This window comes from Bos mutus, chromosome 9 (genome assembly GCF_027580195.1).
Source record: "Bos mutus isolate GX-2022 chromosome 9, NWIPB_WYAK_1.1, whole genome shotgun sequence".
NCBI lineage: Eukaryota > Metazoa > Chordata > Mammalia > Artiodactyla > Bovidae > Bos > Bos mutus.
The window spans coordinates 59,472,378-59,616,556 of NC_091625.1; the positions used below are offsets into that span (position 1 = coordinate 59,472,378).

At 40.3% G+C, this 144,179-nt stretch overlaps 1 pseudogene; it reads right to left on the reverse strand.

Moving 5' to 3' along the window:
* Positions 1 to 72,736: 72,736 nt before the first annotated feature.
* Positions 72,737 to 75,179, reverse strand: LOC102264534 (U3 small nucleolar RNA-associated protein 14 homolog A pseudogene; annotated as a pseudogene).
* Between the last annotated feature and the right edge of the window lie 69,000 nt (positions 75,180 to 144,179).

Below are 144,179 nucleotides of genomic sequence, written 5' to 3' on the forward strand. Positions count from 1 at the left end.
TCACTTGTTTCTCTATCCCTAGTGTCTGTTAGAGTGGCTAGCACAAATTAGGTGTTCAATAAATATTTGCCAAATGAGTAAGTAAGAAACTCTGAGAGGATAAAATTATCTATTTCATGCTCTTATCTATCTCTGGCACAAAACTTGTACAACAGCTTGGGAAGCAGGGCTCTGGTCATTCTGAACTGTTAGTCATCTTGTAACTCAATCCAACACATTCTTCAAGGTACAATTAACTGTCATCTACTTGAAGGCTTTCTTCCACTGCTCAAAGGAAGAGTACATCTCCTGTACTCTGTAAGCATCTCTATTATGAAATTTAGCATATTGTATTATAATTATCTGTCTCCTTCTGTGTCCTCCCTGCAACACTGGAAACTCCTGGAGGTAGGGCTTCCCAGGTGGCTCGGTGGGTAAAGAATCTGCCTGCAATGCAGGAGATCCAGGAGACATGGGTTCAATACCTGGGTTGGGAAGATCCCTGGAGCAGGGCATGGCAACCCACTAAAGTATTCTTGCCTGGAGAATTCCATGGACAGAGGAGCCTGGCAGGTTACAGTCCATAGCGTCAAAAAGAGTCGGACACGACTGAAGTGACTAAGCACACACACGTGCACCCTTCAAGAGCACCAGCACCCGGGCCATGGTAGGCTTGAATGAACATCAGGTTGAAAGAATAAATGAGTTAATAACTCAGATGACCTGGAATAGACACATGGTTGCCATTGTTAGGGGCCTTTGCAGGTCATGCTAAATACAGAAAACAACATAGTGAGGAACTGTAAAGCCTGAGAGACATCTCTGACCAAAAACATCATCTGCAACCTTTCCTTTATAAAAACTGAGTGGATGATGAAGTTAAGATCAGAAATACTTTAAAGGCAGAGACACCAATTTTTTAAATTGCGTTTGCACCTAGAGCTTGGAGAAGGAAATGGCAACCCACTCCAGTATTTTTGCCTAGGATATCCCATGAACAGAGGAGCCTGGTGGGCTACCATACCTTCACAAAGAGTAGGACATGACTGAGCATGCACACACCTAGAGCTACTATACACTTCTAAGTCCCTGACTTCAGTGAGGCTTACGACTAAGTAGTCATGAACCACAAAACAAAGCACATTCCTCTCCCTGGTCCTTTCCTTCAGCTGCAGGACCTGATACTCAAAGACGCCTGGTTACCACTGCCAGAACCTACACCCAGTGGTGAAGGGATTCCAAACTTTATTCTTAGCACATCCAAGCAGTTAAATATGCTACAAAATTAAACACTAATGAATTTGTCTGACAGCCCAAATATTTATCTTTTGCTTTAGAAACACCAAACAGAGAAAATAGAAGTTTATGCAGTGTGGGTCACGGGTACGTAGAATAAACAGCTAGCGCAGTCTGTACCCTACTCAATGTTAGGAAACCCTTCCAACATTACTGTGTCCTTTATAATCTATAACACTTTAGGGAATCTGGAAATTGTTCTGCTGCCAAAGCATAGTCAGGGAAGGAAGGAAAACATGCCAGCTCCTCTTAAAGCAAGCACAAAAGTGCCATTCTCTCATCCAGCGAAACAATAAGATTAGCTCTTTTATCACTAATTTTTCACTCTCCTCGCCTACTTTGTAAACACGGCATGGATGACTTTGCTCCTTATCAGCTGCAAACTGAATCTGCCTTTGTTGAAGCACCGTCAATCAGCAGCCTTTCCGTGCATACACTCAGTGATAGACCCAGCTAAAAAAAAAGACAGACTTTCATTTTCCCCAGCAATATCAGAAAAAAAAATAAAAAACAGAATGAAAAACAAAAAGGACTCTTCTGTACTATGTAACCTAGAGTTCATTTACTCTGCCAGACAGAATGAGATTAAAAACCAATGAAGGTCAAAGCTATTAACATTTGGATCAGAGGGCGTCTTGCCTGTTAGGATCTAGTTAGACTGGGCCTTTGTAATTGCCCAGTTTGTTTCCAACATGTCATGTAAACACTAACATTAGCTAAAGCCTGGGTGGTCTCAGGCTCCACATAGGCCGCTCAAAGGCCAGCTTTATCTTTGATTAGCAACAAAAACACACAATTCTTATATACCAATTTGAATAGTCAATGAACCTCTTCATTTTGCTGGTGCCACTTGATTGTGGCATTTCCAAATGGGCCGTAATTTGATTTCCCCTTAGAACTCTTCTGCTGTACACTTTTTAAAGTCTATGATTGACAGCTTCCTTGCACACTAGGCAATTTTGAAGGCCAACACATTAAACTTAACAAAGAATGCCCTTGATCATCAGGAGAGACTAAGGAAATTTGAGTGCTAGTCCAGAAGATAACCTTTTTGATTAAATTACTGTCAATACACCATGAAACAGCTTCTTCCTCAGGCTCTTGCAGTAACATATTTTCTTTGCTCTTATGCTTCCTAAAAAAGTTGTAGTTTTGAGAGCTACAACTCTGAGAACATTTTCTAGACTAAATTGACTTCTCTCTACTCATATTGCCCTCACCCATTCCAAGCGAAAAAGGCATGGGTAAGCTGTAAGCAACTTTGAAAGAGGGCTCAAACCCTGCAAAACTAAACAATATTTACATTTCTGTCATCATTGATACATGTAAGGGAAGCTCTTCTATTTTTCATATCTCCATTTTCTTCTCTACCCATACATACCTTCAACTTCAAATCCCAAATCCTTTTGAAGTTTTCTGTGACTACACCAAAACTCAGGAGTCTTCCAATGCTATGAGTACTCGTAACTCTTGCGGGCTTTTTGTGTGGACCAGTATGTGCTGTGTTTAGTTGCTGTCGTGTCTGACTATGTGAGACCTCATGGACTATATAGCCCACCAGGTTCCCGTGTCCATGAGATTTCCCAAGCAAGAATAATGGAGTGGGTTGCCATTTCCTTCTCCGGTTGACTAGTATAGTTTGCTATATTTATTTCTTAATTCCCACCTCTCCTGCTAGTCTCTAAGCTTATGAAGGACAGACTGGTCATCTGTTTTTATCACCGGCGTCCAGTACTTAGGACTGACTCTGAATGAATGACTCTTCAGAAAAGCAGAGACTATTTCAAAAAGAGGACCACTCCTTTACTCCCAGCGGGGCTGAAGTTATTTAAATTAAGCATACATGGCTGCTTGTATCAATATTAGCTATATGAATGTTATAACCACCCTTAATAAAACCTTATATATACTAAGTCTTTATATATAATTTGAGAATTCCAAGAATTTATAGAGTCTTCTCACCCTCTAGGTTATTTTTTTAAATTTTACATTCTTTATTGCATTGTTCCTACTACTTTGCTTTGGTTAGACAGTTTAATTAATTGCAAGGAGACAAACCCTCAACGAAGTTAGCTTAAAACATGGGGATTCTCAAAAATCTCAGCCCAGCCTGGGGAGAAGTGCAAAGTCAGACATCTACTCCTCTGTTCTAGTTTTCACTTTTGCTTTTCAAATACCTGTTCGTTTTCTTCTTCACCTCTACATAGTAAAGCAGTGCTGCCTCAACACTGCGGCTCCAGTCCTTGAGTTTACATAGAACTGCAGACCCAGAATGGAAAGCAATCTGAATTGTTCAACCCATATCCCTGTCTGAATTTGGGGGATTGAAAAACTGGTTGGCCCAGGTTAGGTTTCTGCCTCTGGTCCAATCATTTATGGCCAAAGTCACAGGACGTTGCCCCCTTATCAGGGCTATGAGTGGGCTATGCTATCTAAGAAGGGGTTGGAAGAAAGTAAACAAACAAAAAGACATCTCCATTACATATATTGCTAAAAGCTTTTACCATGCACAAACAAATCTGAATTCATTGTTTTATTATTTATAAGTCAAACTAATATTTATTGAACATTACTTGCAAGGTTTTAAGCTTACTAGATACAAAAATGGCATGCAGACTCAGTGAAGAAGAAATACACAGTTCAATGAGAAGACAGACATGGGAAGAGTTAATTAAACTATTAATATATTGTGATGTAATACAGGGTAGTGCTATCTTTTCAACAAATTGTGTCAGAATATTTCTGTATTCACATGCAGAAGAATAAGTTTTGACCTAAAGCTCACATTTCAAATAAAAATTAACTCCAAATGGATCAGAGGCCTAAGCGGATAATGTAGGACTATAAAAAGCTTAGATAAAAACATGAAGCAAATATGACCTGGAGTTAGGCAAAGTGGTCTTATATATGAAACCAAAAGCATGATCCATAAAAGAAAAAAAATTAATAAGAAGATATTCCTAAAAGTGTGAATATATAAGACTGTGTGGGAAATATTTGCAAAGCACTGATGAAAACAAGAAATTAAATATATAAGAATTAAAAAGGAGGAAACAAACTATCACAAATAATAAAACTGTTTTATGACCTACCTTTTTAAACATTTTTAAAATTCTGTTTTGATAACCCTGACATCTGTTTCATGTCTCAATATGTTTGTTCTTGTTGTCTGTGTTTTGTCTTGGTATTCATTAATTTGATTCTATATCCTGACAAGCCTGATCAGTTTTTCTTAAATGTTGGACATAGTGAATGAAAAATTGGAGAAAATCTGAGGATGTTTCATTCCCTAGGGAAGATGCAAATTTCTTTTGTCTGACAGACTTGGGGCAGATGTCCTTGATCCAATTAGGAAGTGAGATATTTCAAGATAAGGTTTTGTGAGTTTGTTCTTGATACTCCATTGTAGCTTCCAGAAATCTTAACTGAAAGGATAAAGCATTTACTGGAACCCCTGGTAGAATTCACCTATAAAACCATCTGGATCTAATGTTTTCTTTGTGGAAAATGGTTAAAATAGTAATGTAAAAATCTCAATGACAATAAGGACTGTTTAAAGCTTACTTTTTCATCTGATGTCAGTTTATAATGTATGTTTATATTTTCCTGGGAAATTTTCCATAAACTTTGTTTTCAGATTTATTGAAAATAATAAAATCGTGTTTAGTATTCTAATATTGTCTCCTTGGGTTTCCCTGGTAGCTCAGCTGGTAAAGAATCCACCTGCAATGTGGGAGACCTGGGTTCAATCCTTGGGTTGGGAATATCCCCTGGAGGAGGGCATGGCAACCCACTCCAGTATTCTTGCCTGGAGAATCCCCATGGATAGAGGAGCCTGGCATGCTGCAGTCTATGGGGTCGCAAAGAGTCGGACATGACTGAGTGACTAAGCACAGCATTATCTCCTTATCTCTGTTGTAGCTGCTTTTCTCTTTTATTCCATATATATGTGTCTTCTTTCTCACTCTCTCATTTATTTTATCTAGGTTAATCTTGCAAAAGATTTTTGTACCTTACTCATTAGTCTTTTCAAATGACCAATTTGACTCTCTTGTTTTGCTCAATAGTACCTTTGTTTTCCAATTCATTTTTTTAAACCTATTTCTATTATTTTTCCCATTCTACTTTGTCTAAGCTTATTCTGGAATTTATTTTTACCTTCTAACATTGGCAACTTAGCTCATTAGCTTTTAGCTGGTTTTTTTTTTTTTTTGGTGGGGAGTTTACTAATACAGGCATTTTAAGTTATAAATATTCCTTGAAACACATTTTCAGATTATTGAACATTATAAAATAAAATGTTTAAATTAACATTCAGTTAAAAATATTGTGGATTTTTGTATTTTATTTCTTATTTGGATAACTTTTATTAAAGAACAGTTTATTCGTTTTTGCAAGTGTAGAGTTGTTTATGAGTATCCCTTTTTTACTGATTTTTAATTGCATTCTGATCAAATAATGTCATCTATGTGATACCTTTTTGAGATGTGCTAAGATTTGCTTTATTGCCTAATTATGTTTTTTAAACAAAGGTTTCATGCATACTGGAAAAAATACATACAATATAATTGCAATTTCATTAGATCCATCTTACTAATTCAGTTGTTCAAATACCTTATATTTTTATTATTTTTTACCTATTGATTCCAAAGAGATGTTTTTGAAATCCCCTTCTATAACAGTGAATTTGTCAACTTTTGCTTTTTGTGTTCAGAGACTCTTTCATCAGGTGAAATATCACTAGGTAAAATTTTAGCATCTCCTTGGTAAATCAAACCTTTTATCACTGTGTGATGATCCTGTGTATTCCCATATATTACTTTGATCTTTATAGATACTTTTATCTGCTTTTTCCAGTGGTAGTTTAGATAAATCAGCTTTCTCTTGGTTAGCATTTGCTTGGTTTACATTGTTTCCTTCTTTTACCTTCACCTTCTCTGTAATCTTTTTATTTTATGAAATCTCTCATAAACAGTATATAGTTTGATTTTTTTATATGTATTTGACAATCTTATCTGGTTGGTCAGTTTAATCCTATACATTTATATATTTGGCTTTTTTTCTACTATCATATAATTTTTCATTTGTCATGCTTTTTTTGTGGGTTCTTTCTTCTCTTGGATTGTCTGCTTTTTAGATTTTTCTCATTTCATTTTCCCCCTTTGTTAATTTGGAATTTGTATGTATCATTTATATTTTTATTAGTTGTTTGTGATATTTTATGATAATATTTAGAATAACAAAGTCTATAATTAATATATATCTCTATCCATCTTCTAAAAATCACTAGGTTAAAGTACTGAAACTTGATTCAAACCCCACACCTGGATTATAAGCTATTATTGTTCACTACTTCATATATCCTTTGTTAGTGCTATTATTTTTTTTTAATTCCTCACATTATTTCTGATTTTATTACTACTATTATTTATTGTTGTTTTGTTTTGCTAATCTAAAAACGTCTTTACCTTTAGTCTTGAAAGGTATTTTCCTTTATACAAAATTCCAGGCTCACAATTGTTTTCTCTCAGCATTTTTATAAATTATCTCATTTTCTTTTACCTCCACTTTTGCTATTAAGAAATTTGCATTAATTCTGTCATTGCTTTGTAGGAGAGTTCTTTTTTCTCCACTTGTTTTTAATATCTTCTGTTTGTCTTCATTTTTCTACAGTTACACTGTAGTGATCTAGATGAAATTTCTTTTTATTTATTCTGCTTGGTATACAATGTGCCTCTTATATAAACAGACTTACATCTCTTACTAGACATTACCTCTTCATTTGTACCCATTCTCTCTATTTTCTTATTCAGGAAGTCCAACTAGATATAAGTTAAACCATAAATCCTCCCTTTTGAAAACTTTTCTTTCACATTTTCCACCTTCTTATTTCTCTATATTAGATTCTGTTTACTTCTTCCCCCATCTATCTGATTTCTAATTCTTTCCTCAGCTTCCTCTAATCTATTGATAAACATCCATTTTATTTCAATTTTGATGATTATAAATTTACCTGATCATGTTAGATAATAATTTACCTCTGGCTTTGTATTTCAAAATCACCCTTTATCTCTTTAAAATATTTTATATATAACTATTTTATTATCTGTTTCTAAATATTCAAATATTCATAGTCTTTGTAAAGCCACATCTGTTTTTTCTTTTTCTATTGAATCTGTTAGTAAATTGTTTTCCTATGCAGTTGATAATTTTTTATTGCAAATTTATATTTGGCTAAATTTAATCTACATGTTACCTGAGAGGTGTGAAGGATATATTTCTCCCAGGAATTTCACGTTTGCTTCTTTTTGGTGTCTGGGATGCTATCACACTTAGCCTATCTTTTTTAATTGCTCTAAGTATGGTCTCTTCTGTCTATGAGGTAGGATAAATTCAAATCCCTAACTTGCACAAACAGGAATATAGACAAACAGGTTTCTTAACCGGTTATCTTCATAGGCTGGCACACATTTTGCTGCCCATACTTTCATAGAATTATACATACTTTATGTGTCCAAACTCTATAAATGTTCCTCACGTGAACTCATCTCCCCGACCCTACCACCTTGACTGACCACCCTAGCTTTAGTCCTCTTTCACTCTAAGCAGCTACTAATCTCCTCAATTCTGGTTTTCACCCAGGGGATTTTAAAATTTAATCCAGGAGTGAACACCTGTACCAGCTTCTGCATCAGTATTTGTCTAAATGTACAGTTTCAGATTTTCTTCAATATTTCCGGTTTTCAAAGATTTTTCACAATTTCCATGTGGGTTTAGCAATACGTCTTAAATTACATTTGTTATAATTTATTCACTATCTGAGTGTTTTGTATTAGTGCAAGACTTATGGAATGTCTTGTCATTGATAACGCCAGAATTAGTTAGGTAAATGATTACTACTTTTCAAAATTTATTGAATCTGCCAACATTTCAATTTTTTATTGACATTCTCTGGACACTTTAAAAATGTATGTTCTTTTCCTAAGATTTAGTGTTTACTATCTGTTCATTGGACCAATCTTATTCACTTTACTATTGTCTCCCATATCCACAAATAATGTTTTAAACTTGTATTTTACTAATGTTGATACTAGGTTATTGGTACATAGATCTTCATTGTGGATTCACTCCTGTAAAATACCCTTCATGTTATTTAAAGCTTTTTCCCCTAAATTCAATGTAATCTAATATTAAGATTTTAATCATTCTTTTTTTTTCAGTACTTCCTTATGAAGCTTTGTTATTCTTCAATATGCAGTCTTTCTTTCCTACTTGGTATTCCTTGTATGCAGACAGAGTTGGATTTTAGCCAACTACTCTTAAATCTTTTTTCCTCTGCTGAAAGAAAGAAATCTCTAAGATGATTATTTTTCCTTTCAGGATTAAATATGGGAGAAAGAACATACCCTGAATCTGGAAATAAATGAGTTTTAGTATTGATCTTCCTCAAATTAACTTTCTGATTTTTGAAACTTCCATGAAACATCTGGTTACCTCTTCCCAACTGTTAAATTAGAAAAATAATACTTTCCCCATTTACCATCCAGGTTTTTTGAAAGATAAATACAGAGAGATTACCAAGTTTCAAAATTGTACAGAAAAGATATCGTAACTTTTAAAATGCACTTTATCTTTTCTTGTTAACTTAATTGAGAAGAGCTCAATTTAATCTTTGGTAAATTCACAGCCATCAATGAAACAGTCCAGTAACTTGCCAAGTCCAGTATGATTTACTACATCATAAATCATGGTGGAAAGCTGAGACCACTGCTCTGAACTGCTAGAAAGTAAGATTCCTTTGAGGACAAGAGATACAATCATGCAATGTACTTATTAAAAAATAATTTGTGAGTTAATTCTATGTTACTGATTAAACTGGGGCAAAAATAGCTTGATGCTAATTCTGATTTCTGCTTTTGGAAGACTGTATTTGTATTATCTGAGGATCTTTCATTTAAAAGTGTTGCCTTGCCTTCTGATTCCTATAATTTCTCTTTTGTGCCTCTGATTTCTTTTACAATGTTCTCAAGATTTGTGGTCTCTATCTTAAGTCTCTATTATTCTTTGCCTCACAAATACACTGAGCTTATTTTATGCTTCTGCCTAGAGAATAGTATATGACTGAGTGTGGCTTCTGGTATAATTCCCAGGTCATTTACCCCAAATTTATTTTAGCCTTTATTTCAATTCTATAGCCCACTGCCATTGTTTTACTCAGTAAAGAAGATGGAACTCATGTAATTTATTGACCAAGAAGTAAATTTGAAAATACTGACCCATGGGAAGACTATATTATTTTCTCATTATCCCTTACCTAAGAATGTCTGTGGCCAAGAATTTCAGGATAAAAATTAAGGATGTAAATTACAATCTGGCCAACCAGAGTCTTCAGATCTAACATAGAAACATTGGAAAGATAATGACATCTTTGAAAACCTCTAAGGCTGTCAGGAATTATGGTTTCATAGAAGGGCACTGTCTAATTTTAATCTACCTTTCGTATGCTGGGCAAAAGAAGACAAGGTAAGAACTCAGAAATAAGTCTGGGATGTTTCTAGTCAATGCTTTTTCCCCATGAAATATAGAAAATTTTTCCTTTCAAACTGGAAACATTTCCAAACAGATTTTCGGTCAAAGTTTAAACAAAGTTGCAGGTTAACAATTGAGGAAATTTTGTGTGATCATAGAGTACTCAAGTCAGAAATACTAGACCTGAAAGGATCCTGGGAGTCATTTAGCCCAACCTTCTACACAGTAAGGGCTTCCCTGGTGGCTCAGATGGTAAAGAATCTGCCTACAATCCAGGAGACCTGGGTTTGAGCCCTAAGTTGTACAGATCCCCTAGGGAAGGGAATGGCTACCCACTCCAGTATTCTTGCCTGGAGAATTCTGTGGACAGAGGATCCTGGTGGGCTAACGCCCATGGGGTTGCAAAGAGTCAGACGAAACAGAGCAACTAACACTTTCACTTTTACTTTTTCTACACAGTAAATGAGGAATATTATTAATAATAAAGTCATACATTTGAGGTTACATTTCTAAAAATAGTTATACAGAATACACATTATAAGTATGTGAGTCACGGTTTAGACATCTAGGTCTTTGTCATCTGTACCATACCTAGTTTAACTTTCCTATTACACAAAAAAGCCAAAGTCAACAGAAATTGTGAGAGTAAAGAAAGTAACCATCATCCAAAGAATCTGATCACAATTTTAATCCCCTAAACTACTATAGACTTGGATCACAGATGTTTTCAGAACCTCCAGGGAGGCTGTGCCTAACACATTTCTCTAAAGCTGATAATGGGCACGAGCCCATAGTTTAAAGGAAAAAATTCTCAAATAAATCATGTTATGGGCATTAAGGGCAAACAACATTCTTTTAAAATGAGGCAAATTTTAATTGGATTTCTGAATCTCTTTTCAAGAGGGACCCTCAGCACCATTAGTAAGGCATCATTCTTTCAGATGACAGAAAAATGTTCATGTGGGTCGACTCTTGGCACCTCAGTTCCCATGTTTCTGTTAGAGGGTGAAGTTGCTTGATGAATTCCAGAAGCTATATATGGCAGTCTATATCTATAATACGATAGAAGAAACATACAATGCTGGCTATTCATGGTAATGCTGCCAGAGACTGTTTCTGCCTTTTCTGCTATTAACTTACAAAGTGGTTCTCTGCACTTTGTAGATTCCCATGAGTCAACCACTTCTGCCTTAAACCTTTTCCTTAGAATCATTTTGAAACAAGTTTTTAAAAGAAGACAGGAGCAAGGAATTTTTCTATTAATTTTGGAGGCTTAAGCAACATTGTGAAAGAGGTGACTAATACCTTAAGCATCTGTGACCTGGTTTCTTTTGTTTTTATTCTTTGTCTTATTTTCCCCTATTCTTCCCTTGTTACTTTCATTATTTAGTACAGTCTTATCTAGTATTCTCCCAAGAAATACGCCCCTCTCCCCCATCCATTAAACATGCTCTTTGAAAAGGATTTGGTATAGCAAATATTTCGAAGTATAAAAGACTAAGGTTTTGTTTGTCAACTTCCCTAAGGTCATCGGTTATTTTTAAAAAGGAAAAGCAATCCTGTTAAGTGTAATATAAATGACTTAAGTTCTCATTATGGAATGCCAGGTATAAGACAATAGCTGTATATTTCTTGGAAAAGGTAAAGCGATATTTCGGTATCCAAGAATAAAACTGCTTATTACAAAATCAACAATACTACTAAGAGATGAGAGTTGTGTATTAGTATGTAAAAGGGATCCAATAAGCAAAAAATATTCTCTTCAGTTCTGAATCTGAAAAAGCAGTAACAACAACAAAAGCAACTTAGGGAATATTATCATTCTATGGAATCAAAGTTCAGTCTCACCCTTTGTATTTCTAGAAGGAACAGTCTCAAGAAATGTCTCTAATGGGCTTTGAGATGAGGTCAAGAATGAGGCCACATGCACTGTTCCCCATTTCTGGCTGTGAATTGTACTATATATTCACATGCACCTCTCCCCACAGAGGTCTGAGGTGAAGCAGGCTATATTTTGAAATGGTACTTTGGGACATAAAACAAGTATGGAAAATACAACCAAAGATATTTAGCTCAGTAAATTAGTTATTCTCTGAATATTCCCTTAAGAAGTAAATAATATATTAAATATGCTTTATGTTCTCAAAAACCTTTAGTTTGCTGACTCTAAATAATAACTATATGCACTGTTCTTCATGGTACTTTTATGCAAGGATGTATAAATAAGTTCCCAACAGTAATTCATTAATCCTTGAACACCCCACGGCAGTGCTGTGGGGAGAAGAGTGAGGGTTGTGAGAAACACATGATGAATGTGCTCTCCTGGGGTGGTTAAATTTCCCAGCACTGATTTCGCTTCTTTCCTAGACTCTTAAAATAGTGTGTGAGTCCTACTTGAACTGAGAGTAGGAACAAGAACAGCTAGCTTGTTCCCTTATTGCCAGCTTTGAATAAGTCACTTTGATTCCTATGTCTGAGCTACATACATCTCTGAAATAGAAGGGTTTTGTAAAATATGACCAAACTTCATTAGCCTTTGATGTGCTCAGATGAACTAAATTACTGCAAAGGCACTTGGCCCCTGGAGGTGTTCTCAAATGACTACCAAAACTTCATCTGAAAATGTGTGTGGAAATTACACATACCCATTATAACATAAACTTATGAGTGGGAAGAGATAGTTAAGTACCATGAAAGAATCAATATACACAAAATTCTAGCATTCCCAAACCCCAGGCCAGTGCAGCTACATAATATGCCAGGCAGGTACTAAATGAACATGTAGGTTCCCTTCCTCAAGTTGCAGGAAAAAAATTTCCTTTTTTTTTTTTCTCTTGACCTATCATCAGGCTTCCCTTGTGGCTCAGACAGTAAAGAATTGCCTGCAATGAGGGAGACCCAGGTTCCATCCCTGGGTCAGAAAGATCCCCTGGAGACTGGCTCTAAAGTTGTATTACCTTGGCTTGGAGATACTGTTGTGGAGAGTGCAGTCCCTCAGAAATGTTCCAGGTTCACATCCAGCAACTTGGTGCTCATGGCACAAGTACAGACCCTCCCAGGTCCAAGCACCACCTGGAGAGGAGGGCGGCAGCAGGAGCTGGCAGGATGAGGACGCAATAGGGCCGTAACTCGTTCTGGGGAGGCAGAAATTCAAGGCAGGCACACAGACTGTGAGCCACTGACGCTCCAGGCGCATGCTGCATTTTCTTATCAGGTTTCGCTTATTAAAACACAGCGTCAGAGATAAATGATTAGGAAGTTCAAGATGGCCACCATTGAGCATTAAACCCTATGCCCACTGAGCAACTGCAAGAGTTGTTGCCCATGAAGCCAGCACTGTACTAGAAGTAATCAAGCCGGAAAACAAAAGGAAAAGGATAATATTCACAACAAAAATACAACTATGAGTTACCTGCAAGTAACTCTCTAACCAAAGATGTACAGAGAACATTGTGAAATGCTATGTTGTTGTTGCTGTTGTCATCTGTTGCTAAGTTGTGTCTTAACTCTTGTGACCCCATGGACTATACCCCACCAGGCTCCTTTGTCCTTGGAATTTCCCAGGCATGAATGCTTCTCTAGGGAAACATCCTGACCTAGAGATCAAACCTGGGTCTCCTGCACTGGCAAGCAGATTCTTTACCACTGAGCCACTAGATCATGCTATAGAGAGACATAAGAATACACAGAGAGATGTATTATATTAATGAGTGAAGATGAAGATGATCATTAAGACATGCAGTCTTCTCCCAAACCAGTCTACAAATTCAAGGCACTGCCAATAGGATTTTTAGGTATAATTAGGCAAATCAATGTTTAAAATTTATATAGAAGAGAAAAGCCTGATAATATCAAAGTTAATTCAGGTAAAGAACAAAAGGAGAGATTTCCAGATCGGATTTTAAGACAAGGTTTTATTCACTCAGAGAAATAGTGATAGATCAATGAAACCAAAGATATACAGAAAATTGTCATATAACAAAATGGCATTACAATTCAGTGGGAATTAGGCAACAAATAGTAATGAGATGATTGAAGTTTTGTCTAGCTAAGTGTCAATTTAGATCCTTACCTCATACCATTCACTAGAGTAAATTGCAGCTATTCAACAGCCTATGTCTCTTAAAACTGAGTTCAGGTGACGTTGGCTGTACCACTGTCTCAATACTCAGTTTTGATGAACATATGGGATAAGGGAATAGAAGTAGCAAGGGAGTACTGAACCAAGAGCCAGTCATCAAAACAAGAAAAATAAAATTTCCCAATGGCCATAAAAAAATTACAGGAGAGTAAAGTTATAAATCAGTGTATTAAATGATTTTTAAATAAACACACAAAATACTAATTCATCAGGGAAAAATTTACATTGGAAAGTTCAATATTTGAGATCAGAGAATTAAGACTCAGACTGGGGTAGATATTTGCAATGTTCCTAATTAATAAAGGATCAGAATTCAGAATACATAAAGAACTCCTATGCATAGATTCAAATATGAAAAACAACCAACATAAAAATGGGTCAAATGATAGAAAAAGGCAATACACAGAAGAGGAAGCCCATATTGACAATAATTATTGAATATATATATATATACATATATATGTATATATACATGAACTCACTTCTAGTCAGGGGGTACAAATTAAAACAGTAATGAGACATCATTTCACACCAAAAAGAAACAAAAAAAAAGTTGGTAAGAACATGGGTAGACAGGAATTCTATATCTATGGGGTGAGATTGTAAATTGGCATAAGTACTTTGGGCAACAATGGAAATAGTGACAGACTTTATTTTCTTGGGCTCCAAAATCACTGCAGACGGTGACTGCAGCCATGAAATCAAAAGACACTTGCTCCTTGGAGGAAAAGTTATGACCAACCTAGACAGCATATTAAAAAGCAGAGACATTACTTTGCCAACAAAGGTCTGTCTAGTCAAAGCTATGGTTTTTCCAGTAGTCATGTATGGATATGAGAGTTGGACTCTAAAAAAAAGCTGAGCACTAAAGAATTGATGCTTTTGAACTGTGGTGTTGGAGAAGACTCTTGAGAGTCCCTTGGACTGCAAGGAGATCCAACCAGTCCATCCTAAAGGAAATCAGTCCTGACTATTCACTGGAAGGACTGATATTGAAGCTGAAACTCCAATACTTTGGCCACCTGATGTGAAGAACTGACTTACTGGGAAAGACCCTGATGATGAGAAAGATTGAAGGTGGGAGGAGAAGGGGACGACAGAGGATGAGATGGTTGGATGGCATCACCAATGTGATGGACATGAGTTTGAGTAGGATCCGGGAGTTGGTGATGGACAGGGAGGCCTGCCGTGCTGCAGTCCATGGGGTCGTGAAGAGCTGGACACGACTGAGCGACTGAATTGACTGAATAAAGACAAAAATTCTTATGTCCTATAACTTATCAATTCTAAATATATTTTGATTACAATCATTGCATATGTGATCTAGGACTCATGTGCAGGATATGTATTGCAGCTCTAATTCTAATGGCAGAATGTGGAACCTACTCATATAGCTCCTTCTACCCACTGGATGAAGTTTTCTTTATTTCATTTTGTCTCAACCTCAAAAGTTACACTTTCTGCTTCTACTGCTTTAGTAGCTGGTCTCAAATTTTTTTGCAAATATATTCTATTTTTATTTTTTTATTGAAGTATAGTTGATTTACAATGCTGTGCCAATCTCTGCTGTTAGAGCAAAGTGGCTCAGTTATACACACACATACATTATTTTTTATATTATTTTCCATTATGGTTTATCCCAGGATATTAAATATAGTTCCCTGTGCTATACATTAAGACTTTGCTGTTTATCCATTCCAAACGTAATAGACATAGAGAACAGACTTGTGCTTGCCAAGGGGGATGGTGGGGAACGAGAGGGACAGACTAGGTTTAGGGTTGGTAGATGCAAATTATTACATATGGAATGGATTCAAATTTCTAATGTGCTTTTTAATGTGCTTACTCAAATTAAAAGAATCCTTTTCTTTTTCCATATTGCTTTTATTATGTTTTCCAACTTCTTTGTTCATCTTTGCTTACTGAAATATCACTTGTCCCTTCCTTGTCTCTAACTTTCTGACACTTATGATTGCTTATCAGAATTCCACTACCAGTCTAACAGTCATCCTCCTATTAAAAGAAAAAAAGTCTTTGGTCTCATTTTCTTTTCATTCTGTTTTTTTGCTTTAACGGTCTACTGCTTATCTGTGACATGGCTAAAAGAATATTTGTTTTTTATGTATCTTCCTCAGGACTTGATATGCTCCATTAGCTTTAGTGAGAACTCATGTCTTCATTCAAGCTGAGAAAATCCTCAGCTATTATGTCATCAACCCCTTCTTGTCCCTCGTTTTCTCTAGTTCTTCTTTTTGGAAGCAGTACAGAGTCTCCAACCCATGAGAAAGGATGCCACAACCAGGTGGAATCGTTGCCATCCATAAACAACCAGCACATCCAAACTGATGTGAGGAATAGAATGTCACTGCTGTGTGGAAGCGGGGCTCAGAGTCCCAGCTGCCAGAGCCCTAGCTCCGGTCTTTGCAGATCCCATATGGTGTAAACTGTTTGAGCTTCAGCTGCTGCCCACTGTTCTCACTTTATGTTTCTCTCTCTGTGTCTATCATCTGTGAATATTCCACTGTATGTTCCAAAATTAATTATGAAATAAAAATTATTTTAGTATACTTTAAAAGCACATGTATATGTTGGATGAGCAGAAGAATTTGTCCTTCTACTCACTCACTCTATCAGAAAGACTTATACCCAAGGTTCTGAAATGCACAGATATTAAAAACCAGATGCAAAAGCTAATTAGAATTGTGTGCTCTAAGGTACGAATGAATATATTTTGTAGCTGAGAGGTCTTAACCATCTGAATGATCCCTGAGGAATTTTTTCTGCTGTGTTCAATGCCATGTTAATAGGAGAATGAGCCAAGAATCCTCATATCACCCTTGGGATGGTGACTTACAGGTGAAGCATGGAAAGTATTTTCTCCAACTCTGCGTAAACAACTTATGGCCCTTGGTAATTTCCAAGATCTGGCCTCCCACTCCTGCAGCTCATCAGCCTGTCAGGCATGCCCCGGATCTGGCCTGAAGGAGGTGGAGTTATTAGATTTGCACTCCTTTGAAAGGCCAGGTGGTCCTCGGCCAGGAGCAGGCTTCACAGTGGACACTATGCAGGAGTACAAGCAGGGGGCCACAGGGGGCATCGAGGTGTCCGTGTGGGTAGGGGTTACAGGGGATAGAGGAGTATCAAGCCGGTTACTATTAAATTTGATAAATTAACCTGAATATTCATATCTATTTTATTAAGGTAGCTCTTCCCATTTGAACTAGACACTTACTATCTCAACTCAAAAACTGGAAAGATTCAGATAGGGAGGAAGAAGTACAGATCCATAGAAATCAAGTGCCTTGCTCATGTCACAAGACAAGGAAATGTCAAAGCTATCCCAGAAAACCTGGAGTTTATCATTTTTAGCCTCTTTATACACATAGTAGATAAAACTCCCTGACTTATCTCTGAGTAAACACTATACCCCGGGAGCTCAATACTGCTGCAGTAACCTCCATTGCTGAATTGCTGTATCTTCTTTTACAAATGAGGGATAAGCCTCACCCATCCATTTATTCATTCATTTTTCATACCTCTCTGCTTTCTTCCTGGATGTATGCAATATTATTATAATAAAGTTGAAATATAATTATTAATAATTGTATTTTTAAGCTTATCTCTTGCATAAACAAAATAGATATAAAAATATACAGTTCATTATCATAAAGTTTATTTTCCAATAACAATCCTAGCTATCTAGTGTTTTGCTTTTTTTTTAACCTCAAAGTGCAGAAATCACATGTTAAAAGAGCCACATTTGAGTGCAGAATAGCTGGCTCTTTGTACAGTGTGAGCTAAGAAACAAAATACCCCACTTCTAGCTAAGCAAGGAGGTGTTGTTTCCTATGTGGGACCACACACCAAAAAAAAAACAGGTAAGCAAGATACACCAGGTCTCTATTAAGAAAGGCAGAGGAAAGTGGAGAGAAGCAGCGTATTAGCATTCTCCACTGAAACAGAACAAATAGGATATAGATATAGCGTGCTTGTGCTTAGTTCCTCAGTCATGTCTGACTCTTGGCAACTCCATGAACTGTAGCCCGCCAGGTCCCTCTGTTGCCTGGAAAAATGGAATTTTCCAGGCAAGAATACTGGAGTGGGTTGCTATTTCCTTCCCAGGGGATCTTCCTGACTCAGGGATCAAACCTATGTCTCCTGCATCTCCTGCATCGGCAGGAGGGTTCTTTACCACTGAGCCATCTGGAAAGCCCGTAGATACAGACATAAGAGGAAATTTAATACAGGAATGAGTCCTTGTGATAATAGAGGCCAAAAGCTCCACCATCTGCTGTGAGTGAGCTGGAGAACCAGGAGAGCCAATAGTGTAATTCAGTCCCAGTGCAAAGGTCCATGAATTAGGTGGCTGATGATGTAAGCCCCTGTCTGAAGGTTCCAGAACCAAGAGTCCTGACTCCAAGGGCAGAAGATGAGTGTCCCAGCTCAAGCAAAAAGAGTGAATTTATCCTTCCTCTGTCTTTTTGTTCTTTCAAGCCCTCAGTGGAATGAAAGATACCCACTGGCATTGGGGAGGATAAATCTTCTCTACTCAGTCTGCTGATTCAAATGCTAATCTCCTCCAGAGATGCCCTCATAGACTCATCAGGAAATAATGCTTTACCAGCTATCTGGGCATCCCTTAGCCCAGGTCAAGTTGACACATAGAATTAACCATCAAAAGTAGTGTTCCACGGGCTCTACTTTTTAGGGCCGATACGTACTCATCTGTACTCAGCCCTTTCCTACCAGCTCATTTAATCCATTTCTCAGTCTTCCAGATAGGGCAAGGGGCAACAGGTGTTCTGAGAAGAGAATGAATATGCCCAGCACTGTACCTAAGCCACATAGCAGAATATGAGCATAAACTAACGGATGAATAAGTCCAAAGCCTCTGGTCTTTCCATCCAATCTTGTTACTGCCTTAACAGCGTTGTTACACACACACACACACACACACACACACACACACACACACACACACAGAGACATACACACACTTTCTGATTTGCCCAGAAAGCAAAGAAGAGTACTTGGGTTTCAACTTTTTCACAATATCCAATTATCCTAGTTTGGTTTATCAGGTAAGAAATAGTCCTGTCCTGGAGGACAAAAAGAATCTGACTCCTGGGGGGCTAGATGGAGAATAAGTCAGTTTAAACAGAGGGGATGGTGCCAAGGGAGCTTACAGGGTAGAGGTGCCGAGCACTTGGAGGCAGTTCGGTTCAGTTCAGTCGCTCAGTTGTGTCCGACTCTTTGCAACCCCATGAATTGCAGCACGCCAGGCCTCCCTGTCCATCACCAACTCCCAGAGTTCACTCAGACTCACGTCCATCGAGTCGGTGATGCCATCCAGCCATCTCATCCTCTGTCGTCCCCTTCTCCTCTTGCCCCCAATCCCTCCAAGCATCAGTCTTTTCCAATGAGGCAAGAGGATCCTAAATGCAGACTTTGCCTTTTTTCAGGCTTCACCTCCAGTCTTCTGTACTTGTTACTTCCACCCACTGTTCTCTCCAGCTCCTCCAACACCTCCAAAGCCATCCTTGAATATCCAGACATAGAAATCTTCGAGGCTCGTACCTACCACTCTTTGAAAAAGTTCAACAACAAACTCTCAAAATGAATCTGAGCTTTTGGTTTCTTCTTACATGCACTCTTTCTGTTTGGATCATCCAAAGAAATGAAAGAAAACAAAATCAATCCTATTTCATGTTTGGATTTCAGCAAAGTGTGAGAATTATTTGAGCCATTTCCTTGTCCTATATAGGGAAATATGTTTTTCATGATATGGTTGGCTAGAAACACATAGGTAAAATAAAATCTTCAAACTACTTCCCCTCAGATCCAGAAATGATGAGCAATTTGACATCCCGTATCCCCCTGACTGCAAACCAGAAACCTCTCTGTCAGAAAAATATTCTTGCAATGTTATACCTCTAATGTTATGGGAAGTTGTTTGAGGCAAAAGGCAGCCATAATAATGGGATTGTGTTTCAAAAAAGAGCCAGCTATAAGGCCATGCTATAAATGAAAAGCATCATAAAAGGAACATTACCACTCTTAAAAAACAGTGAGACTGCTCAAATAACTCAATGCAGGCTATTTTTATAGTCCCCTAATTCTGTTTTTAAAATCAAATACAACTCTAAAAAATAGCTCACTCCAAGTTGGGGAAAAAGCCAAACCACTTCAGTTTATGAAGAATCTCAAATCTTACCAGCTAAAATTCATTCATTCATTCATCACTCATTCCAAGAATCATGAATTAAGCACCAATTATATGTAAAGTATTGAATTAGATGTCTTAATATTGAGTGTATTAGTATTGAATCATACTTCCCATCCAGTATTTTATAATCAAACAGAGGCAATAAGATACATATTTTTTTTCTTTTAGTACATTTAGCTTATTATACTCTCTACTAGCTATATATATAGAGAGAGAAAGTATAATAAGAAGGTGTAGAAAGTATAATAAGCTAAATGTACTAAGCTGCTTATATAGAAAGTATAGCAAGCTAAATGTACTAGGGGAAAAATAAGCAAGAATGAGAAGTTGGGAAAAGTCAGTTCTGGTTGTGGGCATTCTGGAAGACTTCATGGAGGAAGTGGCATTTGGGCTCAGCCTTGGAGGATGGAAATAGAGAGCAGGCTTGGTAGGAGAGACAGTGTATCAAAAGGAAGAGTCAGAGAATGTACTCAAGGAGAAGTGAACTATCCCACTCAACTGGAATCTGAAAGAAATGTGGGAGCAAAGCCCAAAAGACAGACTAGGGAGTAATCACAGAAAGCCCAACATGCTAGGGCTTGTCATTTGTCCTGTTGTCCAATGGATCTGCTGAGAAGAAAGTAGACCAGGAAGTTCAAGTTGGCTACTTTGAGTCACCTGCTTCTTAGAGGAAGACTAGAAAAGGGCTCCCAAATCTTATATAGTCAAAGAATAGCTAGGAAGACATTCTCTCTTTTTCTTAGTTATTATGATGTTCAAAGTCAAGATTCTAGCAAACAGCAAAGTCCCCTGGCATTTATTTTGTATACCTCCCTCATTTCTGGCTTCATCTTAGTTTTCTTAGTCTCCTTTTCTTTTTGTTCCTAGTGCCTCACATAAAAAACACATTCCATGTTAACACGTTTTTGTTAGAAAGCAGTGATCAAATAAACAGATGCAACATAAAGATTCAAATGAAGGACAAAGTGGAGAAGGGAAGGGTATACCTCCAAATGAACCCATTTTCCAGAAGTCAAATGACTAATGATCTCCCAAAACACCATTCTATAAATTATTCTCTGACAATCATTGACTAAGAGCTATGATTTCTACAGCTAGAAATGTTTATATAGGTAATTTTGTATGACCCTGTCCTATAAGGGCCAAATGGCACTACTTTGTATAGTAACATGTCTTTTAAATAATAAGAAGAAATGAGATCTCTTAACATGGAATTGGTAAACAGGTAGGGAAAGACATTTTTACCCAATGTCATAGCAACAGCCAGATCTGCTTCTGCCATGCACCCAGATTAATGGTTATAACGGCGCGATGATGCACTGTCTCAGAGCAAAACCTGCCAAGCCAGAGTAACCTGGGATGTACAAATATGGCATGACCATGACAGTAGCAGTGATGATGGGTAAAGAAGCAGGCGTCCTGCTGCATCGACAGCTTATGCATCTCCAGATGCCGAGCCATTCATGCCCCAAGAGGGTGAGTATTTCATTTTCATTAAGGTATAAATAAATCTGAAGACTAAACTTGCAGTCCATTAATGTATGACCCCCCAACACTTTCTACTTATCTCAGCATTGTTCTAGTTTTAAACCAACAAACATCAAGGACCATATCTGTATGCTTGCATGCATGCTGAAGCACGTTAAAAGTAAATAGCAAGCCAGTGATCAGGTAGGTCAAGTTGAAATATTTGTAACCATCTGAAGCAGTAACTATGAACTATGAAAATCAGGAGGAATCAGAGCTGAAATTCCTCTGGTCCTGTAAAAATATGTGCTATGTGCTTTGAGAAGAGATAGTGGATTACACACGTGGTGGGTTAGTTGTTTTACCAATTGTACAGTATCTCAGCAGCTGTTGAAATTGACACTTAATTGTAAAATACATGCCTGCACACCATGTGGGGGAGAGCATGGGAGGAGAGGGGTGTGACTTCTACACCAGCATGGCCAGGGAGCCAAAGGAAATCCTTACTTTAAATATGAATACATTCCATTGAGGGATCTTCTAGCAGTTACCTTGACCCACACATATTCTCTAGCCACTATCTCCCTCCCAAAAAAAAAGTTAGAGAAAAAAATAATAAAGGCAGGAAGCTTTCAAATTTCCACCTGCATTAACATACCAGAGCATAATAGCTTTGAAACCATTTCTGCTTAATGAACACCCACATTTGCATTTCAAGAGCACCCCAGGGTGCAATAAAGTCAATACAGCATAGATAATTTTGAAGTCAACCCCTTTCCCTCTCTAAAAGGTCCTTTAACTATAAAAACCAATTTTAATAAAAAAGCATCTGTACTCAAGATTCTCCATTATACAACACACTTCATCATAACATAAAAGTTTTGGCCCAAAGATCAACTTTAAGGAATTTACAGTAGATTAATGTCATTATTAGTCATGATTCTGTACAGAAAATTGTGTTCTCACAGGTCTTCTAACACAAGGTCAAAACAGGAAACTAAATTAAATTCTGAGGGTTAATTCCTTAGCTGTCCACCTATCCTGGTGACTGCATGAAGGATGGACTCGAAAATAAAGGCTTTCTCACTAATGAGACTGCCAAATGTATTGAAGAGAAAGCCACATAAGGAACACTTTGGATCAGAAGCAACAAGTTTAGGTTACAATACTCTAAATCAAACTCTGGAAATGTCTCTGGTTGTAGCAGGAGATATAAAAAACTAGAGTCACCCATATCCACATGCCCAAGACCTAGACTGTCATCTCATCTAAAGAGATGACACTCACAAGGATTAGAAACTCATAAAACACATATTTATATGTGTTATATATATATTATATTAGAAACTCACAAAACAGATATTCAACTTATAATTTATATTAAATATCATTTGTAACATACATGGCAAAGTTAACTTATGCTCAGAACTAGCAATTTGCATTTTTAAAATATAACTTTTTTTGGAGAGGTCTTCCTTGACTGCCCAAGCTCAGAGGGTAAAGAATCTGCCTGCAATACAGGAGACATGGGTTCAATCCCTGGGTCAGGAAGATCCCCTGGCAAAAGGAATGGCAACCCACTCTAGTATTCTTGCCTGAAGAATTCCAAGGTCAGAGGAGCCTGGTGTGGGCTACAGTCCATGGGGTCACAAAGAGTTGGACACAACTGAGCTACTAACACACGTTTCCTTGACCACCCTATTGACAGCCTTAGTTTCCCCTTCCTAATGTATATTCAGAGGTTCTGGGAATTAGACGTAGAATCTTTAGAGGCTGTTTTTCTGGTGGATGGATGGGTAAGGAGTACACTCATGAGCTGGTGAGAGGACTACTCTGAGCAGTACAGTGGTTGGGCAGGTTCTATAAAGATAACAAGGTTTTCTAAAATAGCCAAAGATGTTTTTACTGGAAGAGAAGGAGCATGGGCAATCCCTGGATCCACTTTTGATTAAAAGAATGAAATAATGAGAGTTGAGTTTATGGTAAAGTAATTAGGAAACACAGTATCAGATGCTTTAGAAAAAGGAGAGTCTGGAGGCAGCGAAACCACCGAGGATGTAAATGGGAAGAGATTAGAGTGTTAGGGATAAGCGTCTGAATTAGAGAGAGGAAGAGGCGAATGAAAGAGACCCTTCAGAAAATGGTGGAAGGATAATGAGGAAGAAAAAAGAAATGAGCCCAAAATGTCTACCAGATTCTGCCCCCAAGAGATCAATCAAGAAACCGAGAACTAGGAAGTGCAGCCAGCATTCACATAGGAAAAGCACAAGTTCAAGGTGACAAGATCTCTAGGTGGAAACATTTAGTTTCAATCCAACCAGAGTTCAGGTCAGAAGACAGAACAGGAAATAATCACTTTAGAGTAGGAATTAACAACTCCTAGAGATTACGTGGCAACAAAGGAGATTCCTAGACTAATTGCAGCCACGATTCCCAAATTTGTTTTTTTTTTTTTTTTTTTTTTCAACCCAGAATGAATCTAACCTGCATTCAAAATTCCATGGTCCATTATTTTGTTCCCTTCCGCAACTCAGACTGGCACTCACAGACACCTAAGGCCAGTCCTTAATGAACACTCCCCTATGTTCTAATTTCTCATGGTATTTCCCTGGACTCCAGCCAAACTCAGCTGAGAGTTTGGGTTACTAATTTCTGTTCCTGATATCTGACAGCTGTCACAGATGTTCCTGGGCCCACAATAAAACTCCTGGTGTCCGATCTTGCTGTTTCTCCCATCTGTAGAGTGCCCTCTCTTTGACTTCTCCTTAAACTTTCTGGACATTTTGCCCATTCCTATTTCTGGTACTTCATCACTGGGAATCCAGGCTTTCCCACTATTTACCTGTACCTTAACTCTATTAACCTCTATCTACTATCCGGTGGAGGTGAATAACACGACTTTCTGAATGTATGTAACAAAACTCCCAATTGATACGCAGAATCACACTGATGTGCCCAACTGGGTTACAAGTAAGCCAAGAGATTTATGTCCTCAGCCCACTCTCTAGTCACCTTCAAACTTCAGCAGTCTCGTATGATAACCCCATGGGCCGCACAGTTGTTATCATCTTCTGCAAGGATCGACAATATGAAACAAAAAAACTGGAAAGCACTGATCTAGCATAAAGATTGTGGAGGGGATGAAAAGCAGAAAGAGCAGTCAGAGAGGAAAGAAAGAACCAAGGAAACTGAGGGTCAGGGAAGCCAAAGGGGAAGGGACGTTTCAAGAAAGAGGGGGAGGCAACAGAGTCAATTGCAGAAGAGTGGCCAAGAAGAATGAGGATAAGAAAAGGCCACTAGGTCTATAATTGTATAAGTTCATTTTTCATGTCAACCAAACAGTAGATTCAAAAAGGAAGTACAGGGCTAAAGGGAGCTAGAAAAAAGGTCAACTTGATGCCTGAAGAAGCAAAAGAATGTTAAAAGGTATCAGGAAAGCTTTACTTGTAAGGCCTAAAAATGTGCCTGAAAATGTAAGGCTATCTTCAACTAGCAATAATGTAAGTGACAGAAATCATTTACATAACTGAGGCAGCTTATTAAGCCAACCATAACTGTCAACATTTGCTTAAGTATCTCAAAACAAAAAGGAATGAGAGGCAAGAGCTTAAGATAAATGAAAATTAATCCAATTCACAATCAAATGGAAATGCCATGAGCCCAAAGAACATTTGTGTGGGGGATTTGTTTCAAGACTCTAAATTTAACACACTGCAATTAAGTACCGTAGCATTCAACAGTTTGAAATGAAAATTTTCCTTCTAATGGAATATTTTAATTTCATTCAAAAAAAAAAAAAAAAAGTAACAAAGCTTCTTTAACTTGCTTAGTCTCCAGAGAAGCAAGTATTTCTTGCGCTATTAAGATAAGCTTTGTAATGGGGTGGGAGGGAAATGGAGGCGTCCTGCCCACCTACTTCACCTTCCCATCCAGCCTTTCAACACAGACTGGGTTTCTTGCTTGTAAATGGATGCTTGCAACTGCAACTTGTGCAGGACGCCAGGAAACCACCAGTGAGACCTAGTGTCTTCGAACTAGTGTACAGCTTATATATACAACCTCCACCTCAGTACACAGGAGTGTTTTGCCACTCCTTAACACCCAGCTGTCTGTCTCTTTAATGGGAAGCGGAAGGATAGAGTTGTGTTGAATAAGGGCTTTGCATTCAGAAAGAACTAAGTTCAAATATTGGCTCCAGTCCTTATTACATGACCTCGGGCAGATTATTTAACCTCCCAGACCTAGAATCACAGACCTAGCACTTTTATTATCTACCTTAGTTGCTTAGAGGACTAACATAAGTAAAAAGCTCGACACACAGTTATAAGCCAGTTCCCGTCCCTCTCTTTCACCCTAGTGTAATCTCAGCTCCCCAGAATCACTGCCCTGCCTCAGTCAGGTCCCTGCTATGGAGACCCCTGTCTTCCTGAGACCCACCCCAGGGTGGTGGGGAGCTCTCTAGGCAGCCACTCATGCTTGGGCCCTAGTTCACATTTCAACCTGAAGCTGTATGGATATCTGGCTCCCTGGGGAAGCTAAGCATCAGTGCAGACAAAACACCAAGAAAAGAAGAACAGCTACATAACAAAAATGGCAATGTCCATTTAACCAGATTTGCTTGATGAAGCCAACGACACCCAGTGATGAGCAGGATGGTTTTCAGCCACCTAGGTAATAGCCAGAAAACTAGGAAATGTAGCCTTTTATTATTTGGAAACTTAATCTGGCTAGCATCAATCTCCAAAGTTACTGCAGTAAGCCAACTGCACAAACGTATTGAAACTTCAAAAGTCCCCAATAAACTTGAAGGGAACAAAATTGTCTGATATACACAGCCATCTTACCCATTCAGCTTTACTTACCTTAATTCACCTCTCAAAGAATTGATACCACTTGATTACCTAGAAACAAAGAAAAAGCAAAAAAAGTATTAACTCATTTTTGTCATCTTCTTCCATCAAAACCCAAATCATGAAAATATAACAAGTATAATGGTTTAAGGAAACTGTGATTGGCTCAATTCCAATATGGGACAGAGCAAAGCTGTTTTGTTAGGCACAATCAACAATGAAACCGAGCTTTCTATAATGTTAGGTTCTTGCTTGCTTTAAGGAAATTTGACAACGTATCTGAAAAATCTTAAATAATAAGGCGCTCAATAAAAAAAATTGATGAAATAGAATGTATTTTTAATTCCATTTCCAAAATATAAACTCTTTTGAACCATTTCATAATTTAATTAAGAGACCTATTGGCCCAGGTTTGATGCATGATACAGGATGCTCAGGGCTGGTGCACTGGGATGACCCAGAGGGATGGCACGGGGAGGGAGGTGGGATGGGGGTTCAGGACGGGGAACACGTGTACACCCGTGGCAGATTCATGTCAATCTATGGCAAAACCAATACAATATTGTAAAGTAATTAGCCTCCAATTACAATAAATAAATTTATATTTAAAACAAAACAACAACAACAACAACAAAACCTATTGGCTATAAACTAACACATTCTTGAGTCTGATTAACACTGTTCAGGACATAACTATGATTGATAACTGTTGGGTGACATACAAAGATCTTTCCTAGAGGGAGTAAGTGACTCTAAAATAGCTTCTTAGATCATCTGGCTAAGGTTGCGATGCCAGCTTCAAAAGATTCATAACTTTGCACATCTTGCAAATAAAAAGAATTATAGAAAAACAGAAAGTCCAAGTTTGGAAGGAGTCCCCACTTTTTTCTCACATCTTTTGGCCACATCTCTCAGATGTAGAATTTGAGTTCCCCGACCAGGGATCAAATTCATGCCCCCTACATTGGCAGTGCAGTGTCTAAATCACTGGACCACCAGAGAAATGCCCTGAACCCCCACGTTTGTAGATGAAGAGACTGAGACCTCATACTTGCCCAAGTATCAGAGCCAGTTAGTGGCGAAATCACGACAAATACATCATCTGCTGGCACGTGGTCCAGGCTGTAGCTGTGTCACCTTGTTGCACGTGGCTCAAGCCAGCGTCTCATGGCCCAGGGCTTTGCTGGCTTAGTACAATCATAACTCATTAATCTATTCAAAGTCTGGCCTGCCAGTCACTATGACTTTCACACAGATACCCCAACCAATCTAGGGCAGAAATACCATGGCAAAGTCCTTGCCGATTAACAAATTTTAAAGTATTACCTGTGTGTTATTTAAAAATGAAATTGTACAGAATTATGGGGGAAAAGGGAAAGTTTTTAGCTGCACTCCCCACTCTTAGTTCCACTACCCTTTGGAATCACAATTAAGTCATTGGCAGTCATGAATATGTTAAACATCTCCTTCATGATTCCTTAACTATAGCCATTAACTTTTTAAAATTTTTGGCCATATCCCGCAGCATGTGGGATCTTATTTTCCTCACCAGGGATTAAACCCCAGTCCCCTGCATTGGAAGGTGGAGTCTTAACCACTGAACCACCAGGCAAGTCTGTAGACATTAACTTTTGACTCAGTAATATTAAAGCTGAGAAAAGCAGCTCAGTGATACTGTCTCTTCTTTCTGTCCCTAACAGGTTTTATTAGATTACTTGTAGTCCTTCTACTGCTTAACTTTATAACTTTAAATACTATGTCTAGCATTCTATATATTGCTCCATCAACTTCAAATCATATATCTTGACCTTCCATTATGTTAAGTGAAGAAATTAGAACCCTCTCCTCCCTCCACATCTTCCCACCACCCATCTTCCTTCTGTCATCTCTACACTACTTTCATATTGCCAGGGTTGATAACAGTCACCTTCTGCTCTCCAACTATGATTTAACATTCAGTATTTCATCTAATAGGTTGATCCTAAAGAGTACAATCCAATAAAAACAGCATTTATGATATGATGATGATGATAATTTTCACTACAGTATCAAGTCGTGTCACTAGACCTGAAGAGAAGAAAAGGATCCTGTGCGTCATTAAAGGTAAAGGCAGAAAGATGCAAGTGTGAGCATCACGAGTACCAACCACTCCAATCTCCGAAGAGTACTAGCGTTACAGCTCACTAAAGAAACACTTCTTTTTAATAATCATCTGCTCCTGATCAAAACAAAAAAACCTGCTTTTTATCACCTCAGTACTTTCTCATGTTGAGCACACACGTTAAGTTCACCTAACTGTAGCCAAACAAGCCACAGATCCTTAAGTCAATATCTTGGAATTTGCATTAATGAATTAATGTTTCTAACAAAAGGGCTTGTCCAACAAGGATGGGCAGTTCTGTATTATATAAAAGGCTTGGCGTTTCAAGTCCAAATTCTGCTTTTGCAAAATAAATTGCCGTGAAAACATCGGTTTCCTGATCTAATAAATGAGAGTAACGCCCTCTATGACACATTGTGAGCACTGAGTTGGAGAAAATGCATGAAAAAGTACTGCACATCCTAACCTGCTATGCAAATACAAGTATTGTTGTTATTAATCAGGAGCACCGGGTGCTGCTTCCTATGAAATTGAAATGCAGTGCAGACGCCTAACATCAAATTAAGGCCATTTGGAGATAAAAGAATCAAAATAGTATTTGCACAAATTGGTGTTATTCCCAGGAAGGAATTTAAAACTCCTCAACCAGACATTAAGAAACCCGCTGCTTTAGATAACTTATTCAATACATCAATAACTTTATGCAAGACACAAACTCAGCAAGGCACCTTGCTCCTCCCTGCCAGTGGTCAAGGACAGTTGTTGTAAGAACAACCAGATGGAGCATTTCATTGGTTAAATGAGGATAAATTAAAAATGGGTTTTAAGTTTTTCTGTCAGGGACCTACACCTGAATGTGAGTCAACAATAAGAAATTAACTCAGATATCATTTCAAGTCTCTTCAAAGGGAATTTTAAAATATCCAGGAACCTAGATTGGTTTAAATATCTTTCAGTGCTGTTCCTTGGACAGTCTTCCCAAACGTTAATAACAACTCCTTTTATCAGTGTCAGCACATTCTACACACAGTCCTCTAGAGTTACGAGGCTATCATTCCAATTCAAAGGCAACCAAGAAGTCAAATCAAAGCTCCCTAGGGATGTAAAAGCAAATCTAGACCTGCCATAGGAACTATCTATGTCACAGGGCACCTCACCATATTCCACTAAGAACCCCAAGTTCCAAGCAGAGAAAATATCAAGGATATCATTCCCCTATCCTAGGATAAAAAAAGAAGTTTTAACCTAAGGGCTCCACGTCGGTGTTCAGAGCTGCTCCTTCCATGTTTGCCTTTTTCTTAAGGTTAATACAGACAACCATGGAGAGAAAAATCATTGAGCTGTTTCTGGGATCTGCTGAGACCGAAATATGCCTGAGAAACATCTGCATACTAATAAGCCAATTGCAATCCAGTGCAGGACAGTGGGACTCCTTAGGGTTGCAGACCCGCTGCACCCTGGTCCTCTCCACACATATGAAGAGGCTGTCTCTTTCACCCTGTATGGGCATCTGGATTTTTCCTCTGCTCTTGATGAGAAGAACCTCTGTCTTTATTGAGCAGATATTTCCCTCAAGTGTTGCTCTCCTTAATGGCAATTTTACCCTATTATGTGTATTTCCCAGGGAGCCAGGGAATGTTAATGAGTGTCAAGCCCACATTTCTCTCTGTGGCTGGGTTTCCGAACGTGGTTAGAGCAGTGGACTGCTGCAAGCACGCATGCTAATCAGACTCCATCTGCACAGGAGGCTGCTTGCAGAAACAGACAATTATTTTGCTCCATGCAGTGCTGCTTGGGGAGGGGGAGCAGCTGCAGAGAAGTAAATTCCCAGGGCTTATGATGATTAGGGGCCCCCCAAAGTACACTTAAGTCTTTGAAATAAACACCAGAAAAAAAGGTTTCCAAAAAGCATGAAAAGAAAAATCTTATTCTTCAGGTCTCTTCACCATTGATTTCAAAGCATTTTCCATCACAGGAAATATTTCTCTCCAGCTGATTCAGGGACAAGGGCCCAGGCATGGGGAGCTCTCCCACTGGGTGCTCAGTAGTAGGTGAGTAGGTTTCCCTTTCAACTAAATGAAGAAGTTCCGGAACAGGAAGTCACAGACAATACAATGCCATTGACAGTCAAGAGCAGAGAATATTAAATATCTCTCCCGTTGAGTAATCGTTTCTCTACTGCAGTGTGCCCAAGGGGAGAAGTCATAAATGAATTACTGATCATCATAGGAATGTTGAATTTACAAACTACCAGACACAGTCTCTGGTGGCCTCAGTTCCACAAATGGACAAATGTATGGCTCTTTAGGCACTGAGAAACTCTATCCCAAGTAATCATTCGACATCATTATTTTGAAGTTGAGAAAACATTAGATGACTGTGTTTCTCATGTTTCACCCCAAGCCTTGAAATATGTTTTGGGGATTGGGGCATGGGCAGATCACAGCAAAGCAGGGGTCATGGGGGCAATCCAATCACTCAACTGGTTGGATTACCTACAGAGCTGTGCATTGCACCACATCAATAGACCAACAGGACAGAGCAAGTGTCACATCACCCTTTAACCCTTAGAAATCCGGAATAGACTACTTTAGGTATCTGAAGAGGAAACCAAACCGAGAGGCAAAGTTTTGGCTTCAGTTTGGACACAGCTATAAACCTGTGTGCATGTTAAGTCACTTCAGTCACATCCAACTCTGTGCAATCATATGGACTGTAGTCCACCAGGTTCCTTTGTCCATAGGATTCTCCAGGCAAGAATACTGGAGTGGGTTGCCATGCCCTCCTCCAGGGGATCTTCCCAACCCAGGTATCAAACCTGTGTCTCTTACATCTCTTGCATTGGTAGGTAGGTTCTTTACCACCAGCACCACCTGGAAGCCTCTATAAGCCTTGGGGGCCAACATACAGTTGAGTTCCTGGACACATCTGCTCTGGATAAGCCAGGGGATAGCAAGAGCAGAGGCTGTTCTGGGTTTCAGGGCTCTCAGGGAACCCGAGGCACTCATGGAACACGGCAAAATCCCCACAGGAACTGGCCCAGGCTGCCATGGCTACTCCAGAAACGAAGAGCATCCTCCATCTGCTCCGCTGTGAACTGCATCGCTGAGGGGCCCAGAGCTAGCGTCACAGCTCCCTGGTTAGGGCAGAAAGGAAGAGAACAGAAGGGTCTCCTCAAACAGCTGAGTGCTTGGCACTACCAAAAAGAGATTCGATTCTGAAATCTATTCAGCATCAGGGAAGGCACCTCTGCTAAGGAGCCTGCCAAGCCTTCTCCTGGATGACGTGGAGTAAATTGATGGAACTGGCTTCCTCTGAAAGAACAGGCCCCCTGGCTGCTCACACACACACAGACACACACACACACACATCAGATAAGATCTGCCCGCTACCAGACAGGAGGAGAGACTGGAAAAATGACCAATGACTGTAACCCACCCCGTCCCATATGCCTTCAATAAGAATAGAAAGAAATTAAGGTGTGAATTCATCCTCCAGAGAAAACCAACAAACGGGGAAAGGATCTCAATTTGCGTGTCCAGATAGAAATGTATTGCTCAGACGTTTAGTCTGGAGCTGGGTCAAATGTTCTGATGTGCAGAGAGGGATGTGATTGCTTAGAGCAGCGTTCCTTGCATGCCACACAGATAACCAACTACAGGGAACCCTGGCCGTCTGACAGCACAGAGGGTTATCTTTATCTTGATCCCAAAGACTCACCTGGCTATATGCTAACTCCACTTCCATGCTCTAACCTTAATCCTAAGTGATCCCCAGTCATGGAAAACATTTTTTTGTGAAACTAGAATAGAGAAGAGATAAAACTTTTGTGCCCCCAATGCAAAATTATATGAATCCTTTCATTTGAATTCCATTCTGTCAAAGTTTAAAAATACTTTCCCGGGACCTTTTTGTCCAGTGGCTAAGACCCTGTGCTCCCAATGCAGGGGGCTTGCATTTGATCCCTGGTCAGGAAACGAGATCCAGCATGCACAACTAAGACCTGGTGCAGCCAAATAAATGAAATAATGAAAATTTTTTAAGTCTTCCTATTTGTTATCCCATTTAATCCCCATCAGTGGCTCAGATGATAAAGAATCTGCCTGCAATGCAAGAGACCTGGGTTTGATCCCTGAGTTGGGAAGATCCCCTGGAAAAGGGAATGGCTACCCACTCCAGTATTCTTGCCTGGAGAATTCCATGGACAGAGGAGGCTGGACAGCTCCAAAGAGTCACAGAGAGTTGGACACAACTGGGCGGCTAACACTTTGGGCTTCCCAGGTGGAGCTAGTGGCAAAGAACCCACCCGCCAATGCAAGAAACATAAGAAATGTGGGTTCGATCCTTGGGTCTGGAAAATCCCCTGGAGAAGGGCATGGCAACCCACTCCAGGATTCCATGCCTGGAGAATTCCATGGACAGAGGAGTTTGGTGGGCTATAGTACATGGGGTTGCAAAGAATCAGGCACAACTGACGTGCCTTAGCACACACACACACACATAACACTCAAAGGCAGGTCTCATATCTGTGAGGCATAGATTGCAAGTGCCACTTCTCAGGCATGAAAGATGGGGCATGGAAAACATAAGTGAGTTGCCTAAGGTGACAGGTGACATCACAACCTAGAGCACAATTCTTGTGCCCAGCTTTTCTCTCCTAGTACATTATCAACCCAGCATCCCCAGTGTGTTCCTACAGACAATCAGTGGAAGGAAGGAAGTTAAATATTTGACTCCTTATGTTCCTGGTTTTTACAGTATTTTGCTTTACGTTATTTTAGCCACAGCTTCCCTGGTGACTCAGACAGTAAAGAATCCACCTGCAATGTGGGAGACCTGGGTTTGATTCCTGGGTTGGAAAGATCCTCTGGAAGAGGGCATGGAAACCCACTCTAGTATTCTTGCCTGGAGAATCCCCATGGACAGCAGAATCTGGTAGGCTACAGTCCATGGGGTTGCAAAGAGTCAGACACAACTGAGCAACTAAGCACAGCACATTTTAGCCACAAACAAAAGTAATAATAAAGAGGAAACAGGCTGGAGGCTAGAGCCACCTCCTCTGTGTCAGTATTACAAATGTCACTTGGAATGGGCCTTTTCTGCATGTAGATTTGGAAGTGAAAACTGACCATGGGACATGAGGCAGAAGTGAGGTGGCACAGGAAAAGCCCAAACAGGAGAGTGATGGTCTGGGGTGAGGCCCTTTTGATTATTTACTGGTATACTGATCTGGATTATTCATCTGTCCAGCAGTTCTTCTCCTGTCCTGTCCTGCCTCACACATTGACAATTGTCTTCCCTTCATCCCTTGAGGAGCAAGGCCATTCTCCTCTGCTTGCACAGCAGAGGAGTGCAGCCGCCCCATACAGACCTCTGGCCTTACTCTCTCCTTCACAAATGTCACTAGGCCTTGCTGGAAGGATATGTCAGTCTGGAGAGTAAGTAGCTTCTGGGTCTCCACCTGGCCACAATGTTCAAAGTTCCAGTTCCACAGAAAGATGGAGAGTCTTCCTTATTATTCTTGGTCCGGCAAAGTCTCTTACCCACGAGAGAAGAGAAGAACCTACAAAAACTCGGCTTCGATAAGCCCTAGTATTGGCTAATTGTCTCCTCCAAAACTCACACATCAGAGTCCTGAACCCCAGTACTTTAAAATGTGACTGCATTTTCATCCATCTCATTAGAACTGATTCAAATGTATTCTTTTTAATGGCTGAGTAATACTCCATTGTGTATATGTACCACAACTTTCTTATCCATTCAGTGAAGTAAGCCAGAAAGAAAAACACCAATACAGTATACTAACGCATATATATGGAATTTAGAAAGATGGTAACAATAACCCTGTGTACGAGACTTCAAAAGAGACACCGATGTATAGATCAGTCTTATGGACTCTGTGGGAGAGGGAGAGGGTGGGGAGATTTGGGAGAATAGCATTGAAACATGTATATTATCATGTATGAAACGAGTCACCAGTCCAGGTTCGATACACGGTACTGGATGCTTGGGCCTGGTACACTGGGAGGACCCAGAGGGAGGGTAGGGGAGGGAGTAGGGAGGAGGGTTCAGGATGGGGAACGCAGGTATACCTGTGGCGGATTCATTTCGATATTTGGCAAAACTAATACAATATTGTAAAGTTTAAAAATAAAATAAAATTTTTTAAAAAAATGTGACTGCATTTGGAGATCATGTCTTAAAAGAGGTGATTAAAGTCAAATGAGTTCACTGGGGTACGCCCTAACCCAACCTGACCTGACTGGTGTCCTTATAAAAGAGGAGATTCAAAGCACAAACACATACAGAAGAAGGATAATGTGAAGAGAGAGGGAGAAGAGAGATACAAGCCAGGCAGAGAGACCTCAGGAGAAACCAGTCCTGCTGACTCTTTGTTCTTGGACTTCTAGCCTCCAGAGCTGTGAGAAAATTAATTTCTGTTGTTTAAGGCAACTGACCTTTGGCAGCTTCGTTAAGTGAAAGAAAGTGAAAGTGTTAGTTGCTCAGTCACGTCTGACTCTTTGTGACTCCCATGGACTGTAGCTCTCCAAGCTTCTCTGTCCATGGAGTTCTCCAAACAAGAATACTGGAGTGGGTTGTCATTCCCTTCTCCAGGGTATCTTCCCAACCCAGGGATCGAACCTAGGTCTCTTGCATTGCAGGCAGATTCTTTACCAGATGAGCCACCAGGGAGGCCCCCAGTGGCTTTGTTATGGCAACCCTTAAAAAAACAATACAAGCCCCCAAAGAGAGGAACTTTGGGGTTTCAAGCACAGAGTCAACCCAGGCCCTAGGGTAAGAGAGACCCTTCAACAAGTGGCTTTGTCCTCTGTGTCTCCAGTTCTTCATCCATAAAATATGGATAACAATTAATACTTAACTTCAAATGTTGTTATAAGAATTAATTAAGATAATGAATATAAAGAACCACCCACGCAGCAAGCACTTAAGGATTGTTTGCTATAATTATGACTCAGAATGAAGACCAGACCTTCAACCTTCTTTTGACTCCTCAAGGCATCCATATTCAGTAAATTCCCAATAAATAAAGGAATAAATATTCCTGGGATGAATAGTTTCAACAGAAGAGAAATTAAATGTAATATTCGTGAAAAATAATGGGTTCATAGAGCTTCCTGAAAAGTTGATGTTTTGAATCACTGACCATCTAGCTGTTAAAACAAGCATAAATAAAATACAAGTCATGGTCTAAGACAAATAGGAGTCACCCATTTAAAATAAATGGAAATGGGGCTCTAACAGTGTTCACAGACCATTATTTAGCTGCTGATACATACACAAAATATTTTATAAAATAAAGCATAGTTAGATCCAGAAACTATACCCACACACGGACACACACACACACACACACACACACATATAAAATCATCTAACAAATGCTACAACCTCAGAGAGAAAAATAAGAAGCAAGGGACTGTGCTTGATTTTGCATTAATATGTGACATTTTCTACCTCGGGAAAGTTTAGAGCTATGGTGCTGTTTTATTGTTTAGGGTTCATGCGTGCGTGTGTGTGCGTGTGTGTGTGTGTTTTACCTTTTTTCTCCATATGCGTTACAGTTGGATGTAATGATTGTGAGTAAAGTTAATTCTTAGAAAGGAGCAGTCTTGCCTTATACATATTAATAAGTGCTTTCTTTGAGAAGCAGTGACAGCCCTTGATACATTTTGACGAAAATGAAAGGGAAAAAAAAAGCCGGCACCACTATTAAGAACACCCCTGAGGTGATGGAGAGCCACATCTTTGATACATCAGCTCTTGGTCTCAATGCACACACTTATTAACTCACCTGTGCACCAAGAATTAGAATGAGCTCCTTCTCTAGACACATATTCTTAACAGCGGTCCCAACAGACATCCTGGAACCAAAAGCAGGGCTTCCATGTGGGCTGTGGTGTAATTTTCTCACAGTCTCACAGTACAGTTTGTACCGACAGCATCTCTCAGCAGATTAGAGACAGGCAGCGTGGAAGTGATCGTTAAAAAGCTTGGCAAGGCCAAAAGGGTGGAAAAAAATATCTCGGCTCCCAGCAAAACACTCTCCTTTACTAAGAGAAGGGCACAAGGTTGTACCTTCCAAATTATTGCCTCAAAGATACCAAACTATCTGAAATAGATACACAGAGACAAATGAGTGCCGGCTCCAGATATCCACATTTATATGACTGCTGTGCCTTTTCCTCCCGGAGACTCCAAATGCTTTGCAAACACTGTCTCATTAATCCCCTCCAACTCCCTGAGAGGAAGCTGGGTGATGGCAAGTATTATTAGGCCACTGTAGTTAGAGAAGCAGGAGCACAAAGAAACCCAACGATGTGCTGAAAGGATTCAGGAAAGAAGTGCTTCGACTCTCAGGACAAAAACATCTGCTGCAACAGGATGGTAATTTAGAAGAAATACTGAAAAAAGAAAGGGGATGCAAAGTAACCGATACATATTTTGTTTTTCATTTGCTGTCTTGCAGGAGTGTATTAGTAAAGATGCTTGGAAGGCACAGCCTTGAGCCATTCTGACTGCAAGGGGTCACACCCTGCTTTGACCCCGACCTGGGGTCAGTGCATAGCCCACTCTTTGAATTTAGGCTTGACCATATGATTCACTCTGGCTAATGGCTTATGGGTGAAGTGTCCGTTCTGACCTTTGGCATTAGAAGTTTTGTGTGTTTCTGCCTTCCTTTTTGACCACCACCGTGGAAAGAACATGTGCCAGCTCACCTCCTTTTCCAAGGATGATGAGAGACACAAAGAGCTGAGCTACCCAGACTCATGATGAGAAGTAGGGCCATCTCGGATCTTGCAGCCTGAAGCAGAACTGCCCAGAAAACCCAACCCAGATCAGCTGAACTTCAGTCAATGCACAGATGTATAAATATAAATGATACATCACATGCAAAAGATTGTGCAGCTTGTTATGCAGCAATAGCAAACCAATGGAGTCAGCTATTATTGTTACTGTTTATTTTTGGAAAACAGGAGCGCTTTTAAGTGGACAAAGAGCAAACAGACTCTTTAAGCCAGGTGATTGTTATGAATCTTACTGCACCTCCATCCCCAGGTCCCCTGCAGTCACAAGCCCTGGGACCCCTAAGCCTCCTGCAGAAGACAAGATAGTTTCTCAGTCTGGCCCCTTTTGCAGTGTTCCTGCAATCAACCCTCATCATGGTGTGTCCCTTTCTTGTGAATCCAAGAACACTGACTAATACACTCCCGAACAACAGCAAAGAGAAGAGGTAGAGCCGTATTCACACCCTGAGGTGTATGTTTCAGAGCACATGTTCTAATAGATTGAGTAATACTGGTTATTGGAGTTAAGCCATGTTTTCCATTTAACACCCTTCATTCAAAGTCTCTTCAAACATCAGCTTTGTATTATTCTGCCTTGAGGAATGAGAAAAGGTCGAGATCACCCTTAAGTGGAGCTGGGTGCAACAGAAAATAGAAGATGAAGGCAGGTCATGATTTGAAGTTGGAGATGGAGTGTGAGATGCAAAGCAACTGCCACAGGAACATAACTGGCCTTTCCCACCCTCGTCTGCCTCACCAGAAGTCCTCAGGTTTTTTTAAATAGTCTTATACATCCTGCATCTATATGTGCAACAGGGACTCCAATTATTTTAACTGGATGTTTAGTAAGACATTTCCACCCTAATATACTAGGGACTTACATACTGTTGGGCGCCCTTGGAAGTAACTTGAAATTCTTCAAGCCCATGAGACTCTATAATCATCTGAAAGGTCTGAGGAGATAAGACTATAGTATCTAACCACATTGAGGAACAAGACTACTCCATCTCAAACTCACATGTGTTTCTACTCCTCTACTATCCTAGAGGTTCAAGTGTATACCACTATAAAAATTAGGATTCCATTCTGCTAATAATGGAAAACCTAAAACAATGGGATCCTATTTCTCAGAGATATTTAAATACTTTTAATTAGCCAGACTTTTGAGCATTACTTTACTAAGCATGTGAGATGAGTGCAATTGTGCAGTAGTTTAAGCAGTCTTTGGCATTGCCTTTCTTTGGGACTGGAATGAAAACTGACCTTTTCCAGTCCTGTGGCCACTGCTGAGTTTTCCAAATTTGTTGACATTCTCCAAGCCAGGTTTCAGCAATACATGAACTGTGAACTTCCAGATGTTCAAGCTGATTTTAGAAAAGGCAGAGGAACCAGAGAGCAAATTGCTAATATTTGCTGGATCATCAAAAAAACAACAGAGTTCCAGAAAAACATCTATTTCTGCTTTATTGACTTTGGCAAAGCCTTTGACTGTGTGGATCACGATAAACTGTGAAAAATTCTTCAAGAGATGGGAATACCAGACCACCTGACCTGCCTCTTGTGAAACCTGCATGCAGGTCAGGAAGCAACTGTTAGAACTGGACATGGAACAACAGACTGGTTCCAAATAGGAAAAGGAGTACGTCAAGGCTGTATATTGTCACCCCGCTTATTTAACTTATATGCAGAGTACATCATGAGAAACACTGGGCTGGAAGAAGCACAAGCTGGAATCAAGATTGCTGGGAGAAATATCAATAACCTCAGATATGCAGATGACACCACCCTTATGGCAGAAAGTGAAGAAGAACTAAAGAGCCTCTTGATGAAAGTGAAAAAGGACAGTGAAAACATTGTCTTAAAGCTAAACATTCAGAAAACGAAGATCATGACATCTGGTCCCATCACTTTATGGCAAATAGATGGGGAAACAGTGGAAGCAGTGGCTGACTTTATTTTGGTGGGGCTCCAAAATCACTGCAGAATGGTGATTGCAGCCATGAAATTAAAAGACGCTTACTCCTTGGAAGGAAAGTTATGACCAACCTCAGTTCAGTTCAGTTCAGTCGCTCAGTTATGTCCGACTCTTTGCGATCCCATGAATTGCAGCATGCCAGGCCTCCCTGTCCATCACCAACTCCCGGAGTTCACTCAGACTCACGTCCATCGAGTCAGTGATGCCATCCAGCCATCTCATCCTCTGTCGTCCCCTTCTCCTCTTGCCCCCAATCCCTCCTAGTATCAGAGTCTTTTCCAATGAGTCAACTCTTCGCATGAGGTGGCCAAAGTACTGGAGTTTCAGCTTCAGCATCAGTCCTTCCAAAGAAATCCCAGGGCTGATCTCCTTCAGAATGGACTGGTTGGATCTCCTTGCAGTCCAAGGGACTCTCAAGAGTCTTCTCCAACACCACAGTTTAAAAGCATCAATTCTTCGGCGCTCAGCCTTCTTCACAGTCCAACTCTCACATCCATACATAACCACAGGAAAAACCACAGCCTTGACTAGACGAACCTTTGTTGGCAAAGTAATGTCTCTGCTTTTGAATATACTATCTAGGTTGGTCATAACTTTCCTTCCAAGGAGTAAGCGTCTTTTAATTTCATGGCTGCAGTCACCATCTGCAGTGATTTTGGAGCCCAAAAAAATAAAGTCTGACACTGTTTCCACTATTTCCCCTAGATAGCATATTAAAAAGCAGAGACATTACTTTGTCAACAAAGGTCCATCTAGTCAAGGCTATGGTTTTTCCAGTAGTCATGTATGGATGTGAGAGTTGGACTATAAAGAAAGCTGAACACAGAAGAATTGATGCTTTTGAACTGTGGTATTGAAGAAGACTCTTGAGAGTCCCTTGGACTGCAAGGAGATCCAACCAGTCCATTCAGTTGCCATGCACTGGGACGGCCCAGAGGGATGGTATGGGGAGGGAGGAGGAGGAGGGTTGGGATGGGGAACACATGTATACCTGTGGCGGATTCATTTTGATATTTGGCAAAACTAATACAATTATGTAAAGTTTAAAAATAAATAAAATTGGAAGGAAATCAGTCCTGGGTGTTCATTGGAAGGAAGGACTGATATTGAAGCTGAAACTCCAATACTCTGGCCACCTGATGCGAAAAGCTGACTCGTTTGAAAAGACCCTGATGTTGGCAAAGATTGAAGGCAGGAGGAGAAGGGGACGACAGAGGATGAGATGGTTGGATGGCATCACCGACTCAATGGACATGAGCTTGGGTAAGCCCCAGGAGTTGGTGATGGACCAGGAGACCTGGTGTGCTGTGGTTCATGGGGTCACAAAGAGTCTGACACGACGGGGTGACTGAACTGAACTGAATTAGCCAGAAAACACTGGGTTTCAAAAATGTTATTTTCAGTCATTGGCTCATTAATGACCCTCTTGAGGAGAGAAAACAGCAAAAAGAAATGCTCTAGGCAAGAACCAACCCATTCATTCTGCACCACCACCATAGTATCACAACAAAGTTAACTTATAGAACATGTCTCTTCAGAGCAAGGAGTGATGCTTGCTGCGAAGAAGTTTAAAATTAAGTAACTTCACTTCATAGCACAGGCTAGTTCATTCTCAAAATGGCAAATTCGTTGGCAGTTTCTGGGGGCAATGGCTTGAACTTTCAAAAGCTAGGCTGAGAGCTCTGTGTGTCTCTAAGAATAAGTCTCCCATGAGTCTTCACACAGATGATCACCTTCCAGAATCTATAATAAATTATGGAAAAGGCATTAAAACTTGAAACACTTCGAAACAGTGAAAACTGCTGGGTAAGATGAACAGGGAGGAAAAAACGGAAACAGAGAAGAGCAGTACCTGCATTTGCAATTCGTAAAACTAAAAAGTCTCCTTTACTATGAGAAGCCTGTGGCAGATACGAACTTTCAACCTTTAGTTTTCTACTTCATTTTAAAAGGTTGATTGGAAGTTCTAACACGTCTTAAGTGTAAAGTAGTCATAAGAAGTGTTATTAAAATTCATGGGTCTTTTTAAAGAGTACTGCTCACTTGTGGCGGTATGACCACCATGAAATGCGATTTGTCAGGCCAGATGCCCCAGTCTTGATAGAGGCCATATCTCCCTTCATACAAGCTCACCTAACACTGCTCACATTTTACTTCACTGCTGTTCACTTCATTTAATTAAAGCCCGAGGCACCAAATAATCTATTTTAAAACTAATTCTATAACTAATTTACTTTAAGTAGGTATTATTGAAGAATTCAATCCTTACATGTAGCGGTTCTTAACTTTTTTATTGTAGCGAACTTTAACACAAATGGTATGGTACCTAGAACCCATGACTTAACACTCGTAAGCAGGTGCCCAGATGCACCAGCCTGCTAAAACGAAAAACATTCCTAGGTACTCTCTCCCAGGGAATTAAGCAAATGAAGCAAGTCAGGGTACACGGATCCATTTTCAAACTTGCTAAATCCACCCAAAGCCATGAATTGTTATAAAATCATTGGCAATTATCATCATTTATCAGGTTCATCTTACAGTAGCAGAAATGGTATTGGATGATTAATTATATAGATCTTATGAACTTAAGTGGAACTGGAAAGAAGAAAAGAGAACTTCAAAAGGCCCAGAAACTTCTGAGAGAAAACACTCCTGGAGGATTCTGGGATTGGAAAAGTTATAGTCCTTGGGGCCATATATTTGAATATATATTTTATCTAACATTTAATGTTTGATACAGTTGTGGATCAGACTAATAGCAAGATGCTTAGAACTAATAATATCATATTCACTGAGTGAGCTATAGCATAGAAATATATTTGGTTCCTCAATTTTAAAATGACAGTAGATGCTTTTTAATTTTTAAAGTCCCTACTGGCTCAAGATATAACTCTTATTTCATAGTTATTTTACTTTTTCTCCACCCCCTCTTAAAATTGTTAAGAACAGAGAAGCCCCATCACATTTTGAAGAGAGACACAGTCTCAAGGTCTAAACCTTTCTAGCACAGATATCCTGATGCATTTACTTACTAAATTAGAGCAATAGCCCTGGGAGAGGTACACGCTGCAGCCACTTCCCTAAGTGAGTCTCACTGAGAACTCAGGCAGAATTTTCGGACAGAGTCAGAGGCTAAGAACACACCTATTAAGTGGCTAGGCTCAAAGACAGATTTCATGGAATGATCAAAGATAGTGCAGAGCCCAAGATGTAGGTGTTACATACTCGTGACTTTTCCTTTATAGGAGAATTGAGAAGACTAATTCTGTGTTTCACAGAGATACAAACCAAGATGGCTGTAGGAAGGCCTGAAGCTGGCAAGGAACACAGCAGTCTCCCAACTAGTCTAGAAGAAACTAAAATGATGAGCTCAACAAAATATTTCAAAGTGACAGGAATGGATCTGATCTAAACAAGAGAGCAAAGGCCACTGCAGAGACGGGGAGAAGGGTGTTTTCATGCTGACGGAGGACTAAATAATTGCATCTTTTCTATCTCAAAAAAAAAAAAAAAAAAAAAAAAAAAAACCACTACACAGTTATGCATGGGATCTTTAAAAAATCAATACTATAGTATTGCAACATTCCACATTCTCTGCAGGATCAGCAGAATTGCTTTTGATGCTATTCTACTTTCCAGGTATGGGATGATATACGGCTAGGAAATAGTGAATCTTAATCATTAAAAGGGGTTTCATCAAAAATAATAAAAATAATCTTCCTCTCCTTTCCTTAGCAGTTGTGTGCAGCAATTAATAATGTGTTTGGATTTCTCAATATGTTATAATGGTAAATATTTTGACTCTCTTTGAGTCATTTTAATTCTCAACTCACACGATCATTCTACTTTTATCAACCACCAGGATAATCTATTTTAAAGAGAAACATTTTTCTTTTTCAATTTACAGATCAAAACAAAGGAATTTTTATGTATTTGTTTTAAATAGAAAAACATTTTTGTGGTGAGGGCTTTATTATGTTACTAAAGACAACTACCTTTTAAAAAGCAACTAAAGTGTAAACAGTATAGTTAAAAATCTACCACTTGGCCTCCTAAAAATATACATATATATGACTTCAAAACCATAGTATATTTAAGTCTCCTAAGGGAGAGCATCTTGAAGACTCATTTGGGACAAATTCTAGAATGCAGTTGTTAAGGGTATTATGGTTCTCATGTTTCCACTAGGCATGAGATATAACTCTCCATCAGAGCAACCAGGACAGTTCAAGTGAAGCTCGACTGCTGGGTCTAAAGAGTTGAAATAAAGAAGAAAGGAAATCCGTGTGCTACTTGACCCTGTCAGGCAAAAGAAGATTCATAAGCCTATTATTTTATAAATGCAAGAAAGTGCATAAGAGCATAACTCATCTTCCAAGTCTCATTTATTAAAGTTAAGTGAAATCTTTTCTTTACAGAGCTCTTGCTCAAAATATTTTCCCTTCAATTTTTATGAATCATCATTAGTTTTCATCTTTTAGTATATTGAGATGTATTTGGCAGTAGTTTACTAAATAGCATGATTTATTTCACAGGTGGGGAAGGCACATTTGTTAAATGTATTCATGGATTTTTCTCTTCTAAGGAACTCTGTATTTTCCCTCTGTAGAAAATACACAGAAAATCTCATCACACAGAAAATCTCTGTTTCGTACTCTACACACATCTTCACAGTGACTAAAGGATGCTAGACTTTCTCAGACAGATAAATCTCTGGGATTCAAATACTCTTCTTCTTCAAAAGTAGGTCTGTTTGGGTCTACCAATTAAAATTGCCTTAGAAACTGTATGAGAAATTTTCTGCATACAGAATGTAATGTTAGAGACCACAAGCACATCTCAGTCCTGCATAGCCTACCCCCTAAATTAAAACAGAAACATGGGAGAACAATATAAAGAATGAAAATCAGGTTCTTTTCTTCTGTTTAAGGAAACACATAGCTTTCTCTCAATGAATAAATACTTCGGTGCAATCATTGAAAACAAAATTTAAGCCCAAACTATTTATCCTAGACTCTGTAATATTATATATATATACTTATATATTTTGATGTACATTTATGTCAAAACTAAAGTCATAATTTTGTAAGGTGGGATAATACTATGGAATATTAATAAATTATTTTCTCCCCCACCAACCTGCTTATTAAAACAGCTTTTTAATTCTGTGTCCCCTATCTCAGGGGAAGGGTAAAATCAAAAACATATTTTGGTTTCCAGAAGCCTAAACCCAATTAAGAGCTTATATTAGGTGCCTTGAAGAGTATTTCAACTGGGTTGGAGACAAGGAGGAAAGGTTCTTTCTCTTTTTATTTCTTGGGGGTTCTTGGGAAGGGGCAAGTTCCGAGGAGCTATGCAGGCAAGAACAAGACACATCTTAGCAAAAGACTTCCAGTGCCCAGGAGCCAAGTGAGTGCAGACAGTCATCCACAGATGCTCACTCTTCACTGGAGGGAGCACCATCCTTCACAGAGGCCCCAAAGTTAGTGACTGGGCAGAGTCCCTCCTGCACCAAGGGCTAAAGATGATGTCTCATGAACAGCCACTCCTGGTTTGGCACTTCCCAGCAGGAGTGATGTTTCCATGTGCCTTGGACATGGCTCATTCCTTGTCTCACTTGCTCTGAGCAAAGAACTACCAGCTCTTAACATCCCATAGCTCCAAGAGAAGGGCATGGAGCCCAAATGCCTAACAGGATGGGATAGTGCACCTATTTGGGGACACCATGAAGAGAGATGGTAGTCATCCACACCCTTCACAGCATTTTATTTGGGCCTGTTAAAATTCATTTCTAGAAAATATTCTCAATTCTAAAGACTACAACTTGTCCCCACTCCCACCTAGGAAGCCTGCTGTGTTAAGGAAGAATATTGATGGAAGATTTAACTTTCTACATGCATGCTTAGTCACTCAGTCATGTCCAACCCTTTGTGACCCAGTGGACTGTAACCTGCCAGACTCCTCTGTCCATGGAATTCTCCAGGCACGAATACTGGAGTGGTAGCCATTCCCTTCTCCAGGGGATCTTCGTGATCCAGGGATCACCAGGTCTCCTGCAGATCACCTCAAATGCACAAAATGCCATGTGAAGAATGAAGATCATAATCTGACCTTGTAGAAGATCCCTGTAAACAAACACGGCTACTTGTCCTGGGGACTTCACACTGAAGTATGGGCTGAGAGGAAGAAGACAAAGATGCGGCCTCAGCTGCACACCACACACTCCAGGTCTTAAAACATGTTTTCCCCTCCCTCCCTGCACCATATTTCTTCAGTGTATCTGGCGCTTTGCTGCTCTGTGACACGTGCACCTCAGCAGCTACAAGCCTAAAGTTCCAATAACTGAATATCTTTCAAGGAAGAAAAAAAGAAATGATTAAGTGATATATTCTTCACATAGGAAGTAAAAAACTGTGTCTCTGACTTTACCTTTGAAGCCCTGGTCTTCAGAGATGTTAGAGTCTATTCATGAACACAAATACTAAATTTCTGAGATAGATGACAGCCACACAACCACATATATTGCACACAATCCATTTGTCTTCTGGGGAGCTCGCCACGCTGAATTATTTAGTTTTCATTATTTTTGATTTTGTAAAGGTTAGATGTTAGATGCTGATAGTGATATTAGAGAGGATGAAGAAATCAATCTTAAAGTCATTCTCAAGCGGAATGAGAAAAGCAGTTTGTCAAAGTTGGTCCAGTAAGTGCCAGGTTCTCTCCAACCCCGAAAGCATTTGACTCAAAAATTACAAATGTATCAAAATGTCTCCCCGGGCAACACTGTCTTTGGGAATTCTGTGGGCTCTTTCAGCAACAGCCAGCTCACTCACTCACTAATTCACTCATTTTTTTACATTCATATGTTGAGCAAGTGCATATGTCTAGAAGGTCTACAGAAAGACAAATGCCTGAGCTGCAGCTTTAAGATCAAGTAAGCACCTACCAGGTGGCCAGTGGGAAAGAGGAACGATTCCAGGCAGAGAAGGGAGCATCTGCAAAGGGACAAGGCACAGCAGGGCATGCTGGGAAAACTCCAAGTGCTTCAGGATGGATGCACCAGAGAGTGCCAGGGTTAGAGACCCGAGGGAGATGTGGCTGGAAGTGGCAGAGGAGCCAGATCACAAAGAGCCTTTTAGGCCATGCAACAAAATTAGCGAGATCTCTGAGGCCGCAATGGGGCAAGGCTAAGACAGGCAGAACTATCAGAAGGTTGTTGCTGACAGTGACAGAAAGAATATATATTTAGAATTTGACTCTCTGAAAAATTCCAGTGACAAAGTAAGTGCTGATTCTTCACATCACATGATCACAATTTCAGGCTTTGTTCTGCCTCCCATCCAAATGAAATATGACTTACCTGGTCCACTCTGCAGATTTTTAACTTGAATGTCAGTGTGGGTCCAACAGGTACAGACACTTCACAACTAAATTGGTAACTTGGAAACTTATAAAGGCAGCCAAGAAAATTAATTGAGAAAACTCTGAAATGAACTATACAGAGTTTACCAAAGAATTAACCAGTACAAAAACAAACCAGAAGTATCCTGTCAATGTCTAAGGTAATTCTGGGGCCATTTGCATGCCTTCCTTGGGGAGCCATTGGTGAATTCCCTAACCAATTAAAATATTGTAGGAGGGGAAGTATTCACGTCCCTTTCCAGCAGGCTTCCGGTTCTCAAAGGAGAGCTGCCTGCAGTCCCTTCTGTGTCGGGTACTGCATCACGGCCTCAGAGCCCAAAGATACCCCATACCATCCAGGTGGCAGGTCCCTTCCTTGTGTTGGTGCTGGTGGTAGCACCAAACTCTTGGTGTCTTTCTGAACAATCAATTGTTCCAAGACCCAATACCAGGACAAAAAGTGTAGATCAACTGCATTTCTAAAACATTAGCTATCTGTGCTATGCTAATGAAAGGATTCATGCACATGACAGAAAGTCAGGGCACAGCACTCTTGCCCTGAAAATTCATTATGAAATGCACCTAGAAATGCCAACTCCTCTCTCGCCTCTAAGCAAGAGAGGAGGGGATCTTAAGTGAGCCTTTCTGGTTTTTGCAAGGAAGAGAGCAGATTCTGCTCTGAGCTTCAACTAGAGTTTTCCTTCTATTACCTGAAAGTCTCCATCATGTTTTCTTCCAGTGACACCCTAACACCCACCACCAACCACAACTACTGAGCCATTGTATGTCCTGTAATACACCCTCCAGGCTCCCCATCTCTAAACTGGAGAAAGCAGAGCTTACCTCTAACCCCTAGCACTAAAATGACCATTTCGTGGAAAGTAAAACAGGAAGCCAAGAATTTCCTTACCCATGGTCAACAAAACCAGATGTTTTGCTACCAGTGGTCACCATAAAAGTCTTTTCTATGAAGCTCCAAATTCTAAGTCTGTCCTGTAATTACAGAAAAGCAGCATCAAAGGATGAGTGAAGTTAGGACACTGACCCAACCCACAGATATGTTATAAACTGCTAAATGACAAGCACCCGGCTGCCCACTATCTGAGCAAAACAGGCACAACTTTTGGCAGTTTCTTTAAACGTCCTGTGGGAGGGATGCAGGGCAAGCAGAAAGCCTTAATCGCAGACGCCAATTCTGGCGATGCATTTGATAGCAAAGTCTGTCCCCTTCATGCATGCATTAATGTGGCAGCCAGAAAAGAAGCAGATTTTTCCTGTGGGCGGAAACCATATGCTTCTGGGTAACAGCAGAGATAAAATTCAACTCTGTCGCAGCCTGCTTTGCTCAACTCCCTTTCCAGCCTCCTCATTTCAGGTGAGTTCGCAGGTACGAACTGACTGCAGACCTTTCTTTGCCCTAAGAGCTGGGTTTTGAAACAGAGGTTGCTAAGGCATGTCTCCGCTCAGTTTGATGGATCCGTAGAGTGGTTATTTAAATGGGCTGTTGTTCCAGGCTTGTCCGGAATGTCTGTAAAGCATATAACAGAATTCTCCATCTCTCCTGAACTCCCCATTTTTTTTTTTTTTTTTTTTTTTGGTCAGTTAAGAAGAGACGAGCTTTTTTCATAAATAAATAAATAAATCACCCAGCAAAAGCTTTTGTGTGACCTGTCTCCAAACTCCAAGTCTGTGTGAAAGTCAGGTAGAGAAGGCTGTCTCTCTGACAAGCAGTCATTATGTGAAGGAGCATTTATGTCACCGGACATGAGCTACAAGTTGATGATTGAGGAGCAATGTTCTTGATACAGTTTACTTTTCCTAGAATAAGTGTTCTAATTAACTCAAGGAAAAATTATTTCAAATCTCTGACTCAAAATTCAATCCTCCATCAGTTCATTTGGCTGCAGATTAATTTGCCCGAGGACAAGCACTTCAACCAACCACCCTTGCAGATCTGAAACAAGTGAAGAGGAACTGGGATTGGCAGGCAGCCCTTCTCTGTTGAAAGTCGGACCTGACTACCCTCCTTTTCTTGAGGCAATAGTGATCCCTTCCAGGGGCTTCACAAAGATCTCAGAGAGAATTCTTCTTCACATGCTTTGGGATGGGATCAAGGTAGGCTTTAAAAAAACAAAATTCTTTTCAGGCAAAGCAATCTGTCTCAGATGTTGCCATGCAAGAGCCGGTTTGAATTGCACCTCATTACGAAATCTCCCCAAGCCTGTGTCAGTACAGCTCCATCAATTGCCCTGGCCTCTGGTTCTTAAATCGTATCCATCCCTTACATCAAACTAAGAGCTAAATTTTAGAAAGTTTTTCTTAGTCATTTGTATCAACTTACTGCCTCAAAAACTTGCAAAATATAAACATAGCAAATTTTTCTTCATCTTTGCTTATTTGAAGGGTAAATATTGATTTTTTTTTCAGCCATTTGGGTCATTCAAGCAAATTTCCTTTTCTCCAAATTAACAAACAAATGGAATAAAAATTGACTCATGCCTCTCCCAACCCTCCACCTCGTAAATAATCTGAAGTTTGAACAGCAATGTCCACAGACCCACAGTGCACACCACTGAGTCCGTCAGGGACAGACTCAGCACCCAGGAGCTACGCACATGTCACAGGGCGTGTGCCAAACGAAATTGCTCACAAAGTAAAGAGCTTTTAAAACAGAGCAAGTTGATGCTTCTAAAGAGCAATGTATATACAGAATTATGATACAGTTTCTAGGAAGACTGGAGGTCTGCCCCCAGGGCCTCACACCATCTTCCTTAAACTTCCTGAAATGCCACCATTAAACACGCGTGGCTTTAAGTTGACAAATCCTTATAGTGAAAATATTTTATCAGTGAATTCAAACACTTGGGGATCCTGGAATGTTTTGAGAATCAAATGAAAGTGGTGGATCCTTTCTACAGAATAAGGGACATAGATCCCCAAATACAGAATCTTGCATATAATTTTAGGGGTTCATAAACCCCAGGTTAAGAAAGCCAACTGCAGTGGCAGCTGATGTAATCAGAGATTTTCTCTCCATATGTAACTGAGATAAGCCATTGACAGAGGAAGTGGACGGGGGATGTGGGGTGACGGAGGAACAAGGTCCACGAGCATAAATGGAGCAAAGAACAGGTTTTCAGGAGGAAGGACGGGCAAAGAAGAAACTCCACCTCATGCACGTCTTAGAGCCAACTTGGCACATATGTAATGTGCTTTTTAAAAGTTCTGTTCGTGGGACAAATTGAGAGAGTAGCATTGAAACATACACATTACCATATGTAAAATAGATAGCCAGTGGGAATTTGCTATATGATGCAGGGAGCTCAAACCCTGTGCTCTGTGACAACCTAGAGGGGTGGGATGGGGTGGGAGGTGAAAGGGAGGTTCAACAGGGAGACATACATATACCTATGGCTAATTCATGTTGATGTATGGCAGAAACCAACACAATACTGTAATTATCCTCCAATTAGAAATAATGTTTTAAGTTCTGTTGTCATGATTACTATGACATTATTCTTTTCATTGAAGTATAGTTGATTTACAATGTTTCTGGTATACAACAAAGTAATTCAGTTACATATAATATAATATAAATGTTCTTTTTCAGATTCTTTTCCATTACAGTTTATTACAAGGCATTGAATAGGGTTCCCTGTGCTTTACAGCAGGTCTTTGTTGTCTTATCTATTTTATACATAGTAGTGTGTTTTTGTTAAACCCAAATCCCTGTGACATTATTTTTACACTTATTTTTCAGATGATGACATTAAGCCAAAGAGGCGGCTTCTGCCCAGGCACACTGTGAATCTTTGGCAGGGAAGCTTTTATAGTCCCTGGTTGTTGAGCTAAATCATAAGCAGTCAGGAGGTGATCCTGAAATCAGAGCTGGATGAGGAATCTGTGTGATGCCCTCACTGCCTGTTCTAACAGGCATCGTGCATCTTACCAGGGACAGCGTACTTGAGAGGGAAGAGAGTGGACACCTTCCTGGCACTTCTGTTTTCTAAGGAGGTTGTCAAGAGTGGAAGGGCAGTAGTAATAGCATTAGTGTGTGATGCTGAATTTTTTATCTGTAAAGAGAGGCTTCTAAGAGTACAACAAAATATCATGTTTGTATGCTTTGGGATAAATTACTGAAGAGTCATAAATCCTGTTCTATTTTCTTATTTTTTTCAGACACAAAAAGATTACCTTGAAAGATATTTAAAATCAGAGAGCTTGGACGAAGCTAAAGGTTCCGTGGAAGTTATGCCCAAGAACTGACATTACAGCATTAACCCTTATCTTTAGACTTGGGTCATCCCTGTTATCTCATTGTCTAAATGTACCAGAAGCTTCTTTTCTTTCCTTTAAAGATTTAGACTTTTACAAAGAATTTTACAAGTTCAAAGCACAGAGCACTGTAACTCGGCCGACTTGTGATATGTTCCACCTTCCCCCGGCCAGTGGAGACTGAGAACCTTTTAAGACAGAATGAGTTCGATATGTGAAGAGAGAATGAAAGAAAATTCTACAGCAGCTGCCCTCCCCGAGAGCTGTGGCTGGGAATTCAGCAGAGAAGGAGATGCGTGTGCTGCAAATAGAAACTCTACTGAGAAGAAAAACCAAGACTCCGTCTGCCTTGTGAGATCCCGGCCCATGTCGGTTGGAAGTGAGGCCTATGGTGAATCCTTGGCCCAGAGATAAACACAGAAGGATGCAAAATTAAGAGCAACCTAAGCAAAATGGGGAGTAATTTTCATGAGATGACAGGCCCTGTTTGACTTCGATAGCTACTGAGAAATGGAGAGAGTCAAAAGGAATGGCTATGCTGGGAGAAAGCGATCAAGACACACGTGTCAGAGAGGTGTCACATTGATTCAGACAGACTGTAATCTTTTTCCCTTTTTTAAAAAAACATTGATAGAGTGGATAGTTTGATATCCACTCTGAAACTATCAATTTAACAGCCACTGAAGCACGGAGTAACGAGATGTCAGAGTTTTCCAGTCAGCCTTCAGGCTTGTTGAAAGTTCTACCCATGAAAGAACTGGAAATTGGAGGGAGGAAGGAACAGCTAGATGGTTTTTTTAAAAAAAGAAACACAAAGAAGACATGTGAGATTCATCTTTTGCAAGCAAGAAAAGTCTAAAACAAGGAATAGAAAGTCTAGCATGTTGTAAATCGTAATTGAAGGAGATGCTAATCGAGACTCCATTTAGAGGAGCAAAAACTTATATTTATTCCCCTCCTAGCTGAAACTGTTTTGTCTATGTATAACTGCACTTCTTGGATTTTATTTGGGATTTAGAATGCTAAAACAGAATTGAATTGCTCTTCAGACCAGAGAGCCGTGGACAGTTGGTACAAAGTAGGTTAAATGGCCCCTGAAAATTCTAGAAAAGGCTCTGCAGCAAACCTTGTTATTTCTGCAGACAGGCCACCCCTCATCATCATGAGGCGTCTCAAGTAGGGCTGATGCTGCCATCTGGCCCTGCAGACACTGCCCAGGAAAGGAGCCCAACGAGGAGCCCTCATTGCTTAATTATAATCACAGGCAAACGCTCACCAAGAGAAAGTAAGTGAGAGGGAAAGGTTTCAATTCCCCCAGAGAAATACACTTCACACACTGACCATGCGCAGGAGGAAACTGTTTCTTCACTGCCTGGAGAGAACAACACACAGTCTCACCAGGCTAAGGTGTAGCTGGGGCACCAAACAGTGAGTGCCTCTGTCATTCTCTTTAGTGGGCAAATAGAGCTGCTCTCATGTAGTTCAACAAGTGCTGTTTTCCTATTTCTTTCTTTCAGGAACTAGAGATTATGAGAAAGAAATCAGAGAACTAGACTTGTGCTCTGGGCTCTGGTTATCAGCAACTGCCAGTAGAATTCAGAGTCCGGGGGACAGAATGCTTCAGCTCCCCCATGGACTCTCCAAGGAACATGCCACCAATCAGTGATCCCACTCGCACTAGCTCTGCTTGGACTTCGTGGGCCAAGACATCACATTAACACCCTCATCTCTGCAAAATCTCTTCATATCTGTATTGGATGAAAGCAAATCTTCTGGACAAATTGAAGGCTCCATAAGGTCTTTATGTTTTCAGATATCCATAGGCTAATCCAAAACACAGAACAAGCAAAAACTGAAAGAATATTCTATTCATTGCATGAGCCTTCTCTTAGGTTCCCTTATTCAGCTTGCTCTGCAACTGAGGTCTATGCCTAGATATTCACCAGTCTGATTATTTCCTCCTTGGGATTGAGATAGAACAACAGTGTGTAGGATGAAGAGGCAGAGAGGACAGGGCCTAGTTATGTCCTAAATTAAAAGTGAAAGGATAGATATTTCCAATCTCTTCATCTTTGTCTTCTAGTGATGTGCACAGAGCCCAACCCCTTCTTTTGCTGCCCAACATAACATAATTTTTTAAAAAACCAAAAATATCTCATCCTGAATCTTTTTCTTTACCCTCATTATCATCACCTTGGAACAGTAATATCATATAGAAGGAAGTAGACCCAAGATACCTAGGAATTTTAATATGATTTTTGGACTAACTGGATGTAGGAGGTGGAGGAATAGCCTGGAATCTAGGCTGAGTTCTAGATTTCCAGCCAGGAAATTGTTTGAATGATGGTACTACTACAGAGACTAGGATTACAGAAAGGATATCAGGTTGGAAAAACATAATGTGGCCAATTCTAGATACTTTGAGTCTGAGGAATCAGTGAGCAGTCTGGTAGGCTAATGAATACAGGCTCCAGAATTCACAGCCATTGTCTAGTAGACAGAATTAGACTTAAGGGTCTTTGACATAAAGGCGGGAGAATGAATGGGATCACCCAGTGGGAATATAGAGTGGAAACCCGATTGGAGTCATAAGTCTTGGGAATACCAAAAGTATGCAGCAAACAGAATAGGAAGAAACCACAAACAAAGTATTTTCATTAGAATAATGCCAGCTATACCAAATCTCAGAGTTCTAAATGATAAAAACTTGTTTCTCATGCATGTATTTCCAGTATAGATACCCATGGTTAGTAAACGACTTCCATGTGGACATTTAAGAACCTCACATCCTTCCTTCTCGGCCAGCTGGGAAAAGATCAGGAGTAGAGGGTCAGATGGGAGGTTTGGGGCAGGGGAGGGGGCAGACTTGGAAGAGGCATATATCACTTCTACCCACAGTCTGTTGTCCAGAACTCCATTTTATGACCACACCTAATTCCAAGAAATCTCAGAAATGTCATCTAGCTGTGTGCCCAGAAGGAAAATAGAATGGACTTGGTGGGTAGCCAGCCATTCTCTTCTTTGGAAAACTAAAAAGAAACAAAGAGGTAAGCAGAGATTATAAAGAAGTGTTATCTCAAGAGTCCAGGGGAAAAAAAACTTCCAGAAAAAAATGTATTTTTACACTTTTACTACTGTATAACATTGCGGGGAATATCCTCTTAGTCACCTCACTTTTTTGTAATCTGCTCAATTACTTCCTTTGTAAAGGAATTGGATTATAGGATCTCATAGGATGAACATTTGGACTTATAAATTCAGTTTGGGCACATTTTTCGGCAACTGCCCAATGTTTACCATCCTGTAGACCCAAAAAGTGATCTGGCTAACAACTTTGGAGGTAATTGAAGGTAATCTATAGAATTTCTCTTCAGAACCACACCCACCAGCTCAATTTCTTTTTCCACCAATGCTGCAATCATAACCTGCTCTGGCCACCTGTTCTTACCATCATCCCTCAGGTATCTATCTATATATCCTTAACACCAGTTCCACCTTGGCCCCTTGCCTCTCCACCATTGCACATCAGTCCACCATGCCCCCTAGAACCGCTGCTTCAGAACGAGTAAATCCTCTGCATCTTCAGCTCTCCTCTAGCATTTCCTTGATCTGTTTTAATTAAAACCTGAACACTCTCTAAGTACACTGCTTCCTTTATGGTCTCCAAAACAGTCAGTGTTTATAATCTCGTACTGTATCTACCCCAAGATTAGAGAGTTCTTTTTACCCCACAGAGCCCTCTGGCCATTGTGTGTCAACCCTCTTTAAAAAAAAAAAAAAAAAAAAGGTAGGAGAAAATAAGGGAAGGAAGAAGGAAGGAAGGGAGAAAGGGAGGTAGGAAAGAAGGGAGGGAAACATTCTCTAGCTCCTTGAGGCCTCGACCTTTAGCTATATCATCCTGTCCTTCTATGTCAAGTCAATTTCACCAAGAGTGAGGTGACAAGTGGGATCTTTCCTTTTTTCCCAGGATTGACAAGTAAAGCCAACTGCTGAGATCAAAAAGCACCAAGTAACCCAACCAGCACTCCTGGGAGCTTCTTCCCTCCTTACCCCAATCCCCACCCCATTTAGAGTTCAGAATAGCCCCTCTCCCCTTCAAGGCTGGTAGACAGGAGCCTCATGCCACCAGATCTGGCACTATAACAACAGATGCCAGCAGTGATATAAAGAAGGGCTGAAAGGGGTACACAAGGGCTTTTGTGTGGTTACCTGGAGGAGTAAAGTTGAGAAGGAACAATCCTCTTGTCTTCCTCCCCATTATCAAGCAGTAGGAGAATATTCTAAAAGTGCTCTTTCCCTTTAAGTTCAGGAAAACGTAATCTGTGCTCACATCCACTAAGCCAGGGACTGATGATTTTCTATGCCCTAAATGAGAAGGGCTAACAATGCAGGACTCTGGTTGGAATTTGGAAACAGAAGCAGAATAGAAATGACAGAGTTGCGAGAGGAACTGGGAGGCAGGATGAGAAGGTGGGCAGACTATATTCTCACCATTTTTGATGTCAAGGAAAAGTGAATTTCCATGGCTAGAGTGTGGTATAGATACTGCAGAAGATGTTAGCAGTTCCACAGTCCACCCCCAGGACAGCAGGCTAGTTCAATGCTATCTCTACAATAACTTTCAAAGATATACCCCAAACCTGACCTCTTCTCTGAGCTGCAGATGTGTTTGTTTATTTCTTTATTTAATTTCTCCACTCAAATGGCCCAACAGCAGCTCTACTAGTTTGCTAGACTTGCTGTAACAAACAACAACAACAACAAATTGTTGTCTCACCATTCTGGAGGCTTGAAGTCCAAGATCAAGGTGATGGAAGGATTAATTCTTCCCAAGGGCTGTGAAAAGTGAAAGTCACTCAGTCGTGTCCGACTCTTTGCAACTGCATGGACTGTAAATTGCCAGGCTTCCCTGCCCATGGAATTCTCTATGCAAGAATACTGGAGTGAGCGGCCATTCCCCTCTCCAGGGGATCTTCCCGACTCAGGGACTGAACCTGGGTCTCCTCCATTGCAGGCAATCCTTTACCATCTAAGCCACCAAGGAAGTTCACGTGCTGTGAGGGAAGGATCTATTCCAGGCCTCTCTCTTTGGCTTATGGATAATGCTCTTTTCCCTGCCTCTTTTCACATCATCTTCCTTCTGTGCATGACTTTCTCTGTTGCCAAATTTCCCCTTTTTATAAAGACATCAGTCATGTTGGATAGGAGACCCCACCCTACTCTAGTATGACGTCATCTTAACTAATTATGCCTGCAAAGACCCTATTTCCAAGTAAGGTCCCTGAGGGTTGGGACTTCAACATATGAATCTGAGGGGACACAATTCAACTCACAAGGCCTCACATTTGCCATGTCCCCAGTTAATCTCAGGACCTCTTCTCCCAAACCTGATCCTTTCCCAGTGTTCCTCATCATGATGGATGATACCACCAGCCAGCCAGCCAGCCTGTGAGCCAGGCCAGCCATCTCCTGCTTTGTTTCATCATCTGCCACAAATTTTGTCCACAAATTTTGTTATATCCTCGTATGTCCAAATATTTCTAGAATCCATCCACTACTTTCTTCTATATCAGCATCTTCCCTCCAAGCCACCATCATCTCTCTCCGCCTCCTGCAATAACAACTTGATTGGTTGTCCCCTTCAGCTCCCAATATTTTTTTTTGAAAAGTACAAGTCTAACTGTGCCACCATTACCATCACTTAAAATAATTAAATGGCTTTTCATTGTCCCTGAACCAAAATTCTTAACACAACTTATGAGGTCCACAAGTCAGGACTTTTACCTACCTTTCTAGTCATATCCCTTCCACATCACTCTCTACTTCTGGCACCATACTTCACTTTTTATTTATTGTCCTTTACCATACTTAAGTTTTTCAAGCTTGAGTATGCCAAGCTTCCTCCTCCACACTCGTATACACACTTCTCTGAATAATCTTCCCTCTGTGGTCTTTCTCCACTATCCATATTTAGTTAATTCTTACTTTTCATTCACTCAAAGAGTCAAAAAATTCTAAATATTTACTATGTGACAAGGCTCTGATCTAGTCACTCAAGGCATATCTGTGAGCGATCCATTAATTAATCCATTAATCCAGTGTGTGCATGCTAAGTCACTTCAGTTGTGTCTAATTCTGTGCGACCCTATAGACTGCAGCCCACCAGGCTCCTCTGTCCATGGGATTTTCCAGGCAAGAATACTGGAGTGGGTTGCCATTGCCTTTTCAGGGGGGACCTTCTCAACCAAAGTATTGAACCTGCATCTCTTGTGTCTCCTGCACTGGCAGGCAGGTTCTTTACCACTAGTGCCACCTGGGAAGCCCAAGTAGTACCAACAGTGCATGTGGACAGACTGTAAACAATACATCTAGTAACTGGATTAATAGCATATTAGAGAAAGATAGGGCTTCCCCTGTGGCTCAGCTGGTAAAGAATGCGCCTGCAATGCGGGAGACCTGGGTTCAATTCCTGGGTTGGAAAGATCCCCTGAGAAAAGGAAAGGTTACCTACTCAGGTTTCTGGCCTAGAGAATTCCATGGACTATACCCATGGGGTCGCAAAGAGTCAGACATGACTGAGCAAATGATAAGGAGAATGATAAGGGCTATGGAAATACAAGAAAAGTAGAGCAACACAGGAATGAAAGGAGGAAGGGGGAGTATGGGGGTTACAATTTTAACTATGGTGGTTAATACGGGCCTTCCTGAGAAGAGGAGATTTGAGCAAGGATCCCAGGGAAGTGACAGAGTTTTCCAGGTGGGTATCTGGAGGTAAGAACATTCCAGGAAGTGGAAGCAGCCAGAGCAAAGACCCTCAGAAAGTAGCATACCTGGCATATTTGAGGGCTAGCAAGGAGGACACTGAGCTGGAGCAGCATGAATAAGACAAAGAGCTGGAGAAGTGGAGTCACGGTAGGACTAGAGTTGGGGGTGGGGAGCAGATCATGTAAGGCCTTGTAAATCTTTGTAGGAACTTTGGCTTCTACTCTGGATAAAATGGGAAGTTTTCATAGGGGTTTTATTCGCAAATGAGAACTAAGATCTGATTTAGTTTCAAACACATTAATTTAGTTTGCTCTTTGAAAACAGACTTTGAAGGGTAAAGATAGAAACTGGAAGACCAATTAAGAAACTGTTAAGTAATCCAGGCAGGGGACAATGATGGTTCAGAGCAGAAGTGGTGGATGGTGGTCCCGGGTCTTAGGGTGCCACTTGGCAAAGGGACAAAATCAGTGTGCACTGGGGAAGATTAGCATGTAAGAATTACCATATACATTACCAGTATCCTTCCACTGAAGACCCTTCCAGTTCAAAACACTGTGCTCTTCTGTGCCTCTTTGGGGGTCATGTAAGTGTTTGAAGTCCTTTGTCCCCAGTTCTCACATGCCTGGCTTTCTGGACTCAGCAGAGGACCAGGGGTGCTCACTCTGCATCTCTCCTCACCACTGCTTACCTACCCAGCCTGCTAAGCTGCACAGTTGATTTAAAATGACTCCTCCACCTTCTGACTTCCTAACTTTTCCTCTCTCACCAGAGCATTGCTCACAGTTTCCTGTTGACTCACTTTTCACTTTCTCTTCACCTTCCCAGGTCTGGGTTGAGCAGGAACTGCATCTTACTCACTCTGCCCTTCTCTCCACGCACGTTCCTGGAGCTGCACCTTCTCCGCTGTGTCCCTGCTCAGCCATCGGTCTCAGTCAGGGAACGCCTGCTGCTCCAGCGGCAGCCCAGGGTCACCATGTCAGCATTCATTCATTCTTTCTCTGCTTCCTCCCCCATAGGTTCCTTTGTCTGCTTTCTCTCTCCTCTCTTGTGTGAAAATGACCCTGAATTCCTTGTTTTTCTCCTTTATTTTCCCTTTCAACCTTTGACAGTTTCTGCTTATTTGTGTCTCCAACCTCAAAAATACATTTGTTAACCTTCCTCCTGCCCTTTCTTTGCGAGGACTTGACTTGCTTATTCATCCACAAGCAATCGCCAAGGAAGCTAGATAAGTTAGTGTGGGCACCGAGCTCTCTGAATGCCTCTTATCAACCCTGGCAGCCCTGAAAAGCAAGGCACCACAGAATGTTACTTCTCGACACTTAAAGGCAGGTGCCCAGCTAAGAGAATTTTGTCCCTGTACTCCCAGAAGAGGATTAAGGACAATACAATAATATTTCATCTAGAACTCTAGAATAAGCAATGTTACCTTTCCAGAAAACAACTATGAACTGGGGAGAACGTAAAGAGGTCTCTCACTGTCAAAACATGGTGTGAATTCCAGGCACTAAAGCTGAGGCATGTGACCCACGGTAAAGTCACCTGGGATTTCATCGTCACCCATTTATGCTTATTTTTGTGTATTCTCTACAGTGGGGAATCAGATGTCCAACCTCATAGTCAATTAGAAATAGCAAATTTGAGGAAAGGAGATATTCTACCTTAGGCAAGAAAACTTACAGCAGTGAGAAGAAATAGTATACAGTCTGGCAGGAGGAAAACAGCTATAATAAATTAGCACTTGAACCGCATGGAAGAGTGGGGATTGTAGGTTGACAACTCTGTCACAGAAAAGCTGCTCAGATACAAGGTGTAGCTTTTTGGCAATTATGACCTAAGAGAAAGAAAAGAAAGATATGGAGATGCTGGGGTGTGGCAGGGAGACAACAGCAGTGGATCTGAGATATTACACGAGGGGCTTTAATGTGCAGGAAATGATTCGGTGACTCACACGCTCCCCATGTTTCGTTTTCTCCGAGCCCACATCCCTACATCTACCATCCCTGCTCCTCATTCTGGGCCCAGTGGTCTTCTCACCAAATCACAGACTTCAGAGGTAAGAAAGAGAGTATTAAAGTGACCTCCTCTCATGGTGGGCACCATCTGCCCCTCATCCCTTTAGTCCAGCCAGAGACCTGGGTACCACCATGCAGCCCACTAGGATGTCCCACCTAGACTCTACTGTGCCTTCCAACACAGCCAGCAGTGATGAGAGTCTACCAGGAGCTTTCATGAAGATAATAGCATCTTATCTTCACTGTGACCTATGGGGGAGATACCACCATCCCCAAGTTATAGAAGAAACTGAGATCTGATAGAAGAAGAGGTCAGACTGAATTCAGTTCTATTGAGGCAAAGCCTGTGGCTGTTATGCTATCTCATGCTACCCCAATGTACAGACAGCCATAATCTATGTCCTATCCATACCCCAAATTACTTGATCATTGCAATTCAAAATACATTTTCTCTATCCCTTTTAGAGAGCCAAAACTTATATTTTTAAAGTTTCTTGGTATTGTCTTTCTTATAAAAATGATCCAAGTCTAAGATCTGTAATATAGGTGTTCACGATTCAATTACAAAGACTTAGGAAATTTTTCAGTACTGCTGCACTACAACTTACGTACCTCTAAGCTATTTATCTATGTATTCAGCAAAGCATTTTTGGAAAGGCCTTACATTTTTGGTGATAAATTATTTTCAGATGATTCCCAAATGAATTAGCCTAGGGTCATGGGGTCATGGAGTATATATTATCTCCCTTTACTGGTTTAATGAAACTTCACTTGTCCACTGGAGTGTTGACTTTGTTTGTATGTGAACGATGATCAAAATCAGTAGAAGACTCAGTGAAAACAGTCACACTACAACCATTGCAATGACTACCCATTTTGCACCTATTCTTGAGGAGTTGTCTCAAAGGCACTTTAATGAGCTCAGTTGTTTAGGTTGATGTAAACATAAAGAAGTGAGAAGGGAGGACTCATTTTAATAGATTCCGCAGTGTGCACCTCATGCCAGACTTGAGCATTTCTCATATTGGGGGTCTAGAAATCACATTCTTGGTGATTATCCAGTTGGTCAGTTTCTACATTCCCCCCAGCACTCTTTTGATCTTCTTCTACTGTAACTGATAATGCCTCAGTCTTCTGCAAGATTCATGTGTGTGTATGTGTGTGTGCTCAGTCACTCAGCTACTCAGTTGTATCCAACTCTTTGCAACACCATGGACTTTAGCCCACCAGTCTCCTCTGTCCATGGGATTTTCCTGGTGAGAATACTGGAGTGGGTTGCCATTTCCTCCTCCAGGGGATCTTCCCAAGCCAGGAATCGAAGCCATGTCGCCACTGTCTCTCGCGCTGACAGGTGGAATTCTTTCCACTGAGTGAAAGCCCTCTGCAAGTTTTACTCTGGTTCAAGTGACAATTATTCACATGATTGTGAATAGCTGTTTTCTCCACAATCTGACCTTCAATCATATTCTCAAACACATCCTTCCCAAGTTTCAGAAGGGAGCAAAAGAGTGGCTAGGGGATTCCCCTTCTTGATGTTCATGTCATAAATCATTTCTGTGTTGGTTACCTATACCCAAGAAAAAAGCTGTATTTTTCTCAGTATGGACAGCTCTCCAGAGTCTGTAGTAGATGGATGGCCAACACAGAGGGGCACTGCACAAGGCTGACGCTGTTTTCCACTGCTTATAAAGCATGGTGGCAAGTCAGGCATTTTAAGTCATCCTGTAAACCCCAAGGAAATGTTCCCTGACCCACCAAAATGGCCTGTGAACATTAACAGAAACTCCTATTCAAACATAGTAGTCATGAAATGGAAGTGAAAAGGCAGAATAATGAAGTGCAGCAGGTTCTTTTAATAAATTTTTGCTCATTCATTCAACAAATATTTTCTAAGCAATTACTGTATGCAAACCATACTCTTAGGAATTGGGTTGGGTGACTGGTCCAAGAAGAAAAGCAACAGATTCGTCCGTGTGTCAGGGTCCAGTCAAGAGCACAGAAACCACATGGGGTATTCAGCAGGGTATCTATCACAGGAAATTGGTGACTCCAGTGTTGGAGGACTGAAAAGACCTCTCAGAGGGAAGAATGAGGTAACACGGGCTTATTAATTACTGGAAGTAATATGCATCTCAGGCTGGGGAAACACAGGAAAAACTTAGAAGTTGGAGGAGGCACCCCTCAAGCTGGGCTTGGTTATCTGCCCCTCAAAGAGCTGGGGTTGCGATGCCTGAGATGAGAGCTGGCACAGTTGCTGCCAGTGCCTCTGAGAGACGCCAGGAGGTGGGCTCCAGAGGCTGGACCCAAGTGCTGCTGATGAGGTGGTGGGCCATCCCTGAGACATGGCTTTCAGGAACATCAGGCAAACAGGAAGGAGAAGGTCCCTTCCGGTCTCTCTCCTGGTGTCCTTAATGACAGAGCCTAACAGGAGGAGGTATGTCATTGGAGCAGAGTGAGGAGGGTGCATCTCGAGCTGAGTGTGTCCATCACTTAATAACTGGCATACGTGGCTTCTATTGTCAAATCTAACAGGGAAGATGAAGCACGTGTGCAAATGCAAAGTTAAAATTAATAAGTAACCTCACAGTTGTATCATGTAGGTGTCATGAGGAGAACATACTTATTTCCAAGTTGGGAGATGAGGAAAAACTTTAAGGAGGGAATGAAATCTTACATGAGATTTGAAACACAATAAAGTCTGAATAAATTGAAAGAAGATAAAGAGAACTTCAGGCAGAAGGTACAGGGTGTCAGGAAACCACAGAGACCAACAGATTGGGAAGTAGGCTGGGAAAATATCATAGAGGGCTTTGAATTGCACACTAAAGAATGCTCTGGATTTTTAAACACTTGAACACTAAATTCTGCCAGATTGTTTGAGTCCCTGGTGATAATATTCAAATTTAGTGCAGGAAGTTGGGACATCTTTCCAGGGTGACAAGAGCCCTTACAATAAAGTAGATTGCAAGGCCTCTCAAAAATCAAATTTGTAGCACTGTAATTCTACAGTACCAGGCTCTCCAGGAGTAGTCAGTAAATTAAAGAAGTGCTAGACATTTCACTAAAGTCGGTGTGGTATTTAGATCATTTGCAGTTCATTTTTGGCATGGCCTAGAGGTGGAGACACTTCCCATATAAATCTCTGCCCAGCCGCCACGTGCACAATGGTTAGAGTGACACACCAGCTGTGTGACACAGTCATCTGTCATTCCTGAACACAGACAAGATGTCATCCGCTCTGTAAATAAGTCTATTTATTTCCCTGTTGATGGAAGTTACTGCATTCAAACAATGTGCCTTCAGCAACAAATTCCAGTGGCTGGGGGTGGGAAGACAGAATCAACTTGGGGTTGGCGTTATTTGTTTGAATCCATGGTGTGATGTGCAGGTAAACTGGCTCAGGGGGAGAGGAGGAAAGCCTTGATCGTTAGTAGTGTTTGCTGATTTCTGTGGTGTACATATATTAATACCATGGCCAATTCCAGGCTAGCAATCTGACATCACTAACCTTGAGACTGGGCAAAAATGTGCAAAATCAACTCTCGCAGACCGAGTGAGTTAGCTCCAGCACAGTGCTGGTAGGTGTTAGATCGAGGAGGAAATGATATGAGGCAGCCAAGTAGAAATGGCCTAGAAATTAGGATGATAATTAGGCTAAGGGAGAGGAGAGACATAGATGCAGGAATCAATAGCTCTTCCCAGAAGTATTGAAAACCCTTGGAAAGGTAATCCTAGGGGAAGAGAAGACGAAAGAGGTGACCAAAGATGTGCAATCATGGTCACCTGTCTCCCAGGTGAGGCAGTTTCTTAAATTCCCTGACCACTTTGTTGAGAAAAAGCATTTTACCCTCCCAAAGTCCACCTTAATATTTTCTAAAGAACTTAGGAAGGACTTCCCTGGTGGTCCAGTTCAGAATCTGCCTTGCAATGCAGGGGATGTGAGTTCGATCCCTGGTCCAGGAAATAAGATCCCACATGCCGCAGGGCAGCAAAGAGGCTGTGTGCTGAAACTAAGACCCAACACAGACAAATAAATAAATATTTTTTTATAAAGAACTTGGACAAATAAATTGTATCTGTTAAAATTTCCGAGGCTAAGATGTAATTTCATACAAGAAATGAGGCATATGCATAGCTTCCATTTTTTATTCTAGCCATCAAATGTTTTCCCCATGACTGGGAGAGATGTCCCATTTCTCTGTACTGAATAGGTCAATAGCACAAATAAATTTGTTCTGTAGAATTTCTGATGCATGGTGTGACAGTCTTATGTAGTTGTTTGCTAATTGCCTTGTTCACAAGCCTGAGTGTGGTAAAATATTTTATTCAGCCATAAAAATAATGACATTAAAAATTAAGTTAATAATGATTAAAATTAAGTATTAACCATTCAATTAAATTTAAAAATAAATCCAGGGACTTTTAATTCTCCTTACGGAGAAAAACAAACTGAGTTAATAAGCTTGACAAATATTTAATAAATATTTAACGTCATAGCCACATCCTACATGAAGAAGAAAAAAGTTAAAATTTGATATCAAAGGTTATAAAACTGTCTTACGGCTGAGCTCTTACAACACCCTTGAGTTAAACTAGGATGCTGACGGAGAGTAAGCTTGTGTTTTCAATCAAAAAGAAGGCATATAAATGGGAGCCAGTATTCGTGCTGATTTTCAAGAAACCGATGAGGTCTAATCAGTTTCTCACAGAAAACAAGGGATTTGAGTGCTGGCAAGTTCTTAAGCTCTGTGCCATGCTCTCCTCAAACACAAACGTGTGAGCACACACAGACACAAGGACAGCTGCAGCTGAGCCTACAAAGGTAGGGGCTGGAGAAGGGATGCTGCTTTGCAACCAATGCAGCTGCCCACCTTGAGCTGGAAGATCGCCGCATGCTTATTCTGCCACCTTGTGTGATGCACACATATTACAAGACAAAACATCTTCAGACACTTGTTCTATTAGCCCTTATGATGTTGGCTTTCTTCCTTGAAAAAAAAAAAAAAAAGAACGGTCCTATTTCAAGGGTTACCACCACCAAATCATTTGTGCAACTGAAGAGCAGTGATTTGACTCCCCAGATGTCCTTATCTTAGGAGTATTAATCAGTGAAGCTAGGGCAGAGAGGCTGGCCCACGTAAAAATACAAAAAGATAGGTTTATAAAGATGTGGGAATGGAGGACTTTTCTGGTGGCTAAGATTCTGAGCTCCCAATGCAGTGGCTCCAGGTTCGAACCCTGGTCAGGGAACAAGATCCCACATGCCACAGTTGAAGATCCTGCATGCTGCAAGGAAGATCAAAAATCCCTTATGCCACAACTGTGACTCGGCACTGCCAAATAAATTAATTGGAAAAAAAAAAAAAAGATGTGGACATGCTGTTTCTGGGCTCAGCTGACTCTTGGTCCTGGGAACCCCCTGGTGGAAATAAGGTGGAGCACAGGGGACCATGATGCTTATTTGGAGTCCCCAGGAGAGTCATGGGTGGGTAACCATCCCACTCACCACATCCACCACCATGCAGGCATTGAGGCCAGCTCCCACACTGCAACTTCACTGTACCTGCATCTATGCTTAATAACAGCAGCAGGGACTTGGAACCAGATATTCCAAATGACTTCCTGACCCCTCTGACTCAACATAGGAGGATCTACCCACCAAAACTGAGCTGCACTTGGAATTGAGAGACATTATGAACTGTGGAGCCTGCCTAACAGGGACGAGGTTACATCTTCCAGACCATGCATCCTGGACAAACCTTTACTGAGAGTAGGCCAGCGGTCTTCAGGCTGGACATGAAATCTTGTCATTCTTGTCTGTCTGGGCAAGGCAGCTGAATCATATATACTTTGGTTCCAAAACGAGTGTCAAATTTGATTCCTGGCACTACTGAAATGCTAACCCTATCTTAAATACAGCCACACAGGAGTAATGCTATTTATATCTTAAATGCATGTGTGCTAAGTCAGTTCAGTCGTGTCTGACTCTTTGTGACCCTCCAGACTGTAGCCCTCCAGGCTCCTCTGTCGATGGAATTCTCCAGGCAAGAATACTGGAGTGGGTTGCCATGCCCCCCTCCAGGGGAATCTTCCTGACCTAGGAATCAAACCTGCATCTCTTATGTCTTCTGCACTGGCAGGCGGGTTCTTTACCACTAGTACCACCTGGGAAGCCTATCTCAATACTTGGAAAATATTATCACTTTGAATAATATTGTTCTCCCTTCCAAGTGATTTATTTTCTGATAAAATTACTCTCTTGATTCTCACAACCATCTCTGAAATCCCATAAGTTGTCAAAAATGGTTTGCAATGACTTAATTAGAAGTGTTGTAAACATGCACAGAAAACATTTCTCCAGAGGAACTGTGCACCCAGGGGAGCCAGCTCTGGCACCTGTCAGTCCTGGGTCTGAATCCCACCTCTGACTCTTCAACAGACTTCTCTGATTTCAGTGTAAAAAAGACATAATATTAGCTATGTTGACAAAGTTTCCTGGAATATTGGCAGTACTATATTAGAGCACATGGAAGAAGCACACCGCTCAGTCATGTCCAACTCTTTGCGACCCCATGGACTGTAGCCCCCCAGGCTCCTCTGTCCATGGAATTCTTCAGGCAAGAGTACTGGAATGGGTTTCCATTCCCTTCTCCGGGGGATCTTGCCAACCCAAGGATCAAACCTGGGTTTCCTGCATTGCAGGCAGGTTCTTTACTGACTGAGCCACCCACATAGTAGGTGGCTGCTCCTAATTCTATAATAGCATTCAAGTGTGGTCAAAAGAGAATTGCAGGAAGAGAGAGGGAGACCTGAAATATATTATGCCTGACACTTAACGATGCTGATATGCTTAAATCTTATACATTGATATTACTGAGAAAATAAAGGGTGTTTTCCTTCTAATCTTATCATTTATTGACAAGGATTTAACAGGGATAGTATGCTGTGTTATGTTGTGCTATATAGTACAATGAAGTTCATCAATGGAATGTCTACTCAAAATTAACTGTGACATCACTGAAAGCACTATGGTGATTTACTGGATATTTACATGATCATATTACCAGAGCTGTCTGTAGCAGAAGACCTCAAGTTGCTTTATGTGAGGAAAAGATGAGGCTGCTGCCCAACCTGATAAATTCTATCCTTCAGAGTAATCCTATCAAACACAGGAGCAAAAGGCTGTAGAAAGAGATTTTATTAAGAGAAAGCAGCAATGAGCCATCAACCTTATTTGCACATGATCACATTCTGCCTCTACCCTTAGGACTGGGTCACTCAAGCTCTCAAACCAGGACCCACTTCAGATTGGGGGAGAGAGGGACCTTTTCTGACTCTTCTAAGGAACTGACAGAACTTCTGGGTTACACAACAGTCATTAATCCTCACCCCCAAGTAAAAATGCCCTTCTCCAGGTTTTTTTTTTAATTGGAGGATAATTGCTTTACAATATTGTGTTGGTTTCTGCCATACAACAGCATGAATCAGCCACAAGTATACAGAGAGTCTGACATTCATCTCTGAGCAGGAAATCCAGAGGTGAGGTGAGAGTTGTCTACTCCCTCTGCCCTTTGGGACCTTCTCCCTCAAGGACAAGAACCAAGATGTGTTCTCTGTAGCCCAAACTCAGCACAGAGCCACATGCATAGTAAAGGACTGCTCACATTTATTGCTTGTATGATCGAATGAGCAAACTCTTAAGTTAGACACAAAGATTTCCAATCATTATCAAGGGTTAAACTTTTCTGTTCAGGAGAGTATTATTTTGCTTAATCTTCCAGAATGACATCTAGCAATCTTTTCAAACAGTTTCTGCCACCTGCTTCTATATTTGTTATCATCCATCTCTTTTCTGTCAGAAATCTTTGTGTTATATTTAACTGAGATCCTAAAAGAAATTTAACATCCCCTGATCAGCATCTTTTAATTAGCATATTGAGCTTCCCTGAATATAAGAGTAAATTTCAGTATTCATCAAAGCTACTAATACTGACAGTTGAAAAACACTAGAACATTAAAACAATTGACGCAAACAGAAATAAATTTTTAGAGAATCCTTACAAGATAGGAAAACAATAAATAATGACCAGGAAAAACTATTCCCATTTGTTTCAGAAATGTCTGTATCTTCATGCAAAATAATTTTTTAGAAACCCATGATCTTTCAATAATATACATCTACTAATTTGGTAAAGCATACAATGACATGTGGAGGGCTGAGAACACTGCCTAACACGCAGCAAGTAAGAGAACGTGTTATTATCTACAAAAGGTTTTTCCAACTCAAAAATATTTAAGGAGATGATGAGACTTTTAAAATAGCATTAGCAGGATTAAGAGCTAGATTCATTTGATAATTGAAGAATCCTAATCTGTTTTGCCTTAAAAAATGTAATTTAATTGGTGTTTCTGTTACGACAAGCAGACAACTAACCTGATCTCCATCCCTATGGAAAAGTGAAACCAGAAGAAAAAAAATAGGTTTATATTTTAAGGATTTGTACAAAATAAGGAAAAGAACATTATCAATATAAAGATAAATGAACACTAAAACAGGCTACCTACAATGACTGGAAGATCTGTTTCTAAGGATGTTTAATGAGGGTCTCAATGAGCTAAACTGAAAGTCTCTCCTCTTGAGGACATAGAATTGATGACTATGGAGAACCCTTCCTAACTCTTGAAGTTTAAGAAATGTTGTGATTGGCATGTAACGAAGCAAAAAGACCCCCAAAAGAATCTTAATTCTCTACAAGAGAGAAAAAAATATATAATCTGAGCATTAAAAAAAAAAATCACACGTAGAGGCAATAGAGATTCAGAGGAATCCCACAAACACCTGGACAGCCCTAAATGTACTTGTTCTGTCTGGCTTCTAGGAGCACCATCTTTACTGCACCATTTCCGCCTTCCTTTTGTCTATCTCACTATTGTAAGCAAGAAAACAGATCAAAGTATAGAAAAGTTCTTTTCAGGTGCTTGACAGAGCATGAGTCTGTGTATTTCAAATGATACCTGTCACAGGAATAAAGCATGCCAAAACACTGGCTGTACATGATCGTGCTTCCAAGCCTGAGAATAATAACCCCCAGATTAGGACTAAGCCAGCCAGAAAGCCAAGAAGATGGATTCTGAGCAGCTCTTGTTATTGGAAAAGAAAAGACTTTTTTTTCAGATTTACAGTCAAGACCAGTGGTTTGAGACCATTCAGGACTTGTCAAGCTGAACAATATCCCTTCATGTTATATTGGAACAAAGGTTCTGCGTGTTGTTTACGCAGTTCTAGAATGGTGCTTTCAAAGTGCAGACTGGGAACAACAGGATCAAAATTGCTTGGGAATTTGTTAGAAATACAAATTCTTGGGACTAATCCTGATCTGCCAGTCCAGAAATTCTGGAAATGGAGGCTAACAGTAACTGTTTTAACAAGTCTTCTCAATGATCTTAATGGCAGCTGAAGGTTGAGAGGGCTTCCCTGGTGGTTAAGACAGTAAAGAATCTGCCTGCAATGCAGGACACCTGGATTTGATCCCTGGGTCGGGAAGATCCCCTGGAGAAGGGAATGGCAGTCCACTCCAGAATTATTGCCGGGAGAGTTCCACAGACAGAGGAACCTTCTAGGGTAATGGCACTGAAGTGTTTCTGAAATCATGTTAGTCCTCATCCTGAGCCAGAAGAATCATAGGATGAAAATTTACTCATCCGAACTCATTATAATAGAACACTCGTTCAGAAATTAGATGTCATGAGGAACCAAAGGAAGCAATTGAAATGGTTGAAAGGCTGAATTGGATAATAGTCCTCTGTGACTGAATTATAGTTCCAAAAAAAAGACACAAAGAATTGTGACATAATTTGCAATTAATATGTGATGCTTTTCTTACGAATTACGAGCTTCCACATGTTACAGCTGATGTATAACTAGGTGACATCATTGTGAAGTAAACCCTGAGATTAAACAAATGACCTGCTGAAAACTGAAACTGTTTCTGGAACAGAAAAGACACTGTGGTCTAAATCTGAGCTGTGTGCTCATATTAGTTCCACAATGGATGCAGAAGTTCACTAGCTGAATAGGAAACTGAATATATGTTGTGTCAAATATGGCCATTGAGTCTGGGTGATATCCTGATCACTGCCCTATTCATAAAAAAGCTGTCTGTTTGTTGAATCAAATACTGACACTAAAAACAAAAGATATGTTATGGAAACACACAGAGGAAAATAGAACATACTCTCTGACCACAACATACTAAAAACTAAATAATGATATGCTTAAATGAAAACTTCATTCACCAGAGGGAAAAATAGAACCATCTTCTGGAAAACAATTGGGTCAAGGAGGAAATCAATCTGTATAAATAAACGTAATTTTCTATATGTTTATTACTATAGAATTAAAAGGCTATATTTGGCGTGGTCTGAAGTAAAATACACTAGAAGATATACATAAAATTTACTTGGGAGTGTTGCTAGGAAACAACGTTTTGAAATAAACTATTTCCTTCAGAGTAGCTGAATCTGAAGAACAATGAAAAGACAGGAGAGATATTCTTCTCTTGGTCAGAGAAAACAAACAGCTTGTAAACATAAATCTCAAAAACAGTACATGAGGTTGACTCTCTGAGCCGTAGGCGCTGAGTCTCCAGGTATGACTGCTCATAGTCACACCCTGCGCAAAGTGATCCAGGACGGAAGAGGTGTTTCCGGTGTTTATTCTGAGTGCCTTCAGCTTTTGCAATCCAGTCTCCAAACTTGGGGCCACTTGTTCTCCTGGACTGCAACTTGCTTTGGTTCTTTTCATAGATTTGAGACAGAAACTACAGAATACTGTACCCAGAATTACAGACCAGTCCGTGTTTCCTCACCTTTAATCTCCCGGCCGTAACACCAAGGTCTTTCCCAGTATTGTCTATCATATGCTTTCAACCCTCTGTCAGCGGTGGGATACTCTGATGATCTGAACATTCTGGACTCAGAAGCCATTCAGACTGATTTGACTGTGGGCACCAATACAGAGAGGTTTTTGCCTGTAGCTTCAGCTAAGGCTCGGAGGGACATGCTGCTGCTGCTAAGTCGCTTCAGTTGTGTCCAACTCTGTGCGACCCCATAGATGGCAGCCCACCAGGCTCCCCCATTCATGGGCTTCTCCAGGCAAGCACACTGAGGGGACATGATCTGGAGGCAATTCCAGTGAGGAGTAGAGTAAGACAGGTGTGTTCTGACTCCTCTGAGGAGAGAAAACTTTTTCCCTCAGTCCTCTGACTGTATCTACAAGCTAACAGATATTGTAGTCTATAGTGACATGGAGTTATAACCTTTTTAAAAATCTTAAATTGAATACAGAGGGAGACGTTTTTCTCTAACTTACTTACAGAGGTATTTGTATGGCAGGAACAAGCGGGCAGAACTTCAAGAGAAGAATACTTTAACCTAGCGGTTCAGACTACAGCCTCTGGAGCCAGACCTACTGGGGTCAAGTCCTGGCTCTCACTAGCCTCCCTGTGCCTTAGTTTCCCCATCTGTGAAGGGGATGATTAATACCTATTGCACAAGGTTCATTTGAGATTAATTGGACTAATATTCACAAAATGCTTAAAATGACGCTTGTCATGCAGGTGCTAAGGCATATCAGTCATGTCCGACTCTTTACAACCCCATGGACTATAGACTGCCAGGATTCTTAGTCCATGGGATTCTCCAGGCAAGAATACTGGAATGGGTTGCCATTCCCTCCTCCAGAGGATCATCCCTACCCAGGGATCAAACTAGTGTCTCTTGGGTATACTGCCTTGGCAGGCAGGTTCTTTACACTACCGCCAACTGGGAAGCCCAAAATGATCCTTGTGTGCTGTGCTTAGTCATTTAGTTTTGTTCGACTCTTTTCAACCCATGGACTGTAACCTGCCAGGCTCCTCTATCCATGGAATTCCCCAGGCAAGAATACTGGAATGGGTTGTCATTCCCTTCTCCAAGGGATCTTCCCAACTCAGGAATCGAACCCAGGTCTTCTGCATTGCAGGCAGATTCTTTACTATCTGAGCCACCAGGGAAGCCCCCCAAAATGATGCTTGGTTTAGTCACTAAGTCATGTCCTACTCTTGTGACCCCATGGATAGTAGCCCGCCAGGTTCCTCTGTCCTTAGGATTTTCCAAGCAGGAATAGTGGAGTGGGAAATGATGTTGGTATATAGTAATTTGGGCTTCCCAGGTGGCATTAGTGGTAAAGAACCTAACTGCCAGTGCAGGAGACTTAAGAGACTTAGATTCGCTCCCTGGGTCAGGAAGATCCCCTTACAGGAGCGAGTGGCAACCCACTCCAGTATTCTTGCCTGGAGAATCCCATGGACAGAGGAGCCTGGTGGGTTACAAAGAGTTAGACATAACTGAAATGACTTAGCACACACATAATAATTTACTTATTAATGGCTATTAAATAAATTTAAGGTGGTTTCAAGCAGACACTCTGAAGGCAGGAGCATGTCTCCTCTCACTGAGCAGATAAGAGATCAAACTTGTGGATGAGGCACAGTGACTATAGTAGACCTTGCTTCTGAGCAGTTGTCTTAGCCTATGAGACCTAGCAATTGAAATGAAAAAGAATGCACGACAGAGCCACAAATCTCAGGCCCATTTAGAGCATTTTTCCTGAGATCTTCAATAGGCCAGCTAGTAGTACAATTAAAGCTTATTTAGCTATAACAAAATGGTAATAAAACATATTAAGCTTTATGGATCTACTCATAGGCAAATTTATAGTCAAGGGTTCTTATTATTTACAAAGTTAAAGATAAAGGGAAAATATAATCAAGCTATCAATTTAGAAAAAAAAAAACACAAGGAGCTTCAGAAAACAGAAAGACATAATCCTTTTTTTCTTTCAAATAGATAAAAATGCCTTTATTTCTAAAATGTGGCTTAACTACACCCATGGTGTGCTAAGCTTGTTTTGGAATCATCTTGCAGCTCCAAGTAAAACCAGGCCAGTGGAGGAACAGTCGGGGCTATTGGTTCCCGGCACCAAAGTGTCACTACTTCAGCAATTCAATCCACACAGTTATTCTCCAGATGTTTTTTGTGACGTATAGAGAGTTGTTTTGGATTCCTCTGTACTACAGAGGTCCGACCCTGAGGAAGACCAGCAGCCCACATCCTCTGCATTGATAGGCTTAATGATATGGCCTGGATTGGTGACAACCTTGGGCAAGGTCAGCTTTTGGAAGGCCCTCTGGGTGTTCCATGTAGATCCTATGGGGGTCTGGATGGTCCTTTCAAATTGTTGATGGTGTGTGAATGGATGCGGAAACACCTGCCCCTGATGAGCTGCTGCATGGCTGTTCCGCTTCTCATTGATAATCACGTTTGGCAGATTCTTGTCTTTCCTCAGAGGACCCTCAGGGGCTTTAATGAGAAACGGGCGTCTCTTCTTGGCGCTGGGCTTCAGGCCCATACCACCCCACTCGCTCCAGCCAGGCAGAGTCAGGTCCAGGTCCTTTGGCTTACTCGCCTCCACAGCTTCCCTCTTCTCTTTCAAGAAGTCTCTGATGACATCATCCCCAGCAAAAGCTTCCTTTATTTTCTGCCTTTGATCTGTCTCTTCTTCATCTTCCAACTCCTGTACAGTCATGGGAACTACCAAGGACTTCACAGAAGGCGATTTTGTGGTTAGGAGGTTCTGGAGATCAGTCATTTGCTCCTTCCTTTTCTTCTCCTTGGGGGCGCCAATATGATTACTTAGATTCTTCTCCAACTGCAGCCCTTCCACTGCAGTTCTGGGAAGTTCCTTGTTTTCAACACACCCTTCTCTGCCCAGCTCCTCCAGCTCGTCCAGAGTCCGAGCTCTCTTTGGCCTCTGCAGCAACATGGGCTCCTCTTCCTCCCTGGCAGGTTCCTCTCTCTGAGCTGTCCTCGCTGAACTCAGTTCTTGCTTCCCTGACTGATGGTTCTCCGTGATGAGTTGCTGAGACAGTGCCCTCAATTCGGACAGTAACTCGTGGCTGCTAGGATCCTTTGTTACACGTCTGTGCACTGACTCTGCCATGTGGTTGAGCTCAGACTTCTGTCTAAGTGATCGCCTTTCCTCAAATTCTTTCAAGAGAGTTTCTTCCTCCACCACTGCTCTTTCTTCCTCACTTTCAGAAGTCTCCTGGGCTTCAGGCTCCTCAACAGACTCCAGGTCTTTCTGGACCTCAGCCTCTTCGGCATCAATGAAGTGATTCCGGAACATCCAGGGATTCAGTCCATTTGCCTTTATCTGCACCCCATTCACCATGTCAGGGACAAGAGGTTCTTACTCTTCCTCCTGGCCTTCCTCCTCTTCCTCACTCTCAGAGGCCGCCTGGACCTTATGCGTCAGCACTTTGTTCCTGGCCAGCTGTTCCTGTATAGCCTGGTGAGCCTCCAGGTCATATTTGGCCATAATTGCCTTTGATTTTGCCCATTTCCCACTGTTCTGGTGCTTAAGGCTCATTCGCTCCATCATTCTGGCCTTGTCAAGTTTTTCTAGTTCTTCTAGTGCTGCACCAGGATTGACCTTCTGCAGCTTCTCAAAATCTTTTAAGGCTTGCTTGGCCTTTCCTTTCTTCAGAATTCTGTGATACTTTTTGCTTTTGATTCTCTTCTTTCTTTGAGCCCTGGCCTCGTAGTAGGATTGCAGGGCCCGGGTCCTTTGAAGCTCTGCTCGGCGCATCTTTACCTCTTCCAGGCTCATAGCTTTGAGAGAGGCCTTTTCCATGGGAGTCAGTAAAGGGTCTGTCACGGGCTGCTTGTTCTTATGGAGAAGATTTAAAATCTCCTGCTTCAGGGTAGTTCCTGCCTTCCAGCCACTGACCACGTGTTCGATGGAAGCAAAGGCTGATTGGGGCTTGCTCAGGGGAAAAACCAGCCGCTCTGCTTGCCAGTTCTTCAGAACAACAGGATCCCATTTGGAGAGGATTTGGGAGCTTTTATTGAATGCCACTTCTCTGTGGATCCGCTCAATCTCTTCTCTGTGAAGTGGTAACTCCACAGTCTTCTTCAATTTCACTCAATTTAGCTGCTTTTTCACAGCAGCCAATGAGGATGAAGTTTTAACAGGCTCAAGCAGATCTGAAAGGACCAGCTTTTCTCCTGATTCTTCAGAACTTAAACTGAACTCTGACACCTTCAGACTAGCCTCTGACCTCTCAGCCAATTTCTGCCTATCCTTTCCATTAAGTGAATTGATTGATTCCAGAAGCTTCTGATGCTTTCTTTCTCCATCTTTGTCCCCTTCATCTTCAATGGTGCTCAAGGGGTAGTCTTTTGGCAGATCCTCTAGTTCATTCTGTTGGTTCGAAGCCAGAAGATTGTTCTCCGCAACCTGGTTCGCGCTCATCTCAGCAGCCTGTCTCTCACATGGACCAGGAGCAGAAGTTTAAAGGCAAGACATAATCCGAATAAAATCAGAAATTAAAAAAAGAAACATAGTAGAGTTAATAAATTCAAGCTTAGTTCTAAAAAAATGAAAGGCAAAAATGGCACAATTAGAGAAAATAAATATTAAAAAGTGACAGAAAATATTTGAAAATTATAAAGTACACCATGGATAATTATAAGCAAGTAAATTAAGCAATCTCAGCAAAACAGACAATTTTCTGGAAGAAAAACATAAATTACCAAAACTGACTTAACAATAGAAAGAGAACCTGACAAGAGCAATGCTGGTGAAATTATTGATAGAGTTATTAAAGAACATCCCCTATAAAAGGCTTCAGCCCATTAACCAGGGAATTATTTCAAACGTTCAGGGAGCAAAGAATTCCCATGCTGAATATAAACAGTTACTGTATTGAGGAAAAGAAAAACACTCACATTATTCAATGGAGTGAATATATATCCCTGATACCAAAGTCTAATAAAGTTAATATGAAAATTAAAATCATAGACCAATTTTACCTATGAATATAGAAATAAAAATACTAAGTATTGTAAAATATTAGCAAAGACAATCCAGGGGGTATTAAAAAAATACCAATTCCAAGTAGTTATTATCCTAGGATTTTAGAGGGTTCAGTATCAAGGAACTTTTTATTTTATCACAGTAGTAGGCTAAATAACAAAAACTAATTTGTTCAACAGGTATTTAAAAGACACGTGATATTCATTCTATTAATGATACTTTTAAAAAGGGATAAATGGCTACTTCATTGACATTATTAACAAAATCTTTTCCAAATTAATCCCAACATTACATTTCATATATATATTTTATATTATAGTATCTTTTCCCAAATGGAAATCCCTCAGAAATATTGTTATCTAAAATGAAAACACATGCAGTTCTAAAAGAAAGAGGGGGAAAAGTCGGAGTAAGTATGAGGATTCTTTGTCCAAATAAGTTGAACAATAGTTAAACATATTTCTAACTATAGGATGTCTTGGAAACATTTGTGTGGTAATGTGAATTGTAAATCTCAGTGAACTGCAAACATTTTTTGTACAAAGCACTAGTCCCCTCAGAACACAGTTTGACAGTTTGGGAAATGTTGTCCTTTTATATCCAAACCAAATCAGTAGGGTTATCTCTATCACTGCTTATATTGACTTAGAAATTCTGACCAGAGTTTAAATTCTGATTTAAATTTCTGACCAAAAAAAGGATGATGAAGAGTTAGAAAGACACAAATATATGACATCACATATGTGGAATCTGAAAAATAAGGCAAATGAATGTATATACAAAACAAACAGACTCATGGGCATAAAAAACAAGTTTATGATTACCACAAGGAGTGGGGAGGGACAAATTAGGGGTATGGGATTAATAGATACAAACTACTATGCATAAAAAGAAAAACAACAAGGATATATTGTATACACAGGGAATTATAGCCATTATCTTGAAATGACCTATAATGAAGTATAATCGTGAAGAAATGGAATCACTATACTATATACCTGAAATTAACACAGTACTGTAAATCAACTATAATTCAGTGTTAAAAAAAAAAAGAATGACATACAAACCGAACAAAATAGAGTTATGACTATTAAAGGAACATAAAAAATAGATCATATGATATAATCATATCACAATATATGATAATTATAATTATTACAATACATGTACACTTTCAATGGCAATAAAACATATGAACCTTTATGCCTGTTCTGGATGAGAAAAGTGGGCTATATGAAAAAATACAAAGGTATATGAAAATATAAGATGTTTTAGTAAATGAGCAGGCATATGATATTCCCAAATGAAAATTTGAATATTTCATTCAAACTCCCACTTGGATTTGCAGGGACTTAAAAAGATGATTTTATTGTTCATCTGAAAAATAGAAAGTAAAACCAGGTTTTGTTATACCTTGACAGTGTGATTTCAATTAGTAAACTGGAAAACAATATGATAAAACAAGTCAAGAATCTTTAAATGGATCAACCCAGAAATTCTGTTTTGAAGTTACAGCCAAAGAAAATAATACAAAATCTAGAAGTGTTATATTATGTATGTAAATATGCTCCATATTTTATTATTTATAAGGACAAAAATTGAGGCAAGCCTAAGTGATAATAGCTACCATTTCCAGATCACATACTCACTGAATACATGGCGGAGTTTATAGATATGAAAACTGAGGTTCAGAGAGGAGAAATTACTTCTCTCTAATCACAGAGAAAAAAGTAATTGAGCACGCATTCAAGCACAGTTTCTAGGGAAGCACATGTTCTTTACACATCTCGTGCTGCCACTAAATCAGTAAAAACAAGGACTATTTAAATAAATATCTCTCATCTGTTTTTCTGGAGAAGGCAATGGCACCCCACTCCAGTACTCTTGCCTGGAAAATCCCATGGACGGAGGAGCCTGGTGGGCTGCAGTCCATGGGGTCGCTAAAGACACGACTGAGCGACTTTACTTTCACTTTTCACTTTCATGCATTGGAGAAGGAAATGGCAACCCACTCCAGTGAACTTGCTTGGAGAATCCCAGGGACGGGGGAGCCTGGTGGGCTGCCATCTCTGGGGTCGCACAGAGATGGACACGACTGAAGCAACTTAGCAGCAGCAACAGCATCTGTTTTTCAGTGTTAAGACCCTTCACAAATAAGATGTAAAGACTTTGTAGTAAAATGGTCAATGTTCATAATGTTGTGAACTGAAAGGAGATAAAAAGCATCTATGTACACTGTAGCAACTGAAAGGAAAACCCAGATGCCCAGAAAAAAACACTGGAAGAAAACACCAAAATGCTAGTAGTTTTTCATTAGGGGGATGACTTTGTAGACATTTTTTCCTCTTGTTTCCAATTTGTTGATAAGGTATTATAGCTATATTAATTTTATCATTAAAAAAGATAAGCTTATAAAACAAAAAAGAAGTAAAAATAATATACAGGAGCAAACTCCAAAAGGGCGTCCCTGATAGCTCAGCTGGTAAAGAATGCGCTTGTGATACAGGAGACGCTAGTTTGATTCCTGGGTCGGGAAGATCCCCCAGAGAAGGGATAGGCTACCCACTCCAGTATTCTTGGGCTTCCCTTGTGGCTCAACAGGTAAAGAATCTGCTAACAATCCGGGAGACCTGGGTTCGATCCCTGGGTTGGGAAGAGCCCCTGGAGAAGGAAAAGGCTACCCATTCCAGTCTTCTGGTCTGGAGAATTCCAGGGTCCCAAAGGCTTGGACACGACTGAGTGACTTTCACTTAAACTCCAAAAGAGAAGGAAAGTCCTCTGTCTAAAACAAAATTTGTTTCTTTCATAGCACTTTGTAGGTACTTTGCATATATTATGAACTAAACAAATGTGCTGTGATTAGACTGAAGCATATTCATGTACAACATTTAGCTTTTTGCAAGAAACTGAATGCTCACCAAACAGTGTTGGACAGGGAACAAAAAAAAAAACCTTATCTGATTGAAATTACAAGGGAGATAGGATAAATACAGTATCTATTTGAAATTTGGCTTCAGCATCATAGTATATTGATTTTATAATGTCCAGAGCAACTAAACACCAAAAACACATAATATGCCACACAGTACACTGTCTGAAGTTACTTTGGTCATCACCTAAATTTCAGAGAAGAGGTAAGGGGCATAGAGACACTATCAAAGAAAATTGATTTTTTACAGCTAATAACCTGTGCTTGGTGGCAGAACACAGCATCAGAATCACCATTCTGTGTTCAGATAATTTCACCGGCCTTCCCTGCTGTTCGTCCAACACCCCCACAGTTCTCCATCTGCCGCCAGCCACCTCCTGTCCCAGACTTTCTGATGACCACACAAGTAGGTTTCAAAACGTGACCCAATAATTTGTATGGCATCTTTGATCCTCAGCACTTTTTCTACTGCAATACAGAGATTAAAGCCTCAGGAAGGGAAAAATGGTGACATATCTTTCAGGGAAATTGAATTTTTCCTACCAGAGGTGAGAACACTTAAGGGGGCACTTTATCCCCAGTACAACATTTCCCCTACTTTAGGAAAGCAGTTTGGCCTGGAATGGAAGCAACGTCCTCTGGACTCAACTTTCAGCCCTCCTCTCTAGCAAGGTTATTTATTACGACGTGAGCACTCTTCCCAGGTTTAGAGGCAGTTTAGATGAGCACCTTTAGAGACAGGCTTAACATCTGGATTAAACCTACACAAAGTCCCCAGGCAGAGCCACAGGCAGCTGAGCCTCAGGCAGCTGCTAGCAGTACCCTTGAGTAAAAGGATCCCCAGGTACCCATCTCCTGGTATTCATCTCCTGGTACCCATCCCCTGGGACTCATCCCCTGGTACCCATCCCCTGGGACTCATCCCCTGGTACCCATCCCCTGGGACTCATCCCCTGGTACCCATCCCCTGGGACTCATCCCCTGGTACCCATCCCCTGGGACTCATCCCCAGGTACTCATGGGCTTCACAGGTGGTGCTGGTGGTAAAGAATCCCCCTGCCAATGCAGGAGATGTAAGTGATGCAGGTTTGATCTCTGGGTTGGGAAGATCTTCTGGAGAACGAAATGGCAACCCACTCCAGTATCCTTGCCTGGGAGAGTCCAAGGACAGAGGAGCCTGGCGGGGTACAGTCCACGAGGTCACAGAGAGTCAAACACTACTGAACATGTTGCATCCTCCTTCTTCCTCTGCTTCCTTCCTCTTCTGGTTCACACATCTTTCTCTCAACCCACTCCCTATGTCCCTAGACCAAGACTCCCACTCCCTGAAGCTGACATCACTCAAGTATTGATCTGATTTAAGCAGCGCACCAAGCGTGAGTTTGTGACAGACAGACTTAGTCCTCCCAGTGGTGCTGACATCCCAAATTTCCACCAACTCACTATTGACCCCCGGGGAAGTAGTCTTTAGAAGTCACCATCCTAAAGCATAGGAAATTCAGGAATAACTGCCATTTAACCATATTCTCTGAGCACCAACTTCCATGAGGCCCACACCCAACTCCTGAGTTTTGTGAGTGATTTTGCACCCTGGTTGACTTCTGGTAAAAATCTACAACACCAGGATTAGCTCAGTGCAAAACTGACACCAAAATCAGAATTCCTCTACTGTTCGGGGCCTCTTCCACTGTTTTAATTTCATTTTTTCATTGATGTTACCTTTGTTTCTAAATTAATTTTAAAAGTCATACTAGCCACAAATCATAACCTCAAAGTCAGATAGAACGGAAAGACCCCAATATCCCCAGCTTCCCTGGGTTGTTTTTTCTTTCTTTTCAAAATAGATGACTCTGGAAATTAAATTGACTTTCTTTTTTTTTTTACTTAAAATCCCAGTGCACCTCAAACTGAAGAAAAGAAACTATTAGTACTCAGGTAACCTAGAAGCCACTTTTGCAATCAACAGAAAAAAACAACAACAGCAACAAATTGCTATTGTTTGCCCTGTCAAGGCTGGTTTAATAGGATTTTCCAATACATAAATTAGAGATCTTGAAGAGTGAAGGCTGCATGTGAAAGAGATAAATGTGCTTCAGGATCTGTGGTTTGGGCAACTTTTCTCTAGAAATTAAGAGATTTTAAAGGAGCACCAGAAATGGGGTTAAGACTATATATAATATAGATATAAATATAGATACAAATATATAGATAACATTCTGTCAATGACTTATGTTCTGGAATTTATAATTCAGGAACACTTCAAAATGATCCCTAAAATGAATTATAACTTTCAAAAATATTTGTATGACAGTAAAGAGAGTGAAATCTTTGCTAAACCAAGCAAGGATTGTCCCAGCAAAGAAGAAGGACCTCTCCTTGCCTCTTAGGGGTCTTTTGTGATTACATATGATTATATACATGAAGGTAAAGAGTAATATATAATGCTCTCCCTCAAAAACCTTGTAATCAGAGCTGCTCAATTAGAAGATTCTGGATAATTAATGCAAAGGCAGAGATATTTAATCTGGGGAAGAAATAATGTCAGCACAAGAGATAAATAAAGGTGTCCTTAAGTCTAGTTAAAATCTTTGTTCAAAACTCTGCAATTACGCTGATGAAAGGGTGTAGCTTCATTCATTTTCTCAAAAGGGAAACATAGATATTAGCTTTTCCCTATTTGGGACAAAAAGGAAATGGAGTCCACACACTTTCTGAATAGAGATTTTCACATTTGTCTTCTTTCTTTTCCCACTGGCAGTGTTGAGAGTCGGGACACAGAAGGAAGTACATGTCCTCAAGTCTACATACATGAAGGGCTAAGTCAGGCAAAGAAGGTGCTTTTAATTAAGAACCAAAGGGTACCTTTAATTATCTCCAGTGTTTCAAATAGGATGAGCATACTGCCTGTGATTTAAATCAGAAATCATGGATCAGAAAGTTGGTTATCACAAAGTTCATATGAATTCCCAGAGCCATCTAGAGGAGAAAGAAGGAGAAGAGGAGGAACAAAAAGCAGGACTCATTTTCTGAGCATCATTGTATGACAAGCACTCTGTTTGGTGTGTACGCCTTACACTTATTATATGTTATGATGCTGCCTCTACAATGAGTTCCAAGAAAGACAAAAAGACCATTCAAATTTAAAAAAAAGAAATCAATATAAATGGAAGACTGTGGTTACATTAAACTATTAATAACTATAAAGTATAAATAAAATGTTATCATAAACTACAATTAAAGCATTAGTTGCTCAGTCATTTCTGACTCTTTGCAACCCCATGGACTATAGCCCTCGAGGCTACTTTGTCCATGGAATTCTCCAGACAAGAATACTGGAGTGGGTAGACATTTCCTTCTCCAGGGAACCTTCCCGAGTTAGGGATCGAACCCAGGTCTCCTGCACTGCAGGCAGATTCTTTACAGTCTGAGCCACCAGCGAAGCCAAAACTATAAATAGCAATAGCTAAGAACAGAATAGTTAAGCAATAGCTAAGAGAAGACATTTCTTCTTTTATGAATTGTTCAAGGTGTTTGTTTAACCTACTGATATATATCTGAGAGGCCTAGTATTTGGAAGGACATAGGGTTATTATTTTTAAATATGACATTTATGACTCCAGTCTGAATTCCTGGGAAAACACAAGCTCTCTAGTTTGAGCCTCCCCAGAAGCCATGTGAATTAAGAATCATTTCTACTATGTGTTCTCACTTCAGTTTAATTGGCTTGAAGGAATGTAGGGGAAAAAAAAAAAAAAAAAACTGCCTCTACAAATATTGCCCACCTACATTTTACAACAGATAAATATCAACAAAAACAATGATTCTCGGATGTTAGTATTTATAAGAGTTGCCCAAATGGTGCGTACATGTGTGCACCACATTTTAATATGGCAGATCTGGAGAAAGGCCAAGGAATGTGCATTCTTGAAAACACCCCTGATGATTCTGATGTAGACAGCTGAGATCACACCATAAAAATGCCCACCTATGTTTGGAGGTTAACATGACACTGCCATAGTTACTCTTACATAGACTTGGTTCCAGCTACAGAAAAGTCAGCTAGCTCAGTCAACATTGGTTGAATTCATTAATTAATTGACCCAATGAAATCAAGACTGAAGCAAAAGTTGAGTCTGGGACACAGACTTAGGGCTGCCAACTAAGCTAGAATGCAGCCCAAGTCACAGCAACCTAAAACTTAGCTACAGAGCATACCTACTCATCCCCACTTCAACCTTTCTAACTTTTTCAAAAGAACAGCATCTATAGCAACAGCTTTTATTATAGCATCCAACTGTGACAAATTATTACTTAGCAACAAATCTGGAATTCCCCAGCTTGGCAAGGCTGGGGGGAGTTGGTGCTACCTGAAGAAGGTCAGAAGCTGTCTGCTGCAGCAAGCCACACCTGTGCTCACAGCACATCTTATCTTTCTCTCTCCTTTGCTTGGCTGAAACTAGATATTCAAAAATATCTTCCCTAATCTGGTTCTTTGCATTATGCTTTGCTGGCAGTTTGAAAATCTCTTTAACAAGTTGATACCTATGGGCCAGGTAAAAACTTTCTTGCTAAACTTTTGGCTTCCTAGAGTCCTAAAAGTCTTGCAGGGACTTCCCTGGCAGTGCAATGGCTAAGGCTTCGCCCTCCAATGCAGAGGGTGGGGGTTCGATCCCTGGTCAGGGAACTAAAACCCCACTTGCCTCATGTCCAAAAAAAAAAAAAAAACTAGAACATAAAACAACAGAAGCAATATTGTAACAAGTGCAATAAAGACTTTAAAAATGGGTTTCCCTGGTGGCTCAGATGGTAAAGAATCTGCCCACAATGCAGAAGACCAGGTTCAATCCTTGGGTTGGGAAGATCCCCTGGAGAAGGGAATGGCACCCCACTCTAGTATTCTTGCCTGGAGAATTCCATGGACAGAGGAGCTTGGTGGGCTACAGTTCACAGGGTCGCAAAGAGTCAGACATGACTGAACGACTAAACACACACACACACAGTCACTATAGTTATTAATACTGACTTGTATGACTCATTGGAAAAGACCCTGATGCCGGGAGGGATTGGGGGCAGGAGGAGAAGGGGACAACAGAGGATGAGATGGCTGGATGGCATCACCAACTCGATGCACATGAATTTGGGTGAACTCTGGGAGTTGGTGATGAACAGGGAGGCCTGGCATGCTGCGATTCATGGGGTCGCAAAGAGTCGGACACCACTGAGCAACTGAACTGAACTGAACTGTATATTAGAAATGTGCTGGGAACAGATCTTAGTTGTTCCCTCATGTCCCTGCACCCCAAAAGCAACTCTGTAAAGTGATGGATACATTTAGTTTGACTGTGAAGTTCACATCAAAAAAAAAAATCTTTAAAAAAATAAAAATAAAGTCTCCCTCCCAATTCCACTTCCAAAGACAGAAATAAAAATGTCAAGAAATGCATACTTCCTGGCAAGAATATGCCTGCCACTGTTCCAAAAGAACCTCCCCCTGCCCTGATGACTCCTCTGGACAGCCCTGGTCCTGCCTTTCACCCACAGTGTCTTGCTCACGATTCAGTGAGCACGCCCTTCACATTAGCACTAATGGAAAGTAGGCTTGTGCCCTGAGGAGATAATGGGCCAGCCCACCTAAAGAAATAAGCCCTCTAAATGCCTGAGGCAAATTGGTACCTGCCCAAGAAACATCTCAGCAGGTAACACTGGGGCAGGCCCACCCAGTTAAGTCAGACAGGGTACTTACCTTCCTACCCATTTTCCTTCTCCATCCTTTAACCTCAGAGAAGTGGGATGCACTCCAGCTAAGCTTATCTGGAAACTTTTAACTTTCATCCTCATGGAAGGAAAAGGATTTTGAAAGGAAAATTTAATGAAACTTCAAACCTCATTAACCGTCCCCACAGGGGCAGGCTACTGGCAATGAATCACAGGCTACCCTGCCTAATGGGAAAGGTAAGCTGACACCAGACTTGAAATCTTAGAGCCAACCTGGGTCAACAGCTCCTGCCTGGGAGCCGGTAAGTAGGTTCCTCTGTTATACCCAAAATGCAGCTTTAACAGGCATAAGAACTTGTTCTGTCACTCTGCCAACTCTCCCTCCAAGATTTATTTGTATTTATCAAGCATTTGCATCAAGCATTTCCATTTCATGTAAGCAAATGCATTAACGAGGAAATAAAGTATTTTTTCATTTTACTTTCTGCATCAGATGAACTTCTCTGACCTCTGAACTTCCAGTAAATCTTCATAATATTCAGGAAAGCCAAAAAGTCAGGAAAACTAAGTCTTGATTGGAACGTAATGTGTGTATATATATATATATGCATTTCTTGACATTTTTATTCCTGTCTTTGGAATATATATACACACACATATATATGTATATATATTCAGAATCAATGTATATACACAATAATATATATACAATGTATATTGTGTATATGTACTATATATACATAATATATATACATAAAAACAACATATATGTGTACACAGATATATATACACACTGAGGTGATAGAAAGGACAGTAGTCATATTCTTGCACAGTATTTCTTAATTTTTCCAGTGAAACTTCACATCTCCTATCCTTCTCAGTGCAAGCATCACCATTTCTGACCTGAAATATTCTCCAGATATTAAAATGTAATTGCAATTATTTCTATAGGAAAATGTCAGGCTGAAACGAGCAAACTTCAATGGGCTTTCTGACAATGTTACTCTTTTAAACTAGATTTAACAAGCAGTCTTCATGAGTTCAGTGGAGAAAACCACAGTGATAAGCCTCCCTTTCTTCCCACAATAACCAACATGGAATTTCTATGACCAGTTTTCTAACTCCTGTTTTCATCAACCAGTCCTACAGACAGCCAGTCTTTCGCCAGTCTAATTTCCCAGCTTCACCCTAAGTCCACTTTGTCATCAAAGTTCACATCAATTTTTCCAACATGTGTTTCCTAACAGTAAATGGCATTGCTAGATTTTGACAGTCATGGTAGATGCATAAATTTGTGACTAATAAAATAACTAGACTAATAATTACTATTTACTGAACATTTTGAGTACACAAACTATGTGCCAGGTATTGATAACTACATGCTAAAGTAACTACAATGCAAAGTAGGTATTAGACCCATTTCATAAAGGACCAAACTGCAGAGATGTTCAATTATATGCATAGTTTTATATTGCCAGTAGCCAAAAAAATTAGAGATTCAAAATAAGGTCTGTTTCGTAAAAAATACCCACACTCTTTCTAATGAATAGACAGGAGTCTACCTCTTTGTAGTATCAACAAATTCTTTCTTAGACTTGACATTACTAGCCAGGAAGAAAGCCTACCCAGGCTGATATTTAACAGCTTTTTGTTTTAACCATGGCTATGATTAGCACTGCTGCTGTTGCTGCTACTAACACATCTCTTAATTACTCAAATGCTGTTAATGTTTTTATTAATTTCAAGTTTGGTAAACAATAATATTCAACAAGAAACTCTTAGCACACAATCAAGTGTGCCTACACAAACACTCTGAAGATCAGTTTCAGAAATTCTCAGAAGAATGGTCTTGGCATCATTTTGGCCTACCTTCGTGGAAAGCATCATGATAGATGCTCACCGTGTTATTTATGACACTTTTGTTGCGTGCATTTTGTTGCTGTTGTTGTTGTATGGTTTTAAACTTGCTTCCCACCTCCTCCCTATCCCACTGACTAGGTACTAGGCAGTGTTTTTCCCTAGCGGAAGTTCAGCAAATGTTTGTTTGATTTGACTCGAACCATTAGATATACAGTCATTCTCTGAAATGCATAGATGGGTGAAATAATCCATCCAGTGAGCTGTTAATCTGCTAAACTATCAATTAAGGGCACAACCATCCATAACAGCAATCATTAAAGACTACTAAATCATTTATCTTGAAGTCTGTAAAAGAGATTTCTGCTGGCAGACTCGAACAGCTCAAAGCATCTGTGATATGAATGAACAGGTCAATAATCCATACATTAAATGGTCACTGAGTACTAAAACTCTTTGAAATGATACGCCATTAGGGCTAAGTCAGTTTCTTTTATAGATTTAAAACTCACTTTCCAAATAGTCTCTAGATATGAATTTCTATGGATGAATTAAGAAAGTATATGTTCATTCTTTTATTCAGAATGTATTGAATACCTGCCATATCAATGCAAAACAATTTATGAAGTGTATAAGAAAAAGAATGTTGTCCTTAAAGAGCTTACAATCTAGTTGAAGTATCATCTAAGTAGATATTATAGCAATTTTTTTATTATTTGTGAAATTTTCAAAATATTTTTATAATCTTTTGACCCCTTTAACTCATTTCTCCACCAATACCTCCCACCTCTGGTAAATACCAATTTGTTTTCTGCATATATGTACTTGGTTTCTTGTCTGTTTGTTTTAGATTCCACATGTAAGAAAGATCATACGGCATTTGTCTTTGATTTATTTCATTTAGCATAACCATATTGTTGCAAGTGGCACAATTTCACTCTTTACATTGTTAGAAGACTATTGCTTCTTCGCAGGAAAGCTATGACAAACCCAGACAGCATGTTAAAAAGCAAAGATGTCACTCTGCCAACAAAGGTCTGTATAGTCAAAGATATGGTTTTCCAGTAGTCATGTACAGATGTGAGTGTAGGGCCATAAAGAAAGTCTGAGTGCCTAAGAATTTATACTTTCAAACTGCGGTACTGGAGAGGATTCTTGAGAGTCCCTTGGACAGCAAGGAGATCAAAACAGTCAATCTTAAAGGAAAACATCCTTGAATACTCATTGGAAGGACTGATGCTGAAGCTGAAGCTCCAATACTTTGGCCATTGGATATGAGCAGCCAACTTATTGGAAAAGACCCTGATGCTGGGAAGGACTGAAGGCAGAAGGAGGAGAGGGTGACAGAGGATGAGACGTTTGGATGGCATCACTGATTCAGTGGACATGAACTTGGGCAAACTTAAGGAGATGGTGAGGGACGGGGAAGCCTGTCATGCTACAGTCCATGTGATCGCCAAGAGTCGGACATGACTTGGTAACTGAACAACAACAATGGCTGAATAATATTCATTTATATATACATAGGCTTCCCAGGTGGTGCTAATGGTAAAGAATCTCCCTGCCAATGCAGGAGATGAAAGAGACACAGGTTTCATCCCGGGTCAGGAAGATCCAATGGAGGAGGGCATGGCAATCCACTCCAGGATTCTTGCCTGGAGAATCCCACGGACAGAGGAGCCTGGTGGGCTATCGTCCATAGGGCTGCAAAGAGTCGGACACAACTGAAGCAACTTAGTGCACGCACACACACACACACACAATTATGCCACAATTTGTTCTCCATTCATCTGTTAATGGACACTTAGGTTGTTTGCATATCTTCAGTTCAGTTCAGTCACTCAGTCGTGTCCGACTCTTTGCAACCCTGTGAATCGCAGCATGCCAGGCCTCCCTGTCCATCACCAACTCCTGGAGTTCACCCAAACTCATGTCCATCGAGTTGGTGATGCCATCCAGCCATCTCACCCTCTGTCGTCCCCTTCTCCTCCTGCCCCTAATCTCTCCCAGCATCAGAGTCTTTTCCAATGAGTCAACTCTTCGCATGAGGTGGCCAAAGTACTGGAGTTTCAGCTTTAGCATCATTCCTTCCAAAGAAATCCCAGGGCTGATCTCCTTCCCAATGGACTGGTTGGATCTCCTTGCAGTCCAAGGGACTCTCAAGAGTCTTCTCCAACACCACAGTTCAAAAGCATCAATACTTCAGCGCTCAGCTTTCTTCACAGTCCAACTCTCACATCCATACATGACCACAGGAAAAACTATAGCCTTGACTAGGCAGACCTTTGTTGGCAAAGTAATGTCTCTGCTTTTCAATATGCTATCTAGGTTGGTCATAACGTTCCTTCCAAGGAGTAAGCGTCTTTTAATTTCATGGCTGCAGTCACCATCTGCAGTGATTTGGGAGCCCCCAAAAATAAAGTCTGACACTGTTTCCACTGTTTCCCCATCTATTTCCCATGAAGTGATGGGACCGGATGCCATGATCTTCATTTTCTGAATGTCGAGCTTTAAGCCAACTTTTTCACTCTCCACTTTCATTTTCATCAAGAGGCTTTTTAGTTCCTCTTCACTTTCTGCCATAAGGGTGGTGTCATCTGCATATCTGAGGTTATTGATATTTCTCCCAGCAATCTTGATTCCAGCTTGTGCTTCTTCCAGCCCAGCGTTTCTCATGATGTACTCTGCGTATAAGTTAAATAAGCAGGGTGACAATATACAGCCTTGACGTACTCCTTTTTCTATTTGGAACCAGTCTGTTGTTCCATGTTCAGTTCTAACTGTTGCTTCCTGACCTGCATATAGGTTTCTCAAGAGGCAGGTCAGGTGCTCTGGTATTCCCATCTCTTTCAGAGGAAGGGCATAGTCATGTTTAAAAAAATCTGAAGTTATTTCATTGTTCATGAAGAAAGTAGGGATATTAAATTTAAATGTTAGTAAACTTTAATAGGCATATTAAAAATTTTCAGGGTTCTCTCAAAGAGCAAGAGTGTACATAACTTCAAAAATAATGGGAGTAAGGAAAACAAACCAAAAACTCAAAGGATTTAACAATGGCAGAAAAGAAAAAATACAATATGAAGCAAAAAAGTAAAATGAGACAAACTAAAAGTATAACTAATAATAAATGTAAATGGTCTAAACTATTCAGTTAATAAGCAGAAATTATTAAATTAGGGTAAAAATAAATACAGCTTTAAATTATACAAAAATATATATACAAAAGTTATACAAATATATACAAAAATTATATAAAACATGAGGACTCAGAAATGTTTAAAATAAAAGGTTAGAAAAGAATCACTCAAGTATTAGCCAGAAGAAAACTAGACTAACATGAGAAAAAAATAAATTAAGAAAAAAGTATTTTAGGAAGAAAGAAAATTATTACTATATAATAATGAAAGTTTTGATTCATGAGGAAGGTTTGTCAATTTTAAACGTGTAGGCACCTAATCTCAACATGTATGAGGCAAAAAATTGACAAAACTGAAAGGGGAAATTGACAAATCCACCACAGTAGTGAGAAATTTTAATATACCTCTCTCAGAAATTGATAGATAAACCAGACAGAAAATGAGTAAGACAGTGGAAGGTTGGAAAAAACTATAAACAACTTTGATTTGACTGACATAAATAGAACTCTGCATATAGCAACTCAAGACCTAGAGATACTTTATGATAATTAGCCACATAATGGGCCAAAAGCAAATCTCATTAAATAGCAAAGAGTCATTATAATAAAGTCTGTGTTCCCTGGCCACAGAGCAACTAAATTAAAATCAATAACAAGGCAAAACTATAGAGACAGAAATCATATCAGTTGTTGCTGGAGGCTGGGGTATAGAACAGGAGATTGATTACAAAGGCACATGAGGGAATTTTGTGGGGTGATGGAAATAATCCATATTTGATTTTAGTAATGGATTCATGACTATATATATCTGTCAAAACTCATCAAACTAAACCTAAAATGGATAAATGCTGTTGGAGGAGGATGATAGAAAACTCCTATTCTGCTTTCTTGCTGACATCATTCTTCTCAAAATATTTTTTCTAATACAAAATAATAGTCTATAATTTTCTCATCTCAGTTACAATCCTAGAGGTAGAATTTGAGTCAGTTCTAGTGAGGTGGATGAACCTAGAGCCTGTTATTCAGAGTGAAGTCAGAAAGAGAAAAGCAAACATTGTTTCCTAACACATATAAATGGAATCTAGAAAACGGTACTGAGGAACCTATCTGCAGGGCAGCAGCAGAGACAATAGGGCTTCCCTGGTGGCTCGGTCGGTAAAGAGTCTGCCTGCACTGCGGGAGACCAGGGCTCAATCCCTGGGTGGGGAAGATCCCCTAGAGAAGGAAATGGAAACCACTCCAGTATTCTTGCCTGGGAAATCCCATGGACAGAGGAGCCTGATGGGCTACAGTCCATGGGGTCACATGAATGAGTGACCATCACAATAGAGACACAGACATAGAGAACAATTGTGGACACTGTGAGAGAAAGAGGGTGGGACAAATTGAGAGAGTAGCATTGAAACAGATACATAAACTAGATAGCTAATGGACAATTGCTGTATAACCCAGGGAGTTCAACCCAGTGCTCACTGATGACCTAGAGTGGGGGGATGGGATGGATGGTGGGAGAGAGGTTCAAGAGGGAGGGGACGTGTGTATACTTACAGCTAATTCACATTGTATGGCAAAAACCAACACAACACTGTAAAACAATTATCCTCCAAATAAAACAATTTTAAAACTCAAAAGTAAATTACTAGCAAGAAAATCTAAGTACATTAGGAGTTTTTTGTTGTTTAATCATTGACAAGTTTATTCTGGAAATACCAAGATGGTGATTCAACACACACATTTCTGCTATGAACATACATCTTCTAAAGGCTTTCCTTATATAGAGGAAGCTCTTTCAGAGCTTTTTTTCTAAGATAGTAATTATTATAATTTATTTTTCTTGTTTTAAAATCAATACGTTATTTTAGAGCTATTATAAAGTATAGATAAGCAAAAAGAAAATATTAAGTACACAAAAATCAAACTCAAAGGAAACCACTTAAAACTGCTGTATTTTCCCTGCTTATTTACACACATATTTCTTGCTTAATGTCCTTAATTGTTTTTTTTAATGACTCTCTGAAATGACCCAAATGATCCATTGACTTAGCATCATATATATTTGTGCTATATCTACATTTTACCCCTAGAACAGAAGAAAATAATCCCATATCCAAAGTGCATGCGAGGTTGCTTCAGTCATGTCTCTTTGTGACTCTTCTGACAGTTCCCCACCAGGCTCCTCTATCCATGGGATTCTCCAGGCAAGAATACTGAAATGGGTTGCCATGCCCTCCTCCAGGGAATCTTCCTGACCCAGGGATCGAATCTGCACAGTTGTTGCACAAAACCCCACACTCAGAATGTCACCATCTTGAAATTCTTGATAATTTTATCTTTGAATTTAACAAATGAAGGCTGTTGAAACAATGGAGCACATTCTGGGGCCTTAGATATTTATCCACCAGCTCACACTGCCTCCTTGCCTTCCCAGAACCAATTATCAAGTGCAGCCTCCTTACCCCAGACCTAGGAACTGTTGCTGCCCTTTGGCATCAACTGGGCCTAAGCACTGATTCAGGGAAGGCTGAAGTTGGGCACACAAGCACCAAATTGCAGGATGGAGTGCAAAATGACTGGGAGGGTCTGCATTCACCCTGTAAGTATTCTTGTGCTCAAAGGAGCACATTAAATAGCAAATTTTTAAAATCAACCAAGACAAAGAATGCGAAAGAAAGGGGTAATCTATTTTCCTGCTGTTTGAAAAGGTGCCCACATTTTTATATTGTACCAGACCCCACAAATTATGTAGCCAGCTCTGTATACTACACATACTCATCCTCCTACCACTCCCATGCCCACGCTCGAAGTACCAGCTGGCCTAACTTTATTTAGGTGTTCAGTCAAGCAAAGCACCTAATCTCATGCTTATGCCTTTCCTGCTTCTACACACACTACTCCATCTGTTCAAGTGTCCCTTTGGGTGAAGCCTTCCCTGACCATTGTCACACCAAGGCTATATGAACTGTCCCTGCCACATACCCAAACAGGGCTCCCTTTCTCCCTGTCCAACTGCTAATGCAATATACATAATTGCTTATTCAATTGTCTCTATTGCTAGCCCTATTTGACTGTGGGCTTCGGAAGGACAGAACTGGGATTGTTTTTCCCCAGCCAACTAGCATGGGCTAATGCTGCTGCTGCTAAGTCGCTTCAGTCGTGTCTGACTCTGTGCGACTCCATAGACGGCAGCCCACCAGGCTCCCCTGTCCCTGGGATTCTCCAGGCAAGAACACTGGAGTGGGTTGCCATTTCCTTCTCCAATGCATGAAAGTGAAAAGTGAAAGTGAAGTTGCTCAGTTGTGTCCAACCCTCAGCGACCCCATGGACTGCAGCCTTCCAGGCTTCTACATCCATGGGATTTTCCAAGCAAGAGTACTGGATAATGAGTGGGTTTTAAATTTCTGTAGTATGCCCCAATTTTCCAAATACTTGAATCTTTTATCTCATTTCTTCAAACAGATACATACACACACCTTCAACAGACTTATGTGATTATATTTATTTGATATCATTTATTCTATTTATTTTTGATGAAGCAAAGAAGCTACATTGAAGTTAAATGATTTACCTTGGGCTACACAAGTTATGGCATTATAGAAATTAAAATGAAAACTAGCATTCATTGAGCTCTCAGTATATACTGACTTTGTTTCAAGAATTTTACTCATGTGAAAGCACTTCAAGCTCACCACTACCCTGTGTTGGTAGGTACTATTATTACACTACTTTGTAAACAGGAGATTGTGAGAGATTAAGTGACTCACCCAAATCTCCAGAAACGGTGAGGGTCAAAACCAAGCCGATCACTAGCTATCCAGCTGCAGGGCTGTACTATTTCCCAGCATGCCACAAGTCTCTTACATGGAACTGAACATGTGACATAGCTTCTGTTCTCAAAGGGATCAACCAAGTATGGAAATGCAATATAAATATATATTTCATTATATAAGTATATTGTATCCAAATTCATCCGTAGATAGTCAATGCTCTAGAAATGGGGGGAAAAAATGGTTTACTCTTTATTCTACCTGTTTTCCTTTAGATGGAAACCTCTATAAGCACAGGGATCACATCCAGCTTGCTCATTATACATCCCTCCAGCTTTACAAAAGGACTACATATAGAAGGATCTTATCAGTCATGATGGCATGTGTCTAAAAGAACAACAACCTGTTGTCCCACGTAGTTAGAAAGAGATCCACAGAGCATAGAGAACTATCCATAGAGAACTTAGGCTGACTCTGAAGACTGACCATAACTTTAGTAAGCGGCGGGATCGTGGGCATTTTAGGTGATAAAAACACAGTGAGCAAAACCACACCTGAGGACAGAAGCATACTTGACTAGGCAGCCACCCACCTACTTAAAATGAAAAGACAGATTCCTTGGGAGGACCCATGAGAGAATAGATTGAAGCAGTGTTTGGAATCCAGCTCTGCCGGGACTAAATGCCAGAATAAGAAAGCTAGTCTTTATTCCCTAGGCTCTGGGACATCTTTACTATCTTTGAGTATAAGTGTGCTCCAGTATTCTTTTCAGAAGATTAACATAGCACCTATGTATGAGACAAATTAGATAAGGCTAAGAATAAAGACTGGAAGACAAATGAAGAGGCTTTTAACTGTGGAGGATTGAAACAACAGGACCTAAAAGTGGGGAGAAGTAAAGAAAGGCTCAGATTTAAGAAGCATTACAAAGGTATTACAGGACTAGGTTATGAAATGGAAATGTGCTGCTTTTCCACAAGCAGGTAGACCAAACAGGGGCATAGGAAGGGTGACTCAAGAGAAAATCTGGAAATTGCCAATCATATTTCAAATTGTAACAATACTGATGATGAGCAGTTATTTAAAATCTACCAACCCAACCTCTGGCAGTAATTTCTTTCAACTACACCTCAGCACATCTTTTCAAACCCATCTGTTCAAAAGAACATTTTTCCCCAGAAATACCACAATCAGCTGTCTCTGCATGGAATATGTGAGTTTAAATTAGAGAATTAAAAAGCTGCCGTTATCTGATGACAATTCAAACAGGGTAGATAGCCACCTTATTTCACCTCTTTATAATTGCAGCTACTACGGCTGCTATGGTGCTCCACAGCCTTTTTCCCCCTTTCTCTCTGTTCCAGGTAAATAGCAAACTGCAAAATAAAGATGCTTTCTTAATTTAACACAGACCCACTGTCCCTTAGTAACGAGACCTCAACCTGACTTTCAGACACTGGATAAGATACTATTAGCATAAGATACAATTTGTGACTGATTAGTCCTGTGAATTTGTTTAAAAAGTGTCAGCCAGTGTTATGCTAAACTGTCACCTAATTTTCAAACAAAATACTTGAACTCTTATTTCAACTCCTTAGGTATATGTCTACACAGTATAGGATACACTAGAATTAAAATGTAACCTCATTTTCATTTCTAATCTCATTTGATTATGTTCTAAGGGTTTTAAAGCATAAATAGATTTCCTTTTTTAGAAATGCAAGATGGGGTCCACCCATTAGCATTCACCTGGATTCTGAATCATTAATGAATTATCTTGAATGCACTAGCCCTCATACAAATAAAATATTACTTCTGCCCCAGGGAAATACTTTCCACTCTACACAGAAGACATAGTACTACAACAAAGTAAATATTAAAGCTTAATGTTTCAAATTGCTATTGTAAGTTGAGAGCATGAGGGGGTAGCTGCAGAAGAGATTTTGACTGTGTCAATATTAAAGTCATATGTATATTTATAAATCTATATCTAGATATGTAGATATCTCTCTATAGTAAATAGATACACATATATACATACATGACAGGACACTCAAAAAAGGATAATTCATGTCCAATTGGAATGCAAAAAGACAAAACCCTTTCCCGTAAAAGCTTTAAAAACCTTTTGTTACCACAGCATGGAAAAAGCAGCCATCTCAATAAGAGAATGCTAACCTCTGCAAAATGAGAAAGCAAATTATAGGGATATTGGTTGAGAGACGTTGAGATGCAGCAACCATTAACAAGTTAAACAAGTAAGAATTCAGCAACAAAGCATGTGTCAAAGACAAGACATGAATATGCATTCTTGCTTTTACCCTCCCCATTAAAAAAATAAATAAATCTGTCTTCTCCCATTCAGCTTTTCTTCCTCTCTGATCTCCTAAGGACTTAACAGGGTCTGTTTGCCAGACGAGTTACTCTGGAGAATAGGTATAATAAAGAATTTTAAAAGAACTGTGTGCTCTGAAGGGCCCCATCCTTGGTTTCATGCTGTTATAGGCTCCTAGAAATGTTCCACAAATTGAACAAGGGACCCCCACACTTTTATTTTGCAAGGGGATTCACAGTTATGTGGGCTTCCCTGGTGGCTCAGATGGTAAAGAATCTGCCTGCAATGCGAGAGACCTGGGTTCGATCCCTGGGTTGGGAAGATCCCCTGGAGAAGGGAAAGACCATCCAGTCCAGTATTCTGGCCTGGAGAAAGCTGGTTCTGATCGCACAGAGTGGAAAAATCCAGAAGCAGCAACAATAGTTAGCACACAACACACAAACAGGACAGGACAAGCCATGCCCAACAGATAGCAGTGGCTCGCCAGTCAGGTCAGTGGCAATTTCCAAGAAAGCCCCAGAAGACACACAGCCTCTGTCCTGTGGCCCTGAGGCCACCCATGCCTTCCCCTACACCCGCATCTTCCCCACTTTGAAAGGAGAATGGACCTCTGAGAGAGAATAACAGCAATAAAGAGCCTGAACTTTTAACTGAATATTTATTCAAAATAAAAAACCAAGATAGTCTTACTTTACAAGTTTAAGTTTTGCCCACCATTTTCAGGTTTAAATCTCAAAAGCAAAGGAATATCACTTATAGAAAATAAAATTTTTCTCGTATTTTCCCATCTAAATCATCACTATGTAAATTTTGACCCCTCGACAGAAGCAAAACAGTACACACTCAAAATGAACTATTTCAGATTCAAGGGCTTGCCTTCTCACCCATGCGTTACCCATGAATATTTTAGGTGTATATGCCCTAGTTTGAGACTCCTTTGGTTAAGCATTCTGGAAAAAAGTGTGGTCAGAATACCAGTTTGGGGAGTAGGGGCTATTTTGTCCTCTTTCAGCAATCATCTGGACATGTGGACATGGAGCTCTGAAATAGGGATCTCTACAGGGATGCTTGGCAATAAACTAAGACGATCCAGAAAATATGTAAAATATACATTTCAGAGCAGATTTTTTCAAATATACCAGATGGTTAGTCATTGTTTTTTTTTTCCAAAGTTCCTCATAAAAACATATGAAATACTTTCCTTCTCTTTAGATTAAGCCTACTCGAGCATAACAGATGACATGATTTCTATTTAGGAAAACGTTTCATTACTTCAACATAATATATACGGCTATAAAATGCCCCTTTCTTATGAAATGTAGAGGTGAACTCACTGGTGTTACTCTTCTTCTTCTGTTTCTCCCTCCTACACTCCCCTTCTTCACCAAGAAGTTCCCTCACCTGTTACCCCTTCTGTCTTATGTAGGCCGTTTGGTGGCCTTGTGTGCTGTATTTTACTAAATGAGAAGAGAAGGTAGTGGGAAAGATGACAGAAAGCTTTGATGGAAAGGTATTTACAGTTTACTTGGGAATTCAAAGCCAAGAAAAATTGAGATTGATTTTGATCATATGGGATAACAAGTGTTAAGCCCAAAGTGCTACACTTAACATACAATAGGTAGTGTAAGTGTCAGTCGCTTCCATTATTTTTCCCCAATCATAACAGTCATTTTGCCAGCAATATCTGTACTGGGGCCTCAGCACTCTCTCCTCAGCCATTTTCATGTGCCCACTGAATGAATATTTTTTTAAGAGTGCCAAAGATGCCCAGGAAGATCCAGAACAAACGTAAGGCTATGAAAGTAAGGTTACAGAGGGTTTATATTCTGGTCTTATGGTATGTGTCTCCTTATAACTTATTACAGAGTTTCTCAATTTTTTTATCCTTATAAAAGCACCATGAAGACATAGACTATGTCTATCTGGTTCATTATCACATCCTGCTGCTGCTGCTGCTAAGTCACTTCAGTCGTGTCCGACTCTGTGCATGTACCTAGGAAAGCACATAGTAGGCACTTAGTAAATATGTATTAGATGAATAGGTAAATCCAGCACATAATAGATTCTGACATTTAAAATCACATAGCCCAATCCATTTCACAGGGGCCCAGGGAGTTGCCCAAGGTCAATGAAATATGGAACTAACCCTAAAAGTAATGGATTTCTATGTCCCACTGCACAGATCCCTGAGTTATTAGCACTCTCTCCAACTGAAATAACATGAGCATAATTTTCTTCCCAATTATTCTGGCTGAGGGATATACAAAAGGCTTCAGTGAGTGGATGATTTACGGCACAGCTTCTGGGAGAGTCTGGAAGCACCATGGGGCAACTGCTAAAGGTCTTATGATAATTAAATCAAGAAGTCAAGGGACCCCTGGAGGCCCACACGGTAGGCAGGGGGATTGCCCTCCTGGAGGAGGGCACTTTGCTGACGTCCATTATATAAAAGATCCTTAGGCAAGCAGTAATGAAAGCAAATACAAGAAAGGAAAAGTACCTCCGGTTTCCTATTGTTTCCAAAGTTCTCATTGACACTGACCTCTAACAAAGCCTTCAGTTCGATTGAATATCTTCCTCTCCTATTGTAGCAAAGTGGACAAATCACATCCCCAAACTCTCACATATAGATCTTCCACAACTCACAATGGGATGATGTCCGAATAAACCCACTGTAAGTTGCAAATATCATTAAGTCAAAATGCATTTAATACACCTCACCTACTGAACTTCCCTGGTGGCTCAGACAATGAAGAATCCACCTGCAATGTGGCAGACCCAGATTCAATCCCTGCGTGGGGAAAACTCCTTGGAGAAGGGAATGGCTACCCACTCCAGTATTCTTGCCTGAGAATTCCATGGACAGAGGAGCCTGCAGGGTTGTATGTCCATGGGGTTGCAAAGAGTTGGACGCTACTAAGTAACTAACACATACTATCAAATCTACTGAATATCTTAGCTTAGCTTTGCCTCAGAACACCTACATCAGCCTACAGTTGGGCACTATCATCTAACACAAAGCCTGTTTCATAATGTAGTGTTGAATATCTCACATAATTGAATACTGTACTGAAAGTGAAAAACAAAAAGGCCGTATGGGTACAGAATGGTTATAAGTGTACGCATTGTTTACCCTTGGGATTGTGACCATGAAGCTGACTGGAAGCTGCGGCTCACTGCTGTGGCCCAGCATCATTAGCCCAGGAAAAGATCAAAATCCAAACTGCAAAGCATGGTTTCCCACTAAATGCATATTTCTTTCACACCATCATAGAGTCCAAAACCATTGGAAGTTGGAGACTTTCTGCACTACAAAAATGGCAACATCCTTTGCATCCCTCTAACTTGACTAAACCTTTCATGAGGACCCTCCTTTCCTTGGGAACTGGGCTGATGGAGGAAGGTAGAAAGGGAGAGATCATTGAAGGAGGAATTTTAAACTAATAAAGATTTCTCTAAGCATTTTTTAGAATTTCTGAAGGTCTTCTTTGGAAAAATACTTAACCTCTCAGGTTTTCTTTATGATACACCCACGTTTTTTAAGAGAAGGTGGCTTGTGGGTATAAAGAGTAGCTTACAAGTCCTGTGTGATGGAGCTAGCAGGTGGGGCTTGATCAGCAGAGGGTCCTCTGAGTCCTGTCAGTAAGACAGCCCTGGGCCCTGAGTTCCCATGAGGTGACCTCGGGGGCAGCACTGCGCTGGGGTTGCAACTGGAATCCTTGATCAAGTTTCCCATCTCTGGTTGAGAAGAGCCCCAAACCTGATGGCCCATTCAACATCTGTGTGCTCCTCAACAGGGACCAGAGGAACTCTGGAATCTTCTGCAACCCATCCACTGACTTTGGGGATTGAAAAGTGCCAGACACATCCCTGACCCATGGCTAAATCACATCCTGCCACCAGCATCAAGTGCAATATATTGCTACTTAGACAAGGCTACTCCTGAGGAAGTAGGGTACAATTCCCCCTCGCAGCATCACAGGGCTTCCCTTCTTTTTCCTATTTGGTGAGGACATCATGAAGGTCAAATTCCTTTTCTCCATCTTACAGATGTGTTAGTTTTAAGGTGGTATCTGTCTTTGCCCTTTGCAGGGAAAAATGATTGAAGGGGAACGAAAAATACATTGGTTTATATTTCCAAAAATCTATATCCATTTCACTATAATCTCAGAGAGTTAAAAAAGATACAGGTTTGAGTCCTATGATTTTGGTCAGACATTGTTCAAAGATTAAGCTACAGTATAAACAAGTAATGTAAAATAACATAGTAAAAAATCTTATTAAATGTAGTACAGTGAACTATATTTAACAGCCACAAGTCATAGCTAAGCTTTGGTTTCTTGATCTATAAAATGTGGATAATAACACCTGCTCTGCCTACCTCACCTGGGTCTAAGGAAAATACTTTGAAAGCTATAAAGTTTGGAGGAATAAAACTTAGGCTAGGAAATCCATAAAGCAAGTTTTATTCTTGAATCCCAACCCTAAGGCGTAATGGGAACTCACTATATATATGACAAGAACAGCCTGACCAGACATCCCCTGACAACCTCCCAAGAATCTAGCAGCAGTGTCCCATCGCACTGCATAAAGCACAGTGGGGTATATAAAGGTGCTATTGTTGAACCAGATTTTATATGTACTCTTTCTATTCTATTCACAGAAAAAGCCACATTTACATGAGTGTGGTTGAAAAGATTTGCTGTAGAGCAGCAATTTTATGGGAACGTGTGTGTGGGATAGGTTTGATTGAAGTGCATATGGCAATCCTTTAAGACTGATTTAATAGAGGGAAATGCCTGCCAGCATCTGGGGCCCTGGACGGGAGTAACTCAGAGCCCGCAGATGCTACAGACATTTCAGGAGCCTTCTCCTGGGTAGAAATTGGACACATTTTGAATCAAATCACTCTGCAGAGCCGGCTTATTCTGTAGTAGTTTTCCTAGCATCTGGAACCTTTTGCCAAGAATGATCTTATTTTTGTAATCCCAAATCCACAGCAAATTATACTAGCTAGGATGTCTCCCCCACCCCCCAAAGATGGGCAAGAACACAAAAAAGCTGGGAAGCACAGGGGCAGGGGCATGATGTTTGGCCCAGGAAGGATCTTCTTCCTCCCTCCTGAGATTGCTGTGGGTCCACACACCCCATCTTTTCCCCTATGTAGCCATAAAGCAGACTGTCCCCATTACCTTTCATCTAAAGTATCAGCTGTGTGTTTTTGCTATGGCTGGATAGGCAAAGTTCTAAAAATCTATGTATATGAAGAAAATTTGAGGATTTAAAAATAACACTGGCTGGTTGTGGCTTTCAGGTGCCTTCTCACTCAACAAGACCAGTTGCTACCGTCTCACCAACTGGATGATGATACCTAACTGGTGGCTTGTGCTTATGGTCCATGAGCTGCTTTCTCATGTGCTGCCTTCTGGGATCCTCTCAAACATCCTGGCATCACAGCAATGCAGGCATCACTACCCCAAGTGGAGAGAAGGACCCAAAGATAATACACAGAAAACATAAACTCATCTGGTGAGGAGATGAGCTATGATGAAAACCCAGATCACCGAAGTTCCAGATGAATCCTTTGCCTTTTCCCATGATTCCTCAATCATAGGTGTTTTAAAGTTTATTAAGAAAAGGACAGGAAGTCAAGCTTATTTCAGCTGTAGCTCTTGCAACTGATAAGTTTTCTTATACCATTTTCAAAACCTAGATATTTCAAACTCTAAAATCAATGTTCCTTTCAGGATGGGGAACACATGTATACCTGTGGCGGATTCATTTTGATATTTGGCAAAACTAATACAATTATGTAAAGTTTAAAAATAAAATAAAATTAGAAAAAAAAAATAAAATAAAATCAATGTTCTTACCTATTCTATTCCTCTGTTCACATCACCCCCTGGCAGCTGCAAGGAAGATGAGCAGTGATCATTTCTCTCCTCAATTAAAAAAGGTTGAGAGCTACCAGTTATTTTCATCTCTCAATACAAGATGCAGGTGCAGACAGATATTGTGCTGTGTGCTCAGTCGTTCAGTCTTGTCCGACTCTTTGAGGCTCCATAGACTCGCTGGGCTCCCCTGTCCATGGAATTTTCCCGGCAAGAATACTGAAGCGGATTGCCATCTCCTTCTCCAGGGGATCTTCCCGATCAAACATTTGATCTACAGATCAAACCTGCATTTCTTACATCTCCTGCATCAGCAGGTGGATTCTTTACCACTAGCGCCACTTGGGAAGCCAGCATATAGATATTGTGCTGTGCTTAGTCACTCAGTTGTGACTGACTCTTTTGAGACCCCTGCCAGGATCCTCTGTCCATGGGGATTCTCCAGGCAAGAATACTGGAGTGGGTTTCCATGCCCTCCTCCAGGGGATCTAACTAACCCAGGTCTCCTGCATTGCAGGTGGATTCTTTACCATCTGAGGCACCAGGGAAGCCCAACTGATATTAGGATTCTGGAATAGTACTGATTAGCCTTTACCAATAACTGTGTAATTTATGAAAATATAAGATTCCAGCTGACTTCTGACTGGATGGAAAAAAAAGGAAATGTTTACCTTACAAAGCAAGTTGTATATGCCATGCCACCAATAGGGGCTATTCTGTATCTACAATGTCAAGATCAGGAAAGGCCAGAGTGGTACCTGGTCTCCCAGGCAACACTGCAATTGAGCAAGGCAAATATACATGCTGCAGGGTGTCTTTGGGATGGCACCAATGCAGATGCCTAACTCTCTACTTTCTAGATTCCTAATAGAATTGCCTAGAAAACAGTATGTGGACAAGTCTATAATCATAGTGGGCACAGGTCAGAAGGTTTCACCCAATTCTGCCAGATACTATTTAATAATAGGCCTGGATTGAAAAAAAGCATGAAAAGCTAATTAATAGCCCTCTTTCTGGAAACAACAGAAGTCAGTAAGAACAGTCAGTAGGACAACCTGAACGGATCAAACTAGAAGCAGGAGCTGGAGGTGAAGGGCTGCCTCTGAGGAACTTCTGGTGACACTGAGAGATGCTCCCAATGTCACCAGTCACACCAAGAGGGAACCTGCATTAAAGGTCTACACTTCAAAGCAAAATGTAAAACTTATAGAAAAAAAATAGTAGTATCTTTTGGACCTTTGAACAAGGTGAATTCTTAAAGACTAAAAGCATAAATCATAAATCGAAATATTGACAAATGTGACCAACTTAAAATTTATACTTTTGCTTATCGAAAGACATCATTTAAAACAAAAAATGAAAAGTCACACACTTGAGAAATACATTTGCAGTGAATATAATAAAGAAAAGATTCATTCCCAGGATCTATGTAAAACTGGTACAATCAACAATAAAAAAGATAATGAACCCCAAGCAACAAATAAATAAATAATAATAAACTGAATTTTAACAAAATTTAAAATTTGTTTTGCATCAAAGAACATTATCAAGAAAGTGAAAAGACAGCCTAAAAACAGAAAACATTTACAAATTGTAAATCTAATGATGGGTTAATATCCAAAATATATAAAGAACTACTACAACTCAATAACAAAAAGATAAACCACCAAACTTAAAAAATGGGTAGAAGACTTGAACAGACATTTCACTAAAGAACACACACAAATGACACATGAAATGATGCTCAATATTATTAGCCATCAGGGAAATGCAAATTTAAACCACAATCAAATAACACTTCATACCCACAAGAATGGCTATCTTTTTTTTTTTTTGGAAAATGACAAGTTTTAGAACATGGAGAGACTGAAAGCTTTGTACACTGAAAATGACGAAGTAAAATGAAACTGGAAAACAGTTCAGTAGTTCTTCAAAAACATACAATTCTAAACATAAAATTACCATGCTGCTGCTACTGCTAAGTCGCTTCAGTCGTGTCCGACCCTGTGCGACCCCACAGATGGCAGCCCACCAGGCTCCCCCGTCCCTGGGATTCTCCAGGCAAGAACACTGGAGTGGGTTGCCATTTCCTTCTGACCCAGAAATTCCATTTCTAAATATATACCCCCAAACTTAAGAACTGGAACTCAAACAGGTACTTGTATGACAGTGTTCACTGCAGCATTGTTTTCAATAGCTGAAAGGTAGAAACAGCATTAAATGTCCATTAACTTATGAAAAGATAAACTAAATGTGGCATAAGCATACAATGGAATATTGTTGTTATTCAGTCGCTAAGTTGCATCTGACTCTTCACAACCCATAGACTGTAACATGCCAGGCTTCTCTGTCCTCCACAGTTCTTACTCATCAAGCTGGAAAACATTAAATAGTCAGACAATCAGATTACAATAGTTGGAGACTATGCACAGCTACAGGAATGTTGACACACTGCTAATAAGGAAGTGATCAGTATTTACCACCTTGAAGTGTAATTCACAGATATCTAGCAGAATCGAACATACATTCTAAGACTCAGCAAGTCCCCTCCTAGACATGTATCCTAGAGAAATTCTCGTACATGTTTGCAAAAAGGCATGTACAGCAGTCACAACAACTGTTATACAGTTGCAAAGTCAAAAACTAGAATTAACTTAAACGACTATCAGGAAAATTATGAGTAATTTATTCATAGTATATTCATACATAGCCATGAAAATGAATAGAGTCACATGTATCCACATGGATGAATTTCACAAACAATGCCGAGCAAAAAACTAGCAAGTTGTAGGAGTATAGACTAGTCCATTTAAATAAAAGATAAAATATGCAAAACTGTACACCATTTTCCTTATACATATTTATCATGCATTCTACATATTACCGTACTGTCTTTAGTAAAAGAATAGTATGTAAGTGGGAATAATAATTACCAAATTCAAGATAAAGGTGCTTCTGGTGGGGGTGGGGAGCCGGCATATTGCATATTGAGTGCATATTGCATATTGAGTGCAGCACTTTCCACAGCATCATCTTTCAGGATCTGGAATAGCTCAACTGGAAGTCTATCACTGCCAAGAGCCAGCGTGAGGAACTCCGCCTGTGGCAAAGGTCATGAGGAAGGAGGCTCAGCATACGCAAAGGCGGGATCGAGCCTCAGGAGTCCCCCTGGAAATTCTCGAGCATCTACCCCCAAACCAGAGTCTGCCTACTTTCTGCTTTGTGCTTTCACCTACACCTCTGACTTTATGGGGGCTGTCCCCCACTACCTCTCTCTGAAAAAAGAGTTAGCTTACAGCTCCAATTAATAATTCCTGGGTGTGACAGTGTTTCAACCTACAAATTCCTTTGGAAATCCTCTAGCCTGCCTGAATAGGCTTTTCCGGCCACATGTGATTGTTCAGAGCCTCTCAACTGTGAGAGGCCAGAGATGTTCTAAACTGTCTAAACACAGATTCCCTTGAGTAGTTAAAAGATTGATTAGAAATTGTATTGGTGAAGGGTTTTTCACTTGTTGGGCCAATGTTTGCTGCTAAGTCTCTATACCCCTTACCTACTGTGTCCTTGGCAGTGTATTGATTGATATAACGGGTGTATAGAAAATGTAAGTAGTAGCCTCAATGTTTGTAAACTTGGACCCTTGAGTTAATTCTTTTCTTGACTGAGCCCACCTCACCTTTGCCGTATAGGAATGCAGCTTTGTCCGATGCTCTTTTGGAGGTTGGCGCCTGACTTTGGAATAATCACCTTTAGAGAAAAATAAGTTTCTTAAAACGTTAACAGGCCTCCTGGCCAGAAGATGATGTAAATCACCTAAACTTTTGCATATGATAAGTTTGCAGGAAGAAAGCCTGGCTTACTGCATGACTCTACCCCTTCCCCCATTATCCTCTATGCATAACTTAAGGTATAAAAACTACTTTGGAAAATAAAGTGTGGGCCTTGTTCACCGAAACTCGGTCTCCCTATGTCGTTCTTTCTCTCACCTTCTGGCTGAATTATTCAGCCTCTTTTCTCCACTGAATTTCCTCACTGAGCTATCCTTATTTCAGCCTCTTTTCTCCACTGAATTTCCTCACTAAGCTATCCTTATTCTATTACTTTTTATATCCTTAATTAACATTTAATTAAGCAGTTGTTTCCTGATCCTCGCCAACGCCGTCCCCGCTTCGAATTCCCTGGATCCACCGGGGCTGGACCCCGGCAAGAAAGAAACTGGGAGTTTGAACTTATTGGTAATATTTATTTCCAGACTGAATGGTATCTACACAGTTCAGTTCCGTTCAGTTGCTCAGTCATGTCCAACTCTTTGTGACCCCATGGACCAAAGCACACCAGGCCTTCCTGTTCATCACCAACTCCCAGAGTTTACCCATACTCATGTCCATTGAGTCAGTGATGCCATCCAATCATCTCATCCTCTATCATCCCCTTCTCCTCCTACCTTCACTCTTTCCCAGCATCACAGTCTTTTCAAATGAGTCCGTTCTTTGCATCAGGTGACCAAAATATTAGAGTTTCAGCTTCAACATCAGTTCTTCCAATGAACACCCAGGACTGATTTCCTTTAGGATGGACTGGTTTGATCTCCTTGCAGTCCAAGGGACTCTCGAGAGTCTTCTCCAACACCACAGTTCAAAAGCATCAATTCTTCGGTGCTCAGCTTTCTTTATAGTCCAACTCTCACATCCATACATGACTACTGGAAAAACCATAGCCTTGACTAGACGGACTTTTGTTGACCAAGTAATGTCTCTGCTTTTTAATATGCTATCTAGGTTGGTCATAACTTTCCTTCCAAGGAGTAAGTGTCTTTTAATTTCATGGCTGCAGTGATTTTGGAGCCCAAGAAAATAAAGTCAGCCACTGTTCCCACATCTATTTGCCATTAAGTGATGGGACCGGATGCCATGATCTTCGTTTTCTGAATGTTGAGCTTTAAGTCAACTTTTTCACTCTCCTCTTTCACTTTCATCAAGAGGCTTTTTAGTTCCTCTTCACTTTCTGCCATAAGGGTGGTGTCATCTGCATATCTGAGGTTATTGATATTTCTCTCGGCAATCTTGATTCCAGCTTGTGCTTCTTCCAGCCCAGCATTTCTCATGATGTACTCTGCATATAAGTTAAATAAGCAGGGTTACAATATACAGCCTTGATGTACTCCTTTTCCTATTTGGAACCAGTCTGTTGTTCCATGTCCAATTCTAACTGTTGCTTCCTGACCTGCATACAAATTTCTCAAGAGGCAGGTGAGGAGGTCTGGTATTCTCATCTCTTTCAGAATTTTCCACAGTTTACTGTGATAAAAGTCAAAGCCTTTGGCATAGTCAATAAAGCAGAAATGGATGTTTTTCTGGAACTCTCTTGCTTTTTCCATGATCCAGCAGATGTTGACAATTTGATCTTTGGTTCCTTTGCCTTTTCTAAAATCAGCTTGGACATCTGGAAGTTCATGGTTCACATATAGCTGAAGCCTGGCTTGGAGAATTTTGAGTATTACTTTACTAGTGTGTGACATGAATGCAATTGTGTGGTAGTTGAATATTCTTTGGCATTGCCTTTCTTTGGGATTGGAATGAAAACTGACATTTTCCAGTCCTGTGGCCACTGCTCAGTTTTCCAAATTTGCTGGCATATTGAGTGCAGCACTTTCACAGCATCATCTTTCAGGATTTGAAATAGCTCAACTGGAATTCCATCACCTCCACTAGCTTTGTTCATAGTGATGCTTTCTAAGGCCCACTTGACTTCACATTCCAGGATGTCTGGCTCTAGATGAGTGATCACACCATTGTGATTATCTTGGTCATGAAGGTCTTTTTTGTACAGTTCTTCTGTGTATTCTTGCCACCTCTTCTTAATATCTTCTGCTTCTGTTAGGTCTCTACCATTTCTGTCCTTTATTGAGCCCATCTTTGCATGAAATGTTCCCTTGGTATCTCTAATTTTCTTGAAGAGATCTCTAGTCTTTCCCATTCTATTGTTTTCCTCTATTTCTTTGTATTGATTGCTGAGGAAGGCTTTCTTATCTCTCCTTGCTATTCTTTGGAACTCTGCATTCAAATTGGTATATCTCTCCTTTTCACTGCTGTTTGTAAGGCCTCCTCAGATAGCCATTTTGCTGTTTTGCATTTCTTTTTGGGGGGGATGGTCTTGATCTTTGTCTCCTGTACAATGCCACAAACCTCCATCTGTAGTTCATTAGGCACTCTATCTATCATATCTAGTCCCTTAAATCTATTTCTCACTTCCACTGTATAATCGTAAGTAATTTGATTTAGGTTATACCTGAGTGTTCTAGGGGTTTTCCCTACTTTCTTCAATTTTAGTCTGAATTTGGCAATAAGGAGCTCATGATCTGAGCCACAGTCAGCTCCCAGTCTTTTTTTTTGCTGACTGTATAGAGCTTCTCCATCTTTGACTACAAAAAATATAATCAATCTGATTTCAGCATTGGCCATCTGGTGATGTCCATGTATAGAGTCTTCTCTTATGTTGTTGGAAGAGAGTGTTTGCTATGATCAATGTGTTCTCTTGGCAAAACTCTATTAGACTTTGCCCTGCTTCATTCTGTACTCCAAGGCCAAATTTGCCAGTTACTCCAGGTGTTTCTTGACTTCCTACTTTTGCATGCCAGTCCCCTATAATGAAAAGGACATCTTTTTTGGGTGTTAGTTCTAAAAGGTCTTGTAGGTCTTCATAGAACCGTTCAACTGCAGCTTCTTCAGCATTACTGGTCGGGGCACAAACTTGGATTACAGTGATATTGAATGGTTTGCCTTGGAAAGGAATAGAGATCATTCTGTCGTTTTTGAGATTGCATCCAAGTACTGCATTTCAGACTCTTTTGTTGACTATGATGGCTACTCCATTTCTTCTAAGGGATTCTTGCCCACAGTAGTAGATATAATGGTCATCTGAGTTAAATTTCCCCATTCCAGTCCATTTTAGTTTGCTGATTCCTAAACTGTCGACATTCACTCTTGCCATCTTTTGTTTGACCACTTCCAATTTCCATTGATTCATGGACCTAACAGTCCAGGTTCCTATGCAATATTGCTCTTTACATTTTCAGACCTTGCTTCTATCACCACTCACTATATTATCATGTAGAGCCTTTGCTATTATTTATTATTATTATTTTTAGAGTCTTATCTATGTTTTAACATTTTAGTGTAACTTCTAAAAAGGAGTATTAAAAAGAATCATATACATGTTTTCCATATATTTTGCAAAACACACAGTTCCTGCTATTATAGATAGGTCCAAAGCTACAACAGCACAGGATCTAGTTGTGGGTAAAACATGTGCAAAAATGCATAAAATCCAAAGCTCATGAATATTAGGCTTTGTAATATAAGGATTCAGAAGGGTAGCTCATAAACCCTATAGCCAAGTCCTGGGAAAATAATTCCATAAAACCTTAACAGTAGACACAAGAAATGGAGAGGGAAAAAAACGCATTTCATTACACCTCAATTTCCTTTCTAATGTTGTGAGGATTTGGGCCTGATTTATTTTCCCTTATATAACGCCTTTAAGTGCCTCGTTCCCACAAGCCATATAAAAATTTATGTTTAGAGAGGGAGGGCCTAGATATGACTAAATGAATGCTTCACCCTTGGGTGCCCATATACTAAGGCTCTAGGAACTCTGTCCCATAATTCCAGAGTTTGACAAACTCATCCTGAGTGAGTCTAAAGTATGCTTCACAATAATCTATCCATTCTTCCATGTGCTAGATAAAGAAACAGGAGTCATTTTCCTCTTCTCCTCGTTGAACAGTTTCACACCTGCCTGAATACAACTGTTACATGAAAAGTCATATCAAGACATGGGAAGTGGGAAAGGACATGATAGGGGCACCCATCGTGTGTGTGCATGCTACGTTGCTTCACTTGTGTTCGACTCTGTGCAACCCCATGGACCAGAGCCTGCTAGGCTCCTCTGTCTGTGGGATTCTCCAGGCAAGAATACTGAAGTGAGTTACCATGCCCTCCTCCAGGGAATCTTCCCAACCCAGGCATCAAGTCCACATCTCCTGTGGTCCTGTAATGCAGATGAATTCTTTATCACTGAGCCACCAGGAAAGCCATAAGTACCCATCAGGAATTTATAAAATTAGTTACACAGACTAAGAAGGGAATGGTTACCCACTCCAGTGTTCTTGCCTGGAGAATTCCATGGACAGAGGAGTGCAGCAGGCTATCGTCCATGGGGTCGCCAAGAGGCAGGCACGGCTGAGCAACTAACAGTTTCAGACTTCCCAGGTGGTGCTAGTGCTAAAGAACCCACCTGTCAAGGCAGGAGACATAGAACTGCAGCTTCTATTCCTGGACCGGGAAGCTCGTCTGGTCCAGGGCATGGCAACTCAGTCCAGTATTCTTGCCTGGAGAATAGTCAAGGACAGAGGAGTGTGGAGGGCTAGAATCCATAGGATCGCAAGGAGTCGGACATGACTGAAGTGACTTTGCATGCATGCACAAATATATTTTACATTCAATAGAAAATCTTTAAGGGATTCCATCCTCAAGGGAGCAAAAGAGTCAAGTGTATTCCCTGTTTTACCACAGGAGTAAACTTGGTTAAGAGGCTTGATTCACGTCACAAGTCAGAACTTGATAAGAAAGTTCTCTCTCTTAACATGTGCAACAATTATTAAGTTAAATGTTATTAATAGTTGTTATCATCATTTAATTATTCTCAGGAGCTGAATCTGAATGGAGAATCAAATTGCATATTTTAAATTCCTGTGTGGTTTCTTATACATGGTCTCACCTCCATCAATGATATTGTGCCCTTACCCCAATCCTGAACACAAAAATAAATCCATTTCTACTCTGCCTCCTTGGTGACAGGAGAACCCAATAGCAGAGCACAATATCAACTCACCTTATTGAGAAAATGGTCACGGAGGCTCCTCTTCATGTATTTTGAATTTTTCCATCATTGAGGAAATATTCACTATACATAATTGCATGCTTTCTAATACTGCTTTCCTTCAAATTGGATTTTCCCCCCATGGATTTTAAAGCTATTTCCATTAGAGAAAAGTAAAAACAGTTGTAATTTCAGCAATTTTCCATTTCCCTCCTTTTGGGATAGCTCTACTCATTGTATCTGAAGGATAAATAACTAAATGATCTTGAAATATTTAATGTGAAAGAGATGCCAAGATTTTCAACACAAGAAAGCACATCTAATATGCCACAAAAGGTAGCTTGAAAAACAGAACCCTTTTTAATAGATACATAAACTCCGATTTAACTACTAGCACTTTCCATTTCCTTCTTCCTGCCGTATAATGAATCATTCCAGGTTTATTGGTGTTCAACTTGGTTACCAGTGGCACTTACTATAATCACACATGGTGAAGGCTTTGAAAAGCGTCTCACATATATACACACACACACACACAGACACACACACACACACAAACTAAAAGTGAATCAAATCAAAACAGGAAAGGAAAGCAGCAAAAGGATAATGAAACTAACAGCCACTGTGAGGGTAAAACAGAGTAGTGTGTCATTGTAGATTGCAGAGATTTAAACATGCCATGAAATTGCATCAAGCATCCTGCAGTGGCCAAAGCAATGCTTTTACATAACTTCGCATCTCTGAGATTTGCAGAATCCAGAATGCTGCATGCTTGTTCAACTGGATCAGGTGGTCACTATTCAGTTCATCAGGTTTTCCATTGCCCTATACATATGAAGCCTTCCCTACCAAGAAACAAACTTTGAGGACTAGAACAATTTGAGGGAATGGACTATTTTTGTATTGAAGATTTACAATGAGATTGTGATCCCCTCACTCTATATCAGGCTTTATTCTTGGAAGAGTGGTTTTTATAGCTCATCTCTGACCAAAAGATCCTCATATTGTATTTAGTTAGAAAGCCAGTCTGGGCCAAAGCCACGAGCACTGGGAGCTGTAATCATTTAAGATATCAGCTTTCTCAACCACTAAAAATAAGTCCCAGCATTGGACAGAGAGGAAACCACATGTCACTTTAATTACTTATTAAAGCAATATAAAGAGACTAGAAAACCCATTTGAGTTCTTGGTAATAAGATGTAGGATTGCTTTCTGATAATCATTCCAGGGCTTGAGAAATAAGACAATGACTAACACCGACAGAGCTCTTGCTATGCACCACATATAATTCAAAGTGCTTTACGTGTAGTAAATCATTCGGTTCTCATAACACTCTATGAGGTGCATTCCACTGCTATCCTCATTTTACAAATGAGAAAACTGAGACACAGAGAGGTTAAGTAATTTGTCCAAGGTTACACAGTCAGTAAGTGGTAGAACTGAGAGTTAAACTCAGAAAATCTGTAGTCTGTAGTCTCAGAAAATCCAGAGTCTGTACATTTCACACTGACCTGCTGTGGTATAGAACAATGCTAGATACTGATCAAAATGCAACCTAAAAAAAAATACAACCTAAACTTTTAACCAAACACAAAAGCATGAATTAAACAACTCATCTTATTTAACACTTTTTGGTCATTCCACAACCTGTGAAGTATTTGTCCACTCAACACATTTATTGAAGACCTACTTTGTGCCAGGCCCTAGTCTAAGAAATAGGGACACAAAGAAAGAAAAGACTATTTTTTAAGATGCTTAGAGACTATTAGGAATAAGGCAAAATGGTAAAAAGAGGGGAGTCCAGGGTGTGAGGAAATAAAATATTTCCAACACATGCCCATTGCTAGAATTAAGTTGAAAAAATATATTCTAGCCTTAAAAAAAGAAAAAAAGGAAAAAAAAATTTCTCTTCACTGATCTTTTCTGAAAATCAAAATATAGCCTTTCCACGTCTCACTCCCTACTGTTACCACCTCCAAGAGGTTTATGGCAGTCTTGCTAAAACATTTTTCTTAGCATTGAGTTAAAATTCCACTATTACCTTTATAGTTTTCATATTCCCTTTGATATTCTAAAACCAGTGTGAAAGTTGACTTTAAAAATTCTCCATTGCTAGCAAAGGTTTATTATGCCAGCAGCTTCAGACAATGCAGGTGCTTGAAACCCACTGCAAAAGTCTAACCGCTCCACAGGTCTTGCCCAACGTGAGTGAAATCCTTAGGATACATGGACCAACCCCCCAGCCTTGCAAAACAAAATTGTGCAGCTCTCTGGGCTCTTTAGAAATCATTTGCAGGCTGCAGGCAGAGTAACCAAAATGTCCTGAACTAGGAGCAAGAAAGACAGTTATCTTGGGAGGACAACTTGGGGCTGGCTTTTCATAGCCACAGTCTGATTCTGCTTGAATTAAAGCCACATCTTGTTTCAAACCCTCTCCACTGCAGGCTACCTGCTTGAGGATTCAGCTCAAAGTGAGACCAGAACGACTTTCTTCCTGGAAGACTTGGGCCACAGCCTGAAGCTTCCTAGACTGAATTTGAACTCGACAGTTTTTCTGAAGACAGTTTCTCACATCTGTTCTGTATCCCTTCTCCCCATGAAGCCCTGGATCTCCCTCTTCACCCTAAGGAGATTGCACCTGACGTGGACTAAATCACTTTAAGTCTCTTCCCTAGAATTAAACGCAGTTTCATTTGCTGTTTGGATTTTCTCATTTTTAAACAGGAAGAGAGAACAGCGCACAGAAGACAGACTGCTTCCTGTCCTGTTCTCCTACCTTCCACTACCACAGGGGTTTGAGTCCTTTGTTTTTGTTTTTTGTCTCCATTTCTCATTCTAGCAAATGTCCATCACGCCTATCGATGTTGGTTTATGAAGGATGCTGGTGTGCATTTTTGAAACTACATCTGTTGGCTCTCTCAGTTTCTGAAATGTCTTTTTATGAGCTTCTCCCACAGAAATTGGGATCAATTTTCATTTCCTTCTGCTTCATTACATCACCAGAAGTCTATACACCTTCCTGTAATTTGAAAAGTGCTGATCCGGTGGGCACCTCAATTGACCAGCCATCAGGCCTGAGGCCTAATTTCTTTTCCACCTTTGGCTCAGGCAGCTCTTGCCTTACCTCCCCCTCTTCTCTCTAACTTTTCCAATTCATTCACCAATGATTCATCGATCACCTGTAATTCTGACAGACATAGGACGGGTGCTAGGGAGCATCAGTGCGCATGCTCAGTACTAGCTCTCGAAGGTTTTGCGCTGAAGACGGAAGACAGACAGGGAAACTTCCCGCTGGTCGATCACCCCAGCCTGAACCTGGCTACAGAGTAACCCTCCTGACTTGAAAGAGCAAATTCTTAGAGAGCAGGAGCATCCCCACCCCACCCCTCCCCATGCCCATTACTGCTCTTACTCCAGGCCCTGTAGGAGCAGATCTCAGTCCCTTTCCTCCAGCACAAATGAAATCATTTCCTGGGGAAACAGAAGAGGATATTTGAGTGAGAATCACCTCTATCATCAGGTACAGACAACTCAAAGCACAAAACCTACTGCGTTCTTTGTAGGCAAATGTGGCTCTTCCTATAAATTCATTAACACCAGAAGGTATTTATCACTTGTCAAGACATCATGAGCACAATACTAAACATGAATAATACAAGACGAGCAGCACTAGCTTAACCTTGGTGCCTGACAGTTTACAATGTAGGTATTTCTAAATGACAGCATGAGATTAATGTGTTATTTGGGGGCTTAAATGACAAATTCAGAATGGCTATAAGCTATCCAATCAGTGGTGTGGTAACTGGCTAGAGCAAGCTGAAAAAAAACTTGGGCGAACTGACATAATCCATTCCTTGAAGTGCTAAATAAACAGGAATTAAAAGCAGAATTCAGGAAAAACAGAAGCTATTACTATCATTTCAAAATCAGGCAAGATGTCTGTGATCCTTGCTTAGTGGGTTTTTGCCTGAATTTGATGGGCAAGAAAGATTGGAGGAGAAGCAGGACCAACGTACTGAGTTAGAAGCAACACCAGTACTTTCCTCACTCCTCAAAACAGAATCCCCATTCCTCCAGACCCCAAACATGATGTCTGTGGTACTGAACCTTCCATGGTCTTCCCTCTGAACTGAGTAAGCACACAATTGAATTAGATCTCGCCATTAGAGAAATTGGTCCCCAGAGAGCAGCTCTGAAACCATCCAAGCAGAAAAGTGAGAAAGCACGTTTTATGGTTTGCTGAACGATTCTGAGGCTTCGGATAAACCAAGCGCCGAGCCTGCTGAGCGCTGCGCTCCATCTATGAATTCCACACTAGATCAAGGGGTGATAAATGCTCAGATAAACATTTGTATTTTATGCCTCAACAATTTATCCTCTCTTCCTCTTATCACACTCTGTTGACCCAACTTACTCAGTGAAAACACACATTCAGCGAATAATTGTTTACCTCTGCTCACTCGGGCAGGCAAGTGAGAAGATTCCCCCATTTGTTATCCTGGTTACCTTCTCTCCCTCATCCATTCATCTTGATTTTCTCTCTCTGGCTATTGATTTTATGAAAGAGATCTTTTTTTAATTTGTTCTTCATAAATGGTATTGACATAACTGTGCTTTGCCATTTTGCCTTACATATTGTACTGTAAACAGCGTGAGAGAGTTCATTTTCTCCCATGGGGGGAAAAAAAGCCTTGTAAGGGCGCTAGACCAGCAACCCAGGGGGCAGAAAAGAAGCCCCTTTCCTTGACAGTCTTTGCAAATAAACATATCAGGGACATTTTTATAAAATCATGCCTCACCTCCTTGGTTCCCTTTCTCCATTTGTAAGCAAGAAAGTTGGAAGTGGCTAGTATTGGGCAAACAGATGAAGCTACATTTGTGAGGTACATTGTGATGACTAACTGAAAAGCTCTATATCCAAGTCAGAAATAATAATGTTGCTCTTAGATTTGTGAACACCTTCACCACAGATGTATGCTTCCATAACACTCCTAGAAACAAGAAATGAAGTATTTGGGAGGCATATGCATACCATTTTATAGGCAAATTTTAATTTGATGTCAAGCCTTGTCATGAATAACTGTACCAAATTATAATTACTAATAATTAAGAGATGTTTTTACGTGTATCTAGTTGTATAATCAGTTTAATAAGAAACAAAATAAAGCCAAGGTGTAGTTGGAGGGAGGGGAGTCCCAATACTTTATTATGAAATTAAGAATTATATATCTGTATTCAAAGAATTCCAATGATTTTATGGTTTTTAATGTGAGCAATTTTTATTGAGATAAAACTTGTTCTAGAATATTGCATTTCCTTGAAAGATTAAAATCATGCTTCCAATACTAGATATACATTTTGTTTTGTTTTTACTTTCTATTTTCTTATAAAAGGTAAAATGAGAACAATAGCTCATCAGCAGTGAACCTCATTTTCTGCTAACTCAAACTTTTCCTGATCCTAGGAAGCACAGAGAGAATGCAAACATTGGCCTTTAGGAAACAAGTTTCCTTCTGTTTCTTGGAGTCTGCACATGTATAGTCTAATTAACAGCAAATGCTGGAAAGTGTGTGGAGAAAAGGGAACCCTTTTGCATTGTTGCTGGGAATGTAAATTGATACAGCCACTAAAGAGAACAGTATGGAGGTCCCTTAAAAAAATAAAATAGAACTACCATATAACTCAACAATCCCCTACTGGGCATATACCCAGAGAAAACCATAATTCAAAAGGACACATGTATATTAATATTCATTGCAGCAATATGTACAATAGCCAGGACATGGAAGCCACCTAAATGTCCATAGACAGAGGAATAGATAAAGAAGATATGGTACATATACATATAATGGAATGTTACTCAGCCATAAAAAAAGAAGAAAACTGGTTCATTTGTAGAGATGTAGATGGACCTAGAGTCTGTCTTACAGACTGAAAAAAGTCAGAAAGAAAAAACAAATATTGTATATTAATACATATATAGAATCTAGAAAAATAGCACAGATGAACCTATTTGCAGGTCAGGAGTAGAGATGCAGATGTAAAGAACCAACATGTGGGCACAGTGGGGAAAGGGGAGGCTGGAGTGGATTGGGAGATTAGGATTGGCATATATACACGACCATGTGTAAGCTAGATAGGCAGTGGGAAGCTGCTGTATAGCACAGGGAGCTCAGCTCAGTGCTCTGTGATGACCTAGATAGGGTTGGGGGTGATGGTCCAAGAGGGAGGGGATGTATGTAAAAATATGGCTCATTCACTTCAGTGTATAGCAGAAAGCAACACAGCATTGTAAAGCAATTATACGCAATAAAAAAAATACATATTTTCTTCTTTAGCTTCTGTTTGAGTCTCTAGGTCTCAAACAGGCCTCTAACAGGGCATGTTGCATAAAGAAACCTAGAAGTACTTTGATGCGGATTGAAGTGCCCAATGAGCCATGTCAGAGGTAGCCATGTCCAACCCAACCATGAGGTCTGGACCCAAACTTTACCCTCAAAGAAGCCAGAAGAAGATAAGACATTTAAAAATATACACAGATATAAATATCATTTTTAATCTCATTTAGTTTATCTTTCAAAGCTTCTCAAAATTTTGAATTCAGTCTATGACTGTATTTATTATTTATATATCATCCATCATTGGTCACATATAAACATAACCCTTTCCCAAAGCATTGGATACATGATTTTGGGGGTGGAGGGAAATGTGGGGAGATATTTCTAGAGACAGTTGTAATTGCATCTCAAGAAATACTCAAGTTCCTCAAAACTGGCTTATACATTTCAATGTAATTTTTTATTCTTATGCATGCTAAGTCATTTCAGTCATATCCGACTCTCTGTGACCCTATGGACTGTAGCCCACCAGGCTCCTCTGTCCATGGGATTCTCCAGGCAAGAATACTGGAATGGTTTGCCATGCCCTTCTCCAGAGGATAGTCCCAAACCTGGGTCTCCTGTGTCTTCTTCATTGGTGGCAGTTTCTTTACCACTAGTGCTACCTGGGAAGCCCCTTTTATTATTATAGACAAAGAATAATGATAGGCTTCTCTCTTAGGTCACAAAAAAATCCCACATTATTGGAGGCTTTTTATTTTTGTTCAGAATTGTTTTATTATTACAAACAAATACCATAGTTATTAAGCACTTAGAAGCATTTGATGTTTAATCAGGGATCCTGAATTCTACTTTGAGGACTGAGTTGTTTCTCCCCCAAAATTCATATGTCAACATCCTAACCTCTAGTATCAGAGAACATAATTGTATTTGGAGATCGACATTTAAGGAGGTAATTAAGATAAAACAGGGCTTCTCCAGTGGCTCAGCAGGTAAAGAATCCACCTGCAATGCAGGAGACACAGGAGATGTAGTTTCGATCCCCTGGAGGAGGAAATGGCAACTCACTCCAGTATTCTTGTCTGCAGAATCCCAAGGACAGAGGACCTGGCTGGCTACAGTCCGTGGGGTTGCAAAAAGTAGGACGTGACTGAGTGATAATATTGGATTGGAAGGTAAAACATGGTCATTGGGGTGGGTCCTAATCCAACATGATTAGTGTCCTTGTAGGAATATATTAGGACAGTCATGCTGAAAGGAAGAAATGCAAATCAAAACCACAGTGAGGTACCATCTCACGCAGGTCAGAATGGCTGCTATCCAAAAGTCTACAAACAATAAATGCTGGAGAGGGTGCGGAGAAAAAGGAACCCTCTTACACTGTTGGTGGGAATGCAAACTAGTACAGCCACTATGGAGAACAGTGTGGAGATTCCTTAAAAAACTGGAAAAAGAACTGCCATATGACCCAGCAATCCCACTGCTGGGCATACACACAGAGGAAACCAGAATTGAAAGAGACACATGTACCCCAATGTTCATTACAGCACTGTTTACAATAGCCAGTGGAAGCAACCTAGATGTCCATTGGCAGACGAATGGATAAGAAAGCTGTGGTACATATACACAATGGAGTATTACTCAACTATTAAAAAGAATGCATTTGAATCAGTTCTAATGAGGTGGATGAAACTGGAGCCTTTATACAAAGTGAAGTAAGTCAGAAAGAAAAATATCAATACAGTATATTAATGCATATATATGGAATTTAGAAAGATGGTAATGATGACCCTGTATGTGAGACAGCAAAAGAGACACAGATATAAAGAACAGACTTTTGGACTCTGTGGGAGAAGGCGAGGGTGGGATGATTTGAGAGAATAGCATTGAAAAATGTATATTATCGTATGTGAAATAGATCACCAGTCCAGGTTCGGTATATGAGACAGGGCGCTCAGGGCTGGTGCACTGGGATGACCTTGAGACATGGGATGGGGAGGGAGGTGGGAGCAGGGTTCAGGATGGGGAACACATGTACACCCATGGCTGATTCATATGAATGTATGGCAAAAACTACCACAATATTGTAAAGTAATTAGCCTCCAATTAAAATGTTTAAAAAAGAGAGAGAGAGAGAAGACAGTCATCTACAAGCCAAGGAAAGAGATGTCAGAATGAATCTAACCCCATAAAGATCTTGATTTTGAACTCTAGCCTCCACAATTGTGAGGAAGTAAATCTTTGTTGTTTAAGCCACTCTATCTACATTACTTTGCTATGGCAGCTGTAGAAAATTAATACACACTCTTTCTTCAATCACTTGAAGAGTTACCCACCTTCTCGACAGAAAGTTGGTTTGGTGCCCTAAGCAAAGTCTATGTACTAGTCTAAGACTGCGCATAGGTTATGGTCCCTGGACCATAAACAGACATCTGGGACTGTCTGATGACACTGGCCCATTGGGAACTTGGAGGCCTGTCTATTCTATTCACATCTTCCCCATCACTTAACATCCAAAAGCAAGTCCCTCCCCATGACCACATTATCCTCTCAAAGGGCAGCAGCTGATTGTTCTTTATCTCCATATTCCCAGGTAGTGGAGAAGCCACCGGACAGGCGATAAAACAAGGGATTCTGAATAGCCCTTCTCGCCTTATTAACCTACGACATCAAAATTATGGCTTTGGGACATTTTTGTTTCTTTCTTACTTTATAATTTATTTTTATTTATTTCCTGGTTTGCTTTTGTGGAAGCAGGGACTATTGTTTCTCAAAGACTTTTTCTTTGTATTAATTTGTATCCTCTTGAATCATCACTGAGTTCATGCATCTTTTAATAAATAGGGTAGAAACTATTCTGAATTAGATGACCATTCTTTAATCCCCTACAGGAGACATGCACAAGTGAATATTTACATAAAAGTAAGCACAGCTTGTTGTGGTGGAGTCAGACTTGTTGGATTTCATTCTTTCTCTGGAGTTTCTCTTTAAGTATTCATAGTTTATTGGCATCTTTTCATCCTTTTCATCCTGGCCCAAATCTCACTTTCTTGGGCATTAATGGTCCTTTTCATAATTGTCTTTAAATAAAATTTTCCACAAAAGACTAAATTAAAACCAGCTAAACAGCGAGGTACCACACTAGAGAAGGCCTCCCAGTGAGATGGCATGGAGCCATGTCTGCTTAAGGAAGACTCAGATAACTAGGCCTGGAACCCATCACTCCTGGACTTAAAAGTGGCTGCTCAACACACAAGAAGTGGTACCTAAGGCCACATTTACAGCAGAGGCCAATTACTGCAAAGCATGTTTAGTTTCCCCAAACATCTAGAAATTTGAATGTGAACCAATTTAAAGTTATTAGCATATCATGGTCTCTTCAGTGTTTCAAACGGTGGTAATATCCCAGTTGGAGTGGAAATTTGACTGAGGAATTATGTCTTCCTCAATTAGCATACTTGTGTGAATATTCTCATCAAGCAAAGCATTCTAAATCCGCCCATAAATTTCTTTCACCTTGTGCTCACTAGAGCAGTGATGTGTTGGTATTGTGTTTTGTTGCTGTTGTTAATCTCCTAGGAAGTACAAACTTAGGAAAAGTTTTGCTTTACTCATCCATTCCCTTGGTGGAATAGACTGACCCAAACGTAGTACTGAAATGCAAATGTATACGTCTATCTTATGAAGTAGAAATTGAGAATCGAGTAGTCTGATTTTAGAAAATTCCCAGTTCTCAACCTCTAATTTCTCCATTTCTAGGCACTTTCACTGGCCAGCACGGCCAGGAACACAGAAATTTCCTTTCATGATGGGTGAGATGCTCAGAATCAGATAATCCCCTAACCAAATGCAGACACCTCCCCAGTCAAGGAATAAAACCCTCCCCATAAGTCTTTTGAAAACTCAAGCAATGGCACACTATATTAGCATTTCTCTTTGCACAGGTTGAATGTATTGCTGGTGTGCAAGGTATTTTAGGTAGAACACAGGTGAACTTTTCTGTTGTGAGGTACATGTAATTATTTAAATAAAGTATTAGGTGGTTACAGTCTCCTTAGAAAAAATCTAACTGGCGTATTAAACCCATGATTTCACAGACTTTTTCTTCTCTATTTATTTATACTGTACTTAAGGGTTTTTAAAAGTCAATTCAGGAAATTCCCTGATGATCCAGTGGTTAGGACTCCACGATTACACTGCTTGAGATCCTAAGATCCCACAAGCCACAAGATGCAGTCTCCAAAAGTCAATTTAAAGAAAGATATTAAGTAATTACTGTGCAAGTGGTAAGCAGACAGAGCAAACATTGTGAAGGCAAATGATGAATGGTGGAAATTTAGGAGACACAGCAGAATTCCTTTCTAAGGCCTCAGACAATTCTTTTTCCTGGTACAGAACGGGAGAAACAAAAATTACTTCTACCCAGGCACATTGTAGTGAAACTGGTGTACAATCAGGACAAAAATAGTGTTTTTTAAAATAAATCATCTAGAAAGCAAAAACAACCCATAGCAGACATCCTAACAATAATATTGGAAGCCAGAAAAAAGAAGATTGTAATACAAAGTCCTAAAAGAAAATAACTGTCCACTTACTGTTACATTCCCAACTAAACGATTGCTTCCCATCATTTAGACACTATTTAGAGTAACATTTTCAGACTACAAAACAGCATAATTATCATTAATAGATCCCCACCAAAAAAAAGGTCTTATTAAAAACATACTTCAGGAGTATAAAATTCAACTTAGAATGGAAGAGGGAAAGAAAAGGAAAGAGGGACATTCCGGGAGGATTGGTGAGCAAAGACTTGGAAGCAAGGAGATAAATTGAAGCATCGGCTTTATAAGGTAATTGTGTGTGCTCAGTTGCTTAGCCATGTCCAAATCTTTCACAACCCCATGGATTGTAGCCCACCAGGCTCCTCTGTCCATGGGATTTCCCAGGCAAAAATACTGGAGTGGGTTGCCTCCTCCTCCAGGGGATCTTCCTGACCCAGGGATCAAACCTGTGTCTCCTGTATCTCCTGCATTGCAGGCAGATTCTTTACCACTGAACCATCTGGGAAACCCCAAATAATAAAGCCTAATTTTGAATTTTAAAAAACTATGTGAAACTAAGATGTGGACAATAACAGCATGCAAGCTATTCCAGAGGTGGTGAGCACTGCTGAGTTCAAGGGTTTTTTATGTCTTTGGGGAGGAGGGCAGGACTTTGACTAATATTTGGTATTATTGAGTCAGAAGCATGTGTTAAAAATAAGAGCCACCATTAAGGAAATAAAAAGACAATATACAGGCTTCCAACTAGGAAGGGGCTATAAACAAAACCCCATCATCCTATAGAAACTAAAGAAGGAAATAAAAGAAGGATAAAGGAAACCATCAACAGAACCCAAGCAGACCTAAACCAAACCTGAATCTTTTGGAAGAGCTACCTCCCAAAGCAGATTGCTTCTTTCAAAATGCAAATAGTTCTCTGTTCGCACACAGCACACCCTGTTGTTGTCATTATGATCACAACCACTTTTCATTTCAGAGACTGCCAGATTTAAGCTGCCAGGGTCTAATTAGGAAGCCCCCTCCATCCACAACTGCAGTTATGAGGCTCACCCACCACAGGTCCTTATTATCCCAGTTGGTGCTCAGTTTAAGAAAGCATCGGTTTGGAAGAGCATAACAAAAACCATCCCCCCAAAAGAGCTCACATTCGTAAATACACATGGATACACTCCAAAACCCTAGAGCTCATCACGGTCTTTTTTGTCTTGATCCTGAGTATGTACTGTACAGACCCCTGAAGTCAGATCTTCCCACTATAATTTAGCTAAGGAATCTGTTACATATGTCTGCAAAAGGAATTTAATTTTTCAGAACAGAAAGTCATAGAGTTCACCAGAAACTGAAATTGCAAGGTTGGAACCTCCCTGCCTCTTAGCATCAGTAGGCATGTAAAAAGAATAAGATTTATATCCCTAAACCTAAAATATTCGGAAGCAATTATTTACTTAATATTTTGCTAAATTACCTAGGATTGCAGTTTTGATTAGGGAAGCAAAAGAGAAGTCTGCAGGTGGCCTATAAAGCTAATTTTGAAGATAGCTCCGCTAAGCTCATGCCGTGGTCTTAGAGAATATTAACACCATGTTACAAACCGCAGTGCCCTCAGGGTGTCCACCTGCCACAGAATTTAATTTATTTTATATCTCATCTAATAGACTGAGTCTCATCCATTAGGTAAACATAATGTGGAAACATTGTCTTGTTTCTCTAAAGAGGAAACCAGTGAAGACAGGAGATTTATTCTCCCAGAGTCTTTTGCTTCTCTAATTGGGTTCAAATTCAGGCTGTGCTGTGACCTTTCCTTTGTTAAAGTTCAGTGCGTATGATACTGCCCACATGCTACAGGATCACGTGTGCTGCTTTAGCATCCGTAAGACAGACAAAAACAAAAATCAAATCAAACAGACAATTTCTGTGATGATGAATCTACCAGACGAACTTCAGATGTCATCTTATAGCCACCTGACATTCATAGACTGACAATATTTCTATGTACCGTGCACTCTGCTGAAGTGTTTTGAGATATTCACCAAGATTGGTAAGGGTAATAGACCCAGAACTGGCTAATTCTGAGAAATGTTTCATATTACTGGTGACAAAGGAAGAGCCTTGGAGCAGTAGGCAACCTTTACAAATAAAAATAAGAAGTAAGTGAATCAAATACGACATTACAATGGAGAGGAAATTGAATTCTTCTGCACACGATAAGGGTGGCTTCATTATTCACAGACATCCTGGCTGTGCCACAACACGAGACGGATGAGACACCCCATCTCTGGAAGATAAATTCAATACACCAGGTATTTGTTCTAATGTAGCCTAGAAATGTATGGAATATGCTTAACAGATGGCACGGGGATAGTATTTTTATCTTCAGACATTCATAACAAAAAGGAACATAATTTGCAGTAAGGCAAACCTGGAATAAGTTTCACACAGACTCACCTTCCCAACTCATTTGGCAAAATTAGAATAGTTTCTCAGGAGGAGGGATTGGAAGCCAAAGGCATTAGGATGCTTTTATAAGTCACCTTGGTAGAAGTGAGTTTTTTACCATGAATAAAACACCTGAGAAAGTGCTATCCCTAAGCCTTTAAATAAGAAAGCTTCCAAACATTTGGAGAAATCATCCGAAGACAGACCATTTCAATAAAAGTTCCCTGATTCAGTTAGTTTCATCTTTGTCTACCAAAGTTTTTTTAAGCTTTTTAAATTCTCTTGTGACAACAAATAATTATATCATCTCTTCCCTGACTCCTCCCAAATTATAAATCCAGTTGAATAGATGATAAATACCCAAGCCTGTACCCACATGCTGCTAAGTCACTTCAGTCGTGTCCGACTCTGTGTGACCCCATAGACGGCAGCCCACCAGGCTCCCCCGTCCCTGGGATTCTCCAGGCAAGAACACTGGAGTGGGTTGCCATTTCCTTCTCCGATGCATGAAAGTGAAAAGTGAAAGGGAAGTCGCTCAGTTGTGTCTGACTCTGTGCGACCCCATGGACTGCAGCCCACCAGGGTCTTCGTCCATGGGATTTTCCAGGCAAGAGTACTGGAGTGGGGTGCCATTGCCTTCTCCGTGTACCCACATATTCCCATTCTAATATCCTCTCCTGGGACTTTTCTCTTGCCTTTCCTTCTGATTACTTGATCACTTGACCAACCGATTTCAGCAAACTTCCCCATTTACAAAAAAAATATGACACTGGTCAGATCAGTGATTTCAGTTGGGGGTTATGGTAATTTCTCTAAAATAAGAGTTACCTTAAAGTTTGATTTCCAAGTGTATAATTTAGAAGTAGCTAAAACAAAAGTGAACTCTGCCAGGGTAAAAAAGAAATCAACTTAAACAGCATGAGATACCTGAACAACCACCAGAGCAGTTTTGGAGAAAGCTTTGGACTATGGAGGACGCTACTTGTCCAAGTGATTGTGAATCATCCAAAGTACACAGAATAGGTCCTTTGTTTCCAAATGTTAATGTTTGCTCTTCCCTAATTATAGAGGAAATCATTGCAGATGAGGCATCTTTGTCTCTGGGTTAACTGTCCCAAATGAAGGACTGGAGAGGCAGATTTAATTGAAGTGAGTGAAATTTAGGATATACTTAATCTTCTAAAAGTTGAGATGCTTATCTCTTCAGTTCTCATAATTAAAATCTCTAAATAACAGTTTATTATAATGTTTGGTCAGGTTTCAACAACTTTAAGCCAAAAAATTCCACAAGAGGTAGCCTTACTTGTGTCATTGCAGTGCTTTTGTTACATATTGAACAGAAATATTGGCTTAGATTAGTGGCCTAAATTTCAATTTTTGTCTCACGACCAAAATGTCAAGGAGGCCCTTTTTATCTATTGTGAAGTACAAAATAATTACATCTCCACCAACTGTGTGTTTCCTCCTTTCTTGCATCCTTGTTCTTTACTCCCATTTACCTCATACCAAAATCTATTAGAATGATATCTATATGTACATCATTTATTTGGCCTTTTTTCTGTCTACTGCTAATGCAACATGCAACAAGTAATGTAAAATAATTATGACATCAAAATTTACTTCATGGGCTTCCCTGATGGCTTAGTGGTAAAGAATCCACCTGCCAATGCAGGAGACATGGGTTCAATCCCTGGTCTTGTAAAATCCCACATGCAAAGCAGTTAAGCCCACGCACCACAACTACTGAGCCTATGCTCTGGAGCCCGGGAACAGCAACTACTGAAGCCTGCATGCCCTGCAGCCCGTGCTTTGCAAAAAGACACCGCAATGAGAAAGAAGCCTGCACACCACCACTAGAGAGTAGCCCCTGCTTCCCACAACTAGAGAAAAGCCTGCTCAGCAACAGAGACCCAGCAGCCATAAGCAATTAAATATTTTTAAACAAACACATCAAAAGATGCTCAACATCACTCATTATCAGAGAAATGCAAATCAAAACCACAATGAGGTACCATTTCACGCCAGTCAGAATGGCTGCAATCCAAAAGTCTACAAGCAATAAATGCTGGAGAGGGTGTGGAGAAAAGGGAAACCTCTTACACTGTTGGTGGGAATGCAAACTAGTATAGCCACTATGGAGAACAGTGTGGAGATTTCTTAAAAAACTGGAAATAGAACTGCCATATGACCCAGCAATCCCACTGCTGGGCATACACACAGAGGGAACCAGAATTGAAAGAGACACATGTACCCCAATGTTCATCACAGCACTGTTTACAATAGCCAGGACATGGAAGCAACCTAGATGTCCATCAGCAGATGAATGGATAAGAAAGCTGTGGTACATATACACAATGGAGTATTACTCAGCCATTAAAAAGAATACATTTGAATCAGTTCTAATGAGGTGGATGAAACTGGAGCCTATTATACAGAGTGAAGTAATCCAGAAAGAAAAACACCAATACAGTATACTAACGCATATATATGGAATTTAGAAAGATGGTAACGATAACCCTGTATGCGAGATAGCAAAAGAGACACAGATGTATAGAACAGTCTTTTGGACTCTGTGGGAGAGGGAGAGGGTGGGATGATTTGGGAGAATGGCATTGAAACATGTATAATATCATATATGAAAAGAATCACCAGTCCAGGTTCGATGCATGATACAGGATGCTTGGGGCTGGTGCACTGGGATGACCCAGAGGGATGGTATGGGGGGGAGGTGGGAGGGGGATTCAGGATGGGGAATACGTGTATACCCGTGGTGGATTCATGTTGATGTATGGCAAAACCAATACAGTATTGTAAAGTAATAGCCTCCAATTAAAATAAATAAATTTATATTTAAAAAAAATAAATAAAATTTACATTCTGTTACAAACTTCAGAAAGTCCTTTCACATACATAAATAATCTTATTTAACTCTCCCAATAATCCTGCCATGAGTTAGAGTAGCTTAAAAACAAGGACTTTAACGTTTAGAGAAGCATTGTAACTTTCTAAAATTTGCACAGCTATCAGGCAACCAATTATTCTTGATTCCAAGCCATGTTTTATTTCTTTTTTTCTTTAAGGATGCCCTGATTCAATCAAGATTTCCTCCAATCAACACTGTGCTTCCACTGAAATTTCTCTTCCTGGGGACTAAGATTTACTCCAACTCAGAGTGACAGTGATAATGTTCCTGGAAGAAGTGGGAGTGTCTGGATCCTTCTAGGAAATGCTCTAGAAGTTTCTCAGAGAACCCACAAGAACACAAATTCACCAAGAGCTGGAATCACAACTACTGGAGAAATATTAAGGACAAGGATGAAGAAACGAACTTTGTATGGTTACCATGCAGTGGAGGACAGGGAAGCCTGGCATGCTGCAGTCCACGGGTGGCAAAGAGTTGGACACAACTGAGCGACTGAACAACAATATGCAGAGGAGCGAGGACAGGGTATAGATATTCAGAGGCTGAAATTAGCAGAAAAATCATCAAGAAGAATGCTGCTGTTGCTAAGTCACGTCAGTCATGTCCGACTCTGTGCGACCCCATAGATGGCAGCCCACCAGGCTCCCCCGTCCCTGGGATTCTCCAGGGAAGAATAGTGGAGTGGCTTGCCATTTCCTTCTCCAATGCATGAAAGTGAAAAGTGAAAGTGAAGTCGCTCAGTCGTGTCCGACTCTTCACAACCCCATGGACTGCAGCCTACCAGGCTCTTCCTTCCGTGGGACTTCCCAAGCAAGAGTACTGGAATGGGTTGCCATTGCCTTCTCCAATCAAGAAGAATACTCCTACATAAAGATCCTTTCCATGGTCAATCAGTGAGTATTGCATATTCGGGTTTCCAAAAGTTAATACCCTGCAGCAACTTTTCAAGGGGAAACTGAAGTAAGGTGTTTGGGGAGCTGCAACATCCAGTGTTCTGGGGCTTGTTCAACCTTGAATTCTGCAAGGGAAAACCCATGCTTTCCAAAGAACTGCAGCTATGTTAAGAAAGCAAAGATGACCTTATAAAATGGAAGGAAAGAGTAAGAAGAGGAGATAACTCACTCAAGGGAACTGTTTCAGAAAACCTCCACATAGTTTGCCTGACCTACTAAGAGGAGGCCTTTTTTTTGGTTAAAGATGGCATACTCAACCCAAATGGCTACTGGAGATACCTCAAAGCAAAAACTCTATGGACACAGCGACCGAAAAAGTTACAAATCAGGGACTCAAACTTAGATCTTATGACACTAAATTATACTCTCTTCCACTCTGTATTATAGAACAGGCATGCACATGAAATGACAAAACATTACAAAGAAAAAACAAATAAAACATTCTCCATTCCTCTCTCCATTTCCAGGTGTTGCAGTATGCTTGGGCTATCATAACTTATGAATTGTGGGTCTGGTTGCTCAGTGGGTAAAGAATCCACCTGCAATGTGGGAGACCCGGCTTCAATCCCTGGGTTGGGAAGATCCCCTGGAGAAGGCCATGGCAACCCCACTCCAGTATTCTTGCCTGGAGAATTCCCATGAAAGAGGGGCCTGGTGGGCTACAGTCCATGGGGTTGCAAAGAACTGGACATGACTGAGAGACTAAGCACAGCACAGCACACACAAGCATTTAATGTATGGCAGGCACCATGTAACTTCTTGTTTGAACAACTACGATTTTCCTTGATGGGTCCCTATCCCCTACTTTTTCCTTGCTCTGGTAACAATTTTTTGCAGTGGTAACAATTCTGCAATGCAGGACACTGCCTGCAATGCCAGAGACACTGGCTCGATCCCTGGGTCAGGAAGATCCCCTGGAGGAGGAAAGGGCAACCCACTCCAGTGTTCTTGTCTGGGAAATCCCATGGACAGAGGAGCCTGGCAGGCTACAGTTCATGGGGTCACAAGAGTCAAACATGACTTAGTAACTAAACCACTAGCTCCATCATCCAGAGTGAACTTTCTAAAATGTAAATCTGGCCATGGCATCCCTGTTCTCTCCAAAACACACACACACACTTAACATGCTTTAATGACTTCTTGCTAAATACAGATGAAAGCCTAAATTCTTCAGCATGACTACTCCTTGGACTTGCACCACCCTGGATTCCCAAACACTGAGCAGTTTTACCCTCTGTGCCCTGCCAGTACTGTCTGCATTGCTTCTTTTCTTACACACTATTTTCTTCTGTCTGTTAACTCCTGCTGATGTCTCCAAGTTCACATACCCTAGACTGCCTTTCCTGACCCCATCTTCCAGTTTATTTCTTCCATTTAAGTAATGTGATTATGTTTTTGTAAAGATGTAAAGAAAACGTTATTTCTGGCACCAGAAATTCTCTTGGGAAGGGAATTGTATTTCTTTGGAAAAGAAAATACCTTGTGAAAATGACAAGGGTAAAAGGTGAGATCACAAACGGTCTGGGTGCAGGACAAATTGCTAGGCTTGGGACGATGGAAGGAATGTGTTGCTCTGCACCACGGTGGGAAAGTGGGAGTCAGAGAGAAGGGATACAAGGCTGGGAACTCTGAAAGGTCAGATGAAGTAATACTCAGTGAGATCCCTCCGTGAATAAACTGCAATTATTGGTACGTTCTGCAAAAATGTAAAGAAATCTTGAACTGGGTGGATTTACACTTGGAAACCCACATAGAACAGAAGCCTTGTGTCCTGGAGGAGGTAAGTGAAGAAAGTAGACATCAACACAGGAGCCAGGCCATGGTAGTATAACCCTTGTGAACTGCAAAACTTTTACAAGGTTCATATAAACTCAGGCCATAAACTTGGAGAAATAAGGAAATGCTGCCTACATCACTAGAACCAAGAAAGCCCAACCCGACATCTAAGTTACTCTTCAATCATGGGCTCTTCTCTAGTCCGTCTTTATTATAATTAATTATGTATATGCCTGGCTCCCACAGTAAGCTAGGATCTCTTATAGGACAGGGACTTGGGCTTATTTACCTCTGAATTCCCTTATACAGGAAATACAGCAAAATCCTTATAAGCAAAGCTCAACAAATGTTTGTTGAACTGAATTGAATTGAATTATTGATAAGAACATTTTCAAAACATTCAGAAACTCCAGAATAATTCATTTAGGTGCAATTTTCAAAGGTCAACCAAAGTATGATGGGGGCTTGGGACGAAAAAGAGCAGATGATGTGAATGTGATGATGGAGAAACCTGGGAGGAAGTGGCTATCAGCATGGTCAATATGTAATATGAGGCCAGTAGGCAGGAGTTTCATCCTTTACAAATTACTTCTTCTATTGACTTTCTCAAATTTGAGCCTGTTGACAGATTGGATCAGATAATTCTTTGTTATGGGGGTGAGGGTGCTATTCTATTATTATACAGTGTTAAGCAGCATCCTTGGTCTCTCTCCATTAAGTACCAATAATATCTGTCAGTTGTGACAAATATTAATAAATATGTCTTCAAACATTCCCAGATGTCCCCTGGAAAGCAATATTGCTCCCAACTGAGAAGAACTAATCTGAAAGGTAGGAGCCTTTTAGCACCCACTGAGGAAGAACTGGGTCCTCACTTCTAAAGAGGACGGAATGATTGCCATGAAGACTTTCCCCATAAGGCAGTCAGCTGACGTGTTCAGTATACCCTCATCCTTATTCTTTATTTCAGTCCTCTACCCTTCAATACTCATCACTGCCTGACCATGGCACATCTCCAGCTTGGCAACCGTGTTGAAGTGAACACAGTCTCTGTTGGCTGGCTTGTTTGTCCCATGCCTTCATACAAATGCTCATTTTCATTCTTTTCATTATTTATTAATTGGTCATTAATTTGGGCTTCCCAGATGGTGCTAGTGGTAAAGAACCCACGTGCCAGTGTGGGAGACATAGGAGAGGCAGGTTCGATCCATCGGTCAGGAAGATTCCGTAGAGGAGGGCATGGCAATCCACACCAGTATTCTTGCCTGGAGAATCTCATGGACAGAGGAGCCTGGATTGCTACAATCCATAGGGTCGCAGAGTCAGACACAAATGAGTGACTTTGCGTGCACACATGTCCTTATTTTACTAAACACTCCATTCAAAACTCAAGCTCCAGAATCAACATTAGCTTGACCCAAGGCCTTACATGTTCCCAGTTCTGTCACCCATTCCTGGCTTCCTATGGTTTCTCTATCTGTGGCCTTATCTGGAATATTAGCCTCTGTTTTGACATTAAAGGGTCAGAATGCAATTTGTGGTACATGCCTCACCAATGGAGCCCACTTCTATGAAATAAGAATCATTGGATCCCATTAAGTATAGCTTGCGGATGTAAAGCAGCATTTCCTTTCCTGTTGTGGGTTCTCAATATCTATAAATCACCATGAAGGGAAGAGGAGTCAATAGTATCAAGGAAAAATGATAACTTATTTTTGGTTTATTCCAGAATGCATTACATTCCAAATAAATATGCACAGTGGTGACACTCTATGATGTAATATGTTAACTAATGTAATTGAGACTTTGCTGCTGCTAAGCTGCTAAGTCACGTCAATCGTGTCTGACTCTGTGCGACCCCATAGACGGCAGCCCACAGGCTCCCCTGTCCCTGGGATTCTCCAGGCAAGAACACTGGAGTGGGTTGACATTTCCTTCTCCAGTGCATGAAAGGGAAAAGTGAAAGTGAAGTCGCTCAGTCGTGTCCGACTCCTAGCAATCCCATGGACTGCAGCCTACCAGGCTCCTCCATCCATGGGATTTTCCAGGCAAGAGTACTGAAGTGGGGTGCCATTGCCTTCTCCCAATTGAGACTTTAGGAAAATAAAAGAAATATAAGACACTATCACTGTGACCAAATCCATCACTTTGGATTGGATGATAACATAAAATGGAAAGATGGTAGAAGTAGGTAAGAAAATAGGAGGCTGAGGTCTCCATCCACTCAGAAACTTAGGAGAGATCATTTTTTTTAATACCCAAATTCAAGTCAATGAATAACTCAAGCTTAGCTCATGATACATATGAATTACAAGTATTCAAGATTGCTCAGAAATTTCTAATTCTAATTAGAATTGAGAGAATTGACTCTGAAAATGAGTTATGGTAATCAGTTTCTTATGAGACTTGAGCCCCAAGAAATCAAGTTTTAAGCTATTAATTGACTCATTTTGTAAGAAAGATACATATTTAAATCAACTTGGATTTCTCTACTGGCCCTATTTTAGACAAAGAGAAGAAAGAATGAGGGAGTAGGCTATTGAGCATGCAACCCATGACTGATTGGAGATTAAGAAGAATTTAGAATATGTTTTACCATTAAAGTCCTAAAAAGAGATATAGCTATTTTTTAAGCAGATGCTGCTTCAGCACAAGAGCTTTTCCTCATTTCATTTTCAAATTGCAATAATTAAAAAATATATGTGGACTTGCTTTTGTCTCAAATGTGAGAACATTTTCCTCACACATCCAAGCACACACACTTCAAGTCATTAGACAAATCTACTCCATCATTCAGTTAGTCATTTATTCAATAGGTATTTCTCCAGAGCTTTTCCTGTGTTAGAAACCAAGAATAGAATAAGTTAAGGATTGGTGTACTTGAAGTCCCATTCAAGTAAATCTTCCAGGTCACCTGGCACAAGGCCAGCCAGTCCGAAAGTTGGCCAACAGTCTGGCCCAAAAAAGATAAGCAGAATCCATGAAATTGCCCTCTCAGGAAATACAAAGTGAGAATCATAAGAGTGAAGTAGTCAATAATGAGAACTGAAGAACATAAAGCAGAGGGCATCAGAATGGCCAAAATGGCCTGTGAAAAATGAAACTCTGGGGACGCTGTTATGTGAGTCCACAGAGGGCTCCTCTTGGAGGTGGGGGAAATCAGAGCATGCGCACTGACCCAGCAGAAACATGAACGAGACCAGGTGGCAACAAGGGCAACAGGTGGAGTTGCCTCGTTCGTGATGGCTGCCCATCCCAGGCAACCAGAATCTTCATAATGAACCCCCTTTTTCTTGAGGTATTTGAGTGACTGTTCTCAGTCCCTGAATGACAAAACATAGGCTTCAGCCAATCGAGTGCTCAAGATAGCACTTAACCATTGAAAATTAAAAACAAATTTTTAAAAATCCAGAAACTTTTATCCCTGTGTTGAGTCAAAATTCAGTTTTGATACATGTACTGACATGTCAGGCCAGCAGCTTGATAATCTGCTTAATATGTAAAATCAAGACACCCCCAACCCCTCTCTCCAACCAGCCTTACGTTAGATGTTTAGATCTGCTGAGGCAATTCTAATTGAGCTGGTACTTCCCTGTCAGGCTCCAGTCTAAACTGCTTAAATGCCCCATGTTGCTTACCCTGGAGTTATGAACAGGAAATAAAGGCAAAATGGATGGCACCTAAGCTAACAGGGAGACTAATGTAAGTAAAATGCAGTATTGTACTGTGGAACTTGTAATTGGTTTTAATCATATTTAACATCTGTTTCTCTACTTCAGCATATAATTTAGATGAAGCAGCTTAGAAATCTCAGCAAGAATCCATATTTTACATTTATTGAAAGAGAAGCACTTTCCAAGTGATCAAATTGCTCTCCTAATTCACTCATAATAATGTAGTAATTTGGAAAGTCGTTTTTATTTTCCTCATGAAAGGCTCTTAATCAGTGGTCCAGCTACTAAAGACTTCCCATCTGCCATCCCAGCAATGGGAACGTAAGATTACCGACCTGGCAGAACTTCTCAGAATTCTCCCCTCCCTGGACGTGTCTGTCTTTTCATTTGACCTCTGACTTCACCTTGCTGCTGAAAGGCTCTCTAGAAAGTCACCCACTGCCTCCTTCTGGTCAGACTCTGCACCATTCTCACTTCTTGTCTTCCATAACTTCCCAGGGGATGTAACCCAGTTTACTTGAAGCTCTTACTTCCTATTGCGTCACAGGGATTGATGAATCCCTATGAACTACGGGCACTTGGCTCTACCCCTATTCTATCTATGACTATTCTATCTCTATCTGCTTCAGAAGGAGAGCTCCATGGCCTTTGGTCTGGACTGATAGGACATGTATGTTTTCTTTGTTCTGCATAGTGTTTTTGAAAAATCTGACTTAATGTCCTACAATTCCATGATTTCCATTATAATCCAGAGTCATGATTTCTCTTGAAAACAGAAGGGCTGGTAACACTAGGCTCACTCATTAAAACAGAGTCCCAAGGGCCCCCTTATGGCAGACTCACTCCTTGGTGCCCCATGGTACCCACCTCATACCCAGTGCGTTTGAATGCACTAGTCCCAGACTCCCTTCCTTGTGAAATTACCTGCCAGGCACTTGTAGGCCTTTCTAACACCTGCTCCCATGGTGCCTTCACTCAACACCCCTACACCAACAGTACATATTTGCTAATATTCTAACAACAGACTGGTTCCAAATAGGAAAAGGAGTACATCAAAGCTGTATATTGTCACCCTGCTTATTTAACTTATACGCAGAGTACATCATGAGAAACGCTGGGCTGGAAGAAACACAAGCTGGAATCAAGATTGCCGGGAGAAATACCAATAACTTCAGATATGAAGATGACACCACCCTTATGGCAGAAAGTGAAGAGGAACTCAAAAGCCTCTTGATGACAGTGAAAGAGGAGAGTGAAAAAGTTGGCTTAAAACTCAACATTCAGAAAACTAAGATCATGGCATCTGTTCCCATCACCTCATGGGAAATAGATGGGGAAACAGTGGAAACAGTGTTAGACTTTATTTTTGGAGGCTCCAAAATCACAGCAGATGGTGACTGCAGCCATGAAATTAAAAGACACTTACTCCTTGGAAGGAAAGTTATGACCAACCTAGACAGCATATTAAAAAGCAGAGACATTACTTTGCCAACAAAGGTCCTTGTAGTCATGGCTATGGATTTTCCAGTGGTCATGTATGGATGTGAGAGTTGGACTGTGAAGAAAGCTGAGCGCCAAAGAATTGATGTTTTTGAACTGTGGTGTTGGAGAAGACTCTTGAGAGTCCCTTGGACTGCAAGGAGGTCCAACCAGTCCATCCTAAAGGAGATCAGTCCTGGGTGTTCATTAGAAGGACTGATGTTGAAGCTGAAACTCCAATACTTTGGCCACCTCATGAGAAAAGTTGACTCATTGGAAAAGACCCTGATGCTGGGAGGGATTGGGGGCAAGAGGAGAAGGAGGCGACAGAGGATGAGATGGTTGGATGGCATCACCGACTCAATGGACATGAGTTTGAGTAGACTCCAGGAGTTGGTGATGGACAGGGAGGCCTGGCGTGCTGTGATTCATGGTGTCGCAAAGAGTCGGACACGACTGAGTGACTGAACTGAACTGTACTGAACCTTAGCTTTCTCTTTCTCTTTTTAAGAATATTTTTACTTTCCATAGTATCAAAATTATCTCCTTTGAAATGACGTCTCAGTGTACAGTATACATTGAATCCTTATCTCTTGTCTAGCTCCGTGCCCAAATTACTAACAGCCTGCTTGTAACCTCCACTCAGAACTTAAATTCACCTCCACCTCCACTCAGAGTCATCTGGTGGCTAAGACTTCAAGCTCCCAATGCAGGGGGCCTAGGTTTGGTCCCTGATTAGGAAACTAGGTCCCACGTCCTGAAACTAATCGTTTACACGCTGCAACTAAAGACCCCGAGTGCTGCAGCAAAAACGGAAGATCTCGTGTGCTGCAACTAAGAACTAGTGTGGCCAAATAAAAAGTAAGTATTTTTTTTTCTGATTTTATTTTATTTTTAAACTTTACATAATTGTATTAGTTTTGCCAAATATCAAAATGAATCCACCACAGGTATTTTTTAAAAACTTAAATTCACTCACAACTTAAATTTAGCATACTCCAAATTGCTCTCATGAGTTACTCCATCTTTTTCACGCCACAGGCCAGCTTCTTCCAAGTTCTTTATTTCTACTATATCTCTCATCTTCTCACCCAGCTCTGAAACCTCCAAATCATGCTGTCATTGTCTCCCCTGCTTCCTATAAAGCTGGTACTAAGTTGCATTAGGCATGTTTCTACAAATCCCTTGAAATCCTCCCCCTTCCACTGCCGCCATTCAACTTTATATTTTATGGGCATTACAAAACCAAGCCCTGAACCACCTGGCCAAATCCTATGCTATTTTCCAGCTGGACTATTACAGCCTCGCTCTTTGAATGTTACTTGCACCTTACACTTAATTCTACATGTTGCTACCAAACTAGTTTTCCAAAGCACAGCTCTGACCCAATTAAAACACACTCCATTTTTCCCCCTGATTGCCACCTAAATGAAAAACTTATACAATATATGACCCAGCCTATCTTCCTAAGTCCATCTCCTCACTACTCTGTAATGCAAACATTATGTTCCATACAAACCAGTTGACTTCCTGTTGGTTTTATAGGTTTATTTTTTGTACTCTTTCCTCTTTCAGAAGCCATTCCTAACCATCTCTCCCTTCTTTGCAAGGCCTTTAGAAACTTATTGGCTTTTTGAGATTCAGGACAAAATCTACTTCTTCCTTGAAAACATCCCTGTGTTAACTTTTCCCTAATTCCTAGAGTAACTTAATTACACCATCATTTAATACAAGGATTGTCCAGGAGTATAGCAGTGGTAAAGAATCTACCTGCCAGTGCAGGAGACACAAGAGATGCAGGTTCAATCCTTGGGTCAGGAAGATCCCCTGGAGTAGGAAATGGCAATCCACTTCAATATTTTTACCTGGAGAATCCCATGAGCAGAGGAGCCTGGCAGGCTACAGTCCATGGGGTTGCAGAGAGTTGGACATGACTGAGCTTGAGCTATTCTTGTCCAGAAGTGCCCTACAAGTCCCTGATTTGGTGTGATTTATCATTTGAGTCCCATATGCAAAAAGGAGATGAGTTGTGCTATTAGAGAATCAGCCCAACCTTGAAAAATCTAAAAGGCGTTGTTCACTTTTGATACATAATCTCATTTAAGTCACGTGTAATAACAATGTACTGTGGGTTGGATATTATCTCTCTCATATAAATGAAAAAGCCAGAGATTGTTGAGTACAGTAATATTTGGGGATCTAGGGTCTCACCAAACTTTCTATACAACGAGGGACTAAATCTACTTCTCTGAAGGTGTGAACCCCTTAACTCAAATGCCTACAGTTGTTGTACCCTTGCCCAAACCATTATTCTAGACTGAATTTTATTAGAGCAAACGCTGTGTCTGCTATAACAGCTATTATAATACCAAGCACATAGAGGATATTCAATGCCTATTGAATTGAATGGGGCGAGGTGAGTCAACTCTTTATGTCCAGCATTTTCCTAAAATTTTGAATTTAAAAGAATTGTATCCATATCAAACACAAAATTGCAACTGAAAGAATGCAATTTCCATAAAGAATCAGGTGGTGTTCAGTAGTGCTTCTCAGGGAACAGAGTGTGAGACAAAAAAAATCAGTATCACAGATCATCCACCTCAGAGCAAATGAGTTAAAATCTCCACAGTGTTAGGTCCCCTCTTGACCCAGCTGGTCTACAGAGTTCCTGGATTGAAAGCCTTCCTGGGACTAAACCCCTGGTGCAGGAGGTTTCCATTTAACAGGATAGACTCAGGCTGAGACCCCCATTCTTGCTTCCTTCTGTCATGGCACATTTTCTTATTTAAGCTGTTGGCATTTGAAAGGTCCCCCTGAATAATTGATGACTTTCTGGAAGTGTGCAGTGAGCATATTTGCCAAGAACAGGAGCCCCATTTGGGGAGCTGGTCGGATTAGAAATTCAGTTTCAAGTCCAAATCCCTTTCAACCTGAAACCTTCTGTCAGCTTGGAAAAGGAAGGCCGGGTCTGGTCAGCACTTGGCAAGGAAATAGCCATTTATAATCAGGAAATATTTTTTAAAGCAACAGATATCACTCATTTCAATGAACAAAAGCAGCTTTGGGGATTATTGTCCCTGCCATTACTCTTTTGTAGAGCATAATCACTGTATATAATAATGCTACATGGCAAATCTCATGCTGTACATAAGACACAAAGAATTAAGGTCATGGTTCTATTTTACGTGGCTTTTTAAAAGATCATTTACCTATTGCTGAGAAGGTCCAAAGAGATGTAGTTAAAAGTACTTTTTACCAATGTGCGGGGGAAAAAAACACAAAGAGCAAATGGTTATGACCTCTTTTCTCTTTTCTCTTTTTGTGCAGACATTTCTGATACATAGTAGTAACAAAATGTTGCCTCCCCACTCTCCCTCTTATAATCATAATGGACCTGTCGGTAAAGAGACCGTTTCTTTTCTTTGAGGTAGGTTCTTGGACTTCAAAATTTATGACCGGTTAATTCCCAAATAAAGACAATCCAGCTGTGGTTTTGACTGCCATTAAGCCAGGGTGTCTTAACCTCTCCTGGACCTTAGTCCCTTTGAAAGTCTTGTGAGTCTTCTGCATTTCTTCCCAGAAATATTCTTAGGTGCATAATATAAAATAAATGGGATTACAAAGGAAACCAAATATATCACATCATTTTTAATATATAATATAGTGACTTATGTGCTACTTTATTAATGCATTTAATAACGAGATCTAGTGGATTTGTCTAACAGCATAATGCCAAAGCAGAAATGAGTATGCATTTCAGGATATCTATATCAACAGTAACATATGCAAATACTTTGCATTGAGGTCATAAATGCTACATATTACTATAGTGATTTCTTGTCTACATTCATAACAAGTAGAAATGTAAAATTTTACTTAAAGATTAGTGAAATTACACATGTAAGTTTTTTCATCCAAGTTTACAACATTTTGGACTTTATTTCCATAAAGAAAAGACGCATGTCCTCCTCATTAGTACTACTGGTTTTTCTAAATCCCTAATATCATTAGAAACTTTATATCTACCTTGAATTAATACTGGTATGTGTTTGTCGATTCAGTGATCCTAACACAGACAGGATGAAGGGAGGTAGGGACAGAGGGAGTTGTTTGTCTATGGGCAGGCTGCAGGTCTGTAGCTCTTTTTTCCTTTCATTGGATTAAGTGATGCACATAAATATTTTCTATTGCACATCTTCCCTGTTAAGGTTTTCATTAAGTCCATAGATTCTATATTATGTTAGGATTATCTGATTTATTTGTTTAGACTGGAGAGCATCTCTTTAGCATGCTGTGGTGTTCAGTAAAGGGCTTCTGACAACAAGAAAAGATTTAAACAATCATTTAGTAATCAGCAGGCCTCCTCAAATCACATCTTAGCTCTAAGCCCAGGTACAAACCAGTGGACTTATTGTGAACAAAGCACCCCATTTACTGAAATAATCTTTTAAAATCATCCATGGGGTGAAATTCTTATTAGACTCTAAAACAGTCTGTGCACAGCAGTGGTGCATATTTTCAATTGATTATTCCAAAATATCTATTGTATGTGGGTTTTTTACTAGGTACTGAGGAAGTCCAAAGAATATGAAATAGACTACTTCTTGGTTTCAAGAAGTTGATCATCTAGATGTAGAAAGGGAAAGATCTTAGAAATTAGAGATAACATTTTAAAGGTCACAGTCTCATTTATATTCCAGTACTCAGAGGTCAGTCTTTAGGGGCCATAATCTTCACCACATTGATTGCAGGATAGCCAGATGATTATGCAAGAAAGATTTTTCTGAAAAGACATTTCAAAACTTGCAAAATTTAAGACTAATTTCCTGATAGGAATAAATGTGAATAGAAGTTTTCCTTCACAGAGCAAATTCCACCATATAGACATAGTCTAGGGCACGTTATAGTGATGTTTATCATACAGCCACATCCCCACAATCTGAGCAATTTTCCCCCATTATTTTTGAGTGGATATTTGACAACTCTAAAGAATTGGAAAGAAAGCTTGCTTTGCTATTCCTTATTATCTTACTTCAGATTATCTGTAGTATTTCCCAGGTTTATTTCCACTAAACCGTAACAGTAAAATGGTATTTTCTCGTACCTAAATTATATTACAAGTTCACTACTTTGTAAGGTAAAAAGGAAGGAGGAGGATTCACAACCCTAACACTAACATGCTGCTTAATGAAAGCTTGAATAATCTTGCTATTAGCTCTTTATATTGTTTCATTACAATAAAATGAAACTAAGCCAACACATTTCAATGTGTGGAACAAAGGCATGGTTCACATTATTCTGACAAAGAGTGAGCACTGTATCTCTTTACCAACTACTTAATATTGAAAAGTAACAATATCATATACACAGTTTATAATTTACTCAGCCCAACAGCTGAGTAAATTGTGTAATTTTGGCAACTGTATTTTAAGTTGGAAGACTCCCCTTATCTCAAAATTTGCATATAAAAATTATTAATATTTTATATTACTTTACTTCAAATATTCCTTAACGCAAATTCATATGCGATGTAACTGTTACATTTGTTGTTGTTATTTGGTCACTGAGTCATTTCCAACTCTTTTGACTGTAGTGCTCCAGGCTCCTCTGTTCTTGGGATTTCCCAGGCAAGAATACTGAAGAGAATTGCCATTTCTTTCTCCGGAGATCTTCCCAACGGAGGGATCAAACCCCTGTCTCCTGCTTTGGCAGGCAGATTCTTTACCACTGAGCCACCAGGGAAGCACTGTTACATTTTTGTATCCAAATCACCACTGAAATTACTTTTTTTTTAATTAGGGTATTTAAATGCTTTACAATGTTGTGTTAGCTTTTGTTTTACAACCAACTGAATCAGATAGTGTTGTTGTTCAGTCGCTAAGTCATGTTCGACTCTTTGTGACCCATGGACTGCAGCATGCCAGGCTCCTCCGTCCTTCACTATCTCCTGGAGGTCGCTCAAATTCATGTTCATTGAGTCAGCAATGCTAACTATCTTATCCTCTGCTGCCCCCTTCTCCTTTTGCCTTCAGTCTTTCCAGCTTCAGCATCAGTCATTCCAATGAATATTCAGGGTTGATTTCCTTTAGAATTGGCTGGCTTGATCTCCTTGCAGTCCAAGGGCCTCTCAAAACTCTTCTCCAGCTATATGCTTCTTATTGGACCTTCTTATTGGACCTCCCACCCTACCCCACCTATCTAGGTCACCACAGAGCACCGAGCTGAGCTCCCTATATAAACATCATTGCCCTGTGCACTTTTAAAGTTTTCAGATACTCAACTGACGAACTATGTTAGTAGGTTACCTAGTTTATATGATTTACATAGCATTTACAGTCTGCAAAACATTTTCTCCCATCTTATCTCATTTGGGCATTATAACCACTGTATTCAATAGAAGGTAAGTTAAAATATATTCTCATTTGAACAAACTGAGGCTCGCGGGCTTCATTTCCAGCAAGGAACGAAGCCAGAACATAAATCCAGAGTTCCCGTTTTAAATCCAGAGTCTTTTCTCACCAAAAATGAAAGCCCATCAGGTAGGAAGCTATGTAATTATCTGTCAAATGAAGAAACAATCACCATTAGGGCCGTCTGAAGGAGCACTCTGAGGTACAGTGGTTAGGAAAGCTTTATTTAAAAACCAGAAGGAAAAACACCAATACAGTATACTAACGCATATATATGGAATTTAGAAAGATGGTAACAATAACCCTGTGTACAAGACAGCAAAAGAGACACTGGTGTATAGAACAGTCTTATGGACTCTGTGGGAGAGGGAGAGGGTGGGAAGATTTGGGAGAATGGCATTGAAACATGTAAAATATCATGTATGAAACGAGATGCCAGTCCAGGTTCAATGCACGATACTGGATGCTTGGGGCTAGTGCACTGGGACGACCCAGAGGGATGGTATGGGGAGGGAGGAGGGAGGAGGGGTTCAGGATGGGGAACACATGTATACCTGTGGTGGATTCATTTTGATATTTGGCAAAACTAATACAATTATGTAAAGTTTAAAAATAAAATAAAATTAATTTTTAAAAAAGGAAAGAAAAAACTAGTGTTTGAGCTGATTTTTGAGGGAATTGTGCAGAATTGTTGAAGGTCACAGTTTGAGTTAGTGCAATGGTAGAAGAGAGAGACCGAGGAAGAGAATTTAATAGCCTGTAGTTTATCAGAGAAGACCATTATAGACAAAGCTTCAGTGGAATCACAGATAGTGGCAAACACAGGGTTAACCAGCAGTGAGGATCATCAGACCAGAGCAGACAGATTGCACCTCTGACCTCTACTGTGGGAAGGCCTACGTATGTGTGCCATGGCGCATGGTGTCATGCAGAGAGCCCCAGTCTTCAAACTGGAAGTCCAAAGCTGGTCCAAATATCGTCTCTGCCACTGACATATTCTTTTGGGGGAAGCAAGCTTTTTATCCTCTGAGAGCTTCATTTTCTATGCCCACACGGCTGCCTTGCCTGGTTCACAGGAAACTGGATGAGTAAATAAGAAAACACTCTATGGAAGGCCTCTCGTCAGCCATAAATACATGAAGCAGCACCTAGGAAGAATGGAGCAGAACGCTGGCTCATGAAGGGGCTCTGCGTGATGATCTACTTTAGGTACTTACTACAGAGCAAGTGAGACAAAACTCCTGTTCCATTTGCAGTCCTGATGAAATCCCTTTCCCTTTTCAATTATGAAGTCAATAAGCATTCACTGCGAAAGCTATCTTAGTAGCCCAGAAGTAAACAAAGTAGGAATGCAATTTGCCCATCTCCTATCCACCCTCATCCCACTCCCCAGAAGAACCATTCCCCCCAAGTTTGGTGCACACCCTCATGGAGGCCAGACATCTTCAGCCCCGATGGTGATGGCAGAGGGACAGAATCCAGATGCCCATCCTCAGCCTTACCTGAGGAAAGACACACACTCTTGACTCAGCTTGGTGCTGGGCTGTGAAGCATAGTATCAGTGTTAATAGTGACCAACATCCCACCAAATGTCCGCATGTGTCTCGCTGTATGACTCAGGTAGAACCAGGAGTCTTGATGGTCTGAATGCCGCTTCCCATTTCTGACAGGGAAGATGAATGGTTTGCTGTCTTCAACCTGATTAGTGGTTGTTTTAGCCAGCCTGGGGGACATGGCCCTTTTCCCTCACCAGCACTGGCATGTCAGAACTAGAGGAGACTTGGCCAGCTTGGGCTGAGTTGCTGCTTATAAATCAGGCCTGTGAGATTTGATGTGGAAATCTGGACTTCCCAAAGAGTGCATGGGCTCACTCTGCCAGGGTTGCTCTCAACTCCTGATTTATAATCATTTCCTGAAAACCTGGGTGCAAAATCTAGCTTTGTAAATCAAGCGTTTTTATTTAGGATTTATTGGCATGATTTGAAAATCTGTTTCAGGACATGTAAATTTATATTAGGATTCATAAGCCCATTTAAGGATATGGAAATTAATTTTTGGACTTACAGAACACCAAAAACAGTTTGGTGACAACTGCCATTTGAAAGAAGAGAAGCTAATAAATCAAAAGGAGGCTGCTAAGATGTGCTGGAAGTTTCCATAAATTAAATGCTGGGTTTATAACTTCAGGTGAGTACAGATTAATAAATCCCAGTTGTGAATCACCACCACTCCAAAAGTACAAGATTTTGATACCAATTTGAAATATTACAGAGCAATATCACCACTGATACACTTTACTTATGTGTGCTCAGTCATTTCAGTCATGTCCGACTCTTTGTGATCCCATGGACTATAGCCCTCTGGGCCCCTCTATCCATGGAATTCTCCAGGCAAGAATACTGGAGTGAGTAGCAATTCCCTTCTCCAGGGTCTCTTTACAACCCAAGGATTGAACCCAGGTATCCCGTATTACAGGCAGATTCTTTACCATCTGAGCCTACTCATTGGAAAAGACCCTGATGCTGAGAAAGATTGAAGGCAAAATAAAAAGGGAGCTGCAGAGGATGAGATGGTTAGATAGCATCACTGACTCTATGGATGTGAATTTACGCAAAGTCCAAGACATAGTGAAAAACAGAGGAGCCTGATGCGCTACAGTCCAAGGAGTCGCAAAGAGTTGGACCCAACTTAGCAACTGAACAACAACGAGGAAAACATGTTGAAAATTCATAATGTAGTGAGTATGTTAGATCACATTATGGAATAGATTTTGCCACCTCAAATGTGTTTTATATTTGATCAACAGGTCTTCTTTAGAAACTGAAGTTATAGCACTTAGTGAAATTATATTATTTGACCAGAGAGACCCTTTCATTTTATTTGAAAACAAGTATATGGGTTAGGAAGGAAATGCAAGCCAAAATTCTTTCAGGTTTTGTTCAACAGTTTCATAAGGCAACCCCATGTATTGAACTCCCTAGGAGCCTGAGACCCTTTTGATTATATGGTGTTTGGAATAAAAATAAAACAAATCCCATGTTCTTTTATTCTGACCTGAAAAAGATTTCTAAATGATCACCTTGGGTGTTCTTTCCCTCTACTGATTGCTGTGTTCTTCCATTTGAATTACTGCTCAGCATCACCTCGGAAGTCAGCTGAATATTGGCCAATTGTAAGAAGACAGTTTCATATTGAGATTATAGCAGCTCTCTCAGACTTGCCCTACTCGTGGGCCCAGCCATTATCAGAACCTGAAGATGGAGACAGGACTTGACATTCAAATGGTGCATTTGAAGCACACAGTGAAGTATATTGTATAAATGCAAATGAACAGAAATACGGCATTGTAAGAGCTCAGCCGTTTGTGCAATTAGGAAG